This window comes from Trachypithecus francoisi, unplaced genomic scaffold, assembly GCF_009764315.1.
Source record: "Trachypithecus francoisi isolate TF-2019V2 unplaced genomic scaffold, Tfra_2.0 Lachesis_group17, whole genome shotgun sequence".
NCBI classification, from domain to species: domain Eukaryota; kingdom Metazoa; phylum Chordata; class Mammalia; order Primates; family Cercopithecidae; genus Trachypithecus; species Trachypithecus francoisi.
The window spans coordinates 22413604-22557782 of record NW_022681462.1 but is presented as its reverse complement, the minus strand read 5'-3'; the positions used below and the strand labels follow the sequence as shown (position 1 = coordinate 22557782).

Here is a 144179-nt window from a genome sequence, read left to right as displayed (position 1 = left end):
CCTTCATGAACAGATTAGTATTCTTATAAAAGGACTAGAGGGAACTAACTAAGTCCTGTTTGCCCTTCTGCCATATGAGGATACAGCATTCAAGGTGTCATCCTGGAAGCAGAAGCCAGGCTCTCACTAGACACCAAATCTGCTGATGCCTTAATCTTGGATGTCCCAGCCTGCAGAACTATGAGAAATACATTTTAATTATTTATATTATTACATGACCCAGTTTCAGGTACTTTGTTGTAGCAGCATGAACAGACTAAAACATCACATAGTGATAAAAATGTGAAACAATGACAGCTCCCACATATTGCTCTGAAAAACAGTCCATTTCTTATATACATTTAGACATATATCCCAGCAATCCCATTTCTGTTTATCTAGGAGAAATGAGCAACATGCCCACAGATAGACTTGTATAAACAAAGGTTATACCAGCTTTCTTTGTAGTATTGCTGTAACAACTTACTACAGACTTGGTGGCTTAAAACAACGTACATTCACTCTCTTACAGTTCTGGAGGCCAGAGTACAAAAACAGATTCACTGGGCTGAAATCAGGGTGTTGGCATGGCCATGTTTCTTCTGCAAGCTCCACGAGAGAAGACATTCCTTGCCTCTTCTGGTTCTGGTGGTCGCTGGCATCTCTCAGCTTGTGGCTGCATCATTCCAGCATCTTCAAATTTCTCTCTGCTTGGTCTTCACATCTGTGTGTGTGTCAAACATCCATCTGCCTTCCTCTTATAAGGATATGTGTGATTATATTTAGGGCCCACCTTGATAATCCAGGATAAGCTATCCATCTCAAAATCCTTAATTACATCTGCAAAGGTGCTTTTTCCATGTAAAGTAATATTTACAGGTTCCAGGGATACATATCTGAATACATTTGGGGTGGGGGGACTCGAACTTAAAATAACCATGTTCACCAACTGGTGAACGGATAAACAAACCTGGTATATTTATACAAGATACTACTACTCAGTAATAAAAAGGGACAAAAAACTGATACATGCACGGATGAATCTCCAAAACATTATACTTTGTAAAAAATGCCAAATGCAAAAGACAAATTCTGTCTGATTCCATTCATATGAAATTTCAGAAAAGGCATAACTATATTGATAGAAAGCAACCCAGTAGTTGCTTGGGGCAGAGGTTGGGGGAGGTTACTGGCTACCTTTGCAGTCAGTACTTTTGGCATGACTCTGAATACTAAAAAATACTCCATATTCTCAGTGAAGATTACAGGAATGCATTAGTTTGTTAAAATACATCGAACTGTACCTAAAATGGATGAATTTTTTAATGTAAATTATACTTCAGTAAGGCTATTTTTAAAAAGAACACTGTAAGATGCATAAATTGGAAAATACAGATGAATTGGTTGCTTTTTAAGAAAAGTATAACTAAAATAGACTCTGAAAAGAACTAGAAAATCTGAATATAGCAAAAATATGAAATAAATTGAGAAGTTTATGAAGAACTTTGCCACCTGTATCCATCTCCTTCAAACTATGCCATAGGAACAGAAAGTAGATCTATTTGCAAGTGATTTATTTCAAACCCAAGAGAATGTTTATGCAATTTAAATTGCTCTAAGGCATAGATAAAAAAGTAGAAGTTTTCAATTTATTTAATAAATTTTTTTAAACCTAATACAAAAACTTGATGAAACAGCACAAAATGGAAAGCTACTGAATAATATGCTAGTGAATAAGCCATCAATAAAACATGAGCAAATCAAGAGCATTCGTATGTGAAAACAATAACACACTCTATAAAAATAGGGATCATTCCAGAAATGCAAGGTAAGTTTGAGGAACTAAGAAAAACAGGTAGAGATTAATTAACTTTGGACATTTGCTTCCTCACTCCTCCCTCTCCAAGTCCTCAGGGCAGGTGAGTTATGTTGGGTGGGGTAAGTTGGGGATGGAGAACGTTCTTATAGTGCTCCTTCTTTCTGGGATCCAAAGAGTGTATGAAGCCCAGTCCCAAAGAGTTATTTTGTGGGGTGACTAATGGTTGAGATGAGTTTCAGTTCCTAGCCTCTTCACCCTAGGATTCTTCCACCTCCTCAGCTCACCGGAACTCACATAGCCAGGGGTCTGGCCTTTTCCCAGTTGTATTAACACAGAAGGCAATATTCCCAGGGAAAAAATGAGTTCAGGTTAAAATAAGACAGATTAGACTCACGGTATTTCAAACAAAAAAATAATGCACAACCAGAGCACAGATTTCTTCAGAGAAAGAAATATTAAAATAGACAAACCACCAATGTAAAACTAGAGTAATAAGCTAAAAGTGATAAGAGAATATATTAGCAGGGTCAACTGAAGTAATGAGGTTCATAAATTTGAAAGGAAAGTTTTATTTCTCATAAATAGTTACAGCCTGAAGGGAGGCCAGTCCCACAGACTGGGAAGTGTAGCCTCTGGTCAGAAACCAGAAAAAGTGCTTCAAGGGTCAGAAGAATAAGACAGGGATTTATGCTGAATGGGTTGGCCAAATATATATATATATATGTTCAATAAGCTCTAGGAGGAGTCATGAATATTTATGAGTAGAGAAACCTGTGCATGTGCCATTGAGCTTCATGCCCCTTCATAGGTCACATGTACAAAAAATAGTGGCATTAGCATGCTCCAAGGATAGAGTTTTCAGCCTCTGATGTCAAAAGGTGAAGCAGAGGACATGAAAACCCTCACTGCATTCTCTGTAGACTGGCCAGAACCACTCAGTGGTCTGTGGTCTCTTAGGAAGGAATGCTGGTCAGTTGCGTCAAACTGCAAAAAAGGAGGGGCAGCATCAGTCAGTTGGTTGGTTGATATCAATAGTGAAGTGAGTATTTTAAAAGGGCTGGTTTCTGTTTATACATTAGAGGAAAAAATGTAATGGTAGTTAGCAAGGGAAGAGGGTATAACAAAGTGTGCGCAACCTCCCATCCCATCATGTCAGGAACTCAGGTTTCCTTGGGGTCCCCTTGTCCAACGGCAGGGTCTATTTAGTCAGTTGTAGGGGGGTTTCACATTTTATTTTTATTTCTCAGCTGTATCTAATATCTTAGAACAAGAACAAGAAAACATGAAGGTGAGGCAGAAATATTAGGTATGAAAAATATAGTGGTTAAAATAAAGAACTGGGCCAGGCATGGTGGCTCATGCCTGTAATCCCAAAGCTTTGGGAGGCTGAGGTGGGAGGATTGCTTGAGCCTAGGAGTTAGAGACCATCCTGGGCAACACAGCAAGGCCCCATGTCTACTAAAAATATAAAAATTAGCCAGGTGTGGTGGCACATGCCTGTAATCCCAGCTACTCAAGAGCTGAAGCAGGAGAATTACTTGAACCCGGGAGGCGGAGGTTGCAGTGAGCTGAGATAGCACCATTGCACTCCAGCCTGGGTGACAGAGTGAGACTCCATCTCAAAAAAAAAAAAAAAAAAAAAAAGTAAAGAATAGTTAGGATAAGTAGTAGATTGGAGGTTTCTGGGGTTAAATTAGTAATTTGGAAGGCCAGATTGAATCATCTCCCTTACAAAAGAAGAAAAGGTCAACAGAAGACTAGAAATCATGAAGGAGGTAGATTAACACAGAAATTTAAGCAAATTGAATCTAGAAGAAGTTTAGGCAAAGCTAAACCATCTCAGATCATTTCTTCTTCTTTTTTTTTATTATACATTAAGTTCTAGGGTACATGTGCATAACGTGCTGCACCCTTCAACTCGTCAGCACCCATCAATTTGTCATTTATATCAGGTATAACTCCCAATGCAATCCCTCCCCCCCCCCCCATGATAGGCCCCGATGTGTGATGTTCCCCTTCCCGAGTCCAAGTGATGTCATTGTTCAGTTCCCAACTATGAGTGAGAACATGCGGTGTTTGGTTTTCTGTTCTTGTGATAGTTTGCTAAGAATGATGGTTTCCAGCTGCATCCATGTCCCTACAAAGGATGCAAACTCATCCTTTTTTATGGCTGCATACTATTCCATGGTGTATATGTGCCACATTTTCTTAATCCAGTCTGTCACAGATGGACATTTGGGTTGATTCCAAGTCTTTGCTATTGTGAATAGTGCCGCAATAAACATACGTGTGCATGTGTCTTTATAGCAGCATGATTTATAGTCCTTTGGGTATATACCCAGTAGTGGGATGGCTGGGTCATATGGTACATCTAGTTCTAGATCCTTGAGGAATCGCCATACTGTTTTCCATAATGGCTGAACTAGTTTACAATCCCACCAACAGTGTAAAAGTGTTCCTATTTCTCCACATCCTCTCCAACACCTGTTGTTTCCTGACTTCTTAATGATTGCCATTCTAACTGGTGTGAGATGGTATCTCATTGTGGTTTTGATTTGCATTTCTCTGATGGCGAGTGATGATGAGCATTTTTTCATGTGTCTGTTGGCTGTATGAATGTCTTCTTTTCAGAAATGTCTGTTCATATCCTTTGCCCACTTTTTGATGGGGTTATTTGTTTTTTTCTTGTATATTTGTTTGAGTTCTTTGTAGATTCTGGATATTAGCCCTTTGTCAGATGAGTAGATTGCAAAAATTTTCTCCCATTCTGTAGGTTGCCTGTTCACTCTGATGGTAGTTTCTTTTGCTGTGCAGAAGCTCTTTAGTTTAATTAGATCCCATTTGTCAATTTTGGCTTTTGCTGCCGTTGCTTTTGGTGTTTTAGACATGAAGTCCTTGCCCATGCCTATGTCCTGAATGGTATTACCTAGGTTTTCTTCTAGGGTTTTTATGGTTTTAGGTCTCACATTGAAGTCTCTAATCCATCTTGAATTAATCTTCATGTAAGGAGTAAGGAAAGGATCCAGTTTCAGCTTTCTACTTATGGCTAGCCAGTTTTCCCAGCACCATTTCCCCATTTCTTGTTTCTCTCAGGTTTGTCAAAGATCAGATGGCTGTAGATGTGTGGTATTATTTCTGAGGACTCTGTTCTGTTCCATTGGTCTATATCTCTGTTTTGGTACCAGTACCATGCTGTTTTGGTTACTGTAGCCTTGTAGTATAGTTTGAAGTCAGGTAGCGTGACGCCTCCAGCTTTGTCCTTTTGACTTAGGATTGTCTTGGCAATGCGGACTCTTTTTTGGTTCCATATGAACTTTAAAGCAGTTTTTTCCAATTCTGTGAAGAAACTCATTGGTAGCTTGATGGGGATGGCATTGAATCTATAAATAATCTTGGGCAGTATGGCCATTTTCCCGATATTGATTCTTCCTATCCATGAGCATGGCATGTTCTTCCATTTGTTTGTGTCCTCTTTTATTTCTATTGACCTCTTCTCAATTAGAATTTGTGGAAACAAAATTTTTAAAAATAGGTACGGGTACATTTATCTTTCTGTTTTGAGGAGTGAGGAAGAGACAATTTGACAAATAAATTACTTTGAATTCAAATAAAGCACAAAAATAACATTCATCCTACCTGCAGGAAATAATGTAAAATACATTTAAAACCCCTTTAAAATTCTTTTAGCAGATTTCATACATGTAAAATTCATTTAAAGCTTCTTTAGCATTTTATTCTATTTATAAATAACTTCCTAACAATTCTCTAATTAAAATCCTTTAGAGCTTTTGCTTTGTATCTTTGTGGGGAAGTAAACTTCATTAAAAAATATTTTTGACTCAAACTTTTAACTTAATTTCAAGTTTAATATTTTTCATTTCCACAAGACTGAATGATAATATATACCCTACAAGGCCTACAACCTACTACTGAATGTTATGTTAACTTTTTTCAGTGTTGTGAACTTGCTTATTGGAAATGAATGGTAATTGTCATTATTCTGTTTCATTGTGAAATCCAGAAATTAGAATTTCATGGCCCAAATACGGCATTACTAGAGAAATTTAAATAAAAGAGACCAAGGTATATACAACAAGGTATGGGCTTTGATAGGACAAATAAATATAATTTTTGTAATATTTTTCAGTGCTGTATAGAATTCTCTCTAAAAAAAAACCTAAAGTTAATTATAATGTAATTATTATATAATAAAGGTTATATTTCAAAACTTAAAAAAAAAAGTAAAGAAGAAAAGGACAAATAAATAGAAAAAATATTATTTAAAAAGCAAAGACACATGGAAGAGAAAAATAGAAGTGCTAATATTTAGATAATAGGTGATATGGTTTGGCTCCGTGTTCCCACCCAAATTTCATCTCAAACTGTAATCTCCATATGTCAAGGGAGGGACTGGTGGGAGGTGATTGGATCATGGAAGTGGTTTCCTAGTGCTGTTCTTGTAATAGTGAAGGACTTCTCACAAGATCTGATGGTTTAAAAGTGGCTGTCTCTGCTGCTCTCTCTCTTTCCCACTACCATGTAAGATGTGCCTTGCTTTCCTTTCTGCCATGATTGTAAGTTTTCTGAGGCCTCCCCAGTCATGCCGAATTGTGAGACAATTAAACCTTAGTATCTTTATAAATTACCCAGTCTCAGACAGTTCTTTATAGCAGTGTGAAAATGGACTAATACAATAGGAGACCCAGAAAGAGAGAAACAAAAAATGTGGAGGAGGGTATATTTGAAGAAATAATAGTGATAAATTTCCCAAAGTGAAGTAGAGGGGAAGGAGGAGGAGGAAGAATGGAAGGAGGAGGAGAAGAAGAAGACTTTAGGTTGAAAGAATCTGTAAAGAATAGGTAGAGAAAACTAAACAGGAATGTGAAATTTGAGACTAGCAAAGTCTAAGAGAAAATTTTAAAAGTTTTCAGAGAGAAAGAGTAGTTCTCACACAAAGGAACAAAAATGAGATTGACTTTCAGAGAGTTTTCAAAAAAGCACTGGATACAGGAAGTCATAAGAATATTATTTTTAAAATATTAGAAGTAAAGAACTTAGTAGAATTTTATATCAAATCAAAACATCAGGATGGGTGTGGTGGCTCATGCCTGTAATCCTAGCACTTTGGGAGGCTGAGACAGGTGGATCACTTGAACTCAGGAGTTTGAGACCAGCTTGGGCAACACGGTGAAACCCCGTCTCTACAAAAAAAAAAAAAAAAAAAAAAATACCAGCCAGTCGTGGTGTCACACATCTGTAGTCACAGCTACTCGGGAGGCTGAGGTGAGAGGATGGCTTGAGTCTGGGAGGCAGGTGTTGCAGTGAGCTGAGATTGTGCCACTGCACTTCAGCCTGGGTGACAGAGCCAGACTGTCTCAAGAAAAAACAAAAACCAAAAAACATCATTTAAATATGAGGGCATAATAAAAATATTCTTAATCCCAGAAAGTTTCATAACGTTTGTCATAGAAAGATCCACACCAAAAGCTATTTTGGATGAAGGGTATAAAGAGAAACTGCAAACCCAGAATTTGGCTACCATATTGGATGGCACAAATCTAGGTCCTTGCAATGCAAAATGTAGTGTTTGAACCAGCATCAGCGTCATTACTATCTGGGAGCTTGTTATAACTGCAAAGTCTTAGGCCCCATCTCAGAATCATGCAGAATCAGTATCTGCCTTTTAAGAAGGGTTATAGGCCCTTTGAGCATTTGAGAAGCCATAGTATAGATGATATCAGCATGATTGAGGTTGGAATGTAGGGAAGACTAAGGGAATGTGAAAGTGTGCTAAAATTCTTGTCAAATTAGAGAGGAAATAAAGGATTGAAAAGCAACATTTAAAAATAGGACAACTGAACATTTGAGACAATAGAAACTAGTCCAAATATATATAAATAATTAGAATTAATGTGAATGAATTTAACTAAACAGGTAAAATGCAAAGATTGACAGAATAGAGTTTAAAATATAAATTTATGCTATTTACAAGGCACATTTAAAGCTAAGTACCAGGACAAATTAAAAGTAAAAGGAAGGAAAAAGTTATATCATCAAATACTAATACTAATAGAGAACCCAGTCCAGCCCAGACATGTGTGGAATTTAGGTACAAGAAGGAGGTGTCATATCAGATCAGCAAAGATGTTAACATAACTAGAAAATAATGGTTATTCATATAGAAGTTGACAAAATTGGAATCCTCTTTTTATATACAGAAATCAACTCAAGATAGATTGTGAACTTATGCATTAATATCCCGAATTTAAAACTCCAGGTATAAAAATGTTTTTGAAAAAAGACACAAAAAGTTTTTCTTGTAAAGGAAAAGATCAATAGATTTCTCTATATTAAAATTAAGAATCTTAGTTGCCTAAAAGACATATAAAAGAAAGTATACAAATAAGCCAGCATAAGAGCCAGCTAACAACACAGTGACAGGAGAAAATCCACACTTATCAATACTAACCTTGAATGTAAACGGCCTAAGTGCCCCATTTAAAAGGCACAGAGTGGCAAGCTGGATAAAAAAAGCAAGACCCAATGGTATGGTGTCTTCAAGAGACCCATCTCACATGTAATGACACCCATAGGCTCAAAATAAAGGAATGGAGGAAAATCTACAAACCAAATGAAAATCAGAAAAAAAGCAGGGATTGCAACCGTAATTTCAGATGAAACAAACTTAAACAAAGATCAAAAAAGACAAAGAAGGGCATTATGTAACGGTAAAGAGTTCAATTCAATGAGATCTAACTATCCTAAATACATATGCACCTAACACAGATTCCTAAAGCAAGTTCTTAGAGACTTACAAAGAGACTTAGACTCCCACACAATAATAGTAGGAGACTTCAACATTCCACTGTCAGTATTAGACATATCATTGAGACAAAAAATTAATAAAGACATTCAGAGCCTGAACTCAACATTGGACTAAATGGATCTTATAGACCTCCACAGAACTCTCCATCCCAAAACAACAGAATATTCATTGTTCTCATCACCACATGGCACATACTCTAAAATTGACCAATCAGATATAAAACAATCCTGAGCAAATGCCAAAGAACCAAAATTGTGCCAAATACACTCTCAGACCACAGCACCATAAAAATAGAAGTCAAGATTTTAAAATTTGTTCAAAACCTTGCAATTACATGGAAATTAAACATCATGCTCCTGAATGATTTTTGGGTAATAACGAAATTAGGGCTAAAGTCAAGAAGTTCTTTGAAATTAATGAGAATGGAGATATAACATACTAGAATCTTTGGGCAATAGGTAAGGCAGTGTTAAGAGGGAAATTCAAAGCACTAAACACCAATATAAAAAACCTGGAAATATCTCAAATTAACAACCTAACATTACAACGAACAGAATTAGAGAAACAAGAGCAAGCCAAACTCAAAGCTAGCAGAAGACAAGAGATAACCACAATCAGAGGTGAACTGAAGGAAGCTGAGACACAAAAAACCATTCAAAAGATCAACGAATCCAGAAGTTAGTCTTTTTGAAAAAATTAATAAGATAGATAGTCTACTAGCTAGACTAATGAAGAAGAAAAGAGAGAAGATCCAAATAAACACAATTAGAAATGACAAAGATGTTACCACTGACACAAAAGGAATACAAATAACCATCTGAAACTACTATGAACACCTCTGTGTGCACAAACTAGAAAACCGAAAAGAGATGGATAAATACCTGGACACATACACTCTCCCAAGACTGAACCAGGAAGAAATTGATTCCTTGAACAGACAATAACAAGCTTCGAATTTGAGTCAGTAATAAATAGCCAACGAACCAAAAGAAGCCCAGGACCAGACGAATTCACAGCCAAATTCTACCAGATGTACAAAGAAAAGCTGGTACCATTCCTACTGAATCTACTTCAAAAAATTGAGGAGGGACTCCAACTCATTCTATGAGGTCAGCATTGTCCTGACACCAAAACGTGGCAGAGACACAACAACAACAAAAAAGAAAACTTCAGGCCAATATTATTGATAAACTGGCCTCTTGATGCCAAAATCCTGAAGAAAATACTTGCAAACTGAATTCAGCAGCACGTCAAAAAGCTAATCTATCATGATCAAGTAGCCTTCATTCCCAGGATGCAAGGTTGATTCAACATATGCAAATCAATAAATGTGGTTAATCACATAAACAGAAGTAAAGATAAAAACCACACAATTATCTCAATGGAGGCAGAAAAGGCTTTCTTTTTTTTTTATTTTTTTGGTTTCAAAATCATATACAAAAAGTACAGAAAAATGTGCATTACTGTTTAATAGAAATACATTTTAAAATAATAATACGATAGTATCAAGGCACTGATCTAAGTCATAAAATGCCTTTCTCCTCTGATTTTGGAGTTGTGATGGTTTGTTCCATTTATTCACCACTTAATCAAAAGTGACCTTGTATTATTCCTTATTTTCTTGTGCAATTATTTGTGTTTCAGGTTTTCTCACGGTAAGTAAGCTAAACTCCCAGAAGGCATGAAGTGTACACCTGACCTCGTATTACCCCTTATTTTCTTGTGCAATTATCTGTGTTACAGGTTTTCTCACCGTAAGTAAACTAAACTCCCAGAAGGCATGAAGTGTACACCATTCTTTTCTAGTATCTAAAACCCCACCTCCAGAACCATACCTGCTGCCTGGGATATCCTATATTAAAAAATACTCCCTTGGAATTAAATATTTTGATGAGAAACTTGCTTCCACTTCTTTAATATGTTTAAGATACAAATCAGGAAAGTTGATTTGCCTAACATTTCTTTTTTTATTATTATTTTTTATTTATTATTTATTATTTTTTTATTATACTTTAAGTTCTAGGGTACATGTGCTGGAGAGGATGTGGAGAAATAGGAACACTTTTACACTGTTGGTGGGATTGTAAACTAGTTCAACCATTATGGAAAACAGTATGGCAATTCCTCAAGGATCTAGAACTAGATGTACCATATGACCCAGCCATCCCACTACTGGGTATATACCCAAAGGATTATAAATCATGCTGCTATAAAGACACATGCACATGTATGTTTATTGCGGCACTATTCACGATAGCAAAGACTTGGAATCAACCCAAATGTCCATCTGTGACAGACTGGATTAAGAAAATGTGGCACATATACACCATGGAATATTATGCAGCCATAAAAAAGGATGAGTTTGCATCCTTTGTAGGGACATGGATGCAGCTGGAAACCATCATTCTTAGCAAACTATCACAAGAACAGAAAATCAAACACCGCATGTTCTCACTCATAGTTGGGAACTGAACAATGACATCACTTGGACTCGGGAAGGGGAACATCACACATCGGGGCCTATCATGGGGAGGGGGGAGGGGGGAGGGGGGAGGGATTGCATTGGGAGTTATACCTGATATAAATGACAAATTGATGGGTGCTGACGAGTTGAAGGGTGCAGCACACCAACATGGCACAAGTATACATATGTAACAAACCTGCACGTTATGCACATGTACCCTAGAAAAGGCTTTCAGTAAAATTCAAAATCCTTTCATATTAAAAACTCTCAATAAACTAGGTATAGAAGAAACATACCTCAGAATAATCAGAGCCATCTATGACAAAACCACAACCGACATCATACTGAATGGGCAAAAGCTGGGCGGGTTCCCCTTGAAAACTGGCACAAGACAAGATGCCCTCTCTCACCACTCCTATTCAACATTGTATTGGAAGTCCTGGCTAGAGCAGTCAGGCAAGATACAGAAATAAAGCACATCCAAATGGGAATAGAGAAAGTGAAACTATCTATGTTTGCAGACAACGTGATTCTTTATCTAGAAAAGCCTTAGTCTCGGCTGAAAATCTCCTTCAGCTAATACACAACTTCAGCAAAGCTTCAGGATACAAAATCAATGTACAAAAATCATTAGCATTCCTATATACCAACAACAGCCAACTGAGAGCCAAATCAGGAATACAATCTCATTCACTGTTTTCACAAAAAGAATGAAATACCTGGGAATAAGCTAACCAGGAGGTGAAAAATCTCTACGATGAAAATTACAAAACACTGCTCAAAGAAATCATACATGACACAAACAAATGGAAAAACATTCCATGCTCATGGATAGGGAGCAATTTACAGATTTAATGGTATTCCTATCAAACTACCAATGACATTCTTCACAGAACTAGAAAAAACTATTTTAAAATTCATATGGAACCAAAAAAGAGCCTGAATAGCCAAGGCAATCCTAAGCAAAACAAACAAAGCTGGAGGCTCGTATCACCCGACTTCAAAATATACTACAAGCCTACAGTAACCAAAGTAGCATGGTACTGGTACAAAACAAGACACAGAAACCAATGGAAAAGAGTAGAGAGTCCAGAAAAAAGGCAGCACACCTACAACTTTCCAATCTTTGACAAACAAGACAAAAACAAACAATGGGGAAAGGATTCTCTATTCAATAAATGGTGCTATGATAACTGGCTAGCTATATGCAGAAGATTTAAACTGTACCCCTTTCTTATACCACATATAAAAATAAACTCAAGATGGATTAAAGACTTAAATGTAAAACCCAAAACTATAAAAATTCTGGTAAACAACCTTGGAAACACCATTCGGGACATAGGAACTGGTGAAGATTTCATGATGAAGACTCCAAAATCAATCACAACAAAAGCAAAAATTGACAGATGGGATTTAATTAAACTAAAGAGCTTCTGCACAACAAAGGAAACTATCGACAGAGTAAACAGGCAACCTACAGGATGGGAGAAAATATTTGCAAACTATGCATCTGACAAAAGTCAAATTTCCAGCATCTATATGGAAATTAAACAAATTTACAAGCAAAACCCGAATAACTCCATTAAAAAGTGAGCAAAGGACATAAACAGACACTTTTCAAAAGACATACATGTGGCCAACAGGTATGTGAAAAAAAGCTCAACATCACTAATCATTACAGAAATGCAAATCAAAACCACAATAAGACACCATCTCACACAAGTCAGAATGGTTATTATTAAGAAGTCAAGAAACAACAGATGCTGGCAAAGTTGCAGAGAAAAGGCAATGCTTGTATACTGTTGGTAGGAGTGTAAATTAGTTCAACCATGTAGAAAGCAGTGTGGTGATTCCTCAAAGAGCTACCATTCAACCCAGTAATCCCATTACTGGATACAGACCTACAGGAATATAAATTATTCTGCCATAAGGACACATGCACATGAATATTCATTGCAGCAGTATTCACAATAGCAAAGACATGGAATCAACCTAAATTCCCATCAGTGACAGATTGAGAAAATGTGGTACATATACACTTTGGAATACTATGAAGCCATAAAAAAGAATTAGATCATGTCTTTTGTGGGAACATAGGTGGAACTGGAGGCCATTATCCTTAGCAGACTAATGCAGGAACAGAAAACCAAACACCGCATATTCTTACTTATAAGAACAAACTAAATGATGAGAATTCATGAACACAATGAGCGCAACAACAGACACTGAGGTGTAGTGAAGGCTGGAGTACGGGATGAGGGAGAGAATCAGAAAAAATAACTACTGGGTACTAGGCCTAGCACCTGGGTGACAAAATAATCTGCACAACAAATCCCAGTGACACAAGTTTACCTATGTAACAGACCTGTACATGTATCCCTGAACCTAAAATAAAAATTAAAATGAATAAAGAAAGAAAGAAAGAAAAGAAAGTATGCAAAGTAGAAACTGAGAGAAGATATTTGCAGTAGCTACAGATAATGGATTTGCATTAAGAATATATAAAGAACTCCTATAGATTAATAAGAAAAGCACATACAACCCTAATAGAAAATTTCCTGAAACTGTGAACAGACATTTCACGTAAGAGGAAACATATCATCCACAAATAGATGAAGAGATGCTCAGCATCATTAATGATCAGAAAATGCAAATTAAGACCACAATGGGATGTTTTTAAATATACATCCAATTGGCAAAAATGAACAAGTCTGACAACACCAAAAGTTGAAGAGGATATGCCACCAAAGGACCTCTTTCTCATATCTTGCTGGTGGGGATTTAAATGGACTCCCCTAATGTGGAGAACAGTTTGGTACTACCTCCTAAAGTTTATCCTACCTTTTGAGCTAATCCTACACATATACTCAAGAGAAACTTGCACATGTATAACAGAGGAAACAGGCATAACAATGTTCATAGCAGTGTTCACAATATCAAAAATCTGGCAATTTAAATGCCCATCAGTGGGAGAGTGGATGAGTAAATTGTTATAAATTCATATGATAAAATATTACATAGTAGTCAAAACAAATTAACTAAAATGATATACAACAATATGGATGAATCATAGTAATATAATATTAAGTGAAAAATGTAAGTCTCAAAAGATTCAGCACGATATCAGTTTTATGAAGTTAAAATAAAAATATGTACATTTGAATGAATAGATAGATGCAGAAAAACTATACAAAAATAAAATATTTAAGTGATGAATACAGGGATTATGGATGATGATTCATTTGAGTTGAGACAGGCAGGGAAATGGTATGGAGGGAGATCATGTTTAGATGTAGGTTATTGTCAAGGCCCAAGCCTGTTTCAGGTGGTGGTTTCATAGATGCTTATGTAATCATTAAAGCTAACTGACTAACTAAAACTATCCATTTTAATTACTTACTGCTGTATAACAAGCCACTCCAAGCAGAATGGCTTAAAATAAACTTTGTTATTATTATACCTTATGATTCTCTGGAGTTCAGATAGGGCACAGAGAGGTGTATCTTGTTCCACAATGGCTGGGGTCTCAGTTGGGATGAGTACAACAGCTGGGGCTGAAACATCTGGGGGTTGGTCAGGTGTTGCTCCCTTTCACTCCATGGGGCTAGCTTAGGCTTTTTCACAACATGGTGGCCTCAGGGTAGTTGGACCTCCTACATGGTGGCTCAGGACTCTAATAGTGACTGCACTGAGAGGACCAGGTAAAAGCTGCAAGTCTTCTTATGACCTAGTCTCAGAAATAAAGGCAAGAGGAGGAATAGACTCTACCTCTCAAAGGATGAAAAACATGTGATACAAAAAAGGGAAGAATTGATGGCACCTGACTTGAAGACAAGATACCACATGGCCTACCCAACTAAATAAATGAATGCATAAAAGCAGGTCACATGTGGACCAATGAGAATGAGTCATAAATCAATGGTTATGATTAATCCAATTCTCTACATCTGAGTTCCATTGAAAGAATGAAAATACAATTCTAAGAAAGAATTTCTTGAGTACTATTATGTTAAAACATATACAATTTTAGTTTTTGTAGGTCAAAAGCTCAAATATAAGCAGTTTTATGCAATTCAACCTAATAGCAATAATTAGAGATATAACATTTAATTTAATTTCTATGTGAGAAGACTATATCATAAATAGATAAGTTATCCTCAAATTAATCTGTTGGTCGTACATAATTTCCACAAATACTCAATGATTTTTTTCAACCTGCTGGAAACGTTCTAATGTTTATGTAAAGATTCAATATAAAAGAAGAGTCAACAAAACTATGAAAAAGCAAAGTAGTGAAAAGATACTTACCCTTCCAGATAATAAGATATACAGAATTTTAAAACTATAGTAAATAAAAAGAGTGTTGCATCAACATCAGAACACACAAATGTAAAAGTAGAATTAAATAGAAAGTCCAAACAAAGACAAGTGTTTATAAGGGTTTAGTATAAGGTAAAGATAAGATTTCATTTAAGCAGGTAAGAGTGGGCTGTCTGGTAAACGGCATACGCATAATTGGATTCTTTTAAAGCAAAAATATGGTTGGATTCTCTTCCCTATTTTTTACAAAAAATAAATTTCAAATAGGAATCCTTTCTACTCTTGCCACTAGAACAAAGCAATAAAGATGCTGATAGGTTTGACTACATAAAAAGTATAAATTCATACTGTGAAAACTATTATGAGGAAAAAAGTAAAAGAAAAAAGTAGTGGAATTTTTTTGCAATAAAAATATAGGAGTCAATCTTCTCTATATAAAGTGTTCTTAAAAATCAGTAAGAAATCTATAGCTTAATTGTAAGAACTGGAAAATTGCATGAGTAGGCAATTCACAAAACAGCTAACAAATACATTAAATATATTGATATTCAGTAGCAAAAATAAATGCAAAATGAGATATAGTTTTTCTCCATAACAGATTTGCAAAGCTTAACAGGAATAATATTGCACAATGCTTATTGGGATATAGAGAAATCGGCACTTTCATACTTACTGGTTCAACTATAAATTAGTAAAAGCTTCCTAGAGGACTATTTGACCATCTCTATCAAAAGTCTTAAAATTGTGCAAGCCCTCTGACACCAGCAGTTCCATTTCTGGGAAGGAATGTAGCCTACGCAAATAACTGGAGTGTTAAACATGATAGATTGAATATGTGGATTTCTCTCTGCCCCTTCCTAAAATCCCACTCGATTGACTGAAGTTAAAAGAGAAGTGTAAAATAACAAGGAGATGACAATGGAATAAAGTTGTCAACACAGCTTCAGAAGTTGAAAAATGGAAGCCCGAGCAGAGAACGGCAAATCAAACACATGTATTTAATTTTGCTCTTTTCCAAAATCTCTCTAAAGCTACAGTAAAGGGATTGTTTTAAAAGGCCTGAATCCACAATGTGGGGAGCAACCCATTTCTGTTAGCTGGAAAGTCAATAGAAGAGTGGTAACTTACTTGACAAATCTTACAAACCTGGGAACTCACCTGGATTGTATCACAGGACCTTCAAAAGACCCGGGAATTGAAACCTCCTGAAGGAGGTGATGGAAGGAATGTGTGTTGTGTGAACTAAAAAGTATCTGAGATAGGCCTCAATCAATTTAGAAAGTTTATTTTGCCAAGGTTAAGGACACATGCCTGGCAGGCAGGTCTGTGCCTTCTCCAAAGATGATTTTGAGGGCTTTAGTATTCAAAGGGGAAAGAGTGAATATTGGGTAAAGAGGAAGAAATTTTTAAGAGGTGTGGATAGGTAAGAGACAAACAGTTGAATTCTTTGGAGTCTGATCAGTCTTTCACTGAATACACAATTTACATGTGGGGCAAGGGCTGGGTAGAGAAACAGTCACTTATGTCTAGTTCAGAGAATCTGCATTTTTACATCAGAGGAAGCAATCAGATACGTATTTGTCTCAGGCCAGCAGAGGGATGACTTAATGTTCTGCCCTTTGTCCTGCACCTGTGAAGATAAGCTGTCCATTTACATCCTGGGACCCATAGGGTTTTCCTAGTTGGCAAATTGTGAGGGAGGTATATAACTTAAAAAAAAGTCTTTGTAGCTATCTTATTTAGAAATAAATAGGAGGCAGGTTTGCCTAACACAGTTCCCAGCTTGCCTTTTCCCTTTGCCTTAGTGATTTTGAGGTCCTGAGATTTATTTTCCTTTCACAGTTGCTAACATAGAAAGAGTTCTCTGAAAGCTGTTTAAGAGTCAGTTAAGGCCGGTCGCGGTGGCTCAAGCCTGTAATCCCAGCACTTTGGGAGGCCGAGACGGGCGGATCACGAGGTCAGGAGATCGAGACCATCCTGGCTAACATGGTGAAACCCCGTCTCTACTAAAAATACAAAAAACTAGCCGGGCGAGGTGGCGGGCGCCTGTAGTCCCAGCTACTCGGGAGGCTGAGGCAGGAGAATGGCGTGAACCCAGGAGGCGGAGCTTGCAGTGAGCTGAGATCCGGCCACTGCACTCCAGCCTGGGCGGCAGAGCGAGACTCCGTCCCAAAAAAAAAAAAAAAAAAAAAAAAAAGAGTCAGTTAAAAAAAAAAAAAAGTGGGGGAATTAGCTCTCTAAGCCCATTCTCCAAATCTGTGCCACTGAGTGCCTGCCCCACCCCTACCCTGGCAGATGGTGAGGTCTGTTGTCTGAAGAGGACTGTTGGCATTCCTTGACTTGTGGCCATATCGTGCCACACTCTGCCTTTGTGGCCACATTGCCTCCTCCTCTGCTGGGTGTGTAATCTCCCTCTGTGTTATAAGGACAGTTGTGATGGCATTTAGAGCCTGCCCAGAAAATCCAGAATAATCCCCTCATTTCAAAGTCTTGAATGTAATCTCATCTGCAAAGACCCTTTTTCCAAATAAGTTAATGTAAATTTACGGAGATTAAGCTATGAATGTCTTTTGGGGAGTCATTTGTAAAAACCAACCTTACATTTCTGAGATGAACCCCATTTGGTTACGTTGTATTACCCTTTTTAGAGATGCATTACTGGATTCAATTTACTAAATATCTTAAAGGGTTTTTTAAAGGTTTAATATCATGAATAAAGACATTGGTTTGAGATTTTTTGTAGTCTTTGTTAGGTTTATTTTTTATTTTGTTTATCTATTTATTTTGTCTTTACTTGAGGACATAATCCCAGGGAATCTTTGTTAGGTTTAGAGATCATGGCTGTGGTGTCAATTCCTGCTTCATGTGTTTTGAAGAACTAGTCATTCGTTTCATGATTTCTATTGTTTTCTCTGTTCCCTTTTAAAAATGAATTTATACTCTTTATTATTTCCTTTTGTTTTCTTATTTAGGGTTTGACTTGCAACTTTTTTAGTTTCTTAGGTGGATGTTTAAACCATTAATTTATAATCTTTTCCTTCTAATATATAAGCACTTAATGCTACGAATTTCCCTTAGAGCATTGCTTTATCTGTAATCCACCCACTTTGGTTGATTGTGCTTTCCCTTTCATTCAATTCAAAATATGGTTTTATTTAAATTGTGAATTCTTTGAAATATGGAAGGCTGGGTTATTTAGAAATGTGTTGTTTAGTTTCCAAATATTTACAGATTTCCCAGACATCTTTGTGTTATTGATGTCTAGTTTAATTCTGTTGTGATAAGGGAATTTTGCATGATTTCAATACTCTTAAATTTAGGCAGTTTTGTTTTATAACACGGAATATAATCTGTTTTGGTCAATGTTCCATAAACACTTGAAAAGAATGTGTCATTTGCTATAGATAGATGGTATAATCTGTAGATGTCAATTAAGTCAAGTTGGTTGATAGTGTTGTTCAAGTCTTCTGTATTTCTTTTTTTTTTTTTTTGTTTAAGAGGCAGGGTCTTGCTCTGTCACTCAGGCTAGAGTACAGTAGTGTGATCATAGCTCACTGCAGCCTTGTTCTTCTGGGCTCAAGCCATCCTCACACCTCAGCCTCCCAAGTAGCTGGGATTAAAGGTGCATACCACCATGCCCAGCTAATTTTTAAATTTTCTGTAGAAATGTTGTCTTGCTATGTTGCCCAAGCTGGTCTCAAATTTGTGGACTCAAGTGATCCTCCTGCTTTGGCCTCCCAAAGTGCTAAGATTAAACAAATGAGCCACCTCACCTAGCCCAGTCTTCTATATTCTTATTGATTTTCTGTCTACCTGTTCTATTGATTACTGGAAGAGGAATGTTGAAATCTCCAATTGTAATAATAAATTTATCTATTTCTTTGTTCTATTGTATGTTTTTACTTCATATATTTTGAATCTCTCCTACTAGTTGCATACACATTCAGGATTGTGATGTCCTCTTGATGAATTTACCACTTTATTCTGTCTTTATCACTGATAATATTGAGTCCAGTATATATTAAAATAGCCTCTCCAGCTGTTTTGTGAATAGTATTTGCATGACATAGCTTTTTCATTGTTTTACTTTTAACCTATTTGTGTTTTTATATTAAAAGTGAGTATCTTCTAGAGAATGTATAATTGGTCTTGCTTTAAAAACTCTAATATAAGTCTCTGCCTTTTAATTTGTGTGCTTAAGCCACTTACATTTAATAAAAATTTCAATATTTTTCAACTTAAACCTATCATCTTGCTATTTATTTTCTTTTTACTTAATCTACTCTTTGTTCCCCCTTTTCCCTTTCCTTCATTCTTTTGAATCATTTTTTAAAATTCTATTTTACCTCCACTATTGATGTATTAGCTATATGACTTTGTTTTATGTTTTAGTTATTGTCTGTGGTTTACTATAAACATCTTTAACTTATCATAGTGTAATTTAAACTATCATATCACATATAGTTATACAAACCTTAAAATAGTATATTTCTGTTTCCTCCATCCTTTGTGCTATTTTTATACATTTCCTTTACACATGGGTAAACTGCAAAATACATTATTATTTTTATGTTAAACAGTATACTATCTTCTCAAGAGATTAAAATGTGATTTTTATCCTTTATAGTGCTCTTTATTCTTTTGGTGGATCCATTTTTCAATCTGGTTTTTTTTTTTTTTTTTTTTCTGACCATGACATTCCTTTAACTTTTCTTTTTCTTTTTCTTTTTCTTTTTCTTTTTTTTTTTTTTGTTTTTTTTGAGACGGAGTCTAGCTCTGTCGCCCAGGCTGGAGTGCAGTGGTGAGATTTCAGCTCACTGCAAGCTCCGCCTCCCAGGTTCACACCATTCTCCTGTCTCAGCCTTGGGAGTAGATGGGACTCCAGGCACCCGCCACCACGCCCAGCTAATTGTTTGTATTTTTAGTAGAGACAGGGTTTCACTGTGTTGGCCAGGATGGTCTTGATCTCCTGACCTCGTGATCCACCTGCCTTGGCCTCCCAAAATGCCGGAATTACAGCCGTGAGCCACTGCACCTGGCCTCTTTTCTTTTTCTTTTCCTTTCTTTTCTTTTTGCCTTTTTTTTTTTTTTTTTTTTTTTAACAATATCTCACTCTTTCACCCAGACTGGAATGCAGTAGTCCAATCATGGCTCACTGTAAACTTGAATTCCTTGATTCAAGCAATCCTCCCACCTCAGCCTCCCAAGTAGTTGAGACTACAAGTGCGTGCCACCATGCCCTGCTAAATTTTTAATGCTTTTGTAGAGATGGAGTCTCACTGTGTTGCTCATGCTAGTCTCAAACTCCTGGGCTCAAGCAGTCTTCCTGCCCCGGCCTCACAAAGTGTTGGGATTAGAGACGTGAGCCACTGCGCCTGGCCCCTTTAACTTTTCTTATAAGCAGGTCTGCTGAAAATGAATCCTCTCAACTTTTGTCTAAAAAATTTCTTCATTTTATTCTACATTTTGAAAACAATATTTATCTGGGTAAAAATTCTAGGTTGACAGATTTTTTTTTTTTTTCTTAATGATGTCTCTCCTTTGTCTTCTGTCTCACATAGCTTCTGACCAGGAGCCAGTAAGCTGGTAAAATAATAGGCACATTTTACTTGTTTTTCTTCTCTTAGTTGGTCAAGTTCTGTGCTGCTTGCTATCCAATGCTTTGTATATTTGTCTGGATTTCTGATTGTGTAAGGTGAAAGGGTAAATCTTGTCGTTGTTACTCCATGTTGGCTAGAAGCTGAGCTCTACTGTTCTGATCATTTTTAAGTTTCTATTATGGTTTCTTTTTTGAACCATTATTTAGAAATGTGTGTCTACACTAATTATATTTTTGTTATTGAGTTCTAATTTAACTGCACTGTAATCAGAGATTGTAGTTTGAAATGATAGCAGTTCTTTGAATTGTGTTAAGGCTTACTTCATGTTCTGGTATGTTGTCAGTTTTTATAAATCATTCATGTGTGTTAAGAAGCATATATATTTTCTGATTGTGGAATGCCGAAATCTAGAAATAGTCATTAAATCAAGCTTTGTCAGTGTATCTTTCAAATCCTATACATCTTTATTAATTTTTATTCTGTTTCAGCCATGAGTAATTGAGTGAGTTGTGTTGAAATTGCTGACTCTTATAGTGGATTTTCCCATTCCTCCCTGGATCTATCATTTATTCTAATAGGTGCCAACAAGTTTGTAATTATTTTATCTTCCCAGTTCATTAAAACTTTTTCTCATTATGTTGTGACTCTTTTTATCCTTAATAATGTTTTTCATCTCAAAGTTTATTTTATCTTTTATTGATGTAGCTCCCTATCTATTGTAATTTGTATTTCTTACAACATCTTGTTTTTCATCCTTTAACTTTCAATCTTTCTCTTCATGTTTTATGTGTGTCATTTTACAACATGACATAGATAAATTTTGTAAAAGTTGACTCTGATCATATCCATCATTTAACAGGTGGAGTCTATTTAACTCTGGTGATTATTGACATCTTTAAACCTTGTGCTTTCTGTTTTCCCTGTGCTTTTTTTTTCTCAAAGTGAATTCTGTTGTTGATTTCTTCATTTTTCTACTACATGCTAACATTGGCATTTTCCCTCAGGGTCACTATTTCTTTCATATTTGTTTATGTTTCACCTCTTCTAGTTTCCTTTTATTTTGAAAAATAAAAGTTTTTGTTCTGATTTTGTTCTGGGTTTTTGTTCTGATTGTTTTTGTTTGCTCTCAGACTTTTTTTAACCTAGAGGTAGATTTTGTTTTTTTTTTTTAAATCCCTAGAAATTATGGTTTGGTAGGTACCAAGGATAGGGTAAATAGGATTTTGTGGTAATACAAGACAAAATAAAATCTCCTAGCTAACTCTGCCACATAATCCCAATTAGAAGCTATTCATTCTGAGGAATTCTTTATTGATAAATCATGGAAAGAAAAGTAATTATGATCCTCATCAATTAACATATGAAGCTACTAATAAAGATGTTTTGAGGTTTGCAGTTGAATGACTTGGCAGACAAGGTATATTCAAAGACAAATTAAAGAACACAAGCTCTTTGCTTTATCTACAGTCTTTTATTGTGAGTTATTTTTAAAACTATACCTGGATTGGAAGATGTAATATTGTTAAGATATCAAGACTAGTCAAAGAATCTACAGATTTGATGCAACTCTTCTCAAAATTCTAATAAATTTTTTCCTGAAATAGAAATATCTATTCTAAAATTTATATGAAATCCCAAGGGATCCTAAGTAGCCAAAACAATTTTGAAAAAGAACAAGTTGAAGGTCTCACACTTGCTGATTTCAAAACTTCTCACAAAGCTACAGTAATAAAAATAGTGTGGTATTGGCATAAAGACAGCCATATATACCAACAAAATAGAATAGAGAGCCCAGAAAAAAAAAAAAAAAAAAACCCTTGCATACATAGTCAAATGGTTTCAACAAAGGGCCAACTCTGTTCAATGGGGGAAAGGACAGTGTTTTCAACAAATGGTGCTGGGAAAACTGGATATCTTTACACACAAAAAAAGGAAGATGGATTCCTGTCTTACACTGTATGCACCAATTAATTCAAAATAGATTAAAGACCTAAACATTATAGTGAGAACTATAGAACTCTTAGGAAAAAAATGTATAAAAGCTACATGACTTTCAACTTGGCAGTGCTTGTTTGCATATGACACCAAAAGCATAGACAACAAAATGAAAAATAGATAAACTGGACTCCACCAAAATTAAAAACTTTTTTGTACCAAAGGGCATTATCAAGAGTGAAAAGGCAACTCACGGAATGGGAGAAAATATTTGCAAAGCATATATCTAATAAGCAATTAATGTATAGAATATAAAAAGAATTCTTACAACTTAACAACCAACAAAAACAAAAACTGATTTAAAAGCAGGCAAAGACTTTAATAGACATTTCTCAAAAAAAAAAAAAATTACAAATGGCCAATTAACACATGAAAAATGTTCAATATTACTAATCTTTAGGGAAATGCAAATTAAGACCACAATAAGATACCACTTGCATACCCATTACAATGGCTATTATCTAAACATACTTAAACAAAACAAACAAAACCCAACAAACAAACAAAGAATAACAGATACTGATGAGGGTGTGGAGAAATTGGAACACTGTGAGAGTGTTTATTTTACATCGGTGAGAACGTAAAATCGTGCAGTTGCTATGGAAAACAGTATTGTGGTTCCTCAAAAAAAAAAAAAAAATTACACATAGGATTAGTATGTAATCTAACAATTCCACTTCTGAGTATGTACTCAGAAGAGAGAAAGCAGAAACTGAAACCGGTATTTGTACACCCATGTTTATAGTATCATTATTCACAATAGCCAATGGGTGGAAGCAACTGAAGTATCTATTAGTAGATTTATGGATAAACTAAATGTGGAATACACATACAATAAAATATTATTCTGCCTTAAAAAGGAAGGGAATTCTGACAATGCTATAATAGGGATTAACCTCGAAGCCATTATGCTAAGTGAAATAAGCCAGTCACAAAAGGACAAATACTATATGGTTGCACTTATATGAAGTACTAGACAAGTCAAATTTATAGAGACAGAAAGTGAGATGGTAGTGGCCAGGGGCTAGGGGAAGGGAATAGACAGTCAGTGTTTAATTAGTACAAAGTTTCAGTTTTGGAAGATGAAAAACTTCTGGAATTGGATGGTGGAGATGGTTGCCCAACAATGCAAATGCGCTTAATGCCACTAAGCTGGAATGGCTAACACGAATATGTTACGTATATTTTAAAACACACACAAAAAATTCAGTATTCTACATCTGACTGGGAGAAGTTTCTCACTAAAAACAAACAAACAAACAAAAAACCTTAAAAACCACCAAACTATACCCATCCCTATTGCAGACAAATTAAGTCAGATTTTGGAGTATCAGCTTTCTTTTTTTTTAAGTTCCACAGCTGATTCTAGTGTAAAGTCATTGCTGGGAATATGTGACCTAAATTATAGATCTCAATGATGAAAGAATAGTTTCCTAAGTTCATTATTTTCATTTTCCTTATGTTTTGTAAGTATGATGACAAAAATAGAAATTGTATTTAAGGCAATTTTTCTAGGGTCTGGCTATATTTTAGTGAGAAGGCTCTTTAAAGAATAAATATAGAATTTTATACCCAGCCAAACCTTCAGTCAATATTGAGAGTAGAATGAAAGCATTTTCAGACATCTAAATTTTCAAAACTTGTATCTCCCATTTTTTCCCACGAAACTACTGGAGGTTGTGTTCCAACAAAATAAAAGAATAAACTAAGAAAATATTGACAGGGGAGCCAGGAAGTAAGATGCCAACACAAGATAAAAGCAAAATGAATCCCTAAGATGTTAGTGAAAGAAGTACAAGAAGAACTGTGCTTTGGAGTGTCAGAGAGACAGAACAGATGGGAGCAGCAGCTATGTTAAGGAAATCTAAGAAACAATGGAAGATATTCACTTTATTTAGAGAGGTTTTATGGTTCTGTCAGAAAGCCTGGGGAGAATTAACAATAAGTATTGAGCAAACTAGGTAAATAAAATCAAGGCCGTTATTGACTCCAGGAGGAACTAAACATTGTATAGGAAAGTGAATGTAATCATAGTATACTACCTGACTCAGATTTGGAAATGTTATAATTCAAATCTGTTAGAAGACCAAGGAGAGGGGAAATGTTTGTGTGTAGCAATATAAGAGTGCTCCCTTTTTAATCTTCCATAGTAGTAAGTCAGTAAATGATGTTTAAATTTGATTAATCAAGAAAGCAGAATATAAACAAATTATTTAGATATATGCAGTTAAATACTAGAAAAATTGCTAAAGAAATTGCAAGAGCCTCAGGGAAGCAGAGGAAATGGGTCAGGATACTGTTGATTTTCATCATAATTTTTTGACTTTTAGACTTCTAAAATTATGTTTAGAACATTCTTCTGGTTGAAGAAATGTTTTAAAGTATACAAGGACATAAAGATATATTATAAGAATGTTCATTACAACATTGATTATAACAATGGAAAAATTACTGTCTACTTGGGGCGATAATTTGAGTGTATATTTAACATGCAGTCATTCTGCAAGTGAAAATAACACTTTAAGAAGACAATAGAAGGCCATTCTTGGCCAAATGGATTATTAACTCACGTTGGGGCAGGAGTTCAGAGGAGGGAGACAGCCTTCTAGCTGGGACGGGCTAGAGGAAGGAGATGAAGATTGTACTTGGCTGGTAAGATTAGGTTTAGGGGGCTCTGAAGCTGGGCTCTGAGAGGGGCAGGAGTCTGGAGTCAGGGAACAGTGGGCAAATTTGTCTGGCAGGCAGGGAGCGGGAATGGTGGGGAGGAGAAGCAATTCAACTGGGAAGAGCATTAGGGCTATGCTAGAGAAAAACAAGGGCTTTTCATGGCCTTTGTAACTACTTCCAATGTGCAGCCAAATGTTATCCGTCAGACCCTTCTGCCATGTGCTGTGTGTTGGTGGTGGTGGTGATAGGGATCTCAAGAAACATCTATATGGTCTTTCCCTGTACCTTTTCAGATAGAAACATATCGGTTTGAGGTGGCCAGTAGCCAAGACTAGGCTCAGTGTAGCTGGAGTACTAGGGATTAGGGGTGAGTCTAAGGACAGGTTTAGCAGTGAGTCTGTGGCCAGGGTTAAAGTTCAGTCTGAGGCCAGGTTTAGGGTTCAGTCTGTGATCAGGGTTGGGGTTTGTCTATTCACGCTGGTTTCTGATTGGACCCGCCTTTTTTCTGTGTCAATAAATGTTGCTTAAGCACACAAATGAATAGCAAAGTTTGGCCAGCTAAGTCTTCTTAAAGCCCTTCAGCCCCTGCCTTTCTTGGTCCCTTCTTTCTCAGCATCCTTTCTCCCTCTTATCACACCACACACACAGGAATCGTTCCTAGACTTCCCCAGACCCAGGCTTCCCTGAGTCTCAAATCACCACCTTACTCCATTCTTAGTAGTGGGGGTCTGAGCCCTCAATCAATGGGTGCCTGGACTGTGAGGAAGGTGTTGCATGGTAGGAAGAGGTGATAAGGAGGCCACAGTCCCCTTCAAGACTCTCCATCACCCTGCCCACCTCACACCAACCAGTGGCCAGCACCTTTCCTCTCCTCATCCACGCTGGAATGGCTGCCTTACTCAGCACCCAGGAATCCTGGCCCACACAATGCCTGGGCACTTTCGAGGCTGGTTACTGAAACTTTAATCCCAGCTTTCCTTTCATTTCTGATCCCCCCCCCCCCCCCCCCGCCGCCCCCGCAGCTTCCATGGACTCAGCTGGGCCACTCCCTTTCCCTGTCACCAGCAGGCACCTGAGTCAAGCAAGCCTTGAAAAAGTACTCCTCATCCAGCCAAGCTCAGCCAGCCGGTGCAGGAGTGTACCTTGGCTAGGTCAGTGTGTGTGTATGTGTGTGTGTGCATGTTGGGGTGGGTATGATGGTGAGGCCATGGGACAGGACAAAGTCTCCTCATCACTGCCATCTTCCTGGGTGCATGGCTGCCTGGCAAATGCTCCTCGGCTGCTTTCCAGTTTGGCCGCCTTCCTCCTGGCCTTCGTGTCGCAACATGTGGGAGTTTCAGGAGTGGCTTTGAGGATGCAGAGCCCAGCCTGGCTGGGAAGCAGCTGGGGAGGGAGGGGCCCACTCCCCTGCTGCCCTCTGCCTCTCTCAGCTTTTGCTGGTCTTCCTCTGTCCCTCTCTGCCCTCTTTGATGCTTGTCTCTCTGGGTCCCTGCCTGTCTCCACAGGCACTTCTCCTCCTTCTCTGGCCCTGTTTCTGTCTGTCTCTGTCACTGTCTTGCTCCCTCTCCAAGTCTCTGCTTCTGTCCCTACCCAGTCTCCATCCCATGTCTTGTTTCTTCTCTCTTGTTCCATTTGCATCTCTTGCTTGTGGAGTTCACTCCATCATCACAGACTAGAAGAACAATCTCCTCCCCAATTACTTTTACAAAGTCATTGGTGATGATAATAATTCGAGGGAGGGACCCTTCCCTCAACCTCCCCCCACCCAGTTATCTCTGTATAGGCAGTTTTATCACTGAGTCACTCCTTGGAGCAAAGGCAATTCAAAACCACAGAACGTTTGCTGAGCTCCTAACCGGTGGGTGCCAGCAGCATGCTGTGTGCTGGGAATGTGTGAATAAGACAGGTCTGCATCCTCCAAGGGTTTACAATGGAGTGGGGGGTGGGCAAGAACATAAATGCTGAAAATGTGAAAAGCAATACAGGATGAAAGAGACTGTTCAAGGTAAGTACTGAGACTGATGGTAGGTAGCTGAATATCTCCACTGTTTTGGGGACTGAGGAGTTGAAAAGGGTGGCAGGAGCTGGAAAATCATTAGGACGTTTGTGAGAGGAGGACCAGCGGTTAAGAGATGGGTGGGATTTGTAGGTGACGTGAGTGTCTGTGGGGTGTAGCCATTCCAGGCTGGGGAAGCAGTGTGGGCAGCAGTTGGAGGTGGGAATGTCGAGGGCGCTATGAGGTTAACTTGCTGGGACCTTGGGGTTCGTGTTTGTGAACAAAAGGGAAAAGGTTGCGAGGCCATTTGGCTGCAGATAGTGGACTTAGGATTGACCTCTTGGGCAGGAGAGAGCCACGGTGGCTTCTTGAGCATGAGAATGATGGGATACAAGTGAGGTATCGGGAAGCAACTCGGGACTAGAGTGCATCCTGCTTCCTCACCTGACACCCAAGGGCCAGAAGACTTGGACCAGGGACATTATCCCTGTCCATGAAGGCAGCTGTGCAGATGCTGGCTCCCACTGGGGACCAAACTCGAGGTCACAGCATCGTTCTGCAGTGGGAGGCCTGTGGAGATGCTCAAGGGTTTCAGGGAAACCAGGACTTGAAGTGGTTGTGTCACCCTGTGTTTCAAACCTTGGATGGCTCCTCTTGGACCTGGATAAAGCTGAGAATCTGTGCTGAGGTCTGTAGGTCCTGCATGCCTGTTCCATCTGCAGGTCCATGGCAGATGGATGCAGGTCCAGCAGGAGCTTGTGTCCTGCTGTGTTTCCGTCATTGGGGTCTTCTCAGCGGGTTTGACCCCCTCTCCATCACTTCCATACCGCCTACTCCTTCCCATCCTTGGGGCTGTGCTGAGGGCTTCCCCAGGGAGGCCTTTGATGCTCACTGCAGATGAGGCTGGTGCTGCCTCTGTGTCACACTTAGGGAGTCCTGGCTGCCGGGCAGATACCTTTGGGTGGAGTGTTTGGCTTCTAATAGGCGACTGTAAAGCACTGAAAGCATAAAATACAACATTAGTGAGGAATGTGGCTGCTAATCCCAGTGTCTCTTGAGTCAGGGAAGGAGCTGGGGAGGGGACAGTCCCCTTTCCATCCGCAGGACGTCTGCCCCTTCAGAGTCTCCACCCACTGGGAAGGCTCAGAGGCCTCCTTTCCAGAAAGCTTCCTGAGCAGTGACCCAGCCTGGTTGCTTCCATCTCTCAGGACTAGGTGGAGAGAGAACCCATCTGAGGCCAGGAGACCTGGGCTCTGATTTCCAGAATGGCTGTGAGGCCAGGAAAAGCCACTTCTTGTATCTGAACATCCATGGGAACAAGCAACTGAAGGCCCACCTCAGAGTAGCTTAAGCAAGATGGGATTATCACCTCACACAGCAGAGTCCATGCTCAAGGTAGTTCCAGGGCAGATGAATCTGCAGGCTGACAGTCCCTCAACTCTCAGGGGCCTGGGAGCTTTCCATCCTTCCTCTGTCTAACACAGCAGTTGGCCGTGTCTCCCTCAGGGTGGTCAATGATAAAATGACATCCGGTAAACAAGTGGGACAGTTCTCTGTCCCCTCAATCATGAGAAAACTTTCCCTCACCCCCCCTAGGTCCTGTTGGCCATACTCAGGCAAGGAGATAGATGACTGTGTCATCAGCTTACAGCACTGGCTCACAGAAGAAAGCTGCAGGCATGTTGTGACTGTTGGAGTGACAGCATTTGGAGAGGTTTGGGGAGGGTGCAGGGAAAGTTTGAATGTCCTGCATTGCATAGAATAATTTGTCCCTTCTGTGACCTTTAATGTCATGTCAGTCATTCATGATGGTGAGAAACCTGTTTTTTATGATCCAGGCGTTGGTCCTAACTCCACTTTATGGAAGTATCCTTGCCCAATGTTTACCAGGTACAGTGGGAGAAAATACTCCATGGTTTTCTTTGGAACTTGACTGAGAGCCTCCTGCCACTTCTGAAGGTCCCAAAGTGTTGGCAGTGCTGCTTCCTGGGGTGTGAGTGGCTGCAGCGCCACGGGAGGTCTGCATTGCCACCGGCACGGTGCAGCCTGGGCTGTGGTCCCGCTTGATTGTCTGCACGCCAAAACATGTTTATCTCATTAGAAATTACTCTTCTTATATTTCTCCTTTATGTTAAAGGCATTGTGTTGATGCTTCCCTTTGAAATCATATTATCTATGGATTTCATTTCAGGATAGTAAAGAGGATAGCTCAAAACATTTGCTATCAAAGGTGGATTGGGTTTGGGAAGGTGGCAAGCCACTGACCTCAGCCAATAGAGAGACCCTGGAGCTGAGTGGGGGCGTCCTTCTCAAGTACCGGGGGTGGTGAGCTTCAGGTAAAACTGGAGTTCCCAGCAATGGAGAAGGGGGCAGGTTGGAATGTCTGCAGCGGAGCCTCCAATGCATCTTCAACACTTACCCCTCGAGGGCCTCAGTTTGCTCATCTGTGAAAAAGGTTGATAATCTCAGTTTTAGTACCTCCTCCCTGGGAGACTCTGGTGAAGGTACCTGTGGAAGTGCCTGGAATGGGTAAACTGCTGATCAAATGCGATGCCCCTGGGGTCCTGTGTACTTTAACTGTCTTTAATGATCCCTTTTCCTACCTTTGGGAACTTATGGCCTGAGAATCCTGTATTTTAACCCAGTTTCATTAACCTCATTACATCAAATAGAAGTGCAGTTACCACAGCATCTCACAACTCCACCAAAGTGCGATGTTTCTTAACCCACTTTCCCGGGAGGCCAGCACACCGCATTGGGAGTCCCTCCTAGGGTACGCTGCCTGCTGGAAGGCCCCATGTCCAATAGAAAGGAGACAAATGGGGATGGTGGCATTTCAGGCATCAAGAAAAATGAAGACTCCTGGCTGATGCTGCCAGGAGTCTACCTGGCTCCAAAGATTCAACTTACTGCTGCCTGGAATTTCATCCCTAGAGATTTGGACTCTGGTTTTAAGCTTCTTCTATGAGGAAGTAGCATGGTAGGGATGCGGAGTCTACAGTCCACATGCCCACAGCCCTTTGACAATGCCACAGCTTGCTTGAATTGGTGGGGTTGGGGGACGGTTAGTCTCATCCTGTTCTGAAATCATATTGTGGTTCAGAGTGAGGTCAGCTGCCTCATTTAAAGCCATGCATGGATTTAAATGCCAGAGTCATGTATTTAACTATTCTGTGCCTCAGTTTCCTTATCTGGAAACTGAGAAATAACACATCACTGGATTAAAAGACGCTATGTAAATAAAGCTTTAGAATTGTGTCTGGCACATAGCTTAGTCTCAGGATGATTTAGCCTTTAACTGACTCTTAGTTGCTGACACATGAGGCTCTAGGGCTGGGAGCAGCACACTGGGGTACCCCGATCTGCCAGGCCCAGTAGCTGCAGTCCTAGGGATCATGACTCACAGGTACTCTGGGGGAGCCATCTAAGAACCTCTGCCTCCCCTCCCAGGCTGGGGTGGCTGGACCAATGGAATGACCTTAGCCAGGAGGAATGAGGGGCACGGAGTCTCCAGGCCCCTGCCTACCCCTGGAGCATCCACAGCCCTGGCTGCACTCACTCCCTAGCAGGTGACCACAGCCAACAGGACCCCAGGGGTCACCCTGGTGACTTACTGTGGTCTCTTGATCCAGACCTTGTTCATAGGACCTCCCAGCCTCTTCCTTCTGCAACCCACTGCTTAAAAGTTGATCCCAGCCCCATTACCCTTGACCTGTAGCTGAGACCTCAAGCTGGCCTCTGACTAATGCATGACCCTGATATTTGACTGACCTCTGACCCTGGCCATGAACTGGCTTTGATTCAGACAGAGTCCCAGTTCTGGCATTGGCTGAGCTCTGGCCCTGGCTACAGATGGACTCATTGCACAGACATGTAAGATGCTCAGGGGGTTTCTGGGCTTATCTCCTCTCAGCACCGCATCTCCCTCCCTTCAGATCTCCTGGCTCCAGGCTGAACTGCTCCGCCTGCCAGGCAGCCTGGCTCCCTGAAGGAGTGCCTGTCTGCCCTCCTTGCTGGGAGAGGCCCACATGGAGAGGAGTCCTCAGCCTTAGAGAAGATACAGGTGGATTCTGTTGGTTTTATCCCTTTAGTCCACTTCTCAGCGATGCTCACTAAGGAGGATACTTCCTCCAGCCCCTGCTGGCTCCAGTTCCCAGATGAAAGGGACCCCCCAACCCCTACTACCACTGTCGCCCTGCCATTAACCACTTTCCCAGGGGCTTCCTAAGAGCAGCAACGACGTTCCCCAGCTGGACTAAGCTTCTGTAGAACAGAACACGGCAGTCAGACTGGGAGAGCCCTATGATCAGGAGTTGTGTCTCAGTCACCCATTGCGGGGGCCCAAGGAGGGGCTAAGAGCAACTTGGGTGCTGCAGTTGAGCACACTTGGACCCCAACCTTGGCTCCACTATTTACTAGCTGTGTGTCTTTGGGCCAATCTCTGAACCTCTCTGAACTCGATTTCCTCACCTGTGAAACGGGGCCAGTGGCATTACTTATTGCAGAATGATGAGGATTGAATGGGCTACACTCTGGGAAGCCCTGAGCACGTCTGGCACTTGTAAGTGCTCAGTAGATGTCAGTGGTCAGGGATAGTCTGTCCCTAGCACATCAGTGGTTCCACAGGGCAGGGCAGCTCAGTGAGGCTGAGGTCTTCACCCCTGCAGAAGTGGGTTTTCTCACTGAAGAGGGTCAGAAGGCAATGTCCAAGTTAGCCTCCCCTGCCCGCCCTTGCTCCTTGTAGCTTCTCAGGGACTCTGGGCCTGCAGGGCTCAGCCCAACCTCTCCACAGAGCTCTTCTCTGTCCTTCACTGTAAGAAAGCCTCTCCTCCCCAGCCTTACCTACTTATGTCTACCTGTGCTTCCTGGGTCACCTGACCCAGCCCACCCCCTACAGGAAGCTTCTGAGGGTGACGTCTGCCAGGGCCTGACTCTTGAAGGCTAAGTCACAAAAGCCAGGGCTGATCCTCCACTGTGGATGGCCTTGCTGTGATCCCTGGCTGCCTGGTTCTCCTGAGACAGTGAGGATCAAGGCCCAGCCTGCCCCGGCACCATGGACCCTAGGGCGGGGCTAGGGTGAGACGTGTTTCCTGAACCTGAGCCACCAGGCCGGGGGCATCTCCGTTGCACTCATTGCCCAAGCAGGTACTCAAACTGCCCTCAGAAGGGTTTGGTTTCTTTTCCTCTCTTTTCAATTAATTAAATCAATTAAGTCATTTTGAGTCACTCCTGTTAGCCACTTGGGGCTTTCTCCTTAGTGAGGTCTGATTCATTAAGGCAGCAGGACAGATGCCAAGGTCAGCCATGACGTCATGATCCAGGGGCACACTTCCTGTGGGCGGAGAGGAGAGCCACACAGGCACCCAGGGCGTGCCCCAGGACTGACCTCTAGGGAGGGACCCAGAGAGTAAGGATATGGGTCCCCGTGAGGTCACTTGGCCAAAGCAAGTCATGAACTTAGGCTGCCACCCATGTTTTCAGTCAGCCTCAAGCATTCTTCAAGGGTCTCTTTGATGCCAGGTGCTGGGGGAGGATGAAAAGATGGTTCAGTGCCTCCTGGAGATGCCCTTTTTATTTGGTTGATTTCAAAAGTAGTGTGTCATTTTAATGGCAGAAACTGCAATTACTTTTGCACCAACTTGTACCTTAGCTGCTAGGAGCCCAGATAGAAAGTTAACCCTTAACCACATGATCTGTGTTCGCCCCTGTGTTTGGCATATTTGAGTCTTTCTTTCTCCTCTTGAATTTTTGTGTATTATCATTTTTTGTTAGTAGCAGCATTATATGTTTGTATTTTATGGTAAGCTACTTCATGTCCTCTTTGGAAGTAGGTAGGGTATAAATCATAAGTCAATTAATGGGGCCTGGAAGGAGGACTCATGCAAACATCCTATGCCTTTCTCCCTTGGATGGAGGAAACCTCAAGTGACAGGTGTGAAAATGTGAGGCTTCCGGGGCCTGAAGACCTGGAAACAAATTGCAGCTGCAATCTTCAATTGAGGAGAAAGGGAATAGGGCCCTGGGTTCAAACAGCAGCTTTCTGTGGAAGGAAACTGGCTGGGGTTTAAGGTCTCAAGGCCTGACTGCTGGTCCCAGCTCCACCTCTCTCTGGCAGTGGGACCCTGGGAAGATTCTCTTGCCCCTTGGGCCTCTGTTTATCTAAGTGTTAAATGGATTTGATGAGGGGCCTGACCTTGGCTCTTATGGGGCTGCTTTGAGGCTCCCTTGAGCCAAAAGGTGGATTTAGCGATTTCTCTGGTCAGAGCTGGTTTGCTCACTAATCTTGCTGCTCAAAGAAGAAACTGGGAGAGTTTGCTCAGGCTGGGAAGGCCACCTACTCTCGGCTTCTAGAAGAGAAATCTATTATACAAATTACTGTCCCCTGACCCCAAGGAGACCCACTACCCTTCTGGGCCTCCATGCTTTCTGGCCACTGCCTCCCCACTGGCCTGGGTTCCTCTATGTCACACTCCCAGCATCCAAGGGTGACTGAGCATGTGAGTCAGGGCTGGCTCTGACTTCCTTGAAGCAGGGTCCTGCTTCTTAGCATGGGGTGCCCTCCCTAGGCTCTGGGCAAGAAAAGCCTGCTGAGTGAGCTGAGAGAAGTTTTCTGGGCACATCTCCTGACCTGGAAAGAGACTCAGTGGGCCGCGACACACCTGCCTGCTAGTGATGCTCTGCAGATGGCATCATGGTCACAGTCAATGTTTACTGAGCACATGTTAATCCACACACCAGCCCCATGAGTCAAATACTATTATTAACTTAATTTTACAAATAAGCGAACTGAGGCATGAAGAGATTATGTCACACAGTTAGGAAATGGCAGGTTGCCAAAGTTCTCTTTCCCATTACAGTCTACTGATGCCTATTCACTCAGTCACACTGTAAGTATTGATTGAGAGCATACTATGTGCTGGATGCTAAGGATCCTTCGAAGAACAAGACAGACAAAAAGCTCCCCCCTCCTGGTGCTAACATTCTAGAGGGAAGAGAGAGACAATAAACAGCAAACATGACAGACGCATGACAGAGTATGTTAGAAGGTCATATGAGGTTTGGGGAAAACAAAGGAGAGTCAAATGGATCAGGGCTGCTGCCAGGGAAGGGTGTTGCAATGGAAGTGTGGTGGCCAAGGAGAGCCTCGGTTCAGCCAAGACTTGAAGCAGGTCAGGGAGGGAGCGTGCGGCTGCCTGGGAGAAAGACATGCATGGGCCTTGAGAGAGAAGCTGAAGACAGCAAAGGTTGCTGTCGGCTGGAGCGGAGGGAGAAGGGCCTGAGAACTGAGAGGTAATGAAAGACAGAGCATGCAGGGCCCTGTTAGCCATTGTAAGGCCTTTCGAGTTTTTTCCAAAACTGAGTTGGTTTTATTGGAGGAATAGAATGGTTCACTGTCCTCGAGGCTTTGGCTTTTACTCTGAATCTTCTGTGGAGTTTGGGCCCCAAGGGACCAGACCTGACTTGAGGTTTAGAAGGATCCCTCTGACTGCAGCAGGGAATGCTGATGGTGGGGGGCAAAGCGTGGGGCAGAGTGACCTGGAGGAGGCTTCCTTGACAGCCCAGAGGACCACAGGACCTGGACCAGTGAGGGAGGAGAGGTGCAATGAGCATCAGTGGGATTCTGACTCTGATCAGCTTTGAAGGTGGAACCAGAGTATTTGCTGCTGGATTGGCTGTGGGGTAGGAGAGAAAGAGAGAGTCCAAATTTTGGCCCTGAACAACTGGACGGATGGAGCTGCCTTTACCGGATAGTAAAGGAGGTTCTTTTGTGGCATTTGGGGATGATTGGAGTTTGATATTGGGCATGCAGGGTTTGAGCTGCCTAGTGTGCATTCTAGGCAGAGTTCTAGGGACAGCAGCTGGCCATGCCCTTGGGAGGTGCAGGGAGAGAGAGGTCCCAGCTGAGGACCTCACTGGGGTCACACTCCTGTTAGAGCAGGATGGACTCTAAGGGTTTGCCAAGGAAGCAGAGCAGCAAGTGGTCAGGCCACACAGCTGGCAAATGGCAGGGCTGGGGCTGCAACCCTGGGCTGTTCCCAGGTGCTCCTGTCTCCTGCAGCCACTGCCTCCCATCCACAGCCATGTCAGGAGGAGCAGCTGGGGCTGAGTCCACCACCCCCTTTACCAGAGGAGGAAACTAGGCCTACGTGATTGCCTGGGCGCACACTGAGGACAAGCAGCAGAGCTGGAACCTGGGCCTCCCTGACTTGGGGTTCAGAGATTATGCATGACAAGATAGCACTCGTGAAGGCGCCCCGACAGGTCTGGAATGTGGGAGTGATGTGGTGGTGCTGATTATTGTGCCCCATTGGCTGGCCAGGGGCGCATTTTGGCAAGATTGCCCTCTTACCCAGTGAGGGCTAGGGACCGGCTCATGTTCTTCCTGCTGGGAGAGGCCCAGGCCCCTGGGTGGGGGCCCCACACTCAGTCCCTGCCTTCCTGATTCATCCCAGCTCTCTTGGAGGCCTGAGTCACTTTTTTTCCAGGTGAGAGCTGCATGTTTGGCAAATTCCTGGATTCCAGGGGAAGAAATAGGAAGTCCTGGCCAGGGTTGGTCCTATGCACAGGTAAGGCAGGCAACAACCCACGCCTGCCCCCAATCCCTGCCCTGGCCTGGAATTCACTCACTTGTCTATCTCTCCATGGGGCCAGCCATTTCTGAGTAACGATCTCCATTCTGATATTCAGTATTTTGCAGTTTGCCAAACACCTTCAAATACAGGTAGTCCTATTCTGTGGATGAGAAGACTGAGACTCAGAGAAGGGAAAGGCTGTTTCAAGAGTGCCCAGCTGGGAAACGGAGCCAGGGTGCAGCCCCAGGCTTGTCCGATAGAGGAGCTCTTCCATTTACAGTCACGACTGTTCCCACATCTGATTGCCATTTTCAACTCTTTGCCTCAATTCTCTGAGCTAGGGAAGGAAGCTGTGACCTTCGAGAAGTTTATTGATTCCCCTTGCACTGTGGGTAACAGGAGAAGGAGGAGGCATGGACACTGAAGAACAGCCTTGAGGACAACTGTGCAGCCAGGTCTGGAGAGTGACTGTGGGAGAAGCCTCGAGTGGGTTGAGTGCCCAGCGGCAGCTCCGTGGAGGCTATCACAAGAATATCAGAGAAGCGAGGCAGGTAGGAGGCGTTCTGGACAGGGAAGCAGCCAGCGGCATGGGCTGAACTTGTTTTCAGGGGCCAGGAACGTAAGGTATGTGTATGGGTGGGCAGGAGGGTCGGGTTGCAGAAGTTTCCCAATGCCTATGGAATGTTCGGGACAGGACTGGTGAGGGGCCCAGGGCTGCTCCCTCTTCCCCCAGGAAGCCTTCCTGCGCTAACTCCTCTGGTTCCTCAGCTCTGGTTGGCTCCTCTTCCCCAGGCACAGCCTGTACTTGGAGACTTCTGGGTCATGTCCTCTCTCCCAGGGAACAGGGCATGGGGCCTCTCGCAGGATACCTACCTTACTGATAGAGATCGTGGGAAGTTAGGAAGCCAGAGTCTTTCTCAAGAAGGATCAGGGCTTGGAAGGAGGGCCAACCCCACAGACAGGCAGACTGTGTATTCCTCGAGGTGTGTGCAGAAGTCTCCTCGCCAAAGAGCCCCTGATTGCATGTTACGGTGCCGAGTTCCAGCAGAGCTGATTCACACATTCGGACAGGGCACATCCCCTCATCACAGATGAGTTTCCTTGAAAGGGTATTGCTGCACCCATCACTGTAAATGGCACCAGCAAATAGTTTCTTCCCTGGGTAGGGGGTTGCGGGAAGCGGGAGCAGAGAAGAGGGTGATTGGAGAACCTCAAGGGAAGGTGGGCTTACAGAGACACCTTGGGCCACTTCGCACCCATGCTATAGGAAGACTGTGTCTATTTGGAGCCTCCACAATAATCCATCCTCACTCTTTACCAATGCCCTAACAGCTAGTTCAGATTTGCCCTGTTTCAATCAAATTCCTGGTGGGTCTTGGGCTTCTTAGTATAGGGGGTGCAGGGGCTGATTCAGGGCACCATGAAGACGGTTTTTGAAAACCAGTTTCCCTCGGCAGGAAGAACCTGATTCAGAGAAAGGCAATCTGGGCACCTGTCAGGTAGCCAGTTAGTAGTGGGCACAAACGGTTCAAGCTGGAAGGAGGATGCTACCTAACTCAAGTTTCACTGGGACCACGTCACTATAACTGACAAAATGCAAATGAGCTTCACCCCCACTGAAGTAGACAATACCCTGGAGTAGAATTAAAAAAAGAAAACATTGTGCCAACCTATTTTGATTGTGTATTTCTTCAATAAGGACGCACATGCTGCATGGCACAATTATATGCCACACCTCTCACCTGGGACCCAGACTCAAAGATGCAACCAACCCAAATCCTGCAACCAAATAATACCTGGTGCATACGGCTCTACTTTTTGAGAAAGGGTGGTATAAAGCTTAGAGTCTTTGACAAGACTCTCAGAAACTGATCCAGTTTAGGAAAACAAAGACCAAGATCTTGAGGCAGGCTGGGCATGGTGGCTCATGCCTATAATCCTAGCACTTTGGGAGGCCAAGGCAGGAGGACCCCTCGAGCTTAGGAGTTTGAGACTAACTTCGGCAACATAGTGAGATGCTGTCTCTACAAAAATTAAAAAGTTAGCCAGGGATGGTGGCAGCCAGGTGCATCTGTAGTCCTAGCTACTCAGGAGGCTGAGGTGGGAGAATTGCTTGAAACTGGGAGGTCAAGGCTTTGAGCCGTGATTTTGCCAATGCCTAGGCAACAGAGTGAGACGCTGTCAAAAAAAAAGAACTTGAGGTGTTGGCAGTGAGTAACCATGAACCAGAATAAAACGATTTTTAAATATTCTGTAAATAAGCCTTAGTAATGATGTGTATGTAAGTTAGAGGATGTGGCTATAAGTGGCCAGTTATAAAAAATGGGAAGATTATAAAGTGAAGACAATTTCAAATAAATAAAAATATATTACATTACTTCAAGCGGTTAATTCCTTATTATGAACATAGAAACATATGTAATTTATATTGTTTGAAAACCTGCTTCTTTCCATTTCTCCTGAATAAAAGATAAGCCAAAATTTTAATGGTTTATTAAGATCACCAAATTATTAGTCATCATGGGTTGACCAGCTGCCTTGTTCCTCCCTGATGAGAATGGCAGGTGGAATCAAGGCTGCTTGTGGCGTGTGGAAAAGCCATCAGGAGGAGGCAACTCAGCTTCAAGTTTGTGCTATGGCAACATGCGTGCTTCTCATTAGTGATTTACATCACAAGATCTAGCAGCCAGTCTAATAGTTTTTGTATAATAATTTCAGCATTGGGATGAGTGTTTTTGATATTTCAAGATGTCTTCTCAATTGTAATGATATAAAAATATCTGATTTCTATTGCTAACAAAGTCACAGGTACTTTTACATACTTTTGTGCTTTGTTGTCTCCACACATAATTGAAAGTTGAGTTAGGGGTTGGTGAAAATAATGGCATAATTTTCTCCGCATTCAATCCCCAAATCCTCTACATTCTCTCCTTGGACGTCCAACGGGTTAATGGAGCCCAGGACAGGCGGCCCCTGAAGTTCCCCACAATCTCTGTCCACAGGACAGATGCCTGGAGTGAGAGCCTCTGGGGCTGAACTCCTCATGGAGGCCTCTGTCCCTCTGACTCACTCTAAGTGCTCCCTGCCTCCCTCTGAAATAGACAATGCCCTGTGCCCCACCTCCTCACACTCTCCTCCTTCATGGCTCTCGACTCTGTCCTCTCCTGCCCCCGCGCCCCTCTGAGTCAGGACCCCCAGCCTGGGCTGCTGTGGAGCCTCCCGACAGCCTGCCAGCTCCTCTCTGGTGGCCTCCCATTGGTTCCCCACATGGTAACCAGAGGGATGTTAAGTTGTAAAGTTCATCATGTCACTCCCTGCTTAAAATCCTTCAATGGCTCCCCAACACCCTTAGAGTACGAACAAGAACCTGACTTTTATACCCAAGGCTGGCCCAGGCTGCCTGCCATCTCCCTCTAGGCCCCTCCGTAGCACCGTGGCCACCTTGCACTTCCTGGCTCGTGCCATGTGCCTCTCTGCCAGGCCCTTGCCACTTACCATTCCCTCTGTCTGGTCCCCACCCCCGCTCTGCCCCATACCTTGTGAACTCAGCTCTCTCGCAGACATCACTTTCTCCATGAGCTGCCCCTGCTCTCAGTGGTGCCCCCATTCCACACCTGCTGCTCTGCTCAAGGCTGCTTTGTTAGAACATGCGTTTTGTCTTTCACATTGGGGATGTCTGGAAGCCCTTTGATGCTACAAAAAGGCACGGGGTGGGGGTCACCGGGAACATTCTGCTGTCTGGGAGGACCACACAGCACGGGGACAACTCTGGATCAAGGCTCGTGCTGCCTTTAGGAGCTTGGAGGGCCTGAAACGTGACACGAACACAGTGCTGGAAATCCAGGCCCATGGGCCTGTGGTGTGGGGCAGAGGCAGGCTGCTCTCCAGGTGTGGAACAGAGCAAGCACTGCCTGTGTGAGCTCTCCTGGCATCGTGAACTTTTGGTTTAAATCCTCTAATGCCATTGCAATTTTACTTTTCTTTGGTTAATATCATTTCCCCACTAGACTGCAAGTTCCAAGGAGGCAAAGATGGCATTGGTGGCCAGCATCTAGCATGTGCCTGCCTGCAGTGGGAGTCTGAAAGTTGCTACTGAAGGAACGTCCGAGTTCTCTCTTCCCCGCTCACAGAAAAGCCCTCCAGCTCCTTCTGTCCCTCCCTCTGTTTCCCCCTGCCTTTTGAGAGTCTGCACACCTTTGGCTGGGTTTTGTGGGTATTTCCCCATTAACTGGCTAAGTCATCCCTTACTCGTTATGCAGGAGGGCTGCTGGTGACTCAGACCCGGTGTGGCTGGGCCTGGCTCTGAGGGAGCTCCTGAGAGCCTGAGTAGATGCTTAACAAACATGTGCCGAGTTGAACCTCAGCCAAGCTTGGAGGCAGAGGGATGGACAGGATGACTTGGTTGCAGGAGGGTGAGTCCTTGGAGGAGGGAAAAGACAGGTCAGGTGCCTGAGAACAGGGTTCGATTCCCGGTCAGGTGACTCTGGGGAAGGTGCTGGGGTGTCTAGGGAGTTTCACACCCCATGATCTGGGCTGGGTGCTCCAGATAGGATCCTGGCACACCCCCGGCGGCCTGCCCCCACCTGCTCCTGGGGCGGGGGCAGCAGGTGGGGCCCACTTATTGCCAACCAGGCCAGCAGGTGGAGCCAGCCTGGCCCTGGGGAGATGGCAATCGCACAGGCACTCCTCAGTGGAAAATCACCACACCACACGGCCTCCTCCTGGGAATGGGAACAGAAAGGCCTGGAAGATATGGGCCAGAAGGTTGCCCCCAAGTGCATGGGCCTATGCAAGGAGCTCAGGCTCCCCTCAAACTAGGGGAGGCGCATGGGCCTTCCCTCTATGGCGCCACATGTGGGCAATTCTCAGGCTGGGTTGGGGTGAGCTGAGGGTCAGTCCTCAGCCCCATGGATCTAGGCCCTCCAGGGCCTTAGGAAGCAACTGCAGTCTCCTTTTAGGCCCTTGAGATTTCAAATTACCTCTAATCACAACTGGCAGGGCTGGACCTACTCCACTTGTGATCCCATAAGGTCTGCTGGACTCCCAGCTTGGGTGTAGCAGTGTCCTTGGCAAGGGCCAGCTTGAGGGCCAAGGGCGCTGAACACTTTTTTATCGGGGCGGTGGCTACTGGCCCTCTTATGGTCAAGGTGTGCAGACTAAAAGTGTCCATATCACTTGCTAATTGCTTTGCTCAAACATGAAGGCTTGCACATAAGAAATAAGTACACATACTCAGAGCATGCCCTGCACATGTTTTCACATCTATGTCCACACATGAAGACACTTTCTCACATAACCACAGACAAAACTGTGCCCCAGTGCACACTGATGCACAGAGGCCTGCATGGAAATCTATGCCCATGCCTCGGACACCTCACAGTCTCGGTATGCAGGCCGAGCACCACAATCCTGTCCTGGAGCTGGGAAGTCATGCCTCTTTCCTTCCAGTCCCTTTTCTGTGCACTTACAGAGCATACTTGCATTTGAATTGTTTGTACCATTTTGTATCTCATGTCATGAAACACTCTCTGTAAACATCATTTTAAATCATTGCATAATCTACCATCATATGGGTGGATCATAATTTATTTGACCAATGGCCTATTGTTGAACATGTAAGTTGTATTCCATTTTTCACAACCTTGTGTATAAATCTTTATCCACCTGTCTGATGATTTCCTTGGACTGGCCTCCTAGAAGTTGCAATACTGGGCCAAATGGTAAGACTGTTTTAAAGGCCTTTGAATCGTATTGCTGAGTTCACTGAGTTGCTCAATTGATACTCTCACCAGCAGTGCTCATTTTCATGTTCCCTTGCAAAGCCTGAATACTCTTATTTTAAAAACTATCTATTAATTTCATGTGCTAAATTATTCATTGTCATTCTTTTTATTTGCATTTGTGAATTATTAATGATTACAAATAATTTTCCTTTTTTGTTAGTCATTTATATTTCCACTTTTTCTATTTAAGTCTTTTTTAGTACTTGTCTATTTTGATCCTAGGATTTTTTTTTTTCATATTGATCTGTAAGAATTCTTTGTATATTAACAATATTAACTCTCCCCCCTTTACTGGCCATGTTCGTTTCAAATATTGCTTCTATGTTTCCTGTTTGATTTTATATCCTGCCTTTTTGTTCTTTTGAAATGGAGAAGATTTACATTCCAGGCAATCAAATTGAAAATATTTCCCTTCACCACAGCTCTGTTCACATTTAAGTTTAGAGAGCTCTTCTTTGTTCTAGTTGTTGAAAATTACTTCTTCCTACGTGTGTGTATCTTCATTTTACATTTGGCTTTGTAATCATCTGGGAAGTAAGGAAGATGAAACATTATTCCTGCCCTCAAGGAGCTTTCAGGAAACAGGGCAGAGGGAGCAGAAAGTGACAGTCATCACTGCTCCCATTGTGAGCCAGAGATAAGATATGCAGATAGGGGTTCCGCCAAAGGAGGAGGAAGCCACATGGAGGAGACGGACTTCTTGAATGGAGTGCTCAAGGTGGCACTGGGCTGTAAGAGGTTTTCTTTTCTTTTCTTTTCTTTTCTTTTTTTTTTGAGACGGAGTCTCGCTCTGTCTCCCAGGCTCGAGTGCAGTAGCGCCATCTCGTCTCACTGCAAGCTCTGCCTCCCGGGTTCACGCCATTCTCCTGCCTCAGCCTCCCAAGCAGTTGGGACTACAGGCGCACACCACCATGCCAGGCTAATTTTTTCGTATTTTTAGTAGAGACGGGGTTTCACCGTGTTAGCCAGGATGGTCTCAATCTCCTGATCCGCCCGCCTCGGCCTCCCAAACTGCTGGGATTACAAGTTTGTGAGCTACCGTGCCTGGCTGAGGTTTTATTTCTTTATCAAACATGTACATAGGCAGGTTATGTGGCAGGCATTGTTTTACATACATTATAAATACTAACTCATTCAATCCCCTTATAACTTATTGAGTTATCCCACTCTCATTATCCCCATTCCACAGATGAGGAAACTGCGGCATAAAGAATACAAATAACTTACACTGGGAAATGGAAGGGCCAGGACTTGAACCCAGGAAGTGTGGTTGGGTTGGAGGCTGGGTTGAAGTGTGGTTGGCAGGGGGTGCTTATGGTTAAGGGACTTTGAATGCTCAAAGGAAGAGTTTAGACCAGAAGCCAGCAAAGCTTTTCCTGGAAAGGGCCAAACAGTAAACATTTTGGACTTTGAGGGCCAGGAGGAAAAACGAAGGATATTATAGGCACTTATATAAAAAGAGAGAAAGCATGTTTCTACAACTTTTTAGTGAGGAAATTTAAAATTTAACAATAGAGTACATTAAGAAAATAACATAGGTCTACTAAAGCAAAGGATACAGTCTTGGAGAGGGAGGGTGTAATATTTTGCTTAACTGGGGTAAAAGTTAGTGGTGCCTACCATCTCACTGATGGCAAATGTTCACCTGTAAAAGCCAGGCAGCTTGTGGGGCTTTAGGGAGATAGGCTGTGGGCTAGATTTGGCCTAGGGCCTCTCATAGCCTGCCCAGCGCTGATTTAGACCTATTCTTATAGGGAAGGATGCCCTTGAAGTGCTGTGGCACTGAGCGGAGAAGAGGTACAAAGTTGCTGCCGAGGTAGAGGGGAGGAGGGCTCACAGCAGGGGCCTGGCGGGAGAGGCCGGAAGGAATTGCCAGGTTTTTCCAAGGCTGGTGATTAGGTATGGGGTGGGGATGACCTGGCACATGGAAGCACCTCCCCCGCCAGCCGAGTCAGCAGCCCCTGGCATGCTTGCCTTTCTCTCAAGGGGGCGCCCATTCAGAGGGGAATGAGAAAGTTATTGCTGCCATAGTTTGGTTGGGCCTTCCTTTTCTGCAGCATCAGGAAGACTCCACCTTTGCTGCCACAGTGCCTACCACCCCACCAGAGGATCATTCTGTCTTGGGCATAAGCATTGCCCCCTTCAGGCTCCTTTTACAAAGTGCCAGGCCATTCAGACTTTCCCTTTTGAGGTGCATGAAGGGATTAGACTGAAACAATGGCAGGGACAAGATGGGGTGGGGGGCAGTGTACATAGAAAGGGGAGCAAGAGGTAGCAGGGACGTGAGAAAATGTAACCGCCATGGTCACAGTTTCATCGAGACTGATCGCACTCCCAGGCTGTACTATTGGGAAACGCTCCTTGATTTCTCTTGCTGATACCTCCTAGTGGAGCACTAGGCCCCCCTTCTCTGTCCCCTGTGGAGGCGGAAGGTGGCCACTTGCTGCAGCTGGGCTCTGTAATTAAGTCTGTAGCAATGGGTGGGGAATTGGACAGACCTTGTCCCAAAGTTGTTCTTGCTGTCAATGGGCTTCAGCCCAGGCAGGCAGCTTACGAAATGTTCCCGGGGAAATCCTCCTGGGTAAGCCCAAGGTGCGCCAGATGCAAATGGGCCTGAGGGACAAATTCAGGGCACCTCTGTGTGGATGCAGTCCCCGCTCCCGTCCACAGACCCAGAGGGGCTGAGGAGAGTGAGTTAGTAGCCTGTGTGGGCCAGGAAGGGGGTTGATCCCCACTACCATGGCCTACATGGGGCTAAGGGGTGTCACCCCTCACAGTCCCTTGATCCTGACCTCAGAGTGACCCTGTTCTAGCTTCAGACTAAACCTTAACCCTGACCTTAGAACTTTAAGCCCTGCTACCAGGCTGACCTTTAAACCCTACTCATCATCCTACAAGATAAGTATTCTTTCTTCCAAGGGATGTTGGACCCAGCAGTGTGGGCAGCTCACTGTGGGTCTGGAGGCACCCAGCTCCCAGCCTGAGTCCCAATGCCAGAAGGGTGGGCCACGGAAGGGTACTAGGAGGTCATCAGATTGAGGATCAGGCACAACCTTCTCACCTGACTCCTACTCAGCTGAGTGATTGGACCACTCTCTTAACCAAAGTGAGATTTGGGTGCTGAGAGAGATTTACTCATCTGCCCAGTGGGTACAATGATACCAAAGTGCCTGCCCTGCCCATCTTTTAAAGTAGGTGTGAGAGTTCAATGGGGAGGCACAGAAGTAATTTGGAAACTGCGTGGAATTATTATCCAAGTTTATAGTATTAAAATAAGAATGGCTCACACCTGTAATCCCAGCCCTTTGGGAGGCCGAGGCAGACAGATCACGAGGTCAGGAGTTTGAGACCAGCCTGACCAACATGGTGAAACCCCGTCTCTACTAAAAATACAAAAATTAGCCGAATGTGGTGGCACACGCCTGTAGTTCCAGCTACTCAGGAGACTGAGGCAGGAGAATGGCTTGAACTCAGGAGGAGGAGGTTGCAGTGAGCCGAGATGGTGCCATTGCACTCCAGCCTGGGTGACAAAGTGAGACTCTATCTCTTAAAAAAAAAAAAAAGAATAACTACACATGGCTGGTCTGCTGCCAATCAGCCTGCATGCTGTGAGTCCAAATGTTGCCACACACATGGTAATTTCATCACAGTTTCCTCCTCCCTACACTCTTCTGCTCACTTCATTTTTTCTATTAATTTTTATTAAAAAAATTTCAAAAATACTCAATAGTAAAGACTAGTTTAATGAACCTCCATGTGGCAACAAAGAGAGCATGCTTTGCGGATCTCCTGCTGCAGGGGCCCTGCTGTGTGTGGGGCCCAGTGCTGGGCATTCGGTCCTCACCCTGATTGTGTGGACCACATCTCCCCAGGACTGGATCCTGCCAGTACGGCAGGAATCCTAAGGCAAGCCCCTTCATGGGAGCTGTGGGACCCTCTATCAGAGACTTTCACTCAGGGACGTTCCCAGGCTTTGCTCAACTGTCCATATACTCAGGAAGCTGCCCTGCTGTCCAGGGTGCACATACCCAGCCTTCTCTCCCTCCCTCCTTCACTCAGAGTCAGACAAGCATTTAGAATGATGGTTAGCTCTCCCAACCTTTCTGGCTCCTTCTCTATGTCCTTTCCCACAGGAATTTCCCCTAATAAAATAATACCTTTCATCTCACCTTGGTTCCTGCTTCTTAGAGGACCTCAAGCAACCGACCCCCCAATCCCATACACCCATCATGACTGTCCACAATTAGCAATATCCTCCAACATTTGCTTCATCTATCCTTTCCTCATCCGTTTTTTTCTTTCCCCACTGAAGTGATTAGAAGCAAATCCCAGACACCAAGCCATTTTATTCTTAAATGCAGTCCACCCTCAGTATTCATGGAGTCTGCATTTGCAAATTTGCCTGTTTTAAAAATTCATTTGGAATGCAAAATCAACACTCATGATGCCCTCTTGGTCATTTGCAGACATGAACACATTGGTGAAAAATGCGTCGCTGGATGTTAGGGTCCCAGGTGAGGCCAAACATCATGATGCTGTGCCTCTGGTTTCTGCTCTGATACTCTAAAGGGTCCTTCTCACGGTCTCTTCAGTGCCATGTTTTTCACACTCTTGGTGCCTTTTGTTGGTGATTTTGCTGTTGAAAGTGGTCCCGAAGCACAGTGCTGTCTGATGTTCTTAAGCACAAGAAAGCTGTGATGTGCCTTACGGAGGAAATACGAGTGTTAGGTAAGCTTTATCTAGTCATGAGGTACAGTGCTGTTGGCCGTGAGCTTGCTGTTAATGAATCAACAATATGTATTAAATAAGGTACCTTTAAGCAGAAACTCACATACAACAAGATTATGTATTGATCAGCTGAGGAAAACTTTGTGATCAGAGGCTCATAGGAACCTAACCCTCGATTTCCTCTGGGAGCAATAATTCAGTATTTGCTAATTCAGTGTTTTAGTGAATTTATATAACAAAACCACTGTGAACAAGAATCACCTGCACTTCAGAATTACGCACATTTCCTTACAAGACGACGATGCCATTATCACACCTAACAAAATTCACGCCAATTCCTTGGTATCATTGAATACCCAAACCATTATCAAACTAGCCCCACTGTCTAAAAATGTCTTTTTATGGGTGGTTTATTCAAACATGGAAAGATCCAAACAAAAGCCATATCTCATATTTGGTTGTTGTAATTCTTAAATTTCTGAGTCTAGAGAATTTCTCTCTCCCCTTTTAATTTTTTTCATGATTGCCTTGTTGCAGAAATCACGTCAGTTGCCCAGTGGAATGTCCCACATTCCAGATTTGTCTGTTTGCCTCCTTCTGGTATGTACTTTTTCCTTTATCTCATATTTTCTAGCAATGGAATTTATCTCCAGAGGATTCTAATATGGCGGGGGGGGAGGGGGTAAAAGTATAAAGGGTGAGTTGGGAGAGCAGTGCTAAGAGTTGGGGATGAAGTGAGGGTTACAGAAGGGTGGCATCAGGGTTGAGATGGGGTTTAAATTTAGGACAGAGATGAATGCATTTGGTGGGATGATCTGATAGTTAAGAGTAGACTCAGGAAACAGGATTTCTAGGTTCAAGTCACAGCTTTACCACTTATTAGCTGTTGACCTTAAATAAGCTACGTAACCTCAGTCTGCCTTAGTTTCCTCATATGTAAGACGAGAATAAACAAGAATCCTTGCCTCATAGGGTTGTTGTGAGGTTTAAATAAGCAAATGTATGCAAAGCATTTGGGCTTGTGCCTGGCACATGGTAATTGCTATGTAAGTGTTTGTTATTCTGCTGTTATTAGAGTTAGACTAAGGGTTGGGGCTGGGTTAGTTGCAGGGTAAGGGTAACTCTAGTTCATGATTCCACCCATTACTGAAGGTTCTGCCTCATGGTCAGATGGGGTCTGGGGATGGAGAGTGCCCAGATTATCCCTCCCTTGAAGTGACCTCTTGTTTCCTCTCTAGAGACCAGGTAGGGATTAGATGGAAGCAGGAGCTGTTTCTCTTTCCTTGGAAGCTCCTCCATTCTTGACCCTCCAGTTTTGACTCTGACCTTTCCCCTTCATTGTTCACATGCCAAAGGGGCTGTGGAAGTTCTCTGATGCAACCACAATCCTGAGTGGGATTTTAGAAGAATGGGGGTAAATGGGCCTTGACCTCTAGGTAACTACTGAGAAGATTTTTGCTGGGCAAGGACACCTGTGTGGACATTTGGATCAGTTGCATGGAGCTAGAATGGAGAGAGGCTGATACCGTTCCAACCCAAGAATAGGGCAAACCATATGGTGGCCACTATAGATGCTGGTGGATGTGGGTGTAGTGTTCATCTATCTCTCCATATGCCAGCCAACCATCCATCCATCCATGCATCCATGCATCCATCCATCCATCCATCCATCCATCCATTCATCCATCCATCCATCTGCTTATTCATCTTTTCACCCATCGATAACCGCAGGAAATATCAAGCACCCCCTCTGAGTCAGTCACACCATCCCTGCACTGAAGTAGGTCATTATCTAGTGAAGGAGATACATATTTAATTATTATACACTGTACTAGTAGAGGAATGTACAATATGTGATGAGAGTTCTGGAGAGGGTGGAACCATTTATGGCTGGGGGCAGGGGCTGAAAAGAGATCTCTCTTGACCTTCCTTGGGTCTGACTCTTCCATCCCAATGAATCCCTGTCCTAGGGTTGGGTCCAGGGGCAGGCTAATTTTCCAGTTTCCTGTTTCTAAATCACCAGGTTCAACTTGAGAAGAGACCTGTTCCTTCTGGGAAGGAATTCTGGAGTTACCAAATAGCCCCAGCACACCAGTCCAGGCACCCTGAGGTCATGGACAAGTTCTCTGGAGATGGGCTGGAGTCCTCATGAAGGCTCCCTTGGGTTGATGTGGGCACAGAGAGTCCAGGCACCTCCATACCAGGTCAACAAGATCCATGGACATGGCATTGTTGTCCCATTTGGAGCTGTCTCCTCTGCCCCTTTTGTGGGGCTGTGGACAATGGGGCAGAAGCCTCTCTTACATCCTCCTACTCTGCCCCCTCCTGCCCATATCCCACTTCCTGGCCCTTGGTTTAGGTCTTTTGATAATGGCTCTCAATCTCAGGTATCCTGATGGCGAATATTTTGCCTCTCTAACTAATTGCAGGCTCCAAATGTCAGGACGTAGGACGTGTGACTCCCCTAAATAAGACCAGGCTCTTCCTGGCTGCTGGATGGTGGGGACTGCCTTCACCAACAGCCCAGGAGTCAGATGGCAGGGGCTGTGTCTGTTCACTCAGCCTAGAGCAGGGGCGGGGCCTTGCCCTCTGTCTCTCCCTAGCCTCAGATCAGGAAGGAGCCCGTGGACTGTCTCAGGCTGGCGTGTTGACAGGAGAACCTGGCCAAGGCCTGAGGTGGTTTCAGCACACTCTCCCTCCCTCCATCTGTCTGACTAATAATCCCTTCTGCAAGCCCCACGTGAGACACAGCAGCGTCTCTGCTGCTGCCCTTGCGAGCAAGCAAGCGGCCTTGTTTGCAGTGTTAACTGCCTGATGGTATCTCCAAGGGTGGTGTGGGTGAGCTGTCTCTTGGGAGTGTCTGCCTGTCTGCCTCAGCCCCCAACCTACCCATTGCATTATTCATAGAACCCTAGGACCCGCTTCCCTTCCCCCAGCACTGTGGGAGACACCTGCCTGGCTGATACCGGAGGTGGGGGTTTGAGAGTGCGTGTGTTTCAGGGGGAGGGGGTTCTCTCAGCACTCCTTCTTGAACTGGGCCCCATGACTTCTTCTCTGACGCATTCCTAGGTAGAATCCTTGGAGACATGATTGCTGCCAGGGTGTCTCCAGAGATGCGAGGCCCAGTTTCCATCTTCTAGCTCACAAGGACCCTGAGTCCTACCCGCCCCCCTCTTCTGATTGCCCCTGCTAATCCTCATTTCTGCCTCAATGGACTCCTACCTCCTCATTCTGGGCAATTTCCTTTTTGTTCCTCCCAGCTGATGAGGGCCTCCTCCCGGCCCCAGGTCACTCCCATGGTAAGAGAAATGCAAGTTGCTTCCCAGCCCAGCTTGACCTCTATCTACTGCCACCAACCCACCCCTCCCACTGCGCCTTCGTTTCCTAAGCTGTAGAATGGCAATCAAAGTACGAAGGGTCCTTGGGGGATGAAATGAGACATACATGCGAAAGATTGCAGGAACACAGGAGCCCAATGTCTTAACAGTCTTCCTTCTTCCTCCTGACTCTGTCTCCTCAAGCTTAGATTCCCCGAGACAGCAACCACTGATAAAGTGTATAAAAGGAGACACAAAAACATAAGAAATCAAAGAAGGGCCCCACCCTTTTGGATCCTCTGAGCTGATGGGAGAGATACAGTCTCTGCCTCGGGGAGCTCCCAATGTGTTTGTGTCTAGGTTTGTGTGTCTGTGTGTCTGTGTGGTGGTGGAGGCACCATGTTTCCCAACCAGAGAGGAGAGCCCAGATGTGTGTACTGGGCCTGGAACAGCTCTTGTGGTGTCTTTTTAGCAGGCAGGGACAATCAACAAATTCATTAAGTACCTGTTTACACATCTATTGTCAAAGCTAATAATTTGATTTAACTAAGCTGATTACCTTCATTAAAAACCATTAGTTCCCATAAGCAAATGTTCCTGTGTTTGCATTTTCATAATTACATTGACATTTCACAACTTGTATTTCAAGGGAAGCCTGTACTCAAACTCCTTCTTGTCCACCCCAGCCCACAGGGCTCTCTCGGTGTTGCCGTCCAGCCCAGGCCCTTGCTAGGTATTGTGGGAAACAAAACAGACTTGGGGTCCTTTGCCTGCATCCCGTGCTTCATGCCTCCTCTGGTGTCTTTGTGCCTGGATGGCAATATGAGCTGTCCGTGGAGAGGCTGCCTTTAGGGAAGGAAAAGGAACCAGTGTTTGTTGAGTGCCCACAGGTGCCAGCTGCTGGCACAGCGGTTAGCTCTTTAGTCCTTCCAGGAACATATCAGCACCTCCATTTTAGGGATGCTGAAACTAAGACTCAAGTTGTTAAGTAACTTACCCAAGTTCACACGGACCTCCTGATGCCTGGATTGAGAGCCCACGGGCAGGCTGGAGCCTACCACCTGCCCTTCCTCCTCTCCTGCCGGTGCCTCTGGTAGGTTTTCCCGGACACCCATTTCCCTGAAACAAGAGCTAGGATCTGGGTCCAGGGAAGTGTTGAAAGAGCACACCCTGGGAGGGGTCCAAATGAGCAGAAGAGTCCAGGCTTTGCAGTGACACCCATGGCTGATATTTACTGAGCAGTCGCTGTGTGCCCAGGGTCTGTTCTAAGCACTTTGCCACTGACAGGCAGGAAGAGTTGCCTCTTGCAGCCTCAGTCTCCCCATCTATAGAATGGGTGGAAGAATCCCTGCCCCACCCACCTCCCAAGGATGCTTTTGCCCCCATGGCACCTGTTGGGGAAGTGCCTGGGAAGGTGCTGCCACAGGGGGCTTTGCGCTGGATTCTCAGAACCATGGACACACCCTCCCTTCCTCCTTCCTCCTGGGTTGTGATGGATGGGGGCTGTGTCGCTGGCCACTGGGGAGGGAGACGTCAGAGCTTGGAGAGAGGAAGGGCTGTTTCACAAAGGTGAGGCTGTGTCAGGGGTCCTGTGGGGACCCCAGGGATCCCTGGGCCAGCCCAGAGAGGCAGCCTTTCTCTCTCTCCCCTTTCTTCCCTTCCTCCTGTATCCTTGGCTGCCTAGGGAGGCTGTCTCCCCACTGCTGTCTCCGCTCACCCACCCTCTGTCCTGCTTCTCCCTGACCTGACCCAGGGGCAGCCTTGCTGTGGGAGCTGTTTCCAAGGACAACCCTGGCAACCCCAGGGTAAGGGAAACCAGTCCCTCCCCTAGCTCCTTGCACAACACTGTCCCTTCCTGGGGACCTGGTGGTCCTCTCCATCCATGATCTTTCTCTTGCCTCTTTCTACTCCTCCCCTCTCTTCCTTTGCCTCTCTCCTCCCCACCTGCTGTTCTCTTACCTCCAGAGGCTGCCTTCCTGATTGTAAACACCTCTCGTTTCCTTTCTCTTCTCCTCTCTGTCATCTCACACTCCTGCTAGCTCTCTCCCTTCTTCTCACCCTCCTTCCATTCAGTTTGTCTCCTTTCCTCCCTGACTCTGCCTTAGGCCTTGTCCTGGACCCGGAATGCCTGTGCACCTCCACCCCAGACTGAGACAGAGGAACCCTCTACACCTGCAGGAGACAGAAGCTTCTAGAATCTATGTGGGGGGAAACTGAGGGACCAGACCACCGACCACCTAGGTCAGCGGCTGATGGTCTTGACTATGCAGAGAAGCCAAGTGAGTAAACCAGAGGAAGTGAATATTGCTCAAAACCCAAGAGAGCCTGTGCTATCTTCTTTGGAATGTGTTACTAGGTAAATCTCCCTTCCTGTCCCTGTTGGAGGACAGAATTGACCTTTTAAAAAGAAGCCCATCGCTGGGCATGGTGGCATGCACCTGTGGTCCCAGCTACTCTGGAGGCTGAGGTAGAAGGATCGCTTGAACCCAGGAGTTTGAGGCTGCAGTGAGCTATGATTGCATCACTGCACTCCAGCCTGAGTGACAGAACAAGATCCCATTTCTAAATAAAATAAAATAAAATAAAATAAAAGTTGGAAGCTCAACATTATTATAACCCTGAGGGTGTGTAAGGTTAGTTAGACAAGAAGTTGACCTGGGGTAGGAAGAGGAGCATGGCAGTAAAGGAGGGCTCTACTTTCAGGTGCCTTGTGCATCCAGGCAGCTCCATGAGCATCTGTTGAGTGTCACTAAGTACAAAACACCTTGCCCGCTCTGGGAGGGTCGAGAGCCCCAGCCAGACCTGCCCATCCTCCAAAGCTCATGTCCAGTGGACTGACTCCCTGGAGGGCTTCTAGACAGGAGGGAGAAATTCAGTCACCACTCTACGGTGTGGGAAGTCTTTTCCAGAGTTGTCTGCTGCTGGGACATGAAGGATTGGGAGTCTCATGTTAAGGTGCAGAGAGCATGACTGGGGCCGTCTAGGATGGAATTCACACTCCACCACTTTCTAGCTGTGTAACCCTGAACGCGTGACTTTCTGGGGCTTGGTTTTCTCATCTTTAATATGAGGATAATGTTCCTACTTATTTCATAAAGTTAACATGAGGCTTACATGACTGAGTCCCAAAGGACTCAATACAAAGGACATTTCTAAAAAATATTCCATTTCAAAAACATTTTTCAGTGAAGCATAAACAGCCTCCTAAGTGATTGCACAGAAACCTATTTTTTGATATCCCAGAGTGGCAATGCTGGGTTCTACCTTGTCTCTGCTACTCACAGCTGTGTGCCCCTGGGCAAAGCATCCACCTCTCTGAGCCTTAGTATCCACTTCTACAAGATGAACAGAATGTAAAGACACAATAGATCTTTCTAAAGTTCCTGCAGATTTGACACTGTTGCCTCAAGTATCTATTGCTTTGACTCTTAGCAGTGAATAAAAAACCCCAAGAATCCATTCCCACTTCCCCCCGGCTGTCGGCCCCGCCCATTGACCCATTGTAATGGGGACAGTCTAGTAGTGGCTGGGGTGGGAGGAGGGAGCCTCCTTCTCCAAGTGGCCTTGGATCCACAAAAAAAGAGACCTGCATGGTGACTCACGGATGTAATCCCAACACTTTGGGAGCCTGAGGCGGGTGGATCACAAGGTCAGGAGTTTGAGACCAACCTGGCCATTATGGTGAAACCCCGTCTCTACTAAAAACACAAAAATTAGCCAGGTGTGGTGGCAGGCACCTGTAGTCCCAACTACTCGAGAGGCTGAGGCAGGAGAGTTGCTTGAACCCGGGAGGCAGAGCTTTCAACGAGCTGAGATTGTGCCACTGCACTCCAGCCTGGGTGACACAGCAAGACTCAGTCTCAAAAAAAAAAAAAAAAAAGAAAGAAAAAAGAAAAAAAAAGAGGCCCAAGTGGGAGAACTCTGGTCTTGAGTTAACTTCTAGAAGGAAATAGGGTCCATGCATGTCCTGGAGCCCCAAACCCAGTGTGCAGAGGCTTATGGTGCTTGGGTGTAGCAGGGTTGAGTCACTCCGCAGGGGAAAAAATTGGGAAAACATTTCCCTTGTCCTCCTCCCTTCTCCTCCTGGTGCTCCCAACCACTGAGGTTGAGCAGGATCAATGCCGTCCATGCCTCCCCGTGTTGGCATGTTTAGTCACCTGGGCAAGCTGGGGGAATGCTGCCATGGGATGGAACAGCCGGGCACTTGAACACCCATGCACACACATGCTCCCTACCTCTAACCTGCAGTGGCTTTAATGAACCCCTTGCAAAGCTATAGCCCTTTAAACAGGATCGCATCCATCCACGTTGGAAGAAAAGCATTCATAACTTGCCCTGGGCAGCAGTAATGATTGTGAGTAAGAGTGAGCCAGGATATACCAGGCCACTGCAACTTGAAAGAACATTTCCCAAAGGGAGGTGATAGGTCTTGATAATTGTTATAATAACAGCTCAGTGGGCCTGCGTTAGTTCCTTTCATCCCGTGAGGTCATAAATGGCTTTCTCCAGCAGAGAAAGGACAGGGCCTCCACCCACCACAAACACCCTCTTGCCTGTGTTCATCCAGCTGGGGATTTGCCCAGCTGTGATTTCTGAGCTGGGGAAACTTCAGGATCATTAAAACAAGGTGAGCTAATCAGGCCTGTGTGCGCCATTCTCCCAGGATGGGAGTGGAAATTCCATTTGTCAAGTAGGTTCTGGAATCCTTTGTCAGAAAGCCAGTTCCAATGCACTGGCCCAGTTTTCCTTCACTGTCCTGCACACAAACTTGTAGTCTGCAGTGTAGTTCACTCTTTATTTGCTGTGTGAGTGACCACCAGGGCATGGTGATTGGTTTTACTCTTCAAGTGTGTGTATACTTAAAAAGTTGATAGTTGTGTCTTGAGAGTGGAAGCCTTAACACACTTCTGACTTTCTAACAAGACCAGCAACCAAAGGGTAGATTGGAATCAGGGCGCCAACAATGGGCCCTGCAGATGTCGTCCAGATCATGCACTGATGGAAGGCTCTGTCCTCTGCCTATTTGTTTACTTTTAAATTTGGCTGAGATGGCACGATCACAAGAGCACGGGCTATAATGCCAGCCTGAGACCATGTTACCATGGTGCCCCTCTTCCCCCTCGCCTAGCAAATTCTCCTGCAGCAGAAGAGATGGTCACATTCAGGGTCACCTGGTTTGTTGGACAATAGCACTCATCTCCACTTTGCCCCTGCTGCTGCCCCTATTTGAAGCTGGCTGGCTTACAGCCAGTGTCCTCCATGCCCTCAGGTCTGGCCGGGGTCTCCTCCTTGCCTCTCCACAGAGGCACCCCCGAGGTCTGCAGTCTCAAGACCACTGCCCTTGCTGAGCAGCCACAGTCTTTCATGTGAGCCTAGTGCAAACCCCACACCTGGCTTTCCTGTAAATCTTGGTGTTCTATGTTTAACCGCTTGTCAGATGCTGGGCTCACATTTAGAATTTGGAAAAATGGCCCCTTGGTTTTATTCCATGCCAAACTTCATAACATATAGAGATGCCCTGCAGCATTCAGACATTCATGAAATTGCTGTAGCCTTGATTTTTTCATGTTAATTCTGCTCTGTCTGATACACAGACCTGGGAGTACAGAGGGTTCCTGGGAAATGCTGTGAGAGCAAAGTGGAGGATATTCAAAGATGCACAGATTTGTAGAGCGTGTGAAAGCGTGGGTTCAGATCTCCACACCACCATTTCCTTGCTGAGTGATTTGGGGCAAGTGATTTGCCTTTGCTTCTTAGTTTCTCCAACTGTAGAATGGGGAAAATAGTACCTGATAAGATTCTGTGAAGATTAAAAGAGTTGACGCACTTGGAGCACTTTGAACAGTGTCTGGAACATAGTATGTCAGCAGCTGCCATAATCATAATTATTTGTTATTATTGTGAAAGTGGCAGAGAGGCCAAATTCTGACCTTTCCGAGTCCCATTCCCCGGAAACTAAGGGTCTGCAATTCACAGGTGAGGAGTGGGATCCAGCAGTTAGCAGACAAGGGTCTTGTTAAAAGCCTTCAGGGCAAAGGATTCTAAGATCATCCTTAACTTGTAGGAGATTTTCACACTTAGGAAGTTCCCCCTTAGGAAAGACTTGTAGCCTGCATGCTGCAGCCAAATCACACCTTATGCCTCCCTTACGCTTAATGCAGAGGAGGATGGTCTGGTGTCCCACTGGAGACACTTCAAGGTGTCTCAGTGACCACAAGGAGAGATGTGGTCCTGAAGGGGAGATGCCCCGGTTCCTGGGCATGCCACCTCCTAGTGCAATCCCTGTGGTCTTGTTTCCTGATTTCTATCTCCACGGTGTCCTCCCCAACCCAGAGCAGCCTCTGACTGCAGGGCCATACAGCTGTTCTTCCAACGTGGCTTTCATCCTATCGACTGTGGCTCAAGCCTAAGTCTTTCATCCTATCGCCTATGTCCCCCCTACCACCAATTCATGGTCCTGCGGGTGTGACTGCAGAGGTTATCTTCTCTTCTCTGTTTCAACTCCTATCTACCCTTCAAGGCCCAGATCACATGCCCCCTCCACCAGGATGCCTTTTCTGGCCTTTCCAGTCCACATGGCTCCCTGAATTCCCCTGGCCCTTGGTATCGATATGAAGTAGGCCCAAGGTGGATTAGGGCCCCTCCCCATTCCCCCGAGATTACTGAAGTCTGGTCAGCGTGAGGTGACAGTATGACAAAGTCTCTTCAGAGGCCATAAAACAGACCTGCTTTGCTGCCTTGTGGAGCTCAGGGTCCTCCCCAGGGGAAGGCGGTGATGGAGCCTCAGCCACACTTGCTTCTGAGGAATAAGAGGGGTTGTTGGACGTTGCTTTGAACTTGCCCTGGGATGCTCACAGGATTTGAAGTTCAAGGTGGGGGTAGGAGAGGAGAGGCTGGCCTCTTTGTGTTGGGTTTGGAGGTCAAGCGGCAGGAGAAAGCTATTTGGGAAACTCAGGTGTCTCAGTAAAGACTACTCTGTGGCTGATGCATCCCATCCGCCTCCCCAACTCTCTTTGGATCTCTCTTTGCTCATGCTTCTGTCTCTTAGTCTCTGGGCCGTGATTTCTCTGCTTTCGGCTAAAGGCAGGCTCCAAAAGACTCCTAGATGAACAATTCCCTGTATTAACCCAATGTGTGTGTCAACACAGCTTGGCACTAAAAGAGTTCTGCTGCCTCATGCCACCAGCCTGGTGCCACTGGCTAACCCCTGCCCGCATCAGCCATAAACTCATCTTGTCAACTTGCCCCCATTCCCTCAAATTCTGGATTACGCCATATGTAACGAAGCACCCGGACTCAGAAGTTATTTATCTATTTATTTTTGGTCAGGGATTATCCATATTATAAACAACAAAGAGAAAATAACTGCCTCCCAGAAGAGGAAAGTCAGGGGGGCCAAGATGGACCATGACGGTGTCCTTCTTCAAGGGTGGCAGAGACTCCACCCAGGATGTCCTCTGATTCCTTAAGCACCAGCAGAGTAAAGCAACAACGTTAAGGTATCCCAGAGTGATGGGACAGTAGGAGAAAGGGATTTCCCAGGGTCTTAGCACCCGGCAAACTGAAGGCCAATGGCCAGGAGAGGCGTGTCCAGGTCCGGGCGGCCACAGTCTAGGGAAGGCTCTATTCCCAGACCCAGGCATCTCTTCTTTGCTTCTCAGCTGGACACACCTCACCTCTCTCTGGGGATAGGCCTTCTGCCTGAGGAGTTTTCGCACACAATGGTTGGCAGTCTTTGGCATTTATTTTCATCACTGTTTTGAAGGTGAATGGCATTTGTCACATTCCTTCCTGGCTGGCTTTGATGTGGGGTGAATTCCCACTCCCTAATGACAGGTGAGGCGCTGGCCAGTAACACCCAGCACCCCTGGGCGGCTGTGCTCCCCCTGCCAGGCCTGGTTCCCACAGCTGCTGCTTGTTTTGGGTGTCTGTTTCAGGGACCTTAATTAAGATCCTCTTTAATGATGGAGAGAACTTCTCCAGTGATTACTGCCTCACTTTTATAGCTCTCTCAGGCTCTTTCTCTCTCCCTCCTCCTCCTTGACTCCCACAGCCTCCACCCCTCACCTCGATAGAGTCAGGCAGAGGATACAGCTCCTCAGGAGGGTATGGGGGTTCAGGTGCAGAGCTTCCCCCTAGACATTCCAGCTGTGCTCGAGTGCACCTTAGTGATAACATGTGAAAGCCCATGCCCTAAACACACTGTGAAACTCCAGTGGAGCACAGTGCCCGGCACACAAAAGGAGCTAAATCCATATGTGCGTGATGCGTGAAATGAATAAAAAGAGTAGCACATGGATGAGTTGAGTGTTGAACATGAAATACTGACATTTGAGGCAGGACACTTCTGCTTCCCTGGCTGGGAGCAGCCTTAGATTCCTAGCCTCTCTTCATGAGCTACGCATTTGTGTTCATCAGTCCAGAGACATGGGATCTGGTCATGACAGGGTGTGCTGGGGCCAAGGGTTACACAGGGGACAAAGCACAGCCCAGGCCCTGCAATCCCTGCTGCTGCTGTACTTCTGCTCTAACCTTACTTATCTGATCCCAGTTTTCTTGTCTTCAAAATAGGAATCTAAATCCCCAGGCACAGGTAGGCTGTGGAGCAGCAAGGAGACCCTGTGTGTCAAAGTGTCTGGCCAGGACCATTCAAACTTGATACGAGTTAAAGGTGACCTCGGCTTTTCTAGCTGGTGAATGAAGGGACTGGATGTCCTAGGACTTCAGGGCCTTGGGCTGGGCTGCAGCCTCATGGAGCCCCAAATGGGCCAGAACCCTGTTCTTTGCCCTCTCCCTGGCCTGGGGCACCTGCTCTTCCTCCTCCTCAGAGCTTTACCCCTCCTTCCAGGCAGGCTTCCCGCCTCCACCTCCAACCGCCATCCAGCCCTCACTCCTCCAGTTCTGCCCTCCGTGGCTTCCCACCTCCCCGGGCCACAGCTTATCTGTTCATGGAGAGTACTCCTTTCTTGAAGGAAGTCCTGGAATCCTAGAATAAACATTAAGCCAGAGTCTGATCAGCTTCTCGAGGTCAAGCCCTTTGTGGGAAAGGCTGAGAACAGGCTCTTACATTTTAGAGAAAAGGCTCAAGGCCACCCGAGGGTCAGCTGCCAAACGAGGCCTGGAAGGGGGAGCTACCAGTGCGCAGTCCAATGCTCTTTCCAAAAGAACCCACGGCCAGGCCTTGTCAGGGTGGCTTAGAAGAACTCGACGGGCAGAGGGAGATGTGTGCATGGTGTGTGGCCAAGTGAGAATCTGGCCCCGCAGTGCTCACCTAGGGGTGCTGGTGCCCAGCTCCCATCGTGTAGTGGGCACTCTACTGAGGATCCTGAGGCTCAGTTTCCCCATCTGTAAAGTGAAGGGTTGCAGTGGGGGAACTCGTGGGGTTCCCTCTGGCTGGGTCATTTCCTGATACCATAAAGCAGGAGCTATGGAAGTGATGGAACGCCAGAGAGCCCTCCCCACCTCCTGGCCTCTGCCCCTCACACACACCTGCATACTGTGTACTCCAGTTGCCCTCACTGGGCAAGGATGACTTGTCCTGGAGCCAGTGGCTGGTTTTGGGTTTGGAGATGGGTGTGGCGGCTCATAGGCTGGGAGCCTGGAGTTGTGAGTTCTGCTCCCTGCCTGGACACTGTGGTCTGGCTGTGGGAAAACCATGGGATGATTCTGAGCCCATTTCTTGATTTGTAAAACTGAGATAATAGCCTCCAACCACTCACCTTCTTGGGGTTGTGGGGCAGATCTAAGGTGATCTCCTGCCCCGTTAACATGAGGGGTTATTATGACTAACCCTAGAGAACAAGCAAGAGGGTGTGAATATGGAGAAAGGCAGCCAGATCAAAGTTCAGGGGGCCAGGGAGGCCAGAGGATGTAGCCCACAGGGCTAGGACTGACCTCTCTCTAAGGGACCAATTCTGCTACAGGTATCAGTGAGGTAAAAGAAAGAGGTATGAGGAGTGCAGGGAGGCTGGGAGGTTGAGAAGTGGTTCACAGAGTGAGGAAGCTGCTAGGTGGCCAGGAGGGAAGCAGGCCACTTCTTGGGGACATTGATGTACTGGACTTTGGTCGTTGAATGTGCTCAGTATTTGTGGATTTGACAGGATGTTTTAATCTGTGTCAAGGAAAATTTGGGGAAGATACTCAGAAAGGCTGCCCAACCCACTGCTTTGACTTGGCCATGGAGCTGAGATCCTGTTTTCAGGAGCCAGGGCTTGAACTGAGAGGCCCAGAGCCCTCCTTGCAATTCCAGTCTTCCAGCTACTCTTTGTCCTATGCCATGTTTCTTATTTGCCTAGCACTTTCCTTCCCAGGATCTCAGAGGAGGGGCACTTTGCTATCTTGGAGCCTTTCAACACCCCAGGGAAGCAGGGAGGTGGCTGGGATCCTTATCAGGGGTGGGGAGCGGGCCTGGGGAGGGGCCACGATGGCTCTGCTTTTTCTCCCACAGGCCTGCAGTCTGGATTTTCTGAAGCAGCTTGATTTCAGTATTCAATCCCAGGACACAGCTGGCCCTGCTATTTAATTATTGCCAGAAAGAAAGATTTCAGATCAAACACTCTATCAGCAAAGTCATTATTTTTGGTGGCTGTCCCTTGGCTTTTAACGACAGTTAATTATCCCACACAGGTCTCCTCTCAGTTAACTTGCCATGTGTTTCACAAATGGTTTATCTTGGAAGGTACAGCAGGAAGGAGATTTTACTGACACACACAAATTAGGTAGGTGTTTGTCTGGGTCTGCTTTAAAATGTTCCCAGGCTGAAGTCACTCTATCGCACTGGGCTCATCATTATTTCCTGGGAAGAATCTTGGTCTTGTTTTCTGGGAAGAATCTTGCTCATCTTGAGAGAGGGAACAAGACCCTGTTAGACCTGCTTCATTTTTCTTAGGGGATGTCCAACCTCTTTGCAGTTTGACATCTAGTGGATCTCAAACAAAGCTATGTCACCTAGTCTTGTCATATTCTCATGACAGTCAGGGTGCCAGTCATGAGAACCCACAGTCACCCAATATCTGCCTGAAACTTCGCCTAAAGATGCTCTCCTTAGACTGCATTACGCGAGCTGGGCGCAGTGGCTCACACCTGTAATCTCAGCACTTTGGGAGGCCGGAGCAGATGGATCACTTGAGGTCAGGCTAGTTCGAGACTAAAAAAAAAAAAGACTGTCTCTACTAAAAAAAAATACAAAAATTAACCAGGCATGGTGGCGTGACCCTGTAGTCCCAGCTACTCGGGAGGCTAAGGCATGAGAATCACCTGAACGTGGAAGCTGGAGGCTGCAGTGAGCCGAGATTGCACCACTGCACTCCAGCCTGGGTGACAGAGCAAAACTCTGTCTCAAAAAAACAACAACAACAAAAAAAAAAACAAAAAAAAGACAGCATTTGTAGATTACACCCTCCACCAGTTGCTCAGGCACTCCTATGGCTGGACAGAACCCTGAGCCCTAGCCCACCAAATAACTGCATTTCACATTAGTCAGACTCCCATAAGCCTGGCTAAGAAATGTAAGACACAAAGCTCATGGCTGTGTCTGCTGCAAAGAGGCCTCTGAGCAAATTGCTCACTGTCTTCTCCCTTGTTATCTCTGGGAGGGGTTAAGGAGCCATTTCTTTCTGTTCTCTGGGACACCAGGAATGTATGCATTTCTCCTGGGCTAGTGGTTTGCTTTAATCTTGAGGATCCTGGGAATTGTGCAGTTGATCATGTTTCATCTTGGCACTGGCTGTTAGAAATTTTAGAGCCAAATTTGTGGCCCACCCTTAGCAAATGGATCAAAGTTTATGGTATGTTTATTTTGTATTAGTCCCATCCTTGGCTCCATTTTATGGCTTTACCCGTGCTTTTACATTTTTTTCTTTCTCACCTGCTTCTAATTTATGTCGTCCTGCTGAATTTTATGCATCTTTGTAAACTGCCTTAAATCCTTTTCTGAAACAAAGAGGTGTATACACAAACAGATAAATAAATGCATATTCCCTCTCGTTACTAGACAAGATATCATAGTTTTTGGCTTGGGAATAGGGTCCACATAGCTGCTGATATCCTCCTGGGCCACTGTCCTTCTACAAGAGCATCCAAACAGACAAGCTGTGAGCAAAGCCAATAGTCTACTCTCCCATGGGTGGAAACACAAAAAGAAGCCAGTAACTACACTGTAAGATAGGTGATGTTGAGGGCTGTGATGAAAATACAGTAAGGAGGAGCAGGCATGGACAGACTGGCCAGGGAGGAGCTCCCGGAGAGGCTACATTTGAGCAGAGCCCAAGGAAGAGAGGAAGTTGGTCAAGGAGTGAATGGTGGAAGGACTTTCCAGGTAAAGCTGTGAGGCAGTTTGAAAGCACAGGGAGAAGCCAAGGAGGCCAGTGTGGCTGGAGCCACGTGAGTGAAGGGGAGCATAGCAGGGAACAGGGGGTGGGGACTGGACCCAGTAGGGCCACGGAGGCCACAGGAAGGACTTGATGTTCTTCTGAGATGAGAAGCCTTTGGTGAGTTTGGCCAGAGGCGTGACGTGATCTGACTGAAGTTTCAGCACAATCACCGTGACCCCTGGGGACAAGGATGAAGCATGGAGGAGTCAGGAGGCTGCTGTAGTAGTGCAGACAGGAGCCCGTGGGGGTGTGAACTACAATAGTGGCAGCAGAAGGTGTAAGAAGTGTTCAGAATCTGAATCTTTCTCCATACTGCGTCACCAAATTAGAAGTCTGTTTTGTCCACCCTTGTTGCCTACATGTCCCTGTCCTTTTCACACCTCAAACAGTGCAACCTGGCTGCTTCCCACACCTCTTCATCCACAACTCTTCTGCATAACATGGCCCTTGTGAGACCCTGACCTCTGCCACTCCTATGACGCAACTCTCCAACATCTCCTCCAACCTGGCACCGGGATCCCTCGTAATCTCCCCGGCTTCTCTTGCACTGCCCACCTCTTTGAGCTTGGTGCTTCAGAGTTTGTCTTTGCCCTTTTCACGCTCGGAAACTGGTACATAATTAGCAGGGCTCAGTGCAAAATGAAAATGTGGCTCCATGGTTCAACAAATATTAAGAAATTCAAGATGGCGACAGCAGAGCATTAAACCAAGCATATGCCCTCTGAGTACGGGTCCTGTGTGGTCAATTGCCCATGCAGCTAGCCTTTCTCACTCTACATGTTCTTGGAATAATCTCATATATGTTGGCCTTAACTACCACACACAGCAATGACTCCCAGGTGCATCTTTTTCTTGAACCCCAGACCCACCTGGTGGCCCCACGTACTGACACCAACACTGTCATTTTTGCAGGCAACTTGAAAGCAATAAGTTAAGACTGGACACATTATCTTCTCCCAAACCTGCTTCTTCTTGTGTATTCTCCTATCTTCATACCTAATACATAGAAAAAAATCCTTTTTGAATACCTGTAAATTATTTACAAAAATTGATCATGTACAACTATATAAAAAAATTCTCAAGATATTTCCAAAACCATTATAGTGCAATAAACCTAGGAATAATAAAAATAAATGGTTTTCTAAAATAAAATAATTGATAGCCATTTAAAAAATTACTATCTACTTAAAAATTAATAATAAAAAACAAGATATATCAAGGCTTATGGGGCGAAACCAAAGCTACACTCAGAGTAGAATTCATTGTTTAATTATTTTATTATAAATAAAAGTTTGAAAAGAACTGGCTGAAAGTTTTATTCCGGAAACTAGAAGAGAAACAACAAACATCAAAATAAAGTAGATGAAAAAAATGAAGCAGTAGAGAGAAAAAAATAGGAATGATACAGAAAATCAAAACAAGTTTCTATTGATTTACCTTGACAATAAATATTTATTATGTGCCTATGTCTAGGTACTGCACAAGGTCACTGAGGATGTTGAGATGAACAAAATAGATGTGATTTTTCTACTTGTGAAATTCTTTTGAAAAGATTTTTAAAAAATAGATACTTTTTAAGACTGGTGAAAAAAGGAGTAAAAAAGAATACAAATACGTAATTTTCTCAGTAAGAAAGTAGATATGTATTAGTACATTTTCATGCTGCTGATAAAGACATACCTGAGATTGGGTAACTTTTAAAGAAAAGAGGTTGAATAAACTCACAGTTCCACGTGGGATCATGGTGGAAGGTGAAGGGCACGTTTTACACAGCAGCAGGCAAGAGAGAGTGAGAATCAAGTGAAAGGGGAAATCCTTTATAAAACCATCAGATCTTATGACACTTACTCACTACCACGAGAACAGCATGGGGGAAACTGCCTCCATGATTCAGTTATCTCCCACCAGGTCCCTCCCACAACATGTGGGAATTGTGGGAGCTACAGTTCAAGATAAGACTTGGGTAGGAGCACAGCCAAACTATATCAAGATACAACTACTTATGTAGAGGGAGTTTTTAAAAATTTAATATCACATACATATTTATTTCAGTAAATTTGAAATTCTACATGAAATGACCACTAATATAAGTGTAAATCACAAAAATGGCTCAAGAAAAGGCAGAAGATCTAAAAGATCAATAATCACAGAAGAAAGGACAAAGGTAATAAAATACTTAACACCCCAAATACCTCAGGGCAGATGGTTTTATAAGTGAGATCTATCACATCTCTATAGGGCAAATATTTCTTATCTATACTTAGAGATGAAGTCCTTCCTGAGCAATTTTATGAGACTAATTTAACCCTGATACCAAAATCTGACAGAGACGGTGCCAACATATAGACCAATTTATGGAACTGTAAAAATACTAAATAAATTATTGAAAATTTCGGTGAAACAATGTATTAAAAGATAAAAATATCATGACTAAGCATTTCAGAAGTTCGAGTCTGGTTCAGTAGTAGATATCCATACATTTATATTAATAGCTAAAGAAAAAAATGATCATTTCAATAGATGTCAAAATATTATTTGGCAAAATTCAAATTTTGTCCTTTTTATATTCTCCTAGTAAGTCATGAGAATAAGGAGAGTTTACTAAATAGACAAAAGTATCATAAAATCATTGAACATCATCCTTAATGATTAAACACTAGAAACACCACCAAAATCAAGAATAAGACAAAGATGCTCACCATCACGGCTATTATTTATCATTGTTCTGAAAGTTCTAGCCAAAATAATGAAAGAATCGAGTAAAGAACTACATATAGTAAATTAAAAAGGAAAAATCGTCATTATTGTGGATAATGTGAATAAATGACATATCCAAGATAATCAGCCATTAAGTATGTAAACTGAGTTCTGTGAAGCATTCGGATTAAATTTATATTAAAAAAATGAAACTCCATAGGCTTCCTACATAGCAACAAAAACCTGTTAGAAAATTTTAATAAAATCCTTCAAAGAGCATGCTTAACTATGAAATAATTATTAACAGATTTAAAAAGAAATGTATAAGACATATATAAAAAATAAATAATTTTCTTCAAAGACATAGAAGAATATTTGAATTAGTAAGTGAACAGACACAAGTTCTTGGATGAGTAGATTTAATTGTATAAAAATATCAATTATCCCCAAATTGCTCCATTAATTTAACTGAATTCCAAGGAAAAATCAATTCTATTTTTTTGAAAAGAAGAAAATTACAAGGGAATTTATTCTATGAGCAATCAAAAAGTACCATAAAGCCATGGTATTGAAAATTGTATGATACAAGTACAGAAAAAGGTAAGTTGTCGAATGAAAGAGAATTCAAAGTGTAAGAATAGATGCACACATGTATAAATGGGAAGTAAATATGTAACCAAGTGGCAATCGTAATAGGAGAGGGTCTTTTTTAAATAAATAGGATCAGAATATTCAGATATTCATTTTAAAAAATGTACATAATAAATTGACACTGCATTCTAAAAATTCAAACTAATTAAGTAACTAAATATGAAACATCTTACCATAAAAGTATTGGAGAATATTTGCATAATATTTTCCATTTGAAATGGCTTTTTAAGCATAACTTAAAACCTAAAATTTATAACATAAAACATTGTCAGATTTTATTAAAATCTTCTCTCTAGCAAAAGATCTAAATAGATCTAGGAAGACATATTCAAAACTGGAAATAATATTTGAATATACTATACATACACCTTAACAAGTCATTAATATCCACAACATATAAATAACTTTTAGAAAATATTGATAACTCATAGAAAAATGGGCAAAGATTATGAAGAGGAGCAATTCATAGAAATCAATGCTTAACTTCTCTAATAATCAAAGAAGTAAAAAATCAAATACAAATTTTTCAGTTTGACAGAAATGATTGAGTACAATTGTCCAGTATTGGTGTGGGTAAATTAATGCAAATCACTAAGGCAGATTAAGTTGGAAATGTCTATCCCTTTTACTCAACAATTCCTTTCCTGGGAACTTAACCTATAAAAATATTTACACAAGTGCCCCAAAGTAATATATAAGAATGTTTATTGCAGTATGGTTTGTAATAATGAACAATTGGAAACACTCTAAAGGTTCATGAGTTGGGGGCTGATTAAATTAATTATGGTAAAATCAAGTGCCAAATCGTGCAAACGTGTACAAGGAGGGTGAGGAAATGAGAAGAAAAACTTGGCAGCAACATCAAACTCTTACTTTTGTAGCCCAGAGACCTTAATCCACTTGGATAGCAGGAAATAACTTAGAGATCTTCTAGGTTTAACTCTTTCATTTGATAGATGAGGGATCTGATCCCTGACCAATGGTGTTCCATCTTCTACTTGAAGCCACTGGATGGAAACCCTGGTTGTGAAACTTCCTTCGTTATGTAGAGCAAATCTGCCTCTGAAACCAACCTGTCACAAGAGAGCAGCTAAGGAGACAGGGAATGACGGATGAGAGCCAGAGGAGGCAGACTTCAATGTAACGTAAAACACTTTAGCATCACCTAAAGATCACAGGGTTGCCCCTGCACTGAAGGTGTGCTGGCAGGGTAGCTGCTGCGGAAGTACTGTAAGAGGGATGTTTGAAAAATGGGTTTGATTCGTTGACCACCAAGGTCACTTCCAGCCATCTCTCATGAGTCTATGATTTCACTCATTGGACCCAGTTTTGCCCTTTGGAGAAACAGATTGAGTCTGGTCCCTATCCCCTTAAAACCCTTCAGATACTTGGAGATAACGCTCCAGTTCACTTTTAGTGTTTCTTCACTAGCTCTACATCTCCAGTTCCTTCCTTCCTCCACACACACTTCTCATATATTATGACTCCTTGACACTTCTTCCTCCAGTCCAACTTTCTTTGGTCACTTAAAAAAAGAATTCTTCAACTATGAAACCAAGAATTTATCAAGAATTCCAGCTGTGGTGTGACCAATGTAGGATATGGTGAGATTTTGACCTTCCTTAGTTGGGACACATAGTTCCTGTTTGTAAAGTCCTAAGCTACTTCGTTGACAGCCATTTTATACAGCTGGATCATGTTAGACTCGCAGAAGGGATGCTGTAAATTATTGTGAGGTTATGTGTGGCACAACTCTAGGGGGCTCTATTTACAACCTATTGTAGATTTACATATTTCCTTCAGTAATTTTCCAGCAGATGGCAGTAAAGTTTCTGAGGAAGGGGTGGGGGGTGACTTTTCTAAATCACACAAATATCTTTTCTGGGCTGGCAGTGACCCTGGCTCATAATCAATTTAAAAATATTTTTTATATGAATGTAGTATCTTTATGGCAGACTCTCCAATATCCATCCCTCGTTTCTTCCTTCCTAAGAAAACCCAATTTTGCTCAGCTAGCTACCCCTTCCCCCATGTGACTTCAGAGAAGGCTCCAGGCAGTAGATCTGAATTACTGTAAATCAGGGCTTCTGAGTCTTGAACTACTGACATTTTGGGACGGGAATTCTTTGTTGTGGGAGTTATCCTGCACATTGTAGGATGTTTACCAGCATCCATGGCATCTCTCTCTATCCACTAAATGCCATAGCATACTCCCACCTTACCATTATGACAACCAAAAATGTTTCTAGGTTTTGTCAAATGTCCCCTGGGGGCAAAACTGCCCTGGTTGACAACTGCTAGCCTAGAGTATCTCAGAGAAGTAAAGCTTTCACACCCACAGCTGCTTTGCCTGTCTCCTTGTTATAGGAGATGATAAATTGCCTTATCCATCTTGAATCAGGTATTTTTGTTACTTGCAGCCAAAGGCATCCCCAACTAATGCAAGGAATTACTGCTAACTCATGTCTATCCTTCCTGTGCTTATACAATTTCTTTTTTTACACCTGAAGGAAAACTCCACACTATCTCCATTCACTTTGTTGTTGTTATCTTTAATCCAAGTTCCAGTCTAGCAAAATACTTCAGAATCCTAATTTTGTCATCCAAATTATTAGCTATCCCTTGCAGTTTGGCATCATTTGTAATTGATGATAAGCATATCATAAACACTTGTGTGTGAGTTGATTAAAATACATTGTATCAATATTCTTTAGGTATAGTTGTTCAGCCAGTTACAAATCCACCTAATTAACCAGTAGCCAACTCACATTTCTCCATCTTATCTACTAAGATTTCAAAAGAAACTTCTTCAAATGGCTCACTGTAGTCAGGAAGAGCCATGCCTACAGTACTTCCTGATGCTTGACTCAAATAAGCAAGTAGAAATAGACTAGATCATTTGGCATGAGCTGTTTCTTGAGAACCCATGTTTATGCACGGTGATTTAGTGTGCAGGAACTGTCTACTCAGTAGTCCATTCTGGTATCTTATTGGTAAGAGATGTCACACTCATCTTTCCTCATGCCATCCATCTCGCCTATGTGAAAAATACTCAACATTTGTCAATCTTCCATTTTGTGGTCCGTCTCTAGTTCTCTATGACCTCAAAAACATTATCAACAATGGTTCAGTAATCACATTTGCAATGATATTTGGTGCTCTGAGAATTCATCCAAGACCTGAATTCATTTAAAGCCACCTCTTGTGTAAAATAATTTAAATAAAGGGGCCTATACACTTACTCAACCAAATACCACAGATGCAAAGGAGTGCCTGTTAAACACAGGGCTTATGAGCCTGGATTAGGAAACACCACAAAGAGTTATCAAACTCCACCTTGGCATCCAACACAAATAGCCAGGATGATCAGCAAACTAAGGGAGAAAGAGAACCCTGGGAGAGCCCTATGCACATGAGAAGTGACTCTAATGAGAAAGAAAAATAGAGAGAACCGAGCTAAGCTGGTAACCTCCACTAGTTTGGGATACAGTTCGACCTCTTCCCTCTGACCAATCCCTTCTCTCTACTTAGTCCTGTAGTCTCCTATCAAATACTTTATTGATATGGAACCCCGGGAAGGAGCCTGCAGTGATGTCAGGGCCCACTGAGTTGAGTGAGCATCTGTAGCAGATGTCAGCCTGGGGAGATGAGCTGAGACCAACAGAAATTACAATGTCAGCCTATAATCCCTGCACTTTAGGAGACCAAGGCAGGAGGATCACTTGAGCTCAGGAGTTCGAGACCAGCCTGGGCCACATGGCAAAATCCCATCTCTACAAAAAATTTAAAAACTAGCCAGGTGTGGTGGCACACACCTGTAGTTCTAGCTACTTGGGAGGCTTAAGTGGAAGGATCACCTGAGCTCCAGAGGTCGAGGCTGCAGTGAGCCGTGATCACGCCACTGCACTCCAGCCTGGGCGACAGAGAGACCCTGTCAAAAAAAAAAAAAAAAAAAAAAAGAAGAAGAAGAAAAAGCAAGGAAGGAAAGAAGGGAATCCCAAAGGGACCACACTCTGGCCCTGGCTCTCCTTGACAGTGGGGAAATGGAGGAATCTGCATCACAGAGCTGCATTCTCCTCCAAGTTTAGCGTAGAGTCAGGGGAAGGATTTTGCAGGTTCAGGCTGATCAAGTTTCAGTGTCTCTGTCATCTAAATACTGAATATTGGCTATATATGCCATGGAGGGATACTGACCCCAATCCACACCAAGAGAATGCCATAGTGCTCACAGTCTGCTGTAGAGGGGAGATGGGTCTGCAATTCTTCTCATTCCCAGGCTAGATTCTCATTCCCCACCTGAAAAGTGGTTAAGAGGGCTGGAACTGGAATCAGACTTATTGGATTCAAATAATGGTTCTCCTAGTTATTAGCTATGGAACATTAGGCAAACCACTCAGTCTCACTGAGTCTTATTCTCCTGGAAAACAATATAGAACGTATGAAGGATGCTTGGTGCGATGTTAGCTACTGTTGCTCTTAAATCATCTGCTTTGGAAATCTCCTGGCAGAGTCTGTTGACAGAAGAAAAAGTCAAGGCATTCTGAACTTGGTCCTCAAAAGAAAACATTGGTCCTGGGGTTTATATAGTCTGATGAGGAGGGTTGAAGCTGAAACAGAGCCATGATATCAAAGGTTCAAGTGATTTCCTTTGTTGCTGAAGGTGGGTTCTTGAATTCACTCTTGAGCAATGACCCTTCTGACTAAGCAAAGCAAAGGCAATGGATTTCCAAAGAGCTGAGTTTCTCCGCATAACAATGTTAACAGGTTATCATGAATGAGGGTGGTGGAGGTGGAGAGGGGTGGACAGAATTGCACTCTGTAGACAGATTTACTTCCTTTAAAGGAATACCTCTTTCACAACAACTGGATTAGGCTGTCTTACTTGGTATCATACTGCTTGTTCTCAGGAAGTATTTCTATGTTACTCTTCAAGCATTTGGTCACAGATCTTGGAGGGGACCCTGAAGATGACAGAAAGCCTGTGCAGGCTTGGTCAACAGGGTTGCTGGAGGAAGGATGAAAATGAAAGGGTTTTGGCTTGAATCAGACTATTAATAGGTCACAGAAGATGTTTTTCAAGACCTAACAATCTAGAATTTGGGAAATGTCTGGACTTGAAACTTTCTGTTCAGATATCTTTTAAGGGCCAAAGGGCAAGACTGTTTTCCCACGGATGGGGCTGGGGTTTTCTTGAAGGAAGCTGATTTTCCATTGTCAATCATGCTTATGGAGGGTTAATCATAGGGCTGGAAAATGAAAACTTAGAAGGTGGATCTTAGCATTAAGGGAGGGAAACTGCCTTCTGTCTGTAGGCCTTGGGATATGACTCAACTGGATCTTGCCTTGGCTGTCACACTGAAGGACAATTCCTTTGGCATGGCCTTAGTGACAAATAGCACGCTGGGTCAGGGCATGCGGGTCAGCCTTTACTCCAGCAAGGCAGGCCAGAATCCAGGAAAAGAGGAAGGCAGTAGAGGGTCCCCATGAAGGATACTGGGCCCGTGGACTCTGAGGGAAGCCATTGATAATAGTCAATGTAAACCCCTTGGGTGGTAGTCCCGCCTGCCATAGCCTACCTTTCAGCCAGCTTGTGTTAAATTCTACATCCCAATCTCATTTCAGCAGAGGAATGGCAGGAGGGTGCTATTACCACATTTGGGAAAGAGTTGGTATGAGGAGAGCAGGAGTATCTAGAGGGAAGCTGATCTTGAGCCTACCAAAGGCAACACATTGAACATGCATTGTTCCAGAGCTAGGTGATGAGTAGGATGGGAAGAACACAGGAGGCAATGGGTGAACACACCAATATTCCTGAGGAAGTCCAAACAGAGTGGGCAAGGGACAGGAGCTCTGACTTCTGTGATTTGGGTATTAAAGGGAAATGTGGCTTCGTAAGTTGGTAAAACCTGGAATGTCACGGTATGACCTGTGTCACCTTCTGGCTGCATGGTTTCGTGCAAGCTACTTACCCTTCCAAGTCTCAGTTTCTCCATCTGGGAAATGGGGCTAATAACAGTGACTGCCTCAGAATTTTTGTGAAGATTAAATAAGCCATGGTAATAACCCGATAGATAGCTATTATTGATATTATCACTACTAATCCCAAGAGTGCTGGAAAAGGGGAATTAGTGCACTAAGCAAAAAAACTGTTATAACTAATTGCCAGAATTCACACGAGATTTATAGAGAGGGCTGCTGTATAAAGAAGAGGAGTTCTTAGCTCATCACTGACTCAGACATGAGAAGACAATCCCACTGGAAGCTTTCAGGCTGCCTCTTCCTCTGCAAACCCGTAGGACTGAGTCCTGCAGCAGCATCTCAAGGCTTTGTATCTCACCTTCCCTAGAGAAACACTGGCAGAAATCCATTCGCAGAAGCCCAGAGATGATTCAGATGAGAGGCTGACCCAGCAAACTCTGCTGGAAATGGGTGCCCAGGATTTAGTACTAAGCTGCCTTGACCCATTCTCCTCCAACTTGACTTTAGTAGAGACAACAGGACAATATTTTTTACTGTAATTCCATCTGCATTCCTCAGTAGACAATCACACCTGTGCCACTTGACCCTGAGCGTCATGCTGACCTGGAAGCCCTTCGTTGCCCTTCCTGCCTGCTCACCTTCAGCTCTTTCCAACCAGGTGGCCTGTGGAATTCCTTTGGGCATCCTGGCTCCTGCCATGTGGCCCTGCCTGCTGTCCTAGAGCTATTCCCTCCCCAGCCACCCTGGCTCCCTTCACAGGGGGACTGCGTTCTGAAAGTTTCTGCACACCTGTACCCCCAAACAGTCTGAGAAAAGTGCCCCTCCTCGGTACTCCGTTAATACATTATGCTTACTTTTATCATATCATTCCAAACAATCACTGACTTTCAGGTCTTTTCTCCCACTGGAACATACACTGTTCGGGAGGAACGGACCATGTCTTCTACCTTCATTTATTCCTATTTCTAACTTGGTATTTAGACTTCTTTAAACATGTGTTAAATAAATTCATGAGTAAGTGAAATGAACTCAAATATACAGAAGTTGAAACAGAAAATGTATTCATTCACAAATTCATTCAAGCATTGACTGAGCACCTACTGTCTGCCAGACACCCCTCCAGGCACTGTAGACACAGCGGTAAACAATAGACCCAGTCCCTGCCTGGCGCACGCGCATCCCAGTGTGGGGGGATAGGAGGAAAATGAGCATATGGCAAGATCTCAGTTGGCAATGTGTGTTATGAAAAAAATAAAGCAAGGAAAGATGAGGCAAGCTATAATTATTGCACTGAGCATTTTTAATACCTTTTTAAAGTAAAAATGTTGTAAATATTCAATAAAAGTACAAGAAAAAAGGGAAAAAACAGCTCAATTTTTAATATATTTTGAAAGCAAATAATGGGGTTTATAATTCTGCATTAAATTTTTTAAAATGTCTGAAATTATCGGAAAGATAGAAGAAGCAAAAAAGTTAAATTATTCAATCTTTCATAAAAGGACTACAAAATTGTTATTTGGTCTTTGTTTTTTAAAGTTATTTAATTTCTTTATGCACATACACAGATAATTTTACATAAAGAAATAAAGGTTTCTTTTGGTTTTGTTTAGCATCTTGTCTCCTTTTTCTTCTCCCTTCCTTCTTTAATAGCACGTGAACTCATGGTAGTGAACTAGTATGTCAAGGGAATCCAGTATGTTACCTTCCATATCTTCTCCATGCTGAGGTGATCATTTGCATTGCACGTACACGTGTGCAGACACACACACACACACACACATAATGCATAATGAGTTTTCTGTTGTTTTTTGTAAAAATATAAAGAGGGAATATTATATACACTTTTCCACACCTTGTTCAATAAAACCTCAGGTAAATCCCTCTAGAGTGAAAGGTAAATTTCTAGTCTCATTTTTAAAAAACAGCTATATAATATTCCATGGTATGGGTGAACCATATTTTCTCAGTCATCTCCTTATTTATAGGCATTAATTTTACATCCAGGTTTTAATTTTGTTGCCACAATAACAACGCTGCAATAAATGTCTTTAAATATAGACCCTTATATACTAGTGCTCTTAATGTTATGGCTAGATTCCCAGAAGTGAAATTATTAGGTTATAGGCATATATATGTAAATTTTATAGGCACTTGCAGATTGCTTTTCATAAAACCATAACATTTCATATTGCCACCAACAATGTTAAGAGTTATTTGCCTCTATGTCTTCTCTAGAAATAGGTGTTGTTGAATAAAGTGACATTTCGTTATTACTTACATCTGTATTTCTCTATTTACTAGTGATTTAGATTTTGTTCTTGGGTTTTGTAATTTGCTGAATATAATTTTTAAGTAAACGCATAATTTCTTTTTTTTTTTTTTTTTTTTGCATCTATCTTCACAAAACTAGCTGGGAAGTGCTTACTCATTTTTTTATTCTTTGGAAGAGTTTGTGTAACATTGATGTTATTTCTTCCTTAAATGTCTAGTGAAACTCCTGGACTAGAGATTTCTTTGTTGGAAGGTTTCAAATCAGATTCAATGTTTAAAACACATGTAGTATGTATACAGTGTATATGTAGTAGAACATTCGGATGTTCTGTTTCTTCTTATGTCCTCTTTGGTCAGTTAGATTATCTAGCAAATTGTTCAAGTGAATTTATTTTTTGGCATAAAGTTCTTCATAATATGATTTTATTATCCTTCCAATGCCATTAAGATTTGTGCCCAGACTCCCCTTAAAGGGGTTATGGTGAAGCTGTAATAAAGTATCCTTTTAATTACTGAATTAAGAGTTTCATGCTCTACTGACTGAACTAGCCGGGTAGCCTAATTACTGAGTTAATAATTTGTATTCCTCACTTTTTTCTAAATAAGCTTTGGTAGAGACTTCCTAATTTTTACTGGACTTTCAGAGAATAAACTCTTATTTATTTTCTCTATTATATGTTTATTTTCTCTTTCATTGGTTTCTGCTCTCATCTTTATACTTCTTTCCTTTTACACTTTATATATTTAATTTTTGTTTTTTTTTCTATATTCTTAAGATGGATTTAATTTTCAGCTTTTCTTTTTAAATATATGCATTAAAACTGTCCATTTCCCTGGCACGTGTATACCTATGTAACAAACCTGCACGTGTTGCACATGTATCCCAGAACCTGAAGTATAATAATAAAAAAAACCTTAAAAAAACTTGTCCATTTCCCTTAAAGCATAATTTTAGCTGCATTTCACAAATTGTGATGTACTGTATCTTCATTATACGGTTAATTTTTTTTCTAATTTTTGTTGTTACTCTCTTGTGGTCCATGAGTTATTTAGATACCTATATTTTAATTTCCCAACATTTAGGATTTTTCCTACTTTTCTTTTTATTGGTTTTTTAACCTTATTATGATCAAGCACATGATCTATTTTATTCTATTTTCATAAATTCATTGAGGCCTTCTTTATGGCCCAGCATTTTTGGAAAATATTCCATATGATCCTTAAAATATTTGGCTTTTGAAATTCTTTGATACAGTGAATGCCACTATTAATTAGGTCACGGTTGTTAATCACATTTTTTCAAATTTTCTAAAATCTTACTGATTTTTATCTTCTTGTTCCATCAGTTACCAACAGAGATGTGTTAAAATTTCCAACTCATAGTTGGAATTTTTTTTTCTCTTTGTGGTTTAGTCCATTCCTCTCTTATATATTTTGAGGCTAATTATTAGATGTTCACACATTTAGAATTGTTATGTCTCACTGTTGCATTGACACTTAATTATAGTGAAATGTCTGTCTAGTAATTTTTTGCCTTGAAATCTATTTTCTTCCTGTTATTAAAATAGCTACACCAACTTTCTTTTAGTTAACTTGCATGGTATATCATTTTCCATCCGTTTACTTTCAATATTCTTTTGTTCTTGTTTTAAGGTCTCTCTTTTATAAGAACCATATTGTTGTTGCTGCTGCCATTGTTTTCATTTAGTCTTACAATCTTTGACTTTTGATTAAAGGTTTTAGTTCACGTACATCTAATCTAATATATTGGGTATGTATCTACCATATTACTGTTTGTTTTTTATTCAAACCAATTGTTCTGCTTTTATTTACTTAACTTTATTGCCTTCTCTTGCATTAAACAAGTATCTTTTAAGACTCCATTTTCTCTCTCTTTTTTTTTTTTTGCCTATTTGGTACACATTCTTTTATTATTATTTTAATAGACAGAAAATCAGCAAGGATATAGAAGATTACCACATACATTAACACTAGAGATTATCGTAAATATTATTGATCGATTTCAGGCAATGTAAGGGCCCTAAAGGCCCCCCATCCTGGTTTTGTCTTACTGTTCCCATGTGTTTTAATTTCACGTATGTTTTGTACTCCACAAGACCTTATTATTACTGTTATGTAGAGTCAATATTTACTTAGATTAATCTTACTATTTACTTCCCTGAAGATAATTTGTCTTTCTATCCTGGATCTTTTAAGATTTTTTTTTCCTTTGGTTTCCATTCTTAGCAGCTTTACTATGAAGTGCATAAGTGTGTTTTTTCCTTGCAGTTATCATTCTTAGAGTTCATAGTGATTATTGACTCATTAGTTTTCTTAAAATATTGCTTCTGCTCCATCTCTTTCTCCTCTCCTTCTGGGTCTCTAATTACATGCATGTTATGTCTTTTCACCAGATTCCATATGTCTCTTATGCTCTTTTCTGCATTTTCTATCTTTTTTTTTCTCTTCATGATTCAATCCAGACGTTTCCACTCATACATCTTTCAGTATAGTAATCCTCTTTTCAGCTTGGCTCAATCTGCTTGTAAAGATATCGATTGAGTTTTAAATTTCAGCTATTGTGCTTTTCCACTAACAGGGTTTTTAATGTATGTAAGTGTAATAACTAAAACATAAAGGGGGAAGGGTAAAGGGGCCTATATAGTGGTAATGTTTCTACATTCCACTCAAAATGCTAAAATATTGATTTTAAGAACATTGAAATGTTAAGCATGTTTTTTGTAACCCTATAGCAACCACTAAAGGAACAGCACAAAAATATGTTCAAAACATGGTAAGTACATTAGAGTAATTTTAAAAGTTCAAATAACTCAGAAGAAGGCAGGAAAGAAAAGCAGAAGAACAAAAACGAGAGAAGAAACACAACAAGTAAATGTTAAATCCCAGTATATTAGTAATTAAGCTAAATGTAAGTGGTCTAAATGCGCCAATGAAATCACAGAGCTTGTAAAAATGGACTAAAAAGCATATGCTATCTACAAAATATTTACTTCAAGGATAATAATATAAGTAGGTTAAAAATAGAAAGATGAAAAAGATACACCATTCAAACATCAATCAAAAGACAGTTGAAATGGCTTTAATAATATCAGATATAGGAGGCTTCCGAGCAAAGAAAGTTACCAGGGCATTATATAATGATTAATGTTCTACTAACCAAGAAGACAGACCAATCCTAAGTTTATACACATTTAACATCCTAGTTTCAAAACATATGAAGTAAAAACTAATGTAACTACAAGGAGAAATAGATAAATCCAAAATTATAGTTAGAGACATTGACATTTTTCTCTGAGAAATTGATAGAATTTGTAGATAGAAAAACCAGTAAGGATATAGAAAGACTGAACGAGATCATCAACTGACTACATTCAATTAATATTTATGGGACACTCATTCAACAACAGCAGAGTTCACATTCTTTTCAAGTGTTCATGGACTATTTGCCAACATAGACCTATCATGAGTCAGGTAATAAAGCTTAATTAATTTAATGAGTTAAAATTATGCAAAGTATGTTGTTTGGCAATATGGAATTAACTAGAAGTCAGTATTAGAAAGATAAATGGAAAATTTCCAAATACATAGAAATTAATGTACTTCTAACTAATATATAAGGAAAGAGTCTCAAGGGATATTAAAAAATATTTTGAAACAAAAATGAAAATATAATCTAAAAATTTAGAATGCAGCTAAAGAAATGTTTAGAGGGAAATCAATTGTCTCATATTCCTATATTACAAAAGAAGAAAGATTTCTTTCTTTCTTTTTTTTTTTTTTTTTTTTGAGATGGAGTCTTGCTCTGCCACCCAGGCTGGAGTGCAGTGGCCCGATCTCAGCTCACTGCAAGCTCCGCCTCCCGGGTTTACACCATTCTCCTGCCTCAGCCTCCCGAGTAGCTGGGACTACAGGCGCCCGCCTCGTCGCCCGGCTAGTTTTTTGTATTTTTAAGTAGAGACAGGGTTTCACCGTATTAGCCAGGATGGTCTCGATCTCCTGACCTCGTGATCCGCCCGTCTCGGCCTCCCAAAGTGCTGGGATTACAGGCTTGAGCCACCGCGCCCGGCCAGAAGAAAGATTTCAAATCAATAATCTAAATTTACACATTTAAGAAACTAGAAAATTAGGAGCAAAATAAGCTTAGTACAAGCAGAAATAAAGACACAATAAAGATAAGAGCAGACATCAATGAGATTTAAAATAAAAAAGTCAAACAAGCCAAACCTGATTCTTATTTCCCTGTAGTGTGTGCTGACTTGATCAGAGGAGTAAAGGAAAAGAATCTCACAGTGAAAGGACCAGTTTGAATGCCTAGACTTTGAGAATCACAACAAGAAAAACTTGTGGTGAAGGTTCTAAGACATGGGATCGTTTCCAGATGAGACTCCACAAGCGACTCATTGACTTGCACAGTCCTACTGAGATTGTTAAGCAGATTACTTCCATTAGTATTGAGCCAGGAGTTGAGGTGGAAGTCACCATTGCAGATGCTTAAGTCAACTATTTTAATAAATTGATTACCAGTTGTTAAAATAAAATAAAATAAAATATCAATAAAAGGCCAGGTGCAGTGGCTCATTCTTGTAAGCCCAGCACTTTTGGAGGCCGAGGTGGGCAGATCACCTGAGCTCAGGATTTCGAGACCATCCTGGGCAACATGGTGAAACCCTGTCTCTACTAAAATACAAAAAATTAGCTGGGTGTGGTGTCACGCATCTGTAGTCCCAGTTACTCAGGAGGCTGAGCCACAAGAATCGCTTGAGCCTGGGAGGCAGGCAGAGGTTGCAGTGAGCTGAGGTCAGGCCACTGCACTCTAGCTTGGGCTACAGAGTGAGACTCCATCTCAAAAAAAAAAAAAAAAATTCAATTAAAATGATAAAATTAATGTTGCCAGCAAGACCTACAGAAAAAAAGAAGGAATATCCAAATTACCAATATCAGTGCTGAAAGGGTATAACACTACAGAACTTGCAGTCATTAAAAGGATAATAAGGAAATAAACAACTCTAAATACATAATTCCATAACTTTAATGAAATGAACAAAATCCTTGAAAAATAAAAAATGCCAAAATTCAATCAAGATTAAGTCGATAATCTGAAGAGTTCTATAACTATTAAATAAATTGAGTTTAGTTAAAAAGCATCTCAAAAGGAAGTCTCCAGCCCTAAATCATTTCACTAATGAATTTTAAACATTTAAAGAAGAAATAACATATATATAATTCAGTATAGATAACATATGTATTGAATTACATGAATATATAATTGAATATATAACATGTTATATATATTGAATTTTATAATTATAAATTTATATAATTTACACTGAGTTATGTAATAATATATGTGTGTAATTTTGATAGCTTTGGGGGTACAAGTGGTTTTTGGTTACATGGATGAATTATATGGTGATGAATTCTGAGATTTTAGTGCACCCATCACCCAAGCAGTGTACATTGTACCCAATATATGGTTTTTTATCCCACGCTCCTCTCACATCCTCCCTCTTCTGAGTCTCTAAAACCCATTATATCATTGTGTATGCCTTTGCATACTCATAGGTTAGCTCCCACTTACAAGTGAGAGCATAGGCTATTTGGTTTTCCATTCCTGAGTTACTTCACTTAGGATAATGGCCTCCAACTCCATCTAAGTTGTTGCAAAATACATTATTTTATTCCCTTTTATAGCTGAGTAGAATTCCATGGTGTATATATACCACATTTTCTTTATCCACTCATCTGTCAGTGGCCACTTAGGTTGGTTCCATATCTTTGCAATTGTTAATTGTGCTGCAATAAACATACATGTGCATGTGTCTTTTTCACATAATGACTTCCTTTCCTTTGGGTAGATACACAGTAGTGGGACTGCTGTATCAACTAGTATATCTACTTTTAGTTCTTTAAGGAATCTCCATGCTGTTTTCTGTAGAGGCTGTACTAATTTTCATTTCCACCAGCAGCATATAAGCATCCCCCTTTCACCACATTCATGCCAACATCTATAGTTTCTATAGTTTTTTGACTTTTTAATAACGGACATTCTTGCAGGAGGAAGGTGATATCTCATTGTGGCTTTAATTTGCATTTCCCTGGTGATTAGGGATATTGAGCATTTTTTCATATGTTTATTGGCCATTTGTGTATCTTCTTTTGAGAAAAGTCTATTCATGTAATTGACCCACTTTTTGAAAGATTTTTTTTTTCTTGCTGATTTAAGTTCTGTGAAGATTCTGGATACTAGCCCTCTGTCAGATGCACAGTTTGCAAATATTTTTCATCCATTCTGTGGGTTCTCTGTTTACTCTGCTGATTATTTCTTTTGCAGTGCAGAAGCTTTTTAGTTTAATCAGGTCCCATTTATTTATTTTTGTTGTTGTTGCATTTGCTTTGGGATTTTAGTCGTGAATTCTTTGCCTAGACCAATGTCCAGGAGAGTTTTTCCACAATTATCTTCTAGAATTTTTATGGTTTCAGGTCTCAGATTTAAGTCTTTGATCCATCTTGATTTGAATTTTGTATAGGGCAAGAGATAGGGATCCAATTTAATTCTTATGCATGTGGCTAGCTAGTTTTCCCAGCACCATTTGTCCTTTCCCCCAATTTATGATTTTGTATGCTTTGTTGAAGATCAGTTTGTTGTAAGTATTTGGTTTTATTTCTGGGTTTTTATTATGGTCCATTAATCTGTGTGCCTGCTTTTATAGCAGTACCATGCTGTTTTGGTAACTGTCGCCTTATAGTATAACTTGAAGTCTGGTAATGTAATGCCTCCAGATTCATTCTTTTCGATTAAGATTGCTTTGGTTATTTGGGCTCTTGTTTGGTTCCATATAAATTTTAGGATTGTTTTTTCTAATTCTGTGAAAAAATGACATTGGTATTTTGATAAGAATTGCATTGAATTTATAGATTGCTTTGGGCAGTATGGTCATTTTCACAATATTGATTCTTCCATCCATGAGCATGGGATGTGTCTGCATTTGCTTGTGTCATCTATGATTTCTTTCAGCAGTGTTTTGTTGTTCTCCTTATAAAGATCTTTCACTTCCTTGGTTAAGAATATTCCTAGGTGCATCTATATACCTAGGAATATACATATATATATATGTATATATATACACACACACACATATATATGTATGTATATTTTGCAGCTGTTGTAAAAAGGATTGAGTTCTTGATCTGATTCTCAGCTTTGTTGTTGTTGCTATATGCCAGTGTTATTGATTTGTGTACATTGATTTTGTAACCTGAGACTTTACTGAATTCTTTTATCAAATCTAGGAATCTTTTGGAGGAGTCTTCAGGGTTTTCTAGGTATACAATCATATCATCAGTGAACAGTGATAGTTTGACTCCCTCTTTTCCAATGTGGATACCTTTTATTTCTTTCTCTTGTATAATTGCTCTGGCTAGGACTTCCAGTACTATATTGAATAGAAGTGGTAAAAGTGGGTATCCTTGTCTTGCTCCTGTTCTCATGGGGAATGCTTTTAACTTTTCCTCATTCAGTATGAGGATGGCTGTGGGTTTGTCATATATGGCTTTTATGAATATGAGTCCCTTCTATACCTAGTTTGTTGAGGGTTTTTATCATAAAGGGATGCCAGATTTTATAGAGTGCTTTTTCTGCATCTATTAAGATTATCATATGGCTTTTGTTTTTAATTCTGCTTATGTGATGTATCACATTTATTGACTCGTGTATGTTAAACCATCCCTGCATCCCTGGAATGAAACCCACTTGATCATGATGTATTCTCCTTTCGATGTGCTGTTAGATTTTGTTAGCTAGTATTTTGTTGAGAATTTTTGCATCTATGTTCATCAGGGATACTGGCCTGTGGTTTTCTTTATTTTTTGGTATGTCCTTTCCTGGTTTTGGTATCAGGGTGTTACTGTTTTCATAGAATGATGTAGGGAGAATTCCTTCTTTCTCAATCTTTTGGAACAGTTTCAATAGGATTGGTACCAATTCTTCTTTGACTATCTGGCAAAATTCAGCTGTGAATTCATCTGGTTCTGGGATTTTTTGTTGGCATTTTTTTCTTTACTACTGATTCAACCTTTCTGCTTGTTATTGGTCTGTTAGGGTTTCTATTTCTTCCTGGTTTAATCTAGGAGGGTTGTATTTTTCTAGGAATTTATCCATTTCCCCTAGGTTTTCTAGTTTGTTTGTGTAGAGGTGTTCATAGTAGTCTCAAATGATCTTTTGTGATTCTCTGATGTCAGGTGTAATGTCTCCAGTTTCATTTCTAATTGAGCTTATTTGACTCTTCTCTCTTCACTAACCTAACAGTCTATGAATTTTGTTTATCTTTTCAAAAAAACAAGTTTCTTGTTTCAATGGTCCTTTGTACTTTTTTGTTTCGATTTCATTTAGCTCTGTTCTGATTTTTGTTATTTCTTCTGCTAGATTTGGGTTTAGTTTGTTCTTGTTTCTCTACTTCTTTGAGGTGTAACATTAGGTTGTTAATTTGTGATCGTCCAGACTTTTTGATGTAGGTGTTTAGTGCTATAAGCTTTCCTCTTAGCACTGCTTGTGCTGTATCCTAGAGGTTTTGATAACTTGTATCACTATTATCATTCTTTTCAAATAATTTTTAAATTTCTGCCTTGATTTCATTGTTAATCCAAAACTCATTCAAGAGCAGATTGTTTAATTTCCATGTATTTGTATAGTTTTGGGGGTCCCTTTTGGAGTTGGCTTCTTGTTATATTCCACTGTGGTCTGAGAAGATACTTGATATGATTTCAATATTTAAAAATTTATTGAGGCTTGTTTTGTGGCCTAATATGTGGTCTATCTTGGAGAATGTTCCATGTGCTGATGGGAAGAATATATATTCTGCAGTTATTGGGTAGAATACCCTGTAAATATCTGTTAGGTACATTTGTTGTGGGGTGTTGTTTAACGCATTGTTTCTTTGTTGACTTTCTGTCTTGATGATCTGTCTAGTGCTGTCAGTGGAGTATTGAAGTCCCCTACTATTGTTATGTTGCTGTCTATCTCACTTCTTAGGTCTAGTAATAATTGGTTTATGAATCTGGGAACTTCATAGTGAGGTGCACATATATTTAGTGAGTCTCTTGAAGACAGCAGATACTTAGTTTGTGATTCTTTATCCATTCTATCAATCTGTATCTTTTAAGTGGAGCATTTAGGCTCTTTATATTCAGTGTTAATATTGATACGTGAGATACTGTTCTGTTCATGTTAATGTTACTGAGATACTTTGTTTTTCTTATTGTGTTATAGAACTAACACCAATTTTAAACAATTTCAAAAAAATTAGAAGAGAAGATAATGGTTTCCAACTTATTTTATGAGGTTAGCAGTACCATGATACTAAAGCCAAAAAACAAAAAGAAAAAAAGAAAACTATAGATCGATATTTCTCATGAACATAGACACAAAAATATTTAACAAAATATTAGCAAACTGAGTCCAATAATGTATAACAAGGATAATACATCATGATCAAATGAGCTTTATCTCAGGGAACACAGATTGATTCAACACTATTTGAAAATTAAGCAATATAATCTTCCATATTAACAGTCTAAATCAGAAAAATCATATGATTCATTAATTGATGCAGACAAACCATTTGATAGAATTCAACATCCTTTCATGATAAAAACTCCACAAAGTAGGCATAGAAGTGGACTTTCTCAGTATGTTAAAGGGCGTCTACAAAAAGTTTACAGCCAAAATCACACCTAATGCTAAATGATGGAATGTTTTTCCCTTTGTCACCTTTCCTTGCACTAGGCAAGAAGATTCAGTCTCATCACTCCTACTCTATATTGCATTAGAAATATAATATATCAATAAAAAGAGATAAAAGTCATAGAGATTGAAAAGGAGGAAATAAAAGTCTCCCTATTCACAGATGACATAGAAAATACCAAGAAATCTGAAGAAAATCTCCTAGAACTAATAGGTGAGTTAGCAAGAATGGAAGATATAAGGTAAACACAATTATTGATATTTCATATATATTAGCAACAAATATAAACTTTTAGAACTAGAAGTTTTAAAAATACTATTTACAATAGCTCCAAAATATATTGCAGTATAAATCTTACCAAACATACATAGAATCTGAAAACTATAAAACTCTGATGAAAGAAATAAAAATCAACCTTAGAAAATAAAGAGGCATACTATATTCATGCATTGGAAGTCTCAACAAATTAGATTTGATTTTCCCCAAATGAATTTATAGACTTAATGCAATTCCAGTCAAAATCCCACCAAGATATTTTTGTAGATACACACAGGCTAGTTCTAAAATTTTTTATGAACTTCATACTCTATACAAAATTTAACTAAAAATTGATCAAAGACCTAAGAGGTAAAGCTATAAAACTTTTAGAAGAAAACATAGCAGTATATTTTTATGACCTTGCATTTGACAAGAGTCTTAGCTGTGACACCAAAAGCATAAGCAACAAAAGAAAAAAAAATATTATTTGAACTCAGCAAAATTAAAACCTTAAAGTGTACAATTCATTGGTATTTAGTACTTTCACAAAGTTGTACAGCCATCACCACTATCTCCTTCCAGAACTCCATAACCATTTTTTGTTTTTGTTTTTTTGAGATGGGCTCTCATGATGTTGTCCAGGCTGGTCTGAAACTCCTGGGTTCAATCAATATTCTCACCTCATTCTCCCAAGTAACTGGGATTATAGGAACACATCACTGTGCAGCAGAACATTTTTATCACCCAAAAAGAAAGCACTGTACACATTAAGCAATCATTCCCCATTTGCTTCTCCTCTCTGGCAACCACTAATCTGATTTCGGTTTCTATGGATTCGCCCATTTTGCATATTTCATATAAATGCAATTATACAATGTATGGCTTATGTGTCTGGCTTAGCATAATCTTTTCAAGGTTTATTCATGTTGTAGCATGTATCAGCATTTCATTTCTTTTAATGCCTGAGTAATATACCATTGTATGTATATACCATATTTTGTTGATCCATTTTTCAGTCAATGGACATGTGGACTGTTTCCACCTTTGACTATTGTGAGTAATGTTGCCTGGAACCTTTGCGTACAATTTTATTGTTGTTGGAACCTTTGTTTTCAATTCTTTTGGATATATATAGAGAGAAGTAGAATTGCTGGGTCACATGGTAACTCCATATTTAACTTGTTGAAGAACTGTCAAACTGTTTCTAAAGTGGCTATACCAGTTTACATTTCTACCAGTAGTAAATGAAGATTCTTATTTCTTCCCATCCTCACCAACACTTGTTATTGTAGGACATTTTAATTATAGATATTCCAGTGGGTGTGAAGTGATATCACGTTATGGTTTCAATTTGTCTTTCCCTAGTGACTAGTAATGCTAAGCATTTTTTATGTGTTTATTGACCATTTGTATAACATCCTTATGGAAATATCTATTCAGATCATTTGCCCATTTTAAAATTTGGTTATTTGTCTTTTTATTACTTTGTTGTGAGAGTTTTTAATATATTCTGCATACTAGACCCTTATTTTGAGAGAAGGTCTTACTCTGTCATCAAGACTGGATTGCAGTGACATCATCATGGCAGCCTTGACTTCCTGGGCTCAAGCGATCCTCCTGTTTCAGCCTCCCAAGTACCTGGGACTGCAGGCACATGTCACCACACCTGGCTATTTTTTTCTATTTTTTGTAGAGACAAGGTCTCAATACATTGCTCAGGCTATATTTTCATCCATTTGGTGTGCTGTCTTTTTACCTCCCTGAATATGTTCTTTGATGTACAAAAGCATTTAATTTTGTTAAAGTCTAATTTATCTATTTTTCTTCTATTGCTCATGTTTTTGTTGTCATATCTAGAAACCAAGGTCATGAAGATTTACCCCTAGGTTGACTTCTACAATTTCTATAATTTTAACATTTATATTTAGGTCTTTGGTTCATTTTGAATTAATTTTCATATATAGTGTGAGGTTGGTCAATTGATTTTTGACAAAGTTGCAAAAGCAGTTCAATAAAAATAAGTCTTTTCAATTAGTGATGTTGTGACAATTGGATATTCGTATCAAAAAAATCTGAACCTATACCTCACACTTATATGTTAGAAGAGGGAAGTCAACATGTTAGTTTAAAGAGAAACATGAAGAGAATAGCACCATTCAGAGTTGTTTTGGGGACAAATGGCAAATAGATGGGTTCTTTTCACATAGAACCCAGCCAAACTGTTACCCAAGTGACTGGAAGCTTCAGTAGCACATGGAATATGCACCTTGGAATGAGTAATGAAGGCTTATGCTAGACAACAGCAGTGACAACTTGACTATTTTTAGAGATAGGCTAACTTCATAGTGCATCCCACCAAGCCCTGGTCCAAAGCAGTCATCTAAAAGAGAGCCCAGGAAAGTACAAATATGGAGCTCTCATTAAATAATAATGATAACCCAATGATATCCAGGAACTGGACACATTCCCTAACCCAATTTGTTTTCTTAATACCTTTGAGAAATATAAAAACCACCCAAAGCTTCTACAATTCCTTTCTCCTGTTGTCTGGTCATCAATATACAAATAAAAGAAATAGAATCACATCTTAGGGAATGTAACATTTTTTGAATCAAGAGCAGTATTAGGATGGTGCTGGCAATGGTATATGAGTCATAAATGTTTAACTTTGTGCATGAGCTATCTTAGTCTTTCTAAATCTCCCTCTTTGACATAGGAGGCTTGAGTTCTTGCATTTCCCATTACTCATCAATTCCCTGAATTGAGGGATCCTGGCCATTCCCAAGCTGAAGAATAAATTTGAGTTGAAAACAGTAGTTGCCATGATGAGAAGCTGTTATGGTTTATCTATTTGGTTCTAGAGGATATGAGATGATTAAGGCATGAATGTAAGCTTACTCTTGGCCCAGCTGGGAGTCTCAATCATCTTCAGGCAATCAGAAGGACATGAAGGAAAACTTGGCTTTGGAGTTAGACAGATACATCCTAGTCAAACCTCAGTATAGTCAGGCTATAGCTGTGTGACTATGAGCAAGTTTCTTAAGCTAACAGCCTCAGTCTCAAGAGTAACAATGGGAATAATACCCATTTGCAGGATTGTTGAGAAGATTAAATGCAATAATATAGGTGAAAATATGCAGAGAGTACTCAGAAAATGTTAATCTCCATTCCCTTTTTCCATTTAAATGAATGGCTGAAATTCTGCCCCTTGATATCCGTTTTAGTTAGGAATTAGGCTTGGCTTGGTGTAACCCCCAAAATAACAGGGACTCATCAAAGAGAAGTTTCTTTCTTTCTCATCTAGTGTCTGGAGATAAACAATCCAGGTGGTCCAGGGACCTCATTGCTCTGCCATCCCTATGGTTCAGGATGACTCCCCACCACATCCACGCTGTACATGAGGTGGAGGAAGGGGAAAAAAGGCTCATGCATCATCCTTCAGGGAAACAAGTATTGCCTACATCACTTCCCTTCACATCCTATTCCATATCTTAGTCTCATGGCCACCCTGGCTATAAGAAAGTCTGGGAAATGTAGTCTTTAGTTTGAACAGCTATGTGCCCAGATGATGATTGAAGGTTCTGTTCCTATAGAGGAGAGGGAAATGGATATTAGCAGACAACTTGCAGCTTCTGCCCAGTGTCTGCATTTTTCCCTTCCTGTTAGCTTGCAGTTGAAATCCTCAAACATTAGTGCAAACTGTAGATAATAAATAAAATCAAATTAATCTTATACTATTAAATAATGCATATGTTAAGTTATATTAGAAAAGCATGCAAGAAATCAGAAAAGGCAGAGTTAGAGTATCACAAAAGGTCAGTTTCTATTGGTAAGAGTTAAAATGCAGGGATTTCTTAACAAGATGGAGTCTTTGTGCTGAACGCCTTCCATGTTCTCCTCCAGCTATCCACTCCTCCTCCATCTCCTCATTGCTCTAGGCTCCAGGAGGCTGACTTGGAGGGGCCACATTGACAGCTCTCTCACCCTTTGCTTCTGCTTGGGTTTGGCCAATAGGAACCATCAGCAGGAGACTGAGGGGAGACTGAAGGTGGGGCTGGGGCACTTAATTCCCCAGCGATCCTGCATCATGGCTGCAGGTTGGCTGTTCTTTACCTGAGGTCAGTTGCCATAGAGGAGCCCTTCCTTTTGGCCCTCCAGTTTCCAGGTTCCCACATCTGCTCTCACTCCTTTCTCTTTCTAGCCTAAGGAAAGTGATGGTTCCCTGCCACTTCTAGCCCCAGGATACTGCATTACCACTTGTGGTTTCTGCAGGAAGAGATTTAAAAAGCAAAATTTCTTGAGGCATTTTTAACCAACCATTATTTATCGAAACAGTCTAAGTGTAATGTAAAATTTCCATCCTAGATAAAAAGAATATGTACTATTTTCAAATGTCCATGGACAATTTAGAGCATTGAACAGTATCTCCAACACGTAGGGCAAAAATTAATGTTCTTACCATATTAAGAACTTTGAAACAAAGTTATGAGAACAACATTTGCAGAAGAAAAGTTAACACATTAAAAAATTAATTACTGGTAATCAAAATGTGCAAATTAAAGTAGCAATAAGTTATCTTTTTCCACTTATCAAATTAACAAAGATTTAAAAAATAGTGCTTGCAAGAATGATATGACACTGTTGTTCACAGCTAGTGGGAGTATGAATGGATAAAAAAACTTTCTAGAAATAAATTTGTTCTCTATGTCAAGAAACATTTGAAAACTTATACTCTTTCAATCAGTAAATCCACTTTTAGGAATTTATTAAAAATAAATAATAAATGATTTAGAAGTGTTTAAGGATGAATAGTACACATTTATAATAGCAAAGTGGAAATAGTCCAGATAATCAACAATAGTTGATGGTTACACTATGGTATATCATCATGGTATATCAATATATTAAAAAATATACAGACATTAAAATAAGGTTTTCAAAAAAATTAAATGAAATGGGACAATATTCCTCAAATAATATTAACTTCTTATAGCAACATATACAACTATAGAAACAGTTTGATTCTTAAGTTAAAATATGCATACAAAATTTTATTAACAGTGTTCATATGAGTAGTAAATTACAGGTAATTTTTATGTCTTTCTATACTTTTCTGCATTTTCCAAAGTTTTACACTGGTAGATACTTTTATAGAACTATATGTTTTTTTAAAAAAAGCAGCAACATTCTAAAAGCCTCAAGCTGCCTAAGAAGTAAGTCATTTTCATGAAACTGTGTAGTGTTTCAGGAGCACAGGTGATCCTGATATAAGACATACCTTTCCCACCTTCCACACTTCCACACCCAGTGCACCATTCTGGTGGAAAAAAACAAATAATTTTTTCTTTCTACTCTCACATACCACTCAACACAACACTTTGACACCATATGTGTGTGGGTTTCTCCCCACACACCAAGAAATTTTCCAGTGGACACCAGGTGGGTGTCCTATAATTAAATTTATTTCTGAGACAATCTACCTGGAGATAGTGTCAGATTCCACAAGTCAAGGGATTGGTTCCACAAGACTGCCCTCACTTTGGATGCCAATTGCAAGGCCCGGTTTGTGGCCTGTCCTATAAATAGGACTTCCCACAAACTCCCTTCTGGGGTTCAATTAATTTACCAGAGTGGCTCACAGAACTCAGGGAAACACTTTACTTACATTTACCCATTTATTATATAGGATATTGCAAAGAATACAGATGAACAGCCAGATGGAAGAGATGCGTAGGGCAATAAATGTGGGAAGGGACATGAAGCTGCCATATTCTCTACAGGCATGCCATCCCCCAGGCACCTCCACATGTTGAGCTATCCAGAAACTCTCTGTACTTTTGGGGTTTTATGGAGACTTTCTTATGTAGGCATGATTGATTACATCAATAGCCACTAGAGATCCACTCAACCTTCACTCCTCTCCCATCCCCAGAAGTTGGATGATGGAGCACTATGACAGTGCACAAATGCCATGGCAACTTCTGAAAGGGGGAGGAACCTTTAGTTCTGGGAACTCCCTGCCCCTTTTCCAGAAAATTCATAAGTAATCCACCTCTTGTTTAGCATATAATCAAGAAGTAACCATAGGCATAGTCGATCAAGTAGCCCACACTGCTGTTTTGCCTATGGGGTAGCCACTTTTATTCCTTTACTTTTTATTAAACTTGCTTTCACTTAAAAAGAAAAGAAAAGAAATTTGGAGTGATGGAAGTGGGGCTGAAAGTCCCAACCTTCTAATTATGCTTGGTCTTTCCAACGATCAGCCCCCATTCTGAAGCTATCATGGGTGCCCCAGCCACCAATCATCTCATTAGCATTCAAAAGTCACTCTTATCACTCTGGAGATTCCAAGGGTTTTGGGAACTGCATGCCATAAAAAGGCCAAATATGTAATTCACAATATCATAACTTTCACAATATCATAATTTTCTTGGGTAAGTCTTACTACCGTGAAAGAGATTTTGAGCTATCTCAATACAGTTTGAAATAAGCACATTGGTTGCCAGGGTAAATCATTTTTAGAAAGCTATGAATTCAAAAAGATAAAAACTTAATAGGTTTCTTACTATAAGACTTGCTCTAAAGTAACAGTAATTAAGACAGTATTATAGTGTCATAAGGATGAACATATAGATCAATGGCACAGAACAAAGACTTCTGTAATAGACCCACATGTATATTGCCAATTGACTTACAAGAAAAAGGACAAGCTAATTCAGTGAGGGAAAGGACAGTCCTTACAAAAACTGATGCTGAGTCAAGTGGATAGTCACGTGAAAAAAACAAATTAACTTTGACCCTTACCTCACACCATACAGAAAACATTATTCACAATGGATCAGGGAACTAAGTGTAAAAGCTAAAGCAATAAAACTTCTTGAAGAAATCATAGGAGATAATTTTCATAACTTTGGGGTATGCAAATATTTTTTAGTTTGGACATAAAAGCATGATCATAAGAAGAAAAACTAAAAAAATTAAACTTCATCAAAATTTAAAACTTCTGTTCTTTAAAAAAATCATTAAGAAAATTAAAAAAAAAAAAGTCACAGCCTAGATGGGTGTGTGTGTGTAAATATTTACAATACATGTATCTGACAAAAGACTTCTAAAAGAATATTTAAAGAATTCTTAGAACCTATTGATAAAAAGTAAAACAACCCAATAAAAACCTACAAAATGTAGTATTTTTCCTTTACTCCCCATCTGCTTTGCAAATATTTGAAAAGAGACCCTTATAAAACATCCCCAATACTAGACATATTATTTTTAACAGCAATAGGTAGAAAGGAATGTTGCTAGTAAAATAACAACAACAACAAAGGCACAACATGTTTACATTCCAGTGGAAATTGCATGTCCAAATTTTATTCTAAGTCCTAAGGATCATGTGTATAATGATTAGCTATAGTAAATTATAAGAAACTGAATATTGCCTAAATGGCCCTAGTAGGGAATTGGTTAAATAAATGATGATACAGGCATACAATAAAATATAGGCAGCCAGTAAAAATATTGTAGAAATATAAGCACTGGCATGAAAAGATATTCATACTATATTGTTAAATGAAAAGGCAAATTATAAAAAACATGTACAATAAGATTCAATTTTAGTAAAAAGAAAAATGCATTTATATAAACCAAGTTGTCTGAAATGCCAATAGTGTTACCTCTAGGAGTGGTGATTTTTATTTTTGCAACTTTATATCCTCCTCATGTTACTAATCACTAGCCTAGTGTCTTAGTCCATTTTGTGTTGCTCTAACAGAATATCTGAGACTGGGTAATTTATAAAGAACAGAAATTTATTTTCCCACCATTCTGAGACCTAGGAAGTCCAAGATCAAAGTGCCAGATCCTCACATGGTGAAAGGCTTAGGGGCCAGAGGGGACCAACTCTCTCCATCAAGCCCTTACATAAGGACACCTAATTCCATTCAGGAAGAAGGAGCCCTCATAGCCTAATTACCTCCTAAAGGCCCTATGTCTTGATACTACCACCTTGGCATCATCTCAATATTGGAGGGGACACATTCAAACCATAGCACTTAGTAACTCTATCAAACAATGGTCCATGCTTTTATGGGTCCTAAGATTACTGCTATTTCCTGGAGAAGTTAATCCACAGGCTTCTCATCTGGCTCTTCTCCCTAGCTTACCCAACTTTTCTGACTACCCACACAGGCAGCCATGGGCCCCTCTACATGTTCTCCCATCCTTTAGGGAACAACCAGCTCTTTCTGGCTCTTTTCTAGGCATGGCTTCTGGATTTAGCATGAACTGCATTCCACATGGTGCGTGACTTACTAATTTGTTTCTCTCCTGTTCTCTTCCACTCTGTGCATCTAATCCTTTCCTATTTTCCTTTCCTTCTTTGTCATGTGTTGCAGATAGATACGTGGTTTGGTTCCCAGAATCTCAACTTACAAATTACTTAACTGTACCCACAGCCTTCCCTTTTTCAACTCTCTTATGCTATTTATCCTTGGATGTTCAGGCTTTCTGGTCTGTGTTTAAAGCTTTTGTTGAGTACAGTAGAGGGTCTGTTGTTTCTTTCTGCTCAGCACCTTTTTCCTACACCTCTCTTCCAGTGAAAAATAATTTCTTGGCCACAACCATGTGATGTCTTCTGGATCATAGCAGTTTGGTCAAGCATTTGTATATGATGCCAGCTGGCCAATCAAATCCCCTCCCTCTGGGGTCAAAAGCTTTAAGGAGAAGAGTCCTAGAGTCTGCTTGTGACCATGTCCCCCATCAGGTATGAGAACCAGTTTGATAGAATGAAGCTCACACACAGATAAGAGAGATGGATGAAGAAAACAGTCCACGTGGAATTTGTTCCCCCAATCCAGCTATCCCTGAGGCCAGTTCCATTCCTACTCTTGCTATGGATTGGTTACATTTGTCAATGAATGTCCTCTTTAGTGTTTTGAGTTAGTTTTTAAAAATTCTGTCACTTTTAACCAAGTGTTCTAACCATTTCAGATCTCTCAGAGCTGTGACTTAATGTCACCATAGCTCCTTGCACTCTTCCCTCAGAAAGTTGTCATATCTATCTTCATACTCCCAGTACCCACCTCTGTGCAGGTGACAGAGGTTTTGGACTGGGTATAGAGAGACTTGGGTTCGACTTCTGGTTCTGCTAGCAAAGGCTCTGCAAGTGAGGAAAGAGCCTTTAATCTATCCAGGTCTCAACTTCCTCATCTACAAAAGGAGGACATTTAATTAGGCAGGATCTAAAATTCCTCCCAGCTCTAACATATTATGGTTTTGTGATTCCAAATTCTACATCTCCAGGCTGAGTTAATGAGAACTCTGATACCGTAATTGCTTGTTTAGCATTTCTAGTTGCTTATCTCATCATTATCTCAAACTCAACAACTCTAAAACCAGCCATCATTTCCCCACACAGCCTGGTCTTTTGTCTTTCTGTCAATGGGACCCCTGTTCTTCCAGACACCAAGACTCAAATATCTGAAATCATTTTTAACTGCTTACAACCACTTATCACATATACTTAAGTGGTCATCAATGCTATTATTTCTCCCTTGAAAAATTCTAACAGTCATGCTGGTTTGGGCTTTAATTATTGTATGTTAAGCTATATCTAGATATGACTATTTCTATCTCTGTCTTTCCTATGTATCTACGTTGATATTTTGTCTCTATTTGCATCTTCATCTATATCTACACCTTTATCTGTATCCATACTTATATCTATATCAGTATCTTTATCATCTCCATACCCAATCTCTATCCCAAGTTCCAAGTCCCATATCTTCAAACATATATTGAAATTTTCTACCTGGATGCCTGTGTTAGTCCATTCTTGCATTGCTATAGAGAAATACCTGAGGCTGGAAAATTTATAAAGAAAAGAGATTTAATTAGCTCACAGTTCTACAGGCTGTATGGGAACCACAGAACCGGCATCTGCTGAGTTTCTGGGGAGGCCTCAGGGAGTTTTACTCATGGTGGAAGGCAAAGCAGGAGCAGGCACATCACATGGAGAGGGCAAGAGAGAGAGTTGATGGGGGAGAGGAGCCACACTTTACAACAACCAGATCTCCTGAGAACTCACTTACTGTCATGAGGACAACACCAAGCCATTCATAAGGGATCTATCCCCATGACCCAATTGCCTCCCACTAGGCTCTATCTCCAACATTAGTGATGACATTTCAACATGAGATTTGGGTAGGGACAAATATCCAACTATGTCAATGCTTTTCAGGTATCTCAAATTCATTATCATTTGCTTAGATATCTATTTCTCCTGTGTTACATGTTTGGAGTCATCACCATTTATTTCCCAAGCTATAAATCTTAAGATACAATCTTAACTCCTCCTCTGTTCTAACCATCCCCCTTTAACCCTATAAACTCTCCCTTAGAAATGGCTCTCAAACCTTCCCCTACTCCCTTGGATGCATCTCCTCAAATTGCCCTAGTTCAGGCTTTTATTGTCTCTCAATGAACTGCTGCAATGACCTCTAGAAACTCTCCTGCCTCAATTCTCAGCCCATCCTACCCATTCTTTCTATTGATGCTAGACTGTTCGTTTCAAGGCACTAAACCAACAAAGTCTATCTACTAAAGAGCAACTTTCAAGGGTCACCCTTTTGCTGCAGGATCAAGTCCAAATGTCTTAACATGGCCTGAAATGACAAAAATTATAACAGAAAGGTGCCTTAAGAAGAATAGGAGATATTCAGAAATTACTTCAAATGGTTTCATGTAGAGCTTTCCAGGGAATTCTCTGATGAGCACAGATACAATAACAAATAAGCAAAGATGGCCGGGCACGGTGGCTCACACCTGTAATCCCAGCACTTTGGAAGGCCAAAGTGGGCGGATCATGAGGTCAGGAGTTCGAGACCAGCCTAGTCAACATGGTGAAACCCCATCTCTACTAAAGATACAAAAAATTAGCTGGGCATGGTGGTGTGTGCCTGTAATCCCAGCTACTCAGGAGGCTCAGGCAGGAGAATTGCTTGAACCCAGGAGGTGGAGGTTGCAGTGAGCTGAGATTGCACCATTGCACTCCAGCCTGGGTGACAGGCTGAGATTCTGTCTCAAAAAAAAAAAAAAAAAAAAAAAAAAAGAAAGAAAGAAAGAAAGAAATAAGTAAAGATGAAGAATGGTGTGTCTCAAGAAAATAAGATTTCAGAATGAGCTCAGGCTTGGGAAAAATGCAAAAGTCATCTTAGGTATTGGTCTCTAGTGGGAGGATCAGGCTGCCACTAGAGAAGATGCTCAAGGTGATAATGATGAATGCTCAAGGCCAAAGTTTAGTCTTTTTTTTTTTTTTTTTTTTTTTTTGAGACGGAGTCTCGCTCTGCCGCCCAGGCTGGAGTGCAGTGGCCGGGTCTCAGCTCACTGCAAGCTCCGCCTCCTGGGTTTACGCCATTCTCCTGCCTCAGCCTCCCAAGCAGCTGGGACTACAGGCACCCGCCATGTCGCCCGGCTAGTTTTTTGTATTTTTTAGTAGAGACGGGGTTTCACCATGTTAGCCAGGATGGTCTCGATCTCCTGACCTCGTGATCCGCCCATCTCGGCCTCCCAAAGTGCTGGGATTACAGGCTTGAGCCACCGCGCCCGGCCCAAAGTTTAGTCTTTAATGCCAGAGGCATGGTCTGCTTTCTCTCTTGAATTCAGTCTCTAGCAAGTTGGGTAAATCTGGTAGATGCTCCCACTGATGGAATGGGCTTCCCAGATCACTGCTATTCTGGGTTTTAGGGCTAACACTCTTCATCATGTACCCTCATCTTCTTCCCTGGGCTGGAGTGCTCAGGATTGCCCTTCCTCACTTGGCAAGAGCTCCCGTGTCTGAGACTGGGTTCACCTGGAGAAGAGAAGATTGCACAGCATGGCCAAGGGAGACCTGGTTCACTTCTGCACTAGGTCTTAGGCAAAGTCCCAGCTGGGAACAAAGGACCCCTTTGCTTTATTTTGTCTTCTGTGCTTATATTTCCTTTGGGAATTCTGGGGAAGGCTTGTCATTGCAAGCAGGATCTGGGTGCCCACACCTGGGCCATTTGTGAGTTTATAAATATCCATCAGTAGGCTGTTCTGATACAACTTAAAACCCCATGATTACTTTTATCATACAAAGCAAGAAAAATGAGGGAGGATGGGAACATGTTTTCTGGCAGATGGTATCTGGGAACAGATGACAAAGAGAAGACAGGTCAGTCAACTCCTACTGAAAGGAAAAATTTGGCTTTCTCTGTCCAAGACAGAGATCTTCATTCTAGGAAGTATAGAACAAATGTGGTTAGGAAGGAATGTGAATGTAAAAATAGGATTGGGTGGTAAGAGAGCAATTTATTGCTTTTGAAAAAAATTTAATGGTTAAATTTTTTTCACTTTAAAGAACAATATGAAAGTAAAAGTGTAGAAGGAAAAGTTACTCATAGCCCCACCAGTCAGAGGGAAACCTTTATTAACAGTTTCATCTAGTTCCTTCCGCCCTTCCCTTTTATTTTACTGTACATGTATTTTTCTTCTATTTTACAAATCACAGTCTTACAATACACAAAAGTTGTATTCTGCTTTTTACATGAACAGTATGGAATAATTATATGTATGATGTATTGCACAGTTCTTATAAACCTTTGTTAATTCAGCAAGTATTTATCAAGCACCTACAGTGCCCTAGGCATGGGCTCTTTCTTCCTGGTGTTTGTAGTCAGTGAGGCACATGGACAAGTGAGCCCACAGGTACCCAGCTCCAAGGACCGTGAGAGGACATTTGGGATCTGGGGGAGCATGTGGGAAGGGCCCAGATGTGTGTGGGGTGGGTGTCATAGAAGCTTCCTACAGGAGGAGGAGTCTAAGCTGAGTCCTGTAGGATGAGTGAGAATTGGCCAGGAAAAGAATGTGAGAGGACAAGGAGTGTCCTGAGATCTGGATGAGAGTGCGAGTGTGAGAGGCTGAAGTAAGTTTTCTCTACCGAGGATCTGGACAGCCGAAGTGAGTGCAGACAGGGGCAGTGGTATTAGAGGCAGAAGACGTAGACAGGGGCAATGGTATTAGAGGCAGAAGATGCAGACGGGGCAATGGTATTAGAGGCAGAAGATGCAGACAGGGGCAGTGGTATTAGAGGCAGAAGACGCAGATGGGGCAGTGGTATTAGAGGCAGAATCAAGTGCTGGGTGGCAGGCAGGGTCATGATGGGCCCATCAGCCACACAAGCCTTGCAGAGGAGTCTGAGCAGTGTCTTTAAGGTCATGGGGGCAGAAGAGTTTTAAGAAAGGGCCTGGCATGGCTAGATCTGTGTTTTAGAAAGATTGCTTAGGCTGTGCTGTGAAGGACATATTGGAAGAGGATAAAAGTAATGTCAGGGAGACCACTTAGGAAACTACCCTAATCCTGTTGAGAGCTGATGGTTCCCTGAGCTACTCTCTACTTTCAGCCCTGCAGCACCAGGTGTGGAGGAAACAGCCTTCCATAGACTTCTCTACTGACTTTCCTCAGCTCCAATTCCTGGCCGGGCATGTCTGGCTTCAGGGGGGCTTCTGAGTGACATTTTTCTGATCCTCTAACTCCCCATGTAGGACCTTTGCTCCCCAAGTGTTCCCCACAATTGCATACTGTCTTATTTCTAACCTATGCCCCCATCTTTGAACACTCACACTGGCTCTGCTTCCTGCTTTAAGCAGAACTGATGCAGCCTTCTTGCCCCCCACTCACATTAGCCTATCACTCTGGTGACACTTACCTTGCATGGGGAGATCTTGTTTTCTTATGCACTGTTTGTCTCCACTACATTGCTAGAGACTAGATCTGTTTTGTTCCTGAGAACAGTGCCTGGCACATGGTAAGTACTCAGTCTGTTTAGTGTGTGAATGAATGAACGATTGAATGAAAGAATGAATATATAGGTCTCTCCTGAGAGAGAGGTCTGGGCTGTAGATAAAGATTCTTGAGTCACTGAAGCCATGGATGTGGATGAGATCACCTTAGGAGAGTGCACATTAAGAAAGAAAAACAGGAGAGTCAAAAATAGAATTCTGAAGAGGGCCCACAGTAGAGAAGGAGAAGGGGCAGTCAGAGGGCAGGATCCAGCTCCAGGTGGTCTATGTGGAGAAGCCAGGAAAAGGAGCATTTCAAGATGGAGAAACAGGGCTGGGTGTGGTGATGCAGGCCCGTAATCCCAGCTCTCTGGGAGGCCCACATGGGAGGACTGCTTGAGGCCAGGAGTTTGAGACCAGCCTGGGCAACATAGTGAGACTCCTCTCCCTATATAAAAAAAAAAAATGTAAACAAAGATAAGAGACAGAATCATAAGCTGCTGAACTCAGAGTTGGCAATTAGAAGAGGCTTTTTGGGTCCTTGGAGAGAACAGTTTCAGGAAAGTGTTGGGGACAGAAACCATGCTACCATGTACTGAAGAGAAAGTAAGGGAGAGGAAGGAAAGACAGCCAATGTATGTGTTTCCAAGGAGTTGCTGTGGATGGGAGAGAGAGCTAAGGCAGGAGCTGGAGCTGCGGTTTTAACATGGCAGATAATTGAGCAAATGCCAATGGGAGGGGCAGATAGAGAGCAAGAGACTGAATAACGGGGACAGGAGTGCTAACCACAAGAGGGATGTCTCTGAGAAGGCGGGAGGAGATGCCTGTGTGACCCTCCTTGGGGATGGAGCCCAGAGGGAGGGTAGAGGTTTGCACCAGACAGCACAGCTCCCCAGATGTCAACCCGAGGGGAGGGACTGAGGCCACATGGACGAGGCATATCCTTATGCCTGTATATCTGGGGGCAGAAGATCCAGGGTCTTACACTCCACCAGGTACTGCCTCACTGGGTGGTGGGAGGCAAGGCTCTCTGCTTAGAGGGTTGGGAGTTTTTAGCTGGACCAAGATCCCATTAGTACACAGAACTCCTACTAAGGAGTTGTCAGGACTGCTGCCCGGGGCCAGAACTTGCCTGGTTGCTTCAGCTAGGTCCTGAAAGTGTTAATTCCCAACTGGAGTTTTCGGCCAGGAGGAGTTTCCCTCTTTTTAGGAAAAGACCATTTCTTAAGCTCTTCTGAAGCTCCTCCTCACCGTTCCTCCGGGAGAAGCGGAGGGGCCTGGTGCCGGCCCTTCCCTGCCCGGCTCAATCCCTAAAGAGGGCAGTATTTTCACAGGTGGGCTCTGCTTTAAGAAGCCCCATTATAAGAAGATTCTGGCTTTTTAAACTGGGGCCAATAAAAGAATTTGCCAAGAGGGTCTTTGAAGTAATGACCTCCCTAGTTAGTGCCTTGAAACATATTTTTACATCGTGGAGGAGAGATTATGAGCTGGGGGGCCTGAGAACTGTGGGAGGCAAAAGACCCTGAGGGTGGCAGAGTCCTGGCTCCCATCCAGAGGCCCCACCAGGGGAGTAGAGGCAGCAGCTCAGGGAGGAGGAGCCTGGGGTCTGGGGAAATCAGATTCACAGAATTCTGTATCTAAGCCCAGTTCTTGGGCAAAGCAAGGCTTGTCTGGATTAGGACTGTTTATTCTCTACAAACCCAGGCCCAGCCATCCTTTGTGTGAGGTCCGGGCCAGATGAAGCCATGTGGAGCGGCCCTTTCTTGTTGTATCCAGTGGGGATGAGCAGGGTGTGGGCCGAGGATGGCAAGGGTTAGGGTGGGGGCCTGGAGGGTGGTCAGCCCACATGGTGCTAAAGATCTTCTGCGTGATTAAAAAAAATTATCTCATATTTCCCATTCACTTATTTGTCTATTCCTCAAATCTTCATTGAGCACCTACTATATGCCAGACTCATTGCTGAAGATGAAATGGTAAGTGTGATAGGCCTGGTCCCTGCCCTCATATAGCTCACATTCTGATAGTGGAGACAGACATGAAGCAAATAAGCATGTCAGTGTGTGCTTATGAGCCATGAGAGAACTGTGGGAGAGCGTACAGTGACAGCATATAAGAGGGACCAACATCTATGGGGTGCTGCAGTGGTGGTTGGGGTCCTGGGGATACCACCTGTGAGCTGGGGCCTGGAGGGTGGGTGGGCATTAACCAGGGGAGAGTAGGACTTCAGGCATAGGGAACAGCACGTGGAAGAGCTCTCAGGAGCAGGGAGTGAGCCCAGTAGAAAGCAGAAGACCAGGATAGCTGCACACAGGAGCAGAGGCAGGGTTGGTGGGCAGGGTCAGGGATGAGGTTAGGGAGGTTGGCTGGGGCCAGGTCACGCAGGGCCTGCTGGTATTCGGGGTGTAAAATAGGAAGTCTTTGGCTGTGATTCTGCAGCTGGCAGAGGTTTGGGTGTAAAATTCCCTCCTGGCAATGATCAAGTGGCACTGGTAATCAGAAAATGGAAACACAGTTAAATGCCCCTCACTTCTGATCCCCCTTTCATTCAATTTCTGTCCACCTAGAAATCCTTCTCAGAGAACAGCTAGAAACAGAGAGGAGCCCCTGGCTTATCCCTGCTCTGGGCTCTCAGGCTTCCCCAAAGGACCCCACTGCTGAATCCTGTCACTGCCTGCAGGAGGACATCTCGTGCGGCATTGGGGCCACCCTCTCCAAGGCCTCCTAGTCCAACCCTCTCATTTTAGGAATGTGCATACTGAAGTGGGAGGGAGAAGTGAGTTCTTCAGCTCCCACAGAGCATTCTAGATGCCAAAAACGCTTTACCCCAGAGGCCTCAAATGCCTCCCACCTGCCATCTTTAGTGAGTCCTTGCTGTGACCTAGATGCTATAGAAGAGAAAAAAGTAGGCAAGATGTGTGTATAAAAAGAGGATCAGAACTTTCAGCTTCCAAATCCACATGTAAGGAGCTTGGAAGTCGCCATTCTATCCTAACAAAAAGCAAAAGCCTGAACAGACTGAAAAATCAACAACTATTCTTGGATCCCTAAGACAGATGAGGACACACAGCAGCCACTGCCCCCCAGATCAAAGAGACAGACAGGCAAATACAGGAAGTCACAGCTTATAGAAGAGACCCAGGAACAGAAACCTGCAAGGGAACCAGGGCCAAGGTAGGAAAACCTGCACTGTGATTGATGAATTGTTTGAGGTTCACAGTTTAAAACTCCCGGGGGACCCAGTTATATGGGGGCTCCCACACTTCTGTGAGTTTTACCTCCAGGAGCTTAACCAGGTTGTCACAGTAAATGTTGGGGGAAAAAAAATTCCCTCATGCTTCTGCCATGGGGAGGAGGAAAAGGAACCATTATGAAATACATCTGAGCATTCTGTTCTTCTTAACAAGGCCTGCCCTCGGGAGAAACTGTTTAACGAGAGCCTAACCTGCTAAGGTTTTATCAGAGCCTAACTGACCTGGGGGAAGGAAAATATGCAACTCCAGTTCACTCTAGTCATCCTGTCCCACCTAAGGAGGTTGGGGGCTGGAGACTGAGAAGCACTTGTGAAGCATAGCCTCACTGAAAGACTAAGACCTAATCATACTGGCATCTTGATCTTGGACTTTCCAGCGTTCAGAACTGTGAGCAATAAATTTCTGTTGTTTATAAGTTACCCAGTGTAAGGTATTTTGTTACAGCAGCACAAACCAACTAAGATAGTTGTAAATGTGTATTTCGAACTCTAGGGTAACCACAAAAAGTAGTTTCAAAAATGAAATATAACTGATATGCTAAGAAAGGAAAGAAAATAGCCAGGCATGGTAGCTCACGCCTGTAATCCCAGCACTTTGGGAGGCCGAGGCAGGCAGATCACGAGGTCAGTAGATCGAGACCATCCTGGCTAACATGGTGAAACTCCATCTCTATTAAAAATTAAAAAAAAATCAGCCGGCTGTGGTGGCATGCACCTGTAGTCCCAGCTACTCAGGCGGGCGAGACAGGAGAATTGCTTGAACCTGGGAGGCGGAGGTTGCAGTGAGCTGAGATCGTGCTACTGCACTCCAGCTTGGGCGACAGAGCGAGGCTTGATCTCAAAAAAAAAAAAAAAGAAAAAAGAAAAAGAAAATAGAATAATATAAAATGCTCAATTAAAGCTAGAAAAGACAAAAAATGAGTGGAAGACAAAGATAGTAACAAAGAACAAGTGCATCAAGTAGAAAATAGCAATAAATATGGTAGATATGCATTCAATTATATCAATAACTAATTTGAATTTCAGTGGTCTAAATGTACCAGTTAAAAAACAGACATTGTCAGGGCAGATCAAAAAACAAGACACAACTATCTGTTCTCTACAGAAACCCACTTGAAATATGAATACACATATAGATTAAAAGTAAATAGATGGAGAAAATATACCATACTAACACTAACAGAAAACAGAAACAGTTATATCAATTTCAGACAGAGGAGATTTCAAAGCAAGAAAAATTATCAGGGAAAAAAGGTATAACATAATGATAGAGGGGTCAGCTCTCCAAGAAGACATAATGATCTTTAACACATATCCATTTAATAACAGAGGATCACAAGGCAAAAACGGACAGAACGGCAAGGAAAAGTAGATAAATTTCACTGTTATAGTTGGAGACTTAAACACCCTTCTATTAGAAATGCACAGATCCAGCAAGCAGAACATCAGTAAGGACACAGTTGAACTCAACAATACCATCAATCACCTGGACCTAATTGATATTTACTGATTGACAACAACAGAATATATGTTCTTTTCAAGCTCATGTGTAACATTCTAGGCCATAAAACACACATTACCAAATTTAAAAGAACAGAAATTATACAGTATTTGTTCTCAGATCACAGTGGAATTAAACTACAGATGAATAGCAGAAAGATAACTGGGGAATCTCAAAATACATGGAGACTAAACAACACATTTCTGAATAACCCACCAGTCATAGAAGAAATAACAAGAAAAAGTTAAAAATATTTTGAACTAAATGAAAACGAAAACACAACCTATCAAAATTGGTGGGATGTAGCAGCAGAAATGCTTAGAGGGAAATTTACTTATTTGTTTCATATTTTCTTATTTTTTATTTTCAACTTTTATTTTAGATTAAGGGAGTACATGAACATGCTTATTACCTGGGTATATTGTGTGATGCTGAGATTTGGGGTACAAATAATCCCATCATCCTGGTACTGAGCATAGTACCCAATAGTTTTTCAACCCTTGACCCCCTCCCTTCCTACCCCTTACTAGTTCTCAGTTTCTGTTGCTTTCTTTTTGTCCATGAGTATCTAATGTTTAGCTCCCACTTATAAGTAAGAACATATGGTAGTTGGTTTTCTGTTCCTGTGTTAATTTACTTAGGATAATGGACTCTAGCTGCATCCATGTTGCTGCAAAGGACATGGTTTCGTTCTTTTCATGGCTGCATAGTACTCCAGGATGTATGTGTACCACATTTTCTTTATCTAGTCCACCATTGATGGGTACCTAGATTGATTCCATATTTTTACTAATGTTAATAGTGCTGTGATGAACATGCAAGTTCATGTGTCTTTTTGGTACAGTGATTTGTTTTCTTTTGGATATATACCCAGTAATGGAATTGCTGAGTCTTTCTATTTTAAGTTATTTTGGTAATCTCAAAACTGCTTTCCACAGTGGCTGAACTAATTTACATTCCTAGCAACACTGTATAAGTGTTCTCTTTTCTTAGCAGCCTTGCCAGTATCTGTTGTCTTTTGACTTTTTAGTAATAGCCTTTCTGACTGGTGTGAGATGGTATTTCACTGTGGTTTTGATTGGCATTTATCTGATGATTAGTGATGTTGAACATTTTTGCATGTTTGTTGGCTGCTTGTACGTCTTCTTTTGAGAAGTGCCTGCTCATGCCTTTTGCCCATTTCTAAATAGGGTTGTTTGTTTTTTGCATCTTTGATTATTTAAGTTCCTTATAGATTCTGAATATTAGACCTTTGTTGGATGCATAGTTTGCAAATATTTTCTCCTGTTCTGTAGGTTGTCTGTTTACTCTATTGATGGTTTCTTTTGCTGTGCAGAAGCTCTTTAATTTAATTAGGTCCCACTTGTCAATTTTTGTTTGTTTGTTTGTTTGCAATTGCTTTTGAGTACTTAGTCATAAGTTGTTTTGCAAGGCCAGTGTCCAGAATGGTGTTTCCTAGGTTTTCTTCTAGGATTCTTATAGTTTGAGGTATTACATTTAAATCTCCAATCCATCTTGAGTTAATTTTTGTGTATGGTGAAAGATAGGGGTCCACTTTCATTCTTCTGCATATGGCTAGCCAGTAATCCCAGCACCATTTATTAAATAGTGTGTTCTTTCTTCATTGCTTATTTTTGTCAACTTTGTTGAAGAGTAGATGTTTGTAGATGTGCAGCTTTATTTCTGAGCTGTCTAGCCTGTTCCATTGGTCTATGTATCTGTTTTTGTACCAGTATCATGCTGTTTTGGTTACTGTAACCTTATAGTATAGTTTGAAGTCAAGTAATGTGATACCTATGCCTTTGGATTAGGATTACTTTGGCTTAGGATTGCTTTTGGCTATTTGGGCTCTTTTTTGACTCCACATCAGTTTTGGAAGTTTTTTCTAATTCTGTGAAGAATAACAGTAGGTTGATAGAAATAATATTGAATCTGTAAAGTGCTTGGGGCAGTGCAGTCATTTTAACAACATCAGTTCTTCTAATCCGTGAGCATGGAATGTTTTTCCATTTGTGTTATTTATTATTTCTTTTATCAGTGTTTTTTAGTTCTTCTTGTAGAGATCTTTCACCTCCTTGGTTAGATGTGTTCCTAGCTATTTTATTTTTTATATGGCTATTGTAAATGGGATTGAGTTCTTGATTTGGCTCCCAGCTTGAACATTATTGATGTATAAAAATGCTAATGATATTTATACATTGATTTTGTAACCTGAAACTTTACAGAAGTCATTTTTCAGGTCCTGGAGCCTTTTGGCAGAGTCTTTAGGGTTTTCTAGGTATAGAATCATAACATCTGTGAAGAAAGAAAGTTTGCCTTTTTCTTGTTGTTTTTTTCTTGCCTGCTTGCTCTAGATAGCACTTCTAGTCTATGTTGAATAGGAGTGGTGAGAGTTGGCATTCTTGCCTTGCTCCAGTTCTCCAGGGGAATACTTCCAGTTTTTATCCATTCAGGGTGATGCTGGCTGTAGGATTGTCTTAGATGACTCTTATTATTTTGAGGTATGTTACTTCAATGCCTAGTTTCTTGAGAGTTTTTATTCTGAGGGGATATTGGGTTTTATCAAAAGCTTATTCCATGTCTATTGAGATTCCTATCATAGGTTTTTGTTTTAAATTCTGTTGATGTGGTGAATCACATTTATTGATTTGTGTATGTTGAACCAAACTTGCATTCCAGGAATGAATGCCTGTTTGATCTTGGTGAACTAACTTTTTGATATGCTGTTGGATTTGATTTGCTAATATGTTGTTGAAGATTTTTTTGTGTCTATGTTGATCAGGGATATTGGCCTATAATTTTCTTTTGTTGTTGTTGTGTCTTTGCCAGATTTTGGTATCAGGGTGATGGGGGCTTCACAGAATGAGTTGAGAAGGAATCCTTCCTCCTTGATTTTTTGGAATAGTTTCTGTAGAATTGGTACCAGCTATTCTTTGTATGTCTAGTCAAAATTGGCTATACATCCATCTGGTCCAGGCTTTTTTTTTTTCTTTGGCTTCTAGGTTTTTCATTACTGATTCAGTTCCAGAACTCAATACTGATCTGTTGAAGGTTTCTATTTCTTTGTGACTCAATCTTGGGAGATTGTGTGTTTACAGGAATTTATCCATTTTCTCTAGATTTTCTAGTTTGTATGCATAGAGATGTCCTAATAGTTTCTGAGGATCTTTTGTATTTCTGTGGGATTGGTTTTAATGTCACCTTCTTTATTTCTGATTGTGTTAATTTGGATCTTCCCTCTTTTTTTCTTTGTTAACCTACCTAGTGGTATATCAATCTTGTTTATCCTTTCAAACAACCAACTTTTGGTTTCATTGATTCTTTATACAGAGTTTTAGGTCTCAACATCAGTCAGTTTTGCTCTAGTTTTAGTTATTTCTTTTCTTCTGCTAGCTTTGCAGTTAGTTTGTTCTTGTATTTCTAGTTCCTCTAGGTATGATGTTAGATCATTAATTTTGAGATCCCTCTAACTTTTTGAAGTAGGCTTTTAGTGCTATAAATTTTCCTCTTAAGGCTGCTCGTGCTGCATCCTTGCTTGGGATTTTGCTTAGATTTTGATATGTTGTGTCTCTGTTTTCATTTGCCTCAAATAGTTTTTTTATTTCTGCCCTAATTTTGTTGTTTATTCAAAAGTCATTTAGGAACAAATTGTTTAATTTCCATGTAACAGTGTGGTTTTGAGATACCTTCTTTGTATTGATTTCCATTTTTATTCCACTGTGGTCTGAGATTATGGTTGGTACAACTGCATTTTTTTTTTTTTTTTTTTTGAGACAGAGTTTCACTCTTGTTGCCTAGGCTGGAGTGCAATGGCATGTTCTCAGCTCACTGCAACCTCTGCCTCCTGGGTTCAAGTGGTTCTCCTGTCTCAGCCTCCCAAGTAGCTGGGATTACAGGTATGCGCCATCACACCCAGCTAATTTTGTATTTTTAGTAGAGATGGGGTTTCTCCATGTTGGTTGAGCTGGTCCAAAAGTTATTTGATAAAAATTCAACATCCGTTTATGATAAAAACTTTCAGTAAATTAAAAATAGAGGGGAACTTCCTTATCTTGATAAAGAGTATCCTCAAAAAACCCTGTTGCTAACATCATATTTAATGATGAGAAACTAGAAGCTTTCCCACTAAGATCAAGAACAAGGTAAGGCTGTCCCCTTTCCTCATTCCTTTCCAACATTGTACTGGAAGTCCTAGCTAATGCACTAAAACAAGAAAAGAAAATAAAAAGCATACAGATTAGGAAGGAACAAACAAAGCTGGTTTTGTTCAAAGAGTAGGTAATTTCCTATGTAAAAAAATCTAAAAGAATTGACAAAAAAAAAAAAACACTCATAGAACTAATAAGCAATTACAGCAAGGTTTCAGGATATAAAATTAATATACAGAACTTAGTCACTTTTCTATATACCAGCAATGAACAAATGGCATTTAAAATCAAAACTATAACACCATTTATATTATCACCAAAAAATAGCTATAAATATAACAACATATGGAAAAGATCTATATGAGGAAAACTACAGAACTCTGAAAATAGAAACCAAAGAACTAAATAAATGGAGAGGTATTCCATGTTCATGAATAAAAAGACTCAATTTTGTCCAGATGTCAGTTATTCCCAACTTGATCTATATATTCAATGCAATCCCAATCAAAATTCCAGTAAGTTATTTTGCAAGTATTGACAAACTGATTCTGAATATATGGAAAGATAAAAGGCCCAGAATAATCAACATAATATTGAAGAAGAACAAAATTGGGGAACTGATGTTACCCAACTTCAAGATTTACTATAAAGCTGTAGTGATCTACAGTGTGTTATTGGTGAAGAAGGAAAATAGATTAATGGAAAAGAATGGAGAGTCCAGAAACAGATCCACATAAATAGAGTCAACTGATCTTTGACAAAGGAGCAAAGTCAACACAATGGAACAAAGATAGTCTTTTTAGCAAATGGTTCTGGAACAACTGGACATCCATATACAAAAAAATGAATCTAGACACAGAGCCTATACCTTTCACAGAAATGAACTAAAAATGAACCTTAGACCTAAAAGTAAAATGCAAAACTAAAATACGCCTAGAAGATAGCATAGGAGAAAACCTACATAACCTTGGGTATGGTGCTGAATTTTTAGGTACAACACCAAAGGTATGAACCTTAGAGAAATAATTGATAAGCTGCACTTTATTGAAGTTAAATACTTCCGCCGTGTGAAAGAAAATGTCAAGGAAATGAGAAGACGAGCCACAGAATAAAAACATTTGCAAAAGACACATCTCATATGTGTCTATTAAAATCAACAGTAAGAAAACAAACTGCCCAATTAAAAAATGGACTAAAGATCTTTAACACACACCTTGCCAAAGAAGATGAACAGATAGTAAATAAGCATATAAAAAGATGCTCCACATCATACGTTATCAGAGAAATACAAATTAAAACAACAATGAGATCCCACTGCACACCTCTTAGAATAATCAAAATCTGGAACACTGACACCACCAAATAGTGGAGAGGATGTGAAGCAATAGGAACTCTCATTCATTGCTGATGGGAACAAAAAATAGGACAGCCACTTTGGAAGGCATTTGGCAGTTTCTTATAGAACTAAACACACTCTTACCATATGATCCAGCAATTATTCATAATTGCTCAAGCCTGGAAGCAACCAAGATGTTCTAGGTAAGTGAATAAATAAATAAACTGTGGCACATCCAGACAATGGAACATTATACAGCACTAAAAGGAATTGAGCTATCAAGTCGTGAAAAAACATGAAGAAACCTTAAATGCATACTACTAAATGAAAGAAGCCAATATAAAGGCCACATACTCTATGATTCCAACTATATAACATTCTGGAAAATGGAAAACTATGAAAGCAGTAAAAAGGTCAGTGGTTGGCAGGGGATAGAGAGAGAGGATGAACAGGTATAGCACAGAGGATTTTTAGGGCAGTGAATACTCTGTATGACACTATAATGGTGGATACACATCATTTTACATTTATCCCAACCCATAGAATAAACACCACCAAGCGTGAACCCTAATGTGAACTATGGACTGTGGGTGATAATGACATGTCAATGTAGGTTCATCAGTTGTAACAAATGTACCACTCTGGTGGGGGATGTTGATAATGAGGAAGGCTATGCATCTGTAGGGGGAGGAGGTACATGGGAAATTCCTATACCCAATTGTGAGTGAAACTAAAACTGCTCTTATAAAATTAAGTCTTAAAAAAAAGCATCAGAAGTGAAACACAATCCCTGCCATCTGTGTATTGCTTCAAGGTTCACAAAGCGATTTTCCAGACTTTGGCTACTCTGTGAAGTTCATACTATTTTCACTTAGGAGATGAGGAGTCTGTGGTTCAGAGAGGTTGTGACTTCCCTAAGGTCAGACAGATAGCAAGTGGAGAAGCTGGCCCCAGCCTTCAGACCTTGTATCTGCCCCTCTGAACTTCACAGTAACAGTAGGAGAAAGGTGATGAGAAAAGAGAACCATCAGGGAGGGCTTCCTGGGACATGAGGGGTCTGATAGGAGTGAGGGACAGAGGCAGCAATGAGGAGATCTGTTTGGCAGGAGTGAGGAATTTTTTTTTCTGCAAAGGAGTAGTAAGAAATCAGGTTGAACCAGCAAGTAGAAGGTTTTGAATGCCAAGCTGAGGAGGTTAGATTTCTTCGGAGATCCCCTGAAGGCTTTTGCATAGAGGCATGACCCAGGCAAACATCCTCTTGTTTGGAAAGCAGGATAGGTTGGAAGGAGTGAAGTTAGGAGGCAAGGCCCGAAGTCCAGAGGCTGCTGTGTTCTGGGAGAAAAACAGTCAGTTGTGATGTAGGGTGCCAGAGAAGGTAGGGCAGGAAGAGATGCTGGGCATTGCTGGAAGAGGCCCCAGTGGGACTTGTTGTGTGTCTGTGTGGTTGGGTAAATCCCAGAGGATACTAAGGCCACAGTCATGTGCTTGGATTGCCATGATATTTGGTGCCAGGTTGTGGGGGAGGGTGGCATGTTGGCCAGGCAGAGGCTGAGGTGTTGAGAGGACGCTCAGCTGGGGAAGCCAAGTGGAGGATTGGAAAGTTGAGCCTACAACTTGGAACGGAGTATGGGAGTATCTCTGGGTTAACTAGCTTCTGGTATGAGTTAATCACCAATTAACCAATCATTCCTAAGCAGGATGCCACCTCTGTGAATTTCCAGTTGAACTCTGCAACCCCAGTTATTGAATTTGGGCCTGTCATTCCTAAGGTCAGCCCCACCCTTGACTATCATTAATGACAATATTAGCTCATCCTTCCTTCTCTACACTTTCTACTCCTTACTTTTGGTCAACTCTGGGTAGAAACATAAAGGGAAACTCACCCCTCAATTTCCATCTGACTTACCTCCAAAGCTTCCCTAAGATTCCCTTATACCCCAAGGAAAATTATATGGCCAGGCCCTTCCTGTTCTCACCAACTCTTTTGCTCATGTGTTTTACCCTCCTGGTGTTCCCATTGGAATGCCTGCCCTTCTCCTTGACCTATCTTAGCTTTCCCAGGTGGGCCGCCAAAAATTCTTGTAGGTTGAAAACCACAAGCCTATGTGAACCCTGCCCATTTTCCACAGCCCATTCCTATTTCATCTCTAGGAGCTCTTCCCTGATTATACTTCAGCCAGCTCCCCCAACAAAGCCAGCAAGGTGTTGACTTGGTGTTACATGGATTGTTTGGATTGCCTATGGCATTTGCCCAGCAAGCTAGAACTTGGTCCTCTTCAGCCCGCTTTTGCTGCTCCCTGTTTATTTCATGCAGGTTGGCTCTGCTAGTCAGGATAGGCTGGGCCCTGCAGAAGCAACAACTCCACTATGAATGCAAGTTTCTTTCTCCTTCATGCTGCATGGACACTGTGGGTGGGCAGAAGGCTCTGCTCCTTGGGGACCCAGGCTGGTGGCAACCTGACATCTTGCAGCATCACCATCTGGAGCAATGCTGTCTGACAGGACTTTCTGCAATGATGGAGATGTTCTGTATCTGTGCTGTGCACTATGGTAGCTACTAGTCACGTGTGGCTGTGGAGGAATTGAAATATGGCTAGTATGATTAAGGAATGGAATTTTATATTTTATTTCATTTTAATTTATTTAAATTGTTACATGTAGCTGGTTGTCACCACATTGTAAAGTGCAGATCTGTAATATGAGGTCTCCTTGTGCACTTCCCAGGTGTCAGGAGAGGACAGGACGAGGAGGACTCTTGTTTGCTTTTCTAGCCAAGAGGTAATCATTGGTCAGAACTTGTCACCAGGCCCCACCTAACTGCAAGAGGGTTGGAAAGTGTAAGGGGGCACATGAATATTCAGGGAACAAGAAATGCTTTGCCACAGAACTCTTCCAAATGCAGCCAAAGCTTCCTGAGGCTAAGATGCTTGAGGTTCTGAGGAAGTGTGGGGGAAGATTGATATGTCTGGCTGGAGAGAGCAGGGACAGACTGAGAGCAGAGGGCTTGGAGCTTAGTGGTGCAGAGACAGGCCCAGAGAGGGCAAGGAGAAGAGTCACCACCACACAGCCAGGCTGGACCTGCACTCCTCAGGCCCTGGCTCCAAGAAGTGAGATGGGGAAGACACAATGCTCTCCCTGCTCCTAGGGAACAAAAACCCTGGTTGGAAACATCTAGCCTTTCATTCTGGGTCCTTGGGAAGAGTAGAGCAAAAACTGCCAAAAGCCTGTTATTGGAGCCCTTGGAAGGGAAGGGGCCCAAAGGCTTTCCGTTTTCAAATGGCCTTGGCCTGTCCCCCCTGAGGTGAGTCACCAGCTGCTGAAGGATGAACAGCAGGGCAAGAACCCAGCATGAGGTCATCTGGGTCACACTTCCTGCCTGACCCTAGCCCTGGGGCCAAGTTCGTGGAGTTTCCCAAGGCCAGTGAGGAAGGGGATTATGCCCTAAGGTGTTGCAGAACTCTGGCCATTGCCAAGGGAGCAGAGGTGAGTGGGGTGCTGTTGGGATCAGGGTAAGAGGTATGCAATGGGCATCAGGGGCAACTTGGCAAGGAGAGGAAACAGGCCCAGAGACAGGCCTCTCGGGGAGGCAGCAGCCGAACTGTGAGCAGCCCTTTCCATTCCCAGCATGAAGGGGTCCCAGAGGCAGCACTGCCCATTGCATCCTTACAGTCTCCCAGTTGGTGCTTGGTCCAGCTGTCTTTATTTTTCTTGGAGATCCACATAACCCAGGCTCTGTCCACTTCTGATTTAAATCCTTGCTGATGTTAGGACCCATTTCTTTTCCTCTCATCTCCCCAGGACAGAGGACAAAGCTCCAGATGGCAGAGAAAGACCAGTGTGAGCAAAGGAGGTGTTTTATCTGAGCCTGGAGCCTGAGGAGGGAGCTGCTGCTCTCCCCAAATCAGGTCAACACAAATCTGCATTTCAACAAAGCTGAAATGGGAGAAATTCTTAACTTTACAAAGTATTCTTCATTTTAGAGATGGTTTTACCATAGGATTCCATTAAGGCATGGAGTTACCTAGTATTTCATAGGAAATTTGATTGATAAAACTTCTAATTTCATCAACAAAATGTTATTAACAACTACCATCCTGAAAAGCATAAAATGTTTTTAAAATGTGGCATCCAGTCAAAGTTAGGACTGTGTATATGTTCCTCAAGCTTAAGGGAACCCCCAAATCAGCTTGGACTGTTGGTCTCCAATCTACTCTGGCCAGGAGAATGTAACTCCCATTTTATCAGAGGAAAACTGACTCTGGGAATAAAGAATTAAAGTCCAGGTCTGAGAAATTGTTAGTTCTCTCTACTGCACAGGGCTGGAAGCATTTGGAACCTGGTCAGTTGCAGAGTTTCTTCGATCCGGAATCCTCCCACCCTAGCTGCAGTGTGTCCTATGGGTTTGGGGCTACCTAGCTAAGGGATTGGCTCCACCGTGAAAGAGACCTATGTGTACTCCAGAAGCAAACTCTTTTCCTATTCGGGGATGGACCCCTTACCACAGCCTAAACTGACCTGCCGTTTGCTGGTATCTATGGAAGATGACATTTTTCAAAGGTTTCCAAATACATTTAATCCAGGTGCTCTTCTATGGTGTGATCACACCACACCCCCATCAGGGGAGGGGCCGAACTCCCCTTCCTTGTTTCTTGGTGTGCATTGATTGCCCTGAGGCTGCCATGCTACGAGGAGGCCAAGCCACAGGGAGAAGTCATCAGCCTTGGCCCAGGTGCCAGGTGTGCAAGTGAGGAGCCTTCAAACGATTCCAGCCCCCAGCTCTAGCCTGTGGGTCTACCCAGCTGTAGCCCCAGACTGCATGGACAAGTCATCTCTGCCATGTCTTTTCCAATTCCCAACCCACAGATTCTGGGAGCACAATCCATGGCTGTCTTAAGCTGCAAAGTTGTGGTGTCATTTGCTATGTGGCCACATAGTAACCCTGCTCTGAGGTCTCAGGTTCCTAACGTTTCATCCGCAGCACTCGCCGCCATGATTATTAATGAACTACTCTGGCGACTCCTTGTTTAATGATTGTCTTTCCCATTTAACTCTAAGATGCAAGAGAGCAGGGGTACAGTCAGGGCCCTCATTCTACTCCTAGGGAGTTGGCCAGGGAGATGTTCAGTGAATATTTCATGAATGACTGATCCTAACACTATCCTCAAACTGACCCTTACACTTGCCCTCAGAATGACTCTGGCTCTGAATTCAGACTGAGTCTAACCCTGGCCACAGACCAACCCCTAATTCTGGCATCAAAGACCTAACCCTGGCTGCAGCCTGAGCCTAGCCTGTCGCTCTGGTGCCTGTGCAATAAGCCTCACTTCAGACTGACCCCTAAACTTGACCTCAGAATGACCCCGACTCTGACCTCAGGCTGAGTCCTGGCCTCCTGATGACCCAGATGATCTGGCCCCCACCTCCTTGCCCTGGCTTTTTGCCCTACCCCACCCCCATGCTCTCAGTGCATTGCTCTTCTTTCAGTCACTGGAAGGTGTAAAGCTCTTGCAGGCTCCGTGCCTCTCTATGCACTCTCCTCACCAGGAAGACGCTTTCCCTCTTAACTCCTACTCTTTCTTTCAATCGTGCTTAAATGTCACTTCCTTAAGGATCAGTTAATTTCAGTGAGACCCCCTTTAGAATCACTCTTAGCATTTTCACACTTTATAACTGCAAAAGGCCATACCTCATTTTATTACACTTCACTTTATTATGCTTCTCAGATACTGCGTTTTTTACAAATGGAAGGTTTTTGGAAACCCTGCATTGAGCAAGTCTCTTGGTGCCATTTTTTCAACAGCATGGGCTCACTTTGTGTCTCTGTGTCACATTTTGGTAATTCTCATAATCTTTCAAACTTTTTCATGTTGTTATATATCTGTTATGGGAATCTGTGATCAGTCATCTTTGATGTTACTATTGTATTTGTTTTGGGGCACCATGAACCATGCCCATAGAAAATGGTGAACTTAATTGATAAATGTGGTGGTGTTCTAACTGCTCCCCATCTCTCTCCCTCTCCTTCAGGTCTCCCCATTCCCTGAGACACAATAATATTGCAATTAGGCCAATCAATAACCCTACAACGGCCTCTAAGTGTTCAAGCAAAAGGAAAAGTCACCTGTTTCTCACTTTAAATGATCAAGCTTAGTGAGGAAGGCATATTGAAAGCAGAGACAGGCTGAAAGCTAGGCCTATTGTGCCAAACAGTTGGCCAAAGTGTCCACGGTCTGGATAGAAGATCAAACCCGTCACAACATTGCCTTAGGCCGAAGCCTAATCAGGAGCAAGGCCCTAATTCTTCTCAATTCTGTGAAGGCTGTGAGAGGTAAGGAAGCTGCAGAAGAAAAGTCAGAAACTAGCAGAAGTTGGTTCATGAGATTTAAGGGAAGAAGCCATCTCCACAACATAAAAGTGCAAGGTGAAGCAGCAATGGCTGATGGAGAAGTTGCAGTGAGTTATCTAGAATACCTAGCTAAGATCATTGATGAAGGTGGCTACGCTAAACAACCGATTTTCAGTGTAGATGAAACAGCCTTTCATTAAAAGAAGATGCTAGCTTGGACTTTCACGGCTAAAGAGAAGTCAGTGCCTGGCTTCAAAGTTTCAAAGAGCAGGTTGATTCTCCTGTTAGGGGCTAACGGAGCTGGTGACTTTAAGTTAAGGCCAATGCTCATTTTACTGTTCCAAAAATCCTGGGGCCCTGAAGAATTACGCCAAATCTGCTCTGCCTGTGCTCTAGAAACGGAACAACAAAGGCTGGATGATAGCACATCTGTTTATAGCATAGTTTCCTGAATATTTTAAGCCCGCTGTTGATAACTACTACCCAGAAAAAAAGATTTCTTTCAAAATATTGGCACACATTGACAATGTACTTAGTCAACCAAGAACTCTGATGGAGATGAACAAGGAGATGAATGTTGTTTTCCACTTTTTTTTTTTTTTTTTTTTGATATGGAGTCTCGCTCTGTCTCCCAGGCTGGAGTGCAGTGGTGCGGTCTCCGCTCACTGCAAGCTCCGCCTCCCAGGTTCATGCCATTCTCCTGCCTCAGCCTCCACAGTAACTGGGACTACAGGCACCTGCCACCACGCCCGACTAATTTTTTGTATTTTTAGTAGAGACAGGGTTTCACCGTATTAGCCAGTGTGGTCAGACAAATGTCGTTTTCATGCCTGCTAACACAGCATCCATTCTGCAGCCCATGGGTTAAGCGGTAATTTAGACTTTCAAGCTTTATTATTTAAAAAATATATTTTGTAAGGCGATAGGTGCCATAGGTAGTGATTCCTTTGATAACTCTTGGCAAAATAAATTGAAAATCTTCTGGAAAGGATTTGCCATTTCAGATGTCATTTTAAGAACATTCCCGATTCCTAAGAGAAGGTCAAAATATCAACATCAGCAGTTTAGAAGAAGTTGATTCCAACTCTCACAGATTACTTTGAACAGTTCAAAACTTCAGTGGAGGAAATAACTGCAGATGTGGTGGAAATATCAAGGAAATAGAGTTAGAAGTAAAACCTGAAGATGTGGCTGAATTGCTACTATCTCATGATCAAACTTGAATTCACGAGGAGTAGCTTCTTATGGATGAGCAAAGAAAGTGGTTTCTGGTGAAGATGCTGTGAACATTGTTGAAATGACAACAAAGGATTTAGAATATTCCATCAACTAAGTTAATAAAGCAGTGGCAGGGTTTGACTCCAATTTTGAAAGATGTACTACTGTGAGTAAAATGCTATGAAATAGCATTGCCTGCTACAGAGAAGTCTCTGGTGAAACGAAGAGTCGATTGATGTGGTGCACTTCATTGTTGTCTTATTTTAAGCAATTGTAGCAGCCATCTCCACCTTCAGCAACTACCACCCTGATCAGTCAGCAGCCATCAACATGGGGCGAGCTTCCACCAGCAAAAAGACTGTGACTCCCTGAAGAATCAGATGATCACTAGAATTTTTTAGCAATAAATATTTTAAAATTAAGGTATGACATTGTTGCTTTAGACATAATGCTACTGCACACTTAATGGGCTACAGAATAGTGTAAACATAACTTTTATATGCACTGGGAAACCAAAATATTCATGACTTGCTTTATTGTGATATGCACTTTATTACAGTAACCTGGAAGCAAACCCACAATATCTCCAAGGTGTGCCTGTATATTTCCATGTTTATCATTATCTGTTTGTTTGTCTATTCTCCAGACTATAAGCTCCTTCCATGAGTACAGGACCTGGCACCTACAAGGGGCCTAATAAATAGTTGTGAAATGACTGAATGAACAAATGATGGGGTATGGCCTCTTCCAGGGAGACTTCTCTGCGGCCCTCTCCTGCCAGGGTGGAGGTAAGTACTCAGCCTACAGCCAGCCTGTCCCCTGCTGAGCTGCGTGTAGCCACCTTCTGCCCTGAGCCTGGCTTCTCCCCTCTGCAGCTCCAGCACATACAGGCCTGGGCGGCTCAATAAACACTGGTTGGTTGAACTGTTAAACCGAACCAATTTTCTCCCAGCCTCCTCTCCAGCCTCAGCTCTCCCAGGTTCGTGAGGACCCATCAGGACCAGCGCTTCGAACAGAGAACAAGAAGTCGAGACATCGGCAGTAGGAGTCGGGTGGAGACATCCATCTCCTCCTGCTCTCTGTCCTCAAGGCTGTTCTCCTGAGGGTTTCAGGCAGTCAAAAGTTCAGGCTCCACGTTTTCTGGAAGAGGGAGGGGAATCTGTGTGTGGGGGATTTAAAAAAGTCCCCAAACTCAAATCACGCACACAGAACAACAAGTCATAAAACAGACACCATTGGGAGAAGATGGAGTCACATGGTGGGAATCTGTGGATTGCAGGGGAGGGGGAGGCGGCATTTGAGAAAACGCAGCCTCCTCAATGGGAACCAGATGGGCTGCATGTTCCTAAATAGAATCCCAGACTTGCAGCGCTGGGTGGGAGCTGGCCTGGGGTGCTTTCCCCTTGGCCCCTTCATGTGCAGAGGGGAAATGGAGGCAGAGCAGGGAGGTCATGGCCCGAGATCTCGAAGTAGCAGCTTCTAGACCCCAGGCTCCTGGCCCTGGTTCAGGGCTCTGCTCCCCCCGCCACGCTGTCTCCCAGCTCTCTGCCAGTATCTCCAAATTAGAAGCATATCGGGAAGTAGTACTGTCATTCCCCCTTTTCTTCTCTTTCTTCCAATTCTTTCTCTTTGGAGTATAATTTTAGAGGTGCCAGGAAGTCCTTGTTGTTCCAAAATCCCCACCCCCATCGCTGCTCCATCAACAGAACCCACAACAACAGTGGTTAGACTGTGCTAGGCACCGTGCTAGGCACTTCACAGCTGTTCCTGTAATTTTCCTGGAGCCCAGTAACAATGGGATTGGCCTCTCAGTTCAGCCGTCTGTAGAATGGGATGCAGGATCCAAAGTGGGATGGGGACACAGATCACATATTGTCATTTTGCTTCTTATTGATCACTTAGGATCACCTTAACCAGAGGCCGTTGTAGCAACAAACACGTGAAATAAAGCTGACCCTTAGGGGATGAGGCAGAGCTCCAGAAATAATTGAAATCCAAATGGCTTCTCCTTTCCCCAGCATTGCCTATCACTCCCCCCGGCAGAAGTGGATGTGACTTCCTTATTTTCACTGACCCCTCCTCCCAGGAAAAGGCATCACTGGTCTATCTCCCGGTTCCCCTAAAAAACAGATTCTCACAGTGTCTTCCACAGGGCACCGCAGGCGGCTCCCGCCGCAGGGGATCACTCACATGGAGTGTGATGTGAATGACAGCCCAGGCCTGCCCCTGAGCTTTCCTGATGCCCACCGAGGCAAGAGACAGGACCTCAGGCCTCCCGGGGGTGCTGTGAAGAATCCTTGCTTGTCTGAGCCTCGGAGGTGTCTGGGTCTCCTAGTAGGAGGAATAAAAAATTGGGTGTCTACTTCCTTTGAAACCTGTTGCCCTCAAGCCTGCCATGGGGTTGGGAATTCTTTCTGTCTAACCGCTCCTGGAACTACTGTTGTCTACAACAAATCACGCCATCCTCTAGCGGTCATTAGCTTCTAGCTTGTGCCTGATTCATAGGTGAACGAGTGAGTGCGTGAGGAGTTGCAGGGAGGGCATTTCTGACAGCGGAAGAGCCTGTGCAGAAAGGCTGGGGGTGAGGGCCCCAACACACACAGGTGGCTGATGTGGCCACAGTGCGGGGAAGTGAGGAGGAGAACAGCGGGGGGTGCTGGGAGATGTGAGCAGGGAGCAGGGACCAGCTCCAGGCTGGAAGGCCATAGCAAGGAGTCGGGATTGTATTCTATCAATAAGAACGATGGGGAGCCTTTCAAAGCATTAATCAGGGAAGGGATGAGACTAGCCTACAGTTCTGAAATCTCACTCTGGCTCGAGTGGATTAGAGGGAACCCGAATTAGAGCAGAGTGTCAAGAGCCGATGCTACTGCAGTGGCCAGGCGAATGAAGGTGGCCTGGACAAGGGTGGTGTCAGTGAGAGGCAGCGGGTGTGGATGCCTGTGAGTGTGTGTTAAAGGAAGACTTGACTGGACTTCCTGAGGAATTGGATGAGGGCCAGGAAATGTCCTAATTTGCGGCCTGAATAAGTAGAGAGGCTAGAAAGGACATTCATAGGGACAGAAAGGTCAGCGTCCTTCTCTAACCCTCCTGCCCTGACTGCCTCAGTTCGTGACTTCAGCAAGTGAGTAACGTGCTGTGGCCTCTCTCTGCTCCCTTCCTTGCAAAGCAGATGGAGAGAGAAGGAAGAAGGCCAAGCCTCCGCGGCTGTGATCGTACTTTCCACTTTTAGCTCAGCAGTTGGGAGCCCGTGGCCTTGCCATCCCTTGCCTCCCACTCCTGGCTCTCTTAGCGCTGCTCTCAATCTAAGTCAGCTTAGTATTATTCATGGAGTGCCTGCTGTGGCCCAGCCACGTGAAGGCCACTAGGAGCTCAACAGGAGAAGGAACACATGTGGTCCAGCCTCTGTGGCCTAGGGAGAGCCAGAAGCACAGGCCCAGAAGGGCTGGAGCAGCCAGAGAAGCCTTCCTGGAGGAGGCAGGGGTTTGGCTTGGATTGGAGGATGGAGAAGACACAGAGAGGAATCCCAGTGAAATTACTTTCAGGGTAGGAAGAGTCCTGGAAAGCTGTGGACACTTATATGAGGTCAAATAGTAGGAACTGGAAGCAGAGCTAGCAGTTCCAATGAACTCCCAAGGCAGGGGAGTTCATCTCCATCTCCCCACACACACACACACACAAACACACTAGGAGGCCCCATCCAGCTCCCCCTGATCCCTCACATCAGCCTTAATATCTCCCTCTCTATGCCATTTGGTCCACTTCCATGACTTACTGTCCCAGACCACCACTGCAGAGCAGGCTAGGAGGTCTTTGAAGGCAGGCATTTGCTCATCTTCTGTTCCGAACCTCCCCCTATAGCAGGTCAACTTGTCAATTCTTCTAGAAAACTCCAGTGATTTTCAAGTGACCCAAGTAGCAGCATCACTTGGGAACTGAATAGAAATACAAATTCTTGGGCCTCACCCCAGACCCAAAATACAAATCAGAAACTGGAGGTGGGGAGAGGTGAGGCCCTGGAATCTGTATTTTCCCAAGCCCCCCAGGGGATTCTGATGTGCACTCAAGTTTGAAAACCACAGCTATCCTGGGACAAAACTTCCCCAGACTTATGAGATGTTTCTCTTTTGCTGCCATCCCTGAGAGGGAGCTCCCAGGCGGGCCCCTCCGGGGTCTAACCCTGCCTCCTCCCCAGAAGTCGCTTCCGCCCATATGGACTCTTTACTCTTTAAGTTGACTGTCCACTTCCACCCAGGCCTGTGGAGTGAAGGCCAGGTGGCAACATCTGCCTTCTCCTCCTCCCCCAACCCCTCCCGCCTGGCTGGTCACATCCACAGAATGTCGTCGGGGGAGCTAGCATCATCCAGCAGTCAAGCAATGGAATAAATGGGGGGATGTTGTGAAAAGGGAAGAGGGGATACCCAGTGCCCCACCCCAGTTTAGTTCACCAGGCTTCCATTTTTGCCTCAGAGCCCTGTCCCTAGCAGTGAAGATGAGCGACACCAAGCCATCAGCACACTCACGCTTGGCTCCTTTGGGTTAGAGATAAAAGGCTGGTGTGCATTTCAGACACAAAATCAGTTGTCTGCTGGCTGCTTCCTGGGATAGAACCACTTTATTGTCCCCAGGGAGCCCATAGGACAATGTTATAGCCAACTATGGGGCCTCTGTTTTCTTTAAAGCTATGTGCAAAATCCACCCACTGAACAGATAGACACCTCCTTCGCAGAGCTCTTGGCAGAACCCTGTGGGAGGCGCTGAGTGCGGTTGGGGGGTACTTCCTGTCAGTTAGGCCCCTCTTCTCCTATGAGCATTTGGCTAAATACAAAATTTCTTATATCATTTTTTTCATTGCTTGTATCATTTTCTTGTTTAAGCCCCCAGTGAGGGAGAACGGACTCTACTTTCATGAAGCTATACTTGCTTAAACTGTACATGCTGGGATGGGGATGGGGATATTTGGAGCTATCTTAGGTGAGGCCAAAGAAGAGGAGGGCATGATCCAATCTCCTCCAACAAGCTGGCAGAGGAGGTTGTGTGTGTGAGCATGCATGTCCCTAACTGCCCCCATTAGAAAGGACAGGAAACCAGGGGTTCTAGCTCAAGCTTCGCACCAACAGACTGTGTGGCTCTGGGGGAGTCAGGTAGCTTTTCTGAGCCCCAGTTTACCCATCCGACATGCAGAAACAATACTAGCTCCGCCCACGCCCTCAGGACTATTGTGGTTATTAAAGGAGCTAGTGTCTAAAATAGCATTAAAAATACTGATGGCTACACAAAGCAAAGACACAGAGCCATCACCTCTTTCTTGAGGGCAAAGACATGACTTTCCCATGTTTTGTATTCCCCAAAGCACCTGGTACAACCCATGGCAGGTGGTCAATCAATACTCGTTGAATGGATGAAATAGAAGACATGGTCCCTGTCTCTGTGGAATTGAAGATCTAGCCGGGGGATGGTGGTGGGGATGAGAAACACACAATGGAAGAAACTTAAGAAGAGTAGGGAGAGGCCCTCGTTAGCTCAGACACCTCTAATTTAGAATTCGTGATGCTTTTACAAGGCCAGAGAGGAATTGGACCCTGCTGATGGGAACATGTGCTGAACAAACTCCTAGTGGGAACAAGATAATAATAACAGGAGCTACTGGCCTCTGGGCAAATGTTGTGTTCCAGATGGCAGAGGGAGTGCTGTGCCCTTTGGCAACACCCAGTTGCATGGGAGCAGTTAGCATGCCAATCACAAGTGAACTCTGACCTCATCTCTGAGGCAGCCAGTACCTTTCCTTGACCGCACTTTGTTAATGGCCGTTCTGGGTGACTTCATGTATTTAAGGAACATAAAATTTTATTTTGTTAAGACTAAACCATTACTGGCCTCCCTCTGCCTCCTCCCAGGCAGCTCAGATCCATTCACAGTTTTCAAATAGAGTTGATGACAAAGCACATGCCACCAACTCTGTCATTTCCCCCAAGAAGAAGGGACGTGGGATCCTGCTACAGCAATCGGGGGGACCCCTGGGCCTGGCAGAGAGCTTCTGGGCTGTTGGACAGCCTGAGACAGTTAGCCACTGGCCCTTCCAGGACCACAGTTGCTCCAACAAAATGAAGAGTTTGGACCAAATGAGTGTCAGCATAGGTGCCTGCTGCGCTGGACTCTCCTGGCTCTTGGCCCGAGAATGTCCCAGCCCTGGAGTTGTGTGAGAACACAATGGCTCCTCATGGGCAGTGCTCTGGCCAGGGGAGATGTGCGCACCATAGGGTGGAGGCAGAGGTGGCCTGGGTTGTTTTGTCCATGCGTCCTGGCCTCAGATGGTTTGGCCAGGTTCCCAGTGGGGACTGGCTTCAGACAGAGGGAGTGTCCAGTTAAGCCCTGCCAACTGGGGCTAGAGAGGAGGAGGCAGGGGCTGGGGCGTCGAGGGAGGGGGACATCATCCAATTTCCACAGACCAGGCTTTTGGGAGCTGGCCCAGGGGTCTGCAGAAGGCCAGGCCCCAGGCCACCCTGCCCCTCTAGGAGTGTGACTTCTGGGTCCTCCTTACATGAAGCCTCCCTCTCCCCATCCTGGGTTAGGGCAGAAGCAGGGCCAGGAGGGAGTGAAGAAAGAGCAAAGGGATGACATCTCAAAGGGGTCCCCAGGGAAGGTTTGCTCTTCCTCTAGACACCCCTTCCTCTGGAGTCCCCGTCCTGGGCAGGAAACACACCACAGCAAATGGAGGGGGAATGATTTCAATTGTCACTGGCCTTCCCACAGCACTTCTTCATGCAGTTAACAGCCTGTGGGGCTCGTGGAGGGGCCCTGGCTTAGCCGGGTTTCTCATTTCTGTAGCCTCCCCATCCTCCTCTGCCTCTCTGTTCTCCTTCCTCACCTCCTCCCCCGGAGGCTTGGCTGGCACTCTGGTCAACCTTTGCAGGAAGCCAGTGCTGCTGGCCTGGCCCCAGGGAGCTGCATCACCTTGTAGTTAGAGGGTGGGCTGCAGCCTGGCACCTGCGTCTCCTGGGTTTGGCTATTCTCTGGGGTTTATGTCTCAATGTCCAGTACCTCCTGGAAAAGGAAGGCATGGGCCTTCCTCTAGATCTGTCTCCAGCGGGGGACAGTTACTGAACCCTGAGTAACTGTGGAGCGGCATGGGGGGACAGAAGGGGAAGCTTTCAGAGAGTGGCTGCTGACTTGCCCATTCGGCAAGGGTGCTCTCTGGCAAGGGCAGCTGAGCCCACACGTGTGTCCTGCCCCACCTTGAACTGAGCACTTCCTGTCTTAGGGCAGGATGGGGTTGCCACACCATACCTTTGTGCATGTTAGACAAAGGCACTCCTTCCTTGGGACAGACACGGCTCTTCCCCAGGGCCAATCTCTTGGCAAGAGGAGCCTCCACCTGGCCCCACAGCTGGGTGCTCAACCAGATAGGCAATCATCAGTGAAGCACAGTGAAGCAAGGGTAGTAGAGCAACAGGGGCTGAGCATCAGGATATGAGGGTAGTGGGTGACTCCTGGGAAGGTCTCGTGCAGGGAGTGGGATTTGCTTAGGGCTTTGAAGGGCAAGTCGATTTCACAGTGGCTGAGATTCCAGGCATAGACAAATGCATGAGCATTGGCGTGGAGGCTGGCAGGTGAGAGCCGAGGTCCCTGCTGGGGAGAGGAGTGTGTGGAGAGCCCTGTGTGGAGATAGTGTGAGCTTTCAGCTCCAGAGAGAGGAGTTCCTTCTCGGTGGGTAGGAAGCAGTGGTGGCAGGGTGTGAGCAGGGGAGGGGTGTGGTGGAGCTCCTGTGGACTGATCTGCAGCTGCTCAACTGAGATGGGCAGGAGCAAGCAGAGACACTAGGTGGAAAGCCAGGAGGGTTGACTGCCACGCTCCAGCCCCCAAAGGCTGCAAGGAAGAGGGAGAAGGGCCAGAACTGGACATCCCTCAGAAGGTTGGCATGGCCAGCTCGGGGCAGCAAGGAGGGCCCTGGGGAGACCCCTCTGCCCATAAATATCACAGATAATTAAGATTCAACAAGCCCCTCACTGAATCAAGGCCCAGGTGACAGCATGAGTTGTCTACATCTAGTTTTCTTATTTAAATCCTCATTGGTCCCAAGAGATTGGTCTTACTGTTATTCTCATCACAAGGATGAGAAAACCAAGACCAGAAGAACTTACCATTCAGCTGGAGGTTGCATGCTGGGAAGGACTTGAGACAGTCTTTGAACCCAGGACTGCCTAACTCCAGAGCCCCTTTTCTGTCCACACTCCACCCCGATGACTGACATGGCCTCTCATCTCCCCGAGCAGGTCCAGAGCAGACTCAGAGATCTGGGCTCCCTGGGAGGATGCAGCATATGCTGGGCAGAGGGTCTTGTGCCAGGCTCCAGCCCTAGAGGGATGCTGGGCATTGGTGGAAGGGAACGGGTCTGGGCCTGAACTCTCCCTGGTGGGCAGCACTGCTGAGTGTCAGGGTCTGAGCGGAAGAGAAGGAGGCCATGTAGCACTCTGCCCCAACACACCACATGCTTTCTGCTCCTCATGTCCTTCTCACACCCTTTCTGCTGCCTAATTTGCCACTTTCTGGCTGAGGTTCTGGGCATGTCTCCTCTGATATCTTCACACTTTCAAAGTGGAACTAGAGTAACATCGAGTGGTTGTGAGGTTCACTGACACAATATATGGTAGGAGCAGGTCTAAGTGAACTGCTTAGTTCCAGTGAGCGTCATTATCTGCAAAGTCCTTACAATTTTTCCCCTTCCCCGTAGCACATTCCACATGCTTTTAAAGCCTGGTGTAAATGCTTTCTCCTTGCTCTCAGCAGAATCCATTTGCTGTGATTGCTGTTATGCTGGCAGCTTGTTGAGAGCTTCATCATATGATTTATCACGGCCTGACTGCATAATCCATGGAGGATGTGCCTGTCCTTCCAGACAGTGAGCCCCCTGAGGGCAGAGGCTGTGTTGACTTGTTAAGTTTGCTCCTCCATGGCTCAGGACGGCACAGCTGTTGGGATGCTCTCAGCAGACCCAGACGCTTACCCTCAGGCTATGCCCACCCACCCTCCTTCTTCCTCTCTGAGATCAGCTGCCTGGCTATTCTTTATTCTACTGACCCTCTTCTTCTCCATCCGAGAGTACAGTGCACTTCCTTTATCTAGAAACGAGTTTCTCTTTTGATGTCTGTGTCTCTACCTTCCCAGGGATTTCTTTCCTCTGGTCACTCTTTCTCCATCCTTCTTAACAAGGTGTGTTTCTTAGCACTTCGAGTAATTGCAACTCAAGGCAGTTCTGCCTACATGGAGCCTGAATAGAGCTGAGCTCCTTCTCCCTGAGCCTCCCTCTCCCAAGTCTGGATGTACGAATGGTTTGCTGCTATAACGTAAACGATCTGAGATGATATTAAGAAAACAAGACAGTCATACTAAGCCTCAATACAGATTGAAAGACAAAAGTAAATATGTGTTTATATCTAAATAATGCAGAGATGGTGATGTGTTCTCCAAACCCCACTTCCTCTGCCTCCTGGGCAAGGTATTTGCCAGCCTCCCTTGCAGGAAGATGAGACCAGTAACTAAGTTCTGGCCAACAGGATACAAGCAGGAGTAGGTGACTCCAGGTCTAGCCTGGAGGCCTGGCCTGGCTGTGAAAGGTCCAGCAGAGAACTCAGGAACCCATGGAGTTGGCAGATTCCAGGTCCAGAACCACAGTGGGGAGTCACCCAATCAGGAGAACAGGCATTGGACTACTACCAGGGAGAGAAAGAACTCTTTTTCTGTTAAGCCATTTCAACTTGGGGGCTGTATATTACCACAGTTATCCTACCCTGATTAATACAACCCCAAGAGTATCTGTGGATACTCTTGTATTCTATGCTCATATGGATACATATAGCAATAATATAAAAATAAATAGTGAATGAAATCAAGATGGGGGCAAAACAGATTAGGGAGTAAGATGAAGTCAGGAGTAAAAGGAAGATCTTACAAATCATAGGGAAACCAACAAGGAAAAGAAAAATACTTCAATGGAAGAAAAGGTTTGAAAGCTCTGAACAAGCAACTTGCAAGTGAGTTAACCACAAGGCCAACAAATACATGAAAGATGCCCCTGAATAATTAGGAAAATACAAATTGAAGAAGTAATGAGGTTCCACTTCAGACCTCTCAGCTTGGCAAAAACTAAGCATGGTGACATGATGACAGGGGGAAGCAGGAACCCTGTGGCTCATTTGATGGGAATGTAAATTGCTGCAGCCTCCATGGACAATGAATTGATAATACCCAGGAAAATTGAAGATGTGCGCCCCCCGACCCAGCTAGTCTAGAGAAACTCTCACACATGTGCTAACAGATAGGCTGCTAATTTGGCTCGGAGCTTCCTAACAACTGAAGCAAAGAGAAACAGATGATGATTTATGGGATTCCCAAAAGCAGACCAGTGGCTGTGGCTTCTTGGCCATGAGATCAGAGAGATTTTTCTCCTATGAATTGCTCCTGGGAGCAATAGGTACTGTGACAGATGAGATTTTAGGCAATTCCCCATAATAAATAGTACATTTCAGATAACTTTACTAAGTTTCAAACCATATATACAGTTATACAAAACTTAGTACTGACTATAGAAATGAAGTGCAAGCTGAGGCCTAAAAGACAATTAAGCAATTATAGGAGAGTTCAAAGCCATGTGGTCCAAGTATGAGCTCTGTGATGATTTAGGATGGCTGGGCTTGATTCGGGAATGAGATTTTCAATATCACCAGGAACCATCCTCCTACCCTCATGATGACCATTTCTATAAACCAAGCCTTTGAATAGAACTGAGTAGCCGAATTCAGGTTAAACAACCAGAGTAAATGAGCTCTGCTGAGCAAGAAGGCAAGAAGATTGCTACTTTCCATGAAAATTAAAGAGCCCTCAAAAGGAAATGTCTGGGTAGATGGCCCCCTAACCTGAAGGGGTGTGGAGAGAGTAAAAGGAAAGTAAGGGAAAAATTATATTGAAAAAATGCAAACTATGGTTGGTTCCTAATCACAACATTTTGATAGGAGCTTCTTTATAACCAAAAGAAAAGTGAACCATGACCACAGAGTTCTATCTTCCACTGCTTCTCTGTAAGAGCTCAGGTTCAGGTTCAGAGTTTATTGACTTTAGTTCTGAAAGGCCCAGGCCATGGCCCAAGTGCATAGCCTTGATGGCTTGGAGCCCTTGCAGGAGTGGGTGCTTGTCATGTCCCTTAGTCTAGTCTTTCTGCTGGTCATACAAAAGCTACCCAGCTGAACCTAATGTTTCAAGTCCCAGAGAGAAAGGAGGGGCCTAGGGACCAGTTCTCCCTCATCCCACTTAAAAACAGGACTTTTTCTTTTCCTATGTGATTCCCGGAGTTGTGAGGTGGGCATCAAGGTTCTCAGGACACATCTGTTCAACACTAGAACCACACAGCCCAGTGCGTTCCTGCCTGGGAATCGAAGACCGGGCCAGTGTGATCCACACTGGGAAGAGAGTGGATGGTCTTCAACTGACGCCTCTGTTGGGTGGAATGGTGTAACAGGAATCAATGGGGGTAGTCACTGTGATCCCACATTTGAAGTTTACAGAACAAGAAGCAGCTACCTCTTGCTAAGATTGAAAGCAACAGACTGGTATGTCTAATCCTGACGGAACAGAAGATTTGTCCCTTTGGTGGGGACGAGAGACTTGGCTTTGGGTCCAGCCTGTGAGTACCCACCCAGGAAATGGAATACGCAGTTTGCAAGAATTTGGGCCTACCACCTAGGGCAAATGTTTCGGAGCTCTGGGAGCAAAGAGGCCTTTTAGTACCTTTTCTCAGCTCTGAGAGGCAATCTGTAACCAATGACATCACCAGATGTAAAGGATGCCACTGGGCTCTGCCCACATACCCTTTACCAGTCCTGTGTGTTCATCCCCAGTTCCTGACAGCTTTGCTTCTAAGAGTGTGTACCTTTGAAAGCTACTCTCAGGTCACTGGAGCTGCCTCACCAGGACTGTTGGAGATCTAGGAGTGCCAAGAGTTTCTATCCACTGGGACAGATTGAAGTTAAGTCCTATTGGTGTAGGAATGTGAAAGCTCAGGTTCTTTATCTCTAGGATGATAGACTCACGTATTCTATGCTCTAGAGCTCCTGCGGGGTCAGGCAGAGGCTGGGGCTTCACCTGAAATCGCACCGACTTAGCTTCTTCCCTGTCCCTCTCTGCTTCCCCTCTCTTTTTGCGGGTCTCTCCTGGGAACATTTCCTCAATGAGTGACTTGCACATGAATCCTCTTCCCTGGGAGAGTCAGTGCACTGCCCTCTCTCAGGTCTACTAGGGGGACTTTTAGGGGGCTGATGCAGAATAGAGGCAGAGACTTGGACTTGCACCGACTTTCTCCCTGCACCCTGTTTCTCTCACTGTGCCTGGGTCAAGGGGAGCAGGATCTTGGGGTCATTATTCATGGTCAGCCCTTCATAATGAAGCCAGGGACCTCCTCTGAGATCTGTGACAGCCGGCCGGGTGTTTGGGCTTTTGAGAACTGAGTTGCTCGTAGCGTGACTGAGATGCAATGTGTCCTGGCAGCAAGGCTTCCTTTGCAGAGCTCCTCTGGGGCTGCCCTGGTAGGCCTGCCAGGGGAGTTTTGGCTTCCCAGAGAACCTCATAAAACAGGAATTTTATAGCCAGAGTCTCTGCTGCCCAGATCAGGGAAGTCAGTCTGGGACTGAATGGTCTCCATTAGTGCTGTGTGACCATGCGGAGATCATCCCCAGAGAGGCAGCAGCAGCCACAGTCTTTCCACCCCCAGGCCATAAGATGGTCTTCACCCCCTCCAGTGTCTTTACAACCACCTGGCCACACCTGCCCAGGTCACCTACAGTCAGCCTGAGGGCCTCCTGGTAGGGGGACAGGCCCATGGCCATCCCCAACCTGCCCCTGCTCCCCACAACTAGCAGGCATCCTGCCCCTGGCAATGAAGGTAAATGCCCTCCTAAAGGGGGCTGGGCATGATGATGAGGACTGACCAAGCCCAGGCCGGGCCCACAGAGAGAGGCAGACATGGCAAGTCACCCACAGGACTCCTGCTAGGGGCAGGACGTCGGGGGAAGGAGTTAGAGGCAGCTCCCAGGTTTCTGGCTTGAGCAACAGAGGTTGCTGAGGGTGTAAGAGCTCCCCTTCTGAACCCTCTAGATTGCCATGTCACAGATAAGGCAATTGTTGCATCATCAAAGACAGCAGCCCTTTGGCTGAACTGCGAGCCCATTTCCCGTCACCGTATGCCGCGGGCTGCTGTTGAGCAATAACATGGACGTTGGATCAGTTGGCCCCCTGCTGTCCTGGTGACTGTTTCCCAGAGGTGTGGCTCATGGGAAGCAGTCTTCTGGAAGGAGTATGCCCATGGTTGGTGCCCAGGCTGGGGCTTTTTGAGAAAGGCATCAGCATTCCTGGCATCCAGGTCACTGCTAATTTGTATGGGTAATTGGTGCTTGCTAGATACAGGAAGCTCCAAAGGCTCTGTAGCTGGGCCCCTGCACCTGAGGAACCTTTCCCGAACCACAGCAAAGGAGAGTAGACCCTGAATCCAGTACTTCCAGGTGCTATCTAGAATCTGGACATTCCCCAGCCCTGGCCCAGTGGCCAGCCTTCAACAGGTCACCTTGTCAGCCAGTGGCCGGCAAAAGCTGAAAAAATCCAAGATTCATTGTTACAAAGAACATCAGCTTGGAAAGAAAAGGCGAGACCTAGGTCTCAATATGCAGCACCCCCAACATTCTAAGAGAGTGCTTTTAACATGCCACTTCCCTATCCCTCCCCGCAGTTGGGCACATGCCTCCATCTCGTGCCCGGAGCTGCCTTCCTTCCCATCTCCCATGAAAAGGGTCTCACATGCTCTCCAAACTTCCAGTCGCCTTCTGTCCTGGGAGCCAGACCCCTGGCGCCTTTTGCGAGCCCTGGTCCCAGCACTGCATGTTGCCATCCTGTGTCAGTGATTGTTCAGACTGCAAACACGCTCCAGCATCTACCCTCATCCCCAAAACTCTGCTTGCTCCTCAGTTTCACTGCAGCCTGCTCTCTCCTTCCCTGCTCCAAGATCTGACCTTTGCTCTGCCCATTGCTCTTCCAAAGGGCTCTCACCGAGACCATCTGGGTCCTCCACTACCAACAGTGATGCAAGCATCTTGGTCTTCAGTGCACTGTCCTCTCTCAGCACTGGACACCGTTGGACCCGTCCCCCTTCGTAATGCCCCTGCTTCCACTGGCTTGCTGTCTGTGGTCCTTTGCAGGCCCTCTGTCCTGTGGTCTTGGCCAGGCTCACTCCACACACCCTAGGTGAGCATGGCTGTGCCTGGAATCAGTGACCATCTCTGTGGCAACAACTCTCAGGTGCTCCCTTCTGAAGGCCTTGTTGTGTCCCAACTGGATACCTCCCCACAAGTACAGCAGTCTTGGCCATCTCTCTTGCCGGAAAACTGAACTCAGCTTATCCCTCCTGCCCTTCCCCGAAACCTGCTCCTCCTCAGGTAAACTCATCTTTGGTGCCCACCCAGCTCTGCCCCCCAGCACTCCTTATCACAGCAAACAGCTTCCCAAGTCACTCTGTTGCTCAAGCCAGAAGCCTGGCAGCTGCCCCTAACTCCTTCCCTTCCAGTCCTGCCCCCAGCAGGAGTCCCTGTGGGTCACTTGCCACGTCTGCCCTCTCTGTTGGCCCAGCCTGGGCTCAGTTAGTCCTCATCATCAATGTCCAGCCCCCTTTAGGAGGGCAATTACCTTCATTGCTAGTTGCGGGGAGAAGGGGCAGGATGGTGATGGCCATGTTCCTGTTCCCCTACCAGGAGGCCCTGGGGCACAGTGGGTTGAAGTGGTCTCTTTGCGGTGCCAGGAGCAACACGATCCCCAGCAGGGCAGACTCCCAGCTCTGTATGCTGTGCTCAGAAGCCCCTTGCCAAGGGCAGACCAACCCCGAGGGCATCTGCGCTCCCAGAGCCACACGAAGCTACATTCCAAGGCATGTGTCTGGTGGCTGGAGGAGGAAAATGGAGGTTTCCAAACTGAGAACCTGGAGCAGATGGACGCTCCACACACAGAGCTCCTGGTAGCCCGTGTGCTTCTGGTGTAGGGAAACTCTGCTCTACCCACCCCACCTAAAGGTCCCCCTCAGCAGCACAGCCCTCCTTGAGGCAGACCCCGTCCCAGCTGCGCTCGGCTGACTTCCTGGGAACAAGGCACTCCCTCTCCTGACCCTCTGCCCAGTGTGAACAAAGTTGGAGCTGCAGGAGTGAAATAAAGCAGGACTTCCTGGACCCTGAGGAGGGGCTGGTGTATCACGAGGAAACTGCCTTGCTCCCCAAAACCCTCTGTCTGGTTGTGGTGGCAGAGACTCCTGGTAGCTCTTCCTTTCTGTGGGGTGAATGCACCGGGCAGGGTGAGAAACCTGAGTCCCATCGGCTGCCATCTCTAGCCCCTCCGATCTCCTGAGGACTGCGGTGGGCAGGGAGAGAGGCAGAGGCAGAGCGACTCCCTCTGGGGGGCCTATTGGCACATGGCCCCGTGGAAGGGGGGGCACTGAAGAGAATCCTGGGGCCTGGCAGGCTTGGGAAACCAAGCACGGTGGCCTGGGGGAGGGGCGGAACCAGTGGGAGAAAAGCTTTCAGACTTTCAGGGAACGTAAATTTTACCCCCGGCTACTTTCTCTGGGATTTATTTCTTGGTGAACTTGAGACTTTGCCTAATTACGTTTGGGTCTCTTTCAAAGCACATAAATTGCATCCAGTTCTTCTGCCTCCTTCTTAGGAATAAATTGTCCCTGTGTGAGGAGGGATCTGGGGGAGAGAGTGAGACTTTATTAATTCGACACAGAACTCTGTTCCCCTGCCCTCCCCTCTGCCCCCCATTGAATAATAAAATAATGAAGATTTGACTTGGACCAGGGTGTACTGATAAATATATTGGTGACATGAATGGAAATGGATTTATTACATAAACAGGAGACTTCATCAATTTAAACCTGGCCTCCTTTCAATGGGCATAAATTACATTTTCTTTTCCTACCAGTTGCTTTTTTTTTTTTTTTTTTAAGAAACTGGATTTATCGGAATTGAGATTCCACTAATTTATTTCATGGAGCGTGTGCTTCCTCTTTTTGCCCACCTCATTAGAGACAGGTTTCCTTCCAGCTCTCCTCTTCCCCACTCAAGGCAATGTGGTCCCCTGGGAGGTCAGGGATGAGGCTGGGGTGGAGTGTGGGCTGTCTCAGTTGGGCCCTGAGAGACCCTGAGCCTCTACTCCATCTAGAGCCATCCAGTCCTTAGGCAGGGGGCCACATCAAGATGTCCAACCCCATAAGCAGAAGAAGGTCCCTCTCCAGGCCCTCATGAGGCTGAGATGGACCAATGCGGGACCTGGCCTCAGAGGGTCCTAGGACAGGGCAGCAGGCAAGTGGCAGGGGAATTCAGCAAACACGATTGCAGCAAGAGCCTCAGGGGCTTGGCCAGCAGTTCCAAGTGAGGTGGCATGGGAAGGCTGAAGGGAATGCCCGAAGGTCCCATTAAAGACCAGTGGCAGGCCGGGCGCAGTGGCTCACACCTGTAATCCCAGCACTTTGGGAGGCCAAGGCTGGCGGATCACAGGAGGTCAGGAGTTTGAGGCAAGCCTGGCCAATGTGGTGAAACCCCATCTCCACTAAAAATACAAAAATTAGCCAGGCGCGGTGGTGCACACTTGTAATCCCAGCTACTCAGGAGGCTGAGGCAGGAGAGTCCCTTGAACCCAGAAGGTGGAGTTTGCAGTGAGCCATAATGCTCCATTGCACTCCTCCAGCCTGGGTGACAAGAGGGAAACTCCGTCTCAAAAAAAAAAAAAAGACCAGTGGCAGGATGTACATGGCCAAGGATTGAGGTAGGAGTGCAAGGCCCTGTTTATGCAAGTCCTCTTCCTCCTACTCCTTCCTTTCTCCTCCTGCCTGCTCTTAGTACAATGGAGATTTGGATCAACACCAGCTACAGTGTTTGGTTGGTGCAGGGAAGATGGCTTGCAACTGCCCTGTGGAGGAAGACGTGGCCGGTGGGCTCAGGCTGTGCTTTTCCGTAACTCTATGGGCATGGCAAGGTTCCTTCCAGCCTGAAAAGCCCATGAAGGGAGCCTCAGATCTGCCTCTCCCCAGGTATCACTCCTCAAGGTTGGACAGTGCTGAAAGTCTTGAATATTCTTATTCATGTAAAGTGGTGAGAAACTCAGTGTGTCGATGCCCCCAGGGATGTAGGCATGAGGAGGAAGGGTAGCTGGCATTTTATTTAGAGAACCTGAAAAGGACCATGTGTAACTCAAAGGAGTGACTAACGTAGGGAAATTGGGGCACCACCAGAATGAACTGATGAGAGATTTCTGTGCACTAGGCCTTCCTGACCTCCCTGAGTCTCCCACGCTGAAAGGGGAGGAGCACTGCCTCAGCAACACTGGCCCTGTGGGTAAGCCCATGTCGGGAGGAGGCTGCTCCCCACCCGAACCCTCATCTCCATCTCCCATCCCACCCATTTCACCAGCCCCAGGCCTGGCAGGGGGGTAGCGGTGGCTCTGCAAGCTGTCACTCACCAGGCCTGTGTCGGGCACAGGTGTTTCCAATAAGGGCTCCTCAGGCTGGCTGCATCCAGGAGGATGTTTACAAGAAGGTCTGATGAGAAATTGTCTCCAAATGCTGTCTTGTAAGCAAGACGTTAAGAAGGGGGGCCGGCGGGGGCGCCTTAGGCTGTAAGCAAACAGGATTCCAGAATGGGGCCTGGCCAGTGCTCTCTCTACCCCCCTCCCTTCTTGGCCAGGAGTGGCAGGCTGGGGCCTGGGCAGGTCTGGGCCCACTGCCAAGGGTGCTAAGTGCCATGGGGGTTGGGTTTCAATAAACAAAAGCAATAATGTTGGAAGAACCTCCACAATAAACAGAGACTGGGGCATCCTGATATTGCTATCAAACCCCTGAGGCCTTGTCTCTGACCCTGTGGTCTTCCTTCAGTCCCTCCTCCACAGGGAGAGTGGCAGGAAATCACAAGTTTTATTATCAGTATAATGAATAATCAACACGTTACTAAAGAGCATCTTCCTGGAGAAGCCCAGAGAAGAGAGGTATTCTGTTTTCAGGCCTTCACACGGACAACTCTCCAGTATGATTACATCCTCTAAAAGGAAGGTAGGGGATGCAAAACAGGGGGGCTGCAAGCTTTTTCTATAAGGGTCAGAGAGTCAATATTTCGGGCTTTGAGCCCCGCATAGTTTCTTTTGAAACTACTGTCCTCTACCACTGTAGTGCAAAGGCAGCCTTGGATAATAGGTCACTGAGTGGGCAGGGTGGGTTTTGATCAGCAGGCAGTAGTGTGCTGACCTCTGATGCACAGGATCAAATAAGTCCCAGAGAGGAGAAGTGACCAGCCAAGATCATGAAACCTGTGGGCAACTGAGCAGGACAACTGCCCAGGCTCTGGACCCCTCTGCCCTGCAGGCTGCACAGACAAGCATGACCCAGCTCAGTACAGCCTACCAAGGTGGGCCCTGGGGACCCAAACTAGGAACAAGGGAATTGCACCGCATGGAAGAGGCCAGCGTTCTGGAGAGGAACTTGATAGTCAAGAGAGAGGTACAGACAAAAGGAGGAACATTGTTGGGCTGTCCCAGTGCTGCTGGGCAACAGCTTCCGGTGCCTTCCCTGAGTTGCGGAGATGAACACGAAGGAGGGTGTCAGGAGCCAGGAATGGTGCTGCTGACCACTGAGGCTGCAGATGTCCCCCTTTGAACATGATCCCTATGGTGGGTGGGAGGGGGGGCCTGTGTGGGGTCACGGGGTCTCTGGGGTGAAGCTGTGCTAGAGAAGAAGTATGCAGTTCAACTTGGGTAGTCTCTGTGACAATGGAATTAGAGGTCCCTTGAGGTGTGGGTGAGACCGAAGGGCACTGAATGAGGTTGGGCTCGGCATGTTTTGTGGTGGGTTGGTGTGTGTACAGGACTCGAAGGCCCAGTGTAGCTGGGGGTTCAATGTGGCTACGGGATCAGTGAACCATGGGCAAGCTTAGGGCTGCCATCAGAGTGCCCTCTCTTTAAATGGAGGGGCAGTGAGGTTTGGCATGGGGTGTTCTGCTTGCAGCCAGGTTGAGTATTAGTGTGACATTTGGCTTCGGGGTTGGCATGTCTGTTAGGTAGACTTGGGCTGGAAGTTAGGGTATGGATGGGGTTTGAAGATCAGTGTAAGCTTGATACACTGAGGGTTGGTCTGAGGTTAAGTTTGGTGGATCAGTTTTGGTAAGGCTTGGCAAGGCTTCGTATGAGGTGAAGTTCTGGGGTTAAGGGTGTGGCCTTGTTTTAAGGTCTTGGGTTGGCTGGGATTGAGGTCATTGTTTGGTTAAGGTTCATGGAGTCAGTGAGTGTTTAGCTTGGGGTGTCTGTGTCAGGGGCTCTAATTAGGGGGTTAGGATCCATGGGAGGCTGGAGATGGGAGTGACAGGCCATGATTGAGATTGGGGTCAGCCTGTGGTTGGGCAGCTGGCAAAGAGCTGGGGCTTGGTGGATCTGTGTCTTCTAGAACTGAGAGGGTTTGCGCATGTGTTGTCTGGGACAGGGAGCCGGTGTGTATTAGGGGTTGGGGTATCGCCATGTGTAACCGAGTTTGGGGAGAAACACGTGGCTAAACATTCCAGTGTGGTTGTGTCTTGGGTCAGTGTGTGGTTAGGGATGAAATTGAGGCATCAGTGTATAGTTGGAATCGGGGGATCCGCATGATTTAGGGTCACTTGTGATTGACGAGTCAAGGTGCAGCTGTGCTTGCAGTGTGAGGGTGTTTGCTTATTGTGTTCATAGGTTTGAGGGTCAGGGTACAGCCAGATTTGGGGTAGGCAGTGTGTGTTTGAGGTTCAGTTGGAGGGGTTAGGGTGTGGATGAAGTTGGAGAAAGAGGGCAATGAGGAGTCTCTCAAGGAAGACTCCTAGAGGAAGGAAGCCTCATAAGCAGACACTTGGAGGCTAAGTCAGAATGAGCTGACAACCTGGGCCAGGGTTCCACATGCAGTGGGGTTGGAGGTTGCTGTCGCTGTGACACAAGGGCTGTAGGAATTGGTGGAAAGCGAGTTTATGGAGTCTACTTCGTTTTGAGTGGGAAGTCCTGGGAATGGATTTCTTAAACTGGGCTTCTTAGGGAGGGCAGAAACCAGGGGACTCAATGATCGAACTTACTTGAATATTTGGGCAAAAACAATGCAGCAAATGCTACTGCCCACACACCCTTGGTCTTCACCATCCTTAATATGCTGACAGTTTTGTGTTGCAGCACCTATGACTCTGTCTGAGGGTATTGGCTGGGGGAGCAGGCTCAATCTGCACTGAGCAAGTCAGAACGGCCCAAGCCAATGCCCAGTAATAGCCCAACAAGAAGACAGGCAGGAATTGGTAGATAAATACCCTAGCTGCAGGGCCTTAGCCTGCCTGAGTGCCTTGCCTGCAATCGTGTCTTGCTCATTTATCTACCTGGGGTGGGTTTCCTTCCTTCCCCAGCTCACAGCACCACTGCCCTGTGTTGTTTCCTGGAATCACAGCCCAAGTACAAGGACTTGCTCTCACACCCTTGTCTCAGGCTTCCTCCTGAGAACCCAACCTCAGAAAGACTCTTCAGTGGTAAAGCTAACAAAAGTAGACTGTGGAGCATGAATTCCACATGACTCCTGGAGATAAAGCAAAAGCCCTGACAGAGAGCGCATGCCTCTGCATTGGGGGTTCCCTGCCTTAGCTCACTAGTAGGGGTTTCCATTTGGGAACCCCAGCTAAGCTAGAGGGCAGGGGAGGTGCGGTGAATCTCCTGGAGGTCAGCCTCCTGGGTACAGACAGGGTGAGCAGGGTGGGGCATGAGTCTAAAGGGGCAAAACAGCAGGTACTGAGCACTGCTGTGCACTCAGGGTTGGAGAATCGGCATGTGGCCAGGGGTGTAGTAAGTGGGTCACTGGCATTCGGGTTCCTCAGCTTGTTTCTTCTGTTGTAGTGTCGACATGGGATTGAGCTGGCTTAGCTTTGAGGTTTTTCGTGTCCTAATGACTTTGTGGGGATCAATGTACAGTTGCTATGAGTGGCCAGAGTAGCCCAGTTGTGGTCATTGCGTGGTGGGTGACCCTATTAAATCATGCTTGGGGTTGGGGATGATTCCATGGAACTGATATTAGGTGTCGACAGTGGTCACAGATTTCCCTGGTGGGAAAGTGTGTAATTGGTTTGGGAGTACGGTGAGTCACTCGTTAGAGTTCAATATTTGAAACAGTTAGAATGGGAATCAAGATTTATCCAATGGAGCTGACAATCTGTATAGTACCTTTGCATGGATTTTTTAAAAGGCCCCTCTCTAGGCAGAGGTGGCCCTGTCCCTGTGGGACACGCATGGTAAATGGGGTGCAGGTTGGATTTCAGCCTCCACTTGTCCTCTCATCTGGGTGTCTTTGGGCAGTGACCAAGCTGAACTACTGTACACGTCAGCCCTGGGAGCGGTTGGGGTCTCTAGCAGGGTGTCCTCACTAACCCAGTCTCGGCGGTGCCCACATCCTCCAGCCCTCTCCACAGTTGTTACCTCCAGCTGTCCTGTTCTTCCAAAAGGAGCCTGGATGGGTTTCTGCAGCATGAGCCTCTGCACTCTGTAAGGCTTGGGAGCTGGCTTCCTGGAGTGAGGGTCAGGGTCAGGGTTCGAGTCCTGGCCACGTCGTATATGTGTCAGAATGAGCAATGCCTTTTTAGGTCACATATACTTTGGACTTCAACACTGCTTTATGTAGGCCGTAAAATTAATAGGTGGGAACTAGATTTATGGGCCCCGCTGGGCTGTTCTTTGCTTGTTAGGTTAAACACACTGATTTCCTGGTACAAAAGTGCTTGTTAAAATAATCTCCCCCAGCATGTTCAGAGGGGACATATCTGTCTTTCGGGGGGGTTGGGAGAAGATCGTGGCACCCCATCCCCACCTCCCCTGCTGGCCCACCTGTCATGGCCTCCCCCAGCCCCAGCTGTGTGTAAGATGGAAAGAATGATGATGTTTCTGGGTGTGGGTGCGGGGCCTAGGGAAGGAATGCACTTCTGTGCAGATAGCACCAGAGCCAGATGCACCCTCATGTCAACCCCCATCCACCCTGAAGAGTCACCGGCCTTTGTTCCTGCATATCTCGAGAAGGAGGGCTAGAATCAGAGGGAGGTGTCTGTGCAGGAGGCACAGTGTGGCTGGAGGGGAGCCAGAGGATGTCCTAGCTGTCGCTTCTGAAGACTTGGAAGTCAGAAATGGAGGCGGAGAGGAGGCACAGGCCCTGCTGCTTGAACGCCTCGGCTTCTTCCAGCTCTGCATGCCCTGAGGTGACCCTGTGCTTGCAGATACATGGGGCTCCTCCTCATCTCCCTCAATGCCTGAGGCAGGCATCTTCCCTGAATGACTCACCCCTCCCGGGGGGGCAGAGACTGTCTTGCCACCTCCTGCCCTGGTGGGGTGCCCTTTCTTCCCCTGGAGGTATGTCTGGTGGAGTCACAAGAGGAGTGGATTTTGCAGAGCTTGTCAGGAACTTCTGACAAGAACCAGGTTGCTCACAGACATTCTGGGCAGAGCAGGGGCTGGAGCAGGTTGGGTCCAGTTGAGGAGAAGACAGTGCTTTGAGCAACTGCAGAGACACCCCTACAGTGCAGGAAGAAAAGCCCAGGCTGGACCAACTCAAGAACCGTGGTTGGCACTTAGTGGGCCCAGGAGATGCTGGTTGAATGACCGTGTGCTGATGGAGTGCTCAGTGCCATCTACTTCCTTGTTTAAATCCAGCTCGTTTTGAAACCCTCTGAAGGTGACGTTTCCCAGTCCTCAAGCCCACGGAAGTGCCTGGTTCCATGGAACTCCAGTGTGCTCACTGAGCTCCTTTCCTCCCCATTCGTGCTTTCTCAGGCATCATGGACTGTTCATCTGCATGGCTTGTCAGTGCTCCCCTCCTAGGCTGCACTCCTCACCCTCCTCTGTCAGCCAAACTGCTCAGTCTTGGAAACTCACTTCAAGACCGCTCCTCTGGGCTCCCATTGCCTTTTGTATTTGATATTTGCCGTCATTTCAGTAAAACACATGACCTACTCCATGCCTAATTCTCTACATGTGTTCCCACATTTCATCCTCATGAGGTCAATATTATACCCAATTATAGATGGATGAAAAAACTGAGGCCCTCTGACATCAATGAACATACCCAAGGCCACCCAGCCAGCAAATGAAGGAGCCAGGCTTCGAGTCTGGGTCTGAGGACTCTGGTCAGTGCTCAGCCCCACCACCTGCTGCCCTGCGTGTACCCATTGCCAATCATTATGAGGTTTAGAATCATTCATTTGTAAAACCCAATCAGTTGGCTGGGCCCCAGGAGCAAGGATATTGTCTAGATTTCTTTGGAGTCCCTAGCCCAGTGCAATGCTGAGTGCAGGGTAGAAATGCAGTATCTGCCTATCGGTTGAGTTATGATGTTACCACTACAGAGAGTTAGGCCTGGGTTTAGACTGCCTGGTACGAATCTTGGTTCCAGTATTTCCTGCCTCTGGGGCCTTCAGCAACTTACTAAACCCTTCTCATGTAGAAAATGAAGCTAATAATAGTACCTAACTCAAAGAGTTGTTGTGCAGCTTCAATGAAATGCTCTGTATAATATGTTTACGACAATGCCTGGAATACACACTAAGAGCTCAGCATCTCTACTTTCTATCACTATCCTAACCGACTTGATGCTCTTCTTGTTCTGAAATACTGCCACCTGCTGGTAGCTTCCAGGTGCAACCACCACATGCCGTTAGTGCCCAGATCAGCTGCGCCCCAACTGGCTCCCACCTGATTCCTCCATTTGAACCATCCTCCTTCCCTTCACCATAAGCCTTGCTGCTCCTCTCCTTCCAGATCCTACACACAGCACCTCCTTCTGGGAGCTTCCTTGAGTATCAACCCTGCACACCAGTGAGACAGAGCCATGTCTTGCTTTCTTTCCCCCTCTGTGCTCCCATCCCCTGACTATTTATTTGGTTGCATGACTTTAAGAGCCAGGAGGTTGTAGATTTGGACTCTGGTGCCAACACTTAGTAGCTGTGTGACATGGGAAAAATTACTGAACCTCTCCGAGCTCCATGGTTGAAGGACCCCCAGTAAACAGTTCTGTTATTATTCATTGGTCTACCCTCTTGTTTCAGTCAGCCTTCAGCTTCCCACAGAGCACTGCTTGCCTTCTGGTTCACAATTGCATACACCCTCTTAGCAAGTTCTGAAGATTTGTCCCTCCAGTAACCATGGGGCAAAGGGAACGACGCAAGGAAGGGGTTGCCCCGAAGTCAAAGCCCATCGTAATGGTCACACGGAAGGACCTAGGTCCTCATTCTTTTAGTTCCATTCTTGGTTCCCATGTGTTTCATCTTAGGCCTTGCTTGGAGGGGACCCAAACTTCGTGTCTCTCCTGACCACACCCCATGCTCTCCCAACACAGCAAGTTGGAGGAGCTTGGCTTACTCCAACTCCTTCTGGAGGGGGATCTCATGGGGACTGATCTGTAAGCATGGGGGCTGGACCACAAAGTTCTCCAAGGTCTTTTCTAGCTCTGGCATGCTTTGTATCTGAGTCAACCATACTTTGACTTAACGACTTCCAAATGTCTGCCTGGGAGAACTTGCCTTTGCACCAGTAGCTGACAACGAGCACCACCCCACACAGACCCAAGAAAATTTGCCAAGCTCCAAAGATGGGAACTAGGTGTCCTGCTCTGAGAGAAGACAGACTCCTCTTTCAAATCCAATCCAAGAAGGTCCGAGGCTGAGAAATAACTTAGGTTCTGATTCTGGGTGGGAGAGACAGTCCTGGGTAACAAGGCAACTGCCCATCCCTCCCATCACTTATCTCTAAGATGAACATAGCATCCTACCGTGATGGAGGCCTCTTCAGGCCCCTGAAATGCACCACCCATGCCTGAGATCTCACCCTTAGCTTCCCTCCTTTGGGTTCAGCATTTGCTTTACGAGTTCATTTTTTTTTTTGGGGGGACGGAGTCTCGCTCTGTGGCCCGGGCGGGAGTGCAGTGGCCGGATCTCAGCTCACTGCAAGCTCCGCCTCCCGGGTTCACACTATTCTCCTGCCTCAGCCTCCCGAGTAGCTGGGACTACAGGCGCCAGCCACCTCGCCCAGCTAGTTTTTTGTATTTTTTAGTAGAGACGGGGTTTCACCATGTTAGCCAGGATGGTCTCGATCTCCTGACGTCGTGATCCGCCCGTCTCGGCCTCCCAAAGTGCTGGGATTACAGGCTTGAGCCACCGTGCCCGGCCTACGAGTTCATTTTAAACACAGCTTTGGCCCAGGAAGGGTGGCATGTTTTGTGCCTGTCCCTCAGGGATGTGTGAGTTTTCCAGACCCTCACAGGCAGCCTGGGAGTTCTCAAAGAGGCAGAAGGCAGTGAGGGAGGGCTCCAAGGGGGCCGAGGCTGGGAAGCAGACACTCAGACAGCCTTCGCTGTGGTGCAGAGCCTGCCCACAGGCCTGGTGGATTAGAAGGGGTATTTGGTGAGTCCACAACCAGCCCGCGGCGGCAGGGAGCTTTGCTCAGACTTTGTAGACCATCCAATGGCCTCTTTCAAAACAGGATTTTGATGAGTTAAGTGTAAATGAATCAGAAACACATGGGTTGGATTTCCCTCCAAATGCAATGGGGTTTGAATACAGCCCAGGGAGAGAAAGGGGGTCTGGGAAGGAAAGACATGGCTTAATCAAACAGGTCTTTTCTTATTTCTATTAACTGTTGCCACCACTGCCTCATGACTCCATGTCCTTTAGCATCTGGCCACCCTGTCCTCAGGGGTGGGAGACCTGGGTCTTGGCTGTCTGTGCCCAGCTGAGGACCCAGGGCCAGCCCTAGCGGCGTCAGACTCAGGGGGAGCTAGACTTTCCTAGACTCTCTCCGGCTGCCATCCAGCATGCCTGGCAGAGTCACTGGAAGGCTTTTCTCTGGAGACAGTGCCTCTGCTCATCCTAGACTCCTGAGGTGGGGGGACTGGAGAGGAGAGGGCGGAGCTGGGGGGTGCAAGGCCTCCTTAGGGTGACATACTTGTTTTACAGAGACTAAGTCCTGGTCTTGGAATGTAATGTGTCTTGAGTATGCAACTTTTCAGACAAGACTGTGTCTTCAGCTATTTAAACCACATAGATGATTTCTTCATTATAAACATCATACTCTCTGTCTTTTGTACAAATATAAAAGCATAGAAAAGCAAAATAAAATAAAAGCTACCTGTAGCTCCCACCCAGAGGTAACTTGTTAACATTTTGGTACAATTGCTTCTAGGCCTAAGTTGTGTGTGTGTGTGTGTGTGTGTGTGTGTGTGTTTAAGTACAGATTTAAAGCCATGCAGAATAGAAAACAGTAAAGTGTAATGGTTAGAGTTTTGAGTCTAGTAGACTACGTGAGTTCAAATCTCAGCCCCACCACTTGCTGGCATGTTTCATCAACTCCCTAAACCTCTGGTCCCTCATCTGAAATTCACAAAACAATAACAGCAATAATGACATAGCAGTTGCCAGGATGAAATGGTGTGACACCTATAAAGTATCTAGAGAGCTGCCCTGTGCAGTGGCCAGTCCATAGTTGTGAGCTACTAGTGTTTCTACTTTTCCTATTCTGACACAAACATCTCCCTAGGGCATTAATATCTTCTATAACATAATTGGATGTCTGCCTTCTTGTCTGCCAAACTTTTATTTTAAACGTCTATTATAAATAACATGGTAATAAACATCCCTCTGAACATTAAGATGGGAAAGCTTGAAGCTGAGTTTTTCCCACACAAATTTGTTTTTGTATAAGTTTATTTGCATGGAAGGAATTAACGTGGAGAATATTTATGCTTATGAACTTGGGGAGTCCTAGATGATTTCTATGTCTATAGCTTTGCCTTTTCCAGAATGTCAAATGTATTAGTCCATTCTCACATTGCTGTAAAGAACTACCTGAGACTGGGGAATTTATAAATAAAAGAGGTTGAATTGACTCATGGTTCTGTAGTCTGTACAGGAAACGTGGCTAGGGAGGCCTCAGGACACTTACATTAATGGCAGAAGGCAAAGGGGAAGCAAGCACATCCTATGTGGTTGGAGAAGGAGGAAGAGAGAGCAGACGGGAGGTACCACACTTTTTGTTTTTTTTTTTTTGGTTTTTTTTTTGATGGTGTCTCATTCTTGTTGTTCAGCCTGGAGTGCTATGGCGCAATCTCTGCTCACTGCAACCTCTGCCTCTCGGGTTCAAGCGATTCTCTTGCCTCAGCCTTCTGAGTAGCTGGAATTGAAGGCACTCACCACCATGCCCAGCTAATTTTTTGTATTTTTAGTAGAGATGGGGTTTTGCTGGTGGGTCTCGAATTCCTGACCTCAGGTGATCCACCTGCCTCAGCCTCCCAGAGGGCTGGGATTGCAGGCATGAGCCACTGCACCTGGCCTAGGTACCACACTTTTAAACAACCAGATCTCATGAGAACTCACACACTATCACGAGAACCGGAAGGGGGAGGTCTGCCCTCATGATCCAATCACCTCCTACCAGGTTGCTTCTCCAACACTGGGGATTAGAATTTGACATGAGATTTGGGTGGGGACACAAATGCGAACCATATCATCAAATAAGTGGAATCACATAGTATGTAACCTTTCATGTCTGGCTTCTCTCGCTTTGTATATAATGCTTTTGAGGTTCATTCATGTTGTTTTGTATTGTATCAATACAATCATCCCTTGGCATCCCTGAAAGACTGCTTCAGGATCCCCCATGGGTATCAAAATCCATGGATGCCCAAGTCCCTGATATAAGATGATGTAGTATTTGCATTTAAGCTATGCACATTCTCCCACATACTCTAAATCATCTCTAAATTACTTATACCAAATACAATGTAAATGCTATGTAATATGTTGTATCATTTAGGGAATAATGATAAGAAAAAAGTCTGTAAATATTCAGTACAGATGCAACCATCTATTTTTCTTTCCAAATATTTTCAATCGATAGTTGATTGAATCCGCTGATGCAGAACCATGATTAAGAAGGGACAACTATAGTGCATTCCTTTTTATTGCTGTGTAGTATTCCATTGTATAGATATAATTTGCATATCCATTCACGAGTTGATAAACTTTTGGGTTACCTCCAATTTGGGACTATTATGAATAAAACTCTTGAAAATGTACATACCACTCATTTGGGTGAACATATGTTTTTATTTTTCTTGGGTAAATTCCTAGGAGTAGAATTACTGAGTCATGTGTATATAGTAAGAGTATGTTTAATTTTATAAGAAACTGCCAAACTGTTTTCATAAGAGGCTGTACTATTTTGCATTTCCACTGGCAATGTTTGAAAGTTTCAATTACTCACATCCCTCAGTAGCATTTGGTATTGTCAACTTTTTAAACATTAGCCATTTTAGGAGTGTAGTGGTATCACATTGTGGTTTTAATTAATATTTTCCCCAATGATTAATGCTGTTGAGCATCCTTTCATGTGCTTATTTGCTACCCATGTATCCTCTTTGATTAAGTGTTTAAATCATT

General features: G+C 43.6%; 3 long non-coding RNA genes across 3 annotated transcripts; 1 reads left to right on the top strand and 2 right to left on the bottom strand.

The window, feature by feature from the left end:
• Window positions 1-26733: 26733 nt before the first annotated feature.
• Window positions 26734-114215, top strand: LOC117062007. The gene is made up of 3 exons (XR_004428176.1): window positions 26734-26821; window positions 52173-52346; window positions 114114-114215. It is a non-coding gene; the product is annotated as an uncharacterized LOC117062007 (long non-coding RNA).
• On the bottom strand, window positions 46349-50396 carry LOC117062008. The gene is made up of 2 exons (XR_004428177.1): window positions 50195-50396; window positions 46349-46725 (listed from the first exon to the last, which is right to left on the bottom strand). It is a non-coding gene; the product is annotated as an uncharacterized LOC117062008 (long non-coding RNA).
• LOC117062006 lies at window positions 57373-63428 on the bottom strand. The gene is made up of 3 exons (XR_004428175.1): window positions 63308-63428; window positions 59557-59709; window positions 57373-59053 (listed from the first exon to the last, which is right to left on the bottom strand). It is a non-coding gene; the product is annotated as an uncharacterized LOC117062006 (long non-coding RNA).
• Window positions 114216-144179: the final 29964 nt, after the last annotated feature.